Source organism: Sciurus vulgaris (assembly GCF_902686455.1).
Source record: "Sciurus vulgaris genome assembly, chromosome: 4".
Lineage (NCBI taxonomy): Eukaryota > Metazoa > Chordata > Mammalia > Rodentia > Sciuridae > Sciurus > Sciurus vulgaris.
The window spans coordinates 148,990,084-149,134,262 of NC_136464.1; the positions used below are offsets into that span (position 1 = coordinate 148,990,084).

At 42.4% G+C, this 144,179-nt stretch overlaps 2 protein-coding genes across 2 annotated transcripts; both read right to left on the reverse strand.

Annotated features, from left to right (window-relative positions):
* Positions 1-659: 659 nt before the first annotated feature.
* Positions 660-63,823, reverse strand: LOC306658995 (guanylate cyclase soluble subunit beta-2-like; the record flags this gene model as incomplete). The annotated part of the gene is made up of 15 exons (XM_079136251.1): positions 63,709-63,823; positions 60,925-60,998; positions 48,807-48,901; positions 37,550-37,710; positions 33,968-34,067; positions 32,692-32,888; positions 31,377-31,488; positions 30,014-30,117; positions 28,135-28,351; positions 18,822-19,142; positions 17,078-17,226; positions 16,248-16,394; positions 11,154-11,308; positions 9,793-9,944; positions 660-805 (listed from the first exon to the last, which is right to left on the reverse strand). The coding sequence occupies exons 1-15, from the start codon at positions 63,709-63,711 to the stop codon at positions 660-662; spliced, it is 2,133 nt and encodes a 710-aa protein (XP_078992377.1). The 5' UTR covers positions 63,712-63,823.
* A 10,245-nt stretch (positions 63,824-74,068) lies between these two features.
* LOC306659978 (uncharacterized protein C13orf42) lies at positions 74,069-106,996 on the reverse strand (the record flags this gene model as incomplete). The annotated part of the gene is made up of 4 exons (XM_079138023.1): positions 74,069-74,243; positions 75,450-75,690; positions 77,530-77,677; positions 106,583-106,996. The coding sequence occupies 4 exons, from the start codon at positions 106,994-106,996 to the stop codon at positions 74,069-74,071; spliced, it is 978 nt and encodes a 325-aa protein (XP_078994149.1).
* Between the last annotated feature and the right edge of the window lie 37,183 nt (positions 106,997-144,179).

Genomic DNA, 144,179 nt, shown 5'->3' on the forward strand with positions numbered 1-144,179 from the left:
AGGCTGCACCCCACTTGTTTCCATACCTCTCCCAACTCTGCCTTTTCAGTGATTTTCACATTTTCTCCTCCACTTTCCTTTCACAAAATCTCTGGGGAATGCAGCTTTTGTTCTATTGCTTTGCATAATTCCCAGGACTGGGAATGAAAATGATTTCCTTCCACAGCCCCTGGCTGAGAGCCTTTCATGTCTTGGCTGTTGCAGAGTGATTTATAAACTGCAGGATCTGGGCTCTTTCCTTCTCCCCCTTCTCCTTACTTTCTCCCCTCCCTCCTTTCTTCTCTCCCTCTGATCACCCCTTAAAGCAAAGCATTGCACACAGTGAGTCCCGAGGTCAAGGGTCCTCTGAAGTCAGCCCTGGGGCTCCTGCTGGGGCCGAGACTCAGGAGAGCCCTGGCTGACAGCCCACGGTGGAGCTCGCCATGCACAAGAACCAGCAGCACGTTCTCAACGTTGAGAGCTGGCTTTCCACCCAGAATGTCTACGTGCATTTTGCAAACTTGTCAGGTTCCTGTTTTGTTTCTAGACTTTTATTCTCAAAGGTAGGATGAGGAAGATGCAACTTAAGAAAGTTTGAGCTGGGACACAAAGTTACTTCCCTTTGCTGCGGTAAGACTAAAAAGAGGGGAAATTAACCCCCAGGGCTCATATCTCCTCTGTTACAGCAAGACACAGAAACCAGAGGGCACTGAGTCGCTAGGAAAGGCATCTGTCTTGGTCTGATCTGAAGACGACTGTCGGTCAGCTGCCTCCACAGAGTCCTGCCTTGTCACCAGACTCCCGGCAGGTGTGGCTGCATCAAAAGCTGCAACAAGATGGAGAGATGAGCAAGTCAAACAAGTCTCATACTGGCCTCCCAGAGAGGCTCCATCTGAGCCTCCAGCATCACCAAGATGAGGACGCTCTAGGCTGCCTTTCCTGCCCCAGCAGGATCTTGGGCAGGGCAATGCCTGGTGCCCTGTGACTCTACCATTTCTCTTGTGCTACACGATGCCATCTTGTCTGCCACACCTCAAACCTTTACTTCTGCGTAACCCACATAATAGCACCAAGTCTCCATTCTCCCTGAAATGGGACCATCTGTAAGTTCTGGGCCACCATGTCCTACTGGCTGAGGTTCAGACCTGGTGCCATGCACTGGTGGCAAGCCACTTACCACCCTGTGACAGTGAACAAGTTACTTAATCTCTTGGGGTCTCATTTTTTCTCATCTGTAAATGGGAACCAATAATTACAGTAGATAATTTGTATCAAGTAATTAATAGAACGTCCACACAGAGGACCTATTCCAAGATGCCAATTAGTCTTTCTAAGAATGTGAGGGAACCCAAGGAGGAAGCCCAGGAAAACAACTGCCTTGGGGAGGGAGGGGTTAGGATCAGAGAGGTATGGAGACAGAAGCTGGCCGCAGGACACGGTCTCTAGCCCCTCCTGGAAAGGCTAGCATATGAGATTTTAAAGTCATATAGCATCCCCATTTCCTTTTTGACCCTAATAATTCTTCCAGAGACTCTCAAGTTCAGAGAAGCTCACGTGTTACATCCAAGTAGTGTTCCATACAGCACGCAGTCGGGGGGAGGGGGGCTTCTGTCTTCAGCAATCCCTCCCTAAATGAATGCATGGGCCTCTTTCACCTTAGGGGCTATTGCAGTCCAGGCTTCTGTCCAATGGGATTTGTGTCAAGATCCTAAGAGTAATGGGCAGCTTTCAGCACAAGCAATTAGACAGAGAGGAGCTCCATTTGCTAATGTACCAGTCACTAATGAATGTAAGTGATGACATACAGAGAAAACTTTAGGCTACTGGACTGGCCAGTCCCCAGGCTTAACTCAATCTTAGGCCCAGGAAGAGGCCTAAGGAGCCAAGGTGAGGGGAAGTTCCTGGGACACTGAAGACCATGCCCCTGGAACAACTCTGGGAGATGAGTCATAGGAGTATTTAGCTCGTGCACAAATTGGAGCAAAGATGACCAGGAATCAGGTCCATAAAATTTTCAAATGTGGCATTTTTATAGGTATGGACAAACTGGGGTTGGCTAAATATAGATGTTATTTGCTACAGGTTCATTTGATAGCCATACAATATTCTTCATGTGTGTCTCTGTCTCTCACACACAGGCACACACACACACACACACACACAGAGGCATCAAGATCAAATCATGATTGGACTTCATTACCCTGTGTACATATATGATTGCACGACTGGTGTGATTCTACATCATGTACAACCAGAAGAATGAGAAGTTATTCTCCATTTATGTATGATGTGTCAAGATACTTTCTACTGTCATGTATAACTAATTAGAACAATTTCTTTTTTTAAACATCACTGAAGCAGACACAGTAGCACATGGTTGTAATTCCAGTGGCTCGGGAGGCTGAGGCAAGAGGATCACAAGTTTAAAGCCAGCCTCAGTAATTTAGTGAGGCCCTAAGCAACTTAGCAAGACTCTGTCCCTGAATAGAATATAAAACAAGGGCTGGGGATGTGGCTTAATGGTAAAGCGCCTGTGGGTTCAATCCCTAGCATGGAAAAAAAAAAATTAAATTATGTGCAGTAACATTTTATGCTCTTTAGAAAGTGTTACTTGTTCAGATATGAACTTGTGATTTTCTACTAATTTTATTATTCCTCATAATATCCCTTTATCCCTTTCATTTTGAATTATAGTTTATTAAAGTATTAAATTTCTTTGAAATGTAAGCATTGTTATAATTTTAAAAGGCATCAAATTTTTAAAAACTGGAAACTTGCTGTTAAGTGACAAATTTCAGTGTGTTTGAAAGGTTCGAGTTCACATTTGTTTTGGTATCATAGTGAATAAAGGAGAATGGCGTTGATTACAGAGAGAAGTGTAATTTTTTTCCCATTGAGAACACTTGGCCAGGTGCCTCTGCATCCACCACCATGCATCAGTCTTAAAGGGCAACTGGACGTTCCCATCTCACATCCCTCTGTACCTTGGCTTCTCCAGATGTCAAAGAATACTAAATAGCACATTCGTCTCCCTCTCAACTCATAGACTTTGTTATAAGAATCTGTGAGAAAAAATCTCCACAAGAACAGTATCATGATCACAAAATTTTCTTGGTGTCTTTGCAATGGTACCAAAAGTGAGCATTACTCTATTAAAAAAAAAAAAAAAAAGGAACTAAAGAGGGTTAGAGTTGCTAAAATGAGAGAGAATTCAGCAAAGGGGACTTCCTTTGACCAGTAGCAGGCTCTGCTCATGATATGCTCCTGCTTCCTGAGACTCCCATGAGCCTTCCGTAACCAAGTGAATACTCTATTTTCTGGCTTAAGGTCTCACAAAGAATTTTATAAGTACTCTCAAAATAACATTTCATAGAACTCTTATTCCCTCTTTTATTCAATACCTGTTCATTTTTTTTCTTTCTGATTTTTTCCTTTTGAAAAAATTTTAAACTTTGCTTTCCATCATTGCTTTATTCCTCCTGTCCACAACACATTTTTTCTCTCTTCTAACCTGTCCATTTTTTTTTTTTTTTTCATTTTCTTGCTTGTACCTTAACCTTGGTCTTCCAGCTTCTCCATTTCTACTCCCATTTTCCTTAAACTCATTTTTTTTTCTTCTCTTTTCTCTCCCTGAGGGAAAAAATCTCCTGGTCCACAATTGAAAGAAAACCAGCTAGGACTGTGTTGGGAAATTGAACTAAGACAGCATGTGGCTGGCTGAACAAGCCAAATGTGACTTGATTCATTTGAGTAGATGCCGCCTGACAATTTGAACAGGCTTGGTCAGCACAGAATGGCAAGACTTTCTGGGATTTTCCACACATTTGACACTTTACCTCAATTCAATTCCACAGCCCAGACGGTGGAAGAATGTCCTTGTTTACTTGAGATGAATTTTTATCTATCATCTTTCACACTCATTAGACCATTGCTCCCAACCCCAAGACGGCCTATTAGTACTATCACTTTGCTACACTTAATGCTTATTATTGTGCACAATTAGGAAATGGAGCATTCTGGTTAATTACATTTCTAATTGAGAATTTCAAGGTACATCTTTTATGGATGACTGACATCTAGACACCTGGAATAATCTAAATAATAAGGCTAAATTGAATGAGTTTACTCTTTCTTGAAAATTTCACAGGAAACTTCAGGACTTACAGAATATCAGGGTCATCACAGATGGGGTGTAGATATGTAACTGTACAAGATAATTGGGATTTCCATTGGATACCATAGAAATATGGGTCTGGATATGTAATTGCCCAATCACATGGAAATAAGGTACCATGTCAAGTATATTATGTCTTTGTAAGCTTCCTTCCTCTGTTTTAAAATGTGTTTGAATATTCAAAGGAAAGAAATCCATGACCACCAAAGTTATAAAACAGTATGTATGGTCATTTCATTTTTATAACAAAGTGTACACATACACCTATATACACAAGTCTGGGAAAATATGCACACAAATTTTAATAGTAGTACCTCTGGGTGATGAATTACAGGTGCTTTTGTTTTCTTCTTTTGGGTTACCTGCATTTCCTGTTTTTGTTTTTGTTTTTTTAAATAGGTAAATATTTCTTCTCTGATACAAATGGAAAGGCAAACCACACAGCTCAGTATTCAAAGCAGCACAAAAACCCATCTCAAAATAAATTAAAAGCAGGTTAAATGAAGATAATGGTTGCAGAAGACTTCTCTGCATTTGGGAAATATTCATGATGTGAGCCACATTGTCAGTTATGAACTTGAGAGTATTTTGTGGGTGGGGTGCTGTAGGGTCTGCAGTGAGAGTAACATGGAGTTTTCCTTTTTAGTTGTAGATGGACACAATAATTTATTTTATTGATTTATTTTTATGTGGTACTAAATTGAACTCAGTGCCTCACATATGCAAGGCAAGTGATCTACCACTGAGCCACAACTCCAGACCCGACATGGAGTTTTGGAAGATGTTGGTGTCTTGGAAAATAGAGGTGGGGTTTGGACTATTGCCTGGTTACTACTAGGGCTCGGTGAGTCCTACAGGAAATGATATGTGTTTGCAAGTAGGAATTCTAACATTTGTGAATAAAATCATCTTTCCTTTTTTTTTTTTTTTTTTGGTTTTTTGTTTGTTTATTTGTTTGTTTGTTTGTTTGTTTTTGCATTCCTGCATCTACTTCTGACTTCCTAGGTAGATAATAAGATATGGAAGATCACATCTTCATCTCAACACCAAGTTTCCATGATTGAGGTGGAGATTTGGGCTGAGCCTGAAGTCATACTCTGCTGAGTCTTTGTCACTCTCAAGGACTGTAGCTTCACCCCATGGGGAAGCTTCACTTCATCCTGGCACTTGGCTGCACAGGGCCTGTTGCTGGCCTTCCTGGACCTTTGCCCTGCCCTGGCCTGACCTTTACTCGGCATGGGCTCCCCTTTCTGCCTTCCCACCTGCTTCTGTCTCAGCTTTCCAGGGCATCCTGTGCTAGTGAGACAAAGAATGTGGTGGTGTCTCCAGAATGTTGAGAGGGATTGCCATTCTAGAATCATCTCCAGTTCCCTCCTATTTATATCCCTGGGCAAAAGAGGCCTCACTGTGGAGGCAAGTCTCCAGCTTCCAGAAGCCTCCATGTTCTCCAGCAATCAGAGCAGATGCTTGCCTTTGCCCACTTCTGCCATCACCTACACCTCCTCTAAGAGCTTTTCTGAGTCCTTGCCGTATCCAGCATCTCTCCTTCTCACTGTGGGTGCTCCATACCCTGTGGGAGGCTGGAATTCTGATGTCTGCGTGTGGATCCTTCTGTCCTCCCTTCAAGCTCCTTGGGTACATGTACAGCAAGTCTTTATATATCGCCCCTGTATAGTTTTGTGCTAAAACCTACATATTTTTTTCTGAATGAACTCTCAGTATCAGGGTCCCCAAGTGAGCAAGCAGTTAGCATGTCTGAATATCTTCAGTACTCACTCTAGTTTTAAGCAACATGTTCTATCTCATATATTCCTCAAAGCACCCCTATGAACAGGGCCTTCTAACACCCCCCCACCTACAGGATGAAAAAAGTTAATTAGGATGACTGCTGCAGACCTGGACCTAGCCCTAGCAATTCCGATTGCAATCTAACACACTTCCCATTACAATGGTGGTTCCCAAATCCGTTGGCTCATCAGAATCATCTATAAACTGCTTAACAAACTAGAGTCACAGGCTCTACTCTGCACCTCCTGATCGTCCTTGGGGTGCAGCCCAGCCTTCCATACTATCCACAGTTGCTCCAGAGATGCTTCTGCTGCTCGAACACCCCCATGAGAATCAGCTCTGATGAAACATGCTAGCCTGTGTTATCCAGGGATATGATATCAAGTGACTTTAAAGGCTAGTCCTTACCCTGAAAATCTTATGCTCCTCCATTAGTAACTGTTTATTTGTGAAAGTTCACCTGCACCTCCCAGCATCCTCCTTCTATGGAACCTTGCTGAGTTAACAGCCCAATTTCTAGAAAGCCCAAGGTTAAAAACAACTCAGTCATTTCTCATACCCAGGTAGAAAAAGTGAGTACAGTTTGACAGCCAAGCTTAGGAAGGCCGCAGAATGGCTTCTGACAGGCTTCTGAGCTAATAGGAACCCAGCTGTCCTCAGCAGCTGGCTCCAAACCAGCTGGACCCAAGCTAATTAGACATGTCTGGAAAGACTCTTGAATAGTCAGGACTCTGTAAAGCAAGGGGTAGGAGGGACCCTGGCAAATTAAGTGACCACAAGCCCATCCAAGAACTATCCATCAGGGGGATTGAAAATGGTGGGAAAGTTCTACCTGGTTGGAAAAGTAGTCAAATTTAGAGGAAATCAGCAACCCTTAGCAGCAGACCACCAAACCCGAAATTCAGGAGAGACCCTCACCAGGAAAGTTCTCTAGAGGAACAATTAGGAGCTTATTTAAGAAGTCTCTCAAGGTGGCTTAACCTGCCATAAACCCAACACGTGAACACCCTCTGACTGGTTTCTAAGGAGGGGTCACTTCCAGAGAGGGGCCTGGGCTACTTGCCCAAGCGCTATATGCAGGTCAGTCTGGAAACGGTTATTGTAATCGTCGGGAAAATCGGTTAGGAGAAAAGTTGAAGCAAACTGAAACTTGAAAAACACATTAACAGGGGCCTGATGAGATGCCAGAAGAGTCTGCCAGCAGGGACAGCTGGAAGGCCAATTTTTTAGTCCATACTGAAAGGTGGTTGCTTAAATATCTGAGTCAACACACACTGATTTCTCTCCCGCTCAATACCCTCGTTTAATTGCAGTGAGGAGTCTCTCCACGGACACATCTCACCCCAAGTGAAAGAAAAGTGTGTCACTGAAGTGCAAATGAGGTTCTTGGTGCAGCTTGTAGGCCCCTGTCCTGCCCACTGCTTCCTTCTGTTACTGCAGAGGGTCTGCAGGGATTCCACAGGCCACTTTTAAAAGAAGGCCTCAGCTAGCCCTCAGGAGACATCTGCATGGTGCCCCCATTAGATATTTTACCAGAAGCAATGGTACCCACAGTGGGTAGGGAGAAGGCAGGGGACTGATTACTTCCCACATCCAGGAGTCAAGTCAGATAAAAAGGCATGCCACTGCAGAGCCACCATGTTTGAAAACCTGTTGACAACTTGCTGAGGAGGGTGGTCAATGTGATCAATGAGATGAGTTCTGAAGGTTCACCCAACTACTGAGAGACTGGGAAGCAGCCAGATCTCCAGGGTAGTGAAGTCCCACAGTCTAACTTCAGGAGTCTCAACAGGCTTTGGCTGCTTCTCCATGATGCTCCCACACAGGGGACAGGGTAATGGTGAGGTGGGGCTCTTGCCATGACCCTCTCTAGCAGCCTCCATTACCTCAGAGCAAAGCTGGACCTACAAACGCATGGGACTTGGCACTGGAATCAGGGTGAAGAGCAGGCCCTGGGAGCAGGAACCACGAATCCTGCAAGGCCAAGTGTCACATCTGCTTCCAGCCCTGAGCCATACGGGAGAAGCCCAGGCCCACGGGAAACTCAAACTCCTATTGCCTGGGAGGGTGGGAAAAGACGGGGGGACGGGAGCTTTTGGTCCCATGGCCTACCTGGCTGTGGGCTCATTTCTCCAAGCCTCTGGCACATACCTGAAAATTTATCATTCACCCACAGGGAGAGAGTGATTCACCAGGAACTCGCCTGCTATCACACTCAGGGATCAGAAATCTGAGAGTATTGTGGTCGGGTCATTATGACGCCAAGAAGCCCAAGTGCAGCAGCCTGCCACGTGGGAAACTGTGAAATTGTTTCACTGAAAGCTGGTCTGTCCAAGAAACCAAGCCTGAAGGTCATACCCTCCTCTCCGTGTTCTAGTTGTGGGGCCTTATGTGCATCACATGACCTTTCTGAACTTTAAGTCTCTTTCCTCTGTTGTGGGATCAGTACTGTGACTATTGTGTCCATGGGACCATTGGGTCAAATGTGACAATGCGAGTAAAATGCCCAGCACCAAATAGCTGCCCCCAAAATACCCATTTTCAGTGCCTTCTGTTTCTCCTCTTCTAGCTGTTGATGTTGGGTTTTGTCAAGGAAAGCAAGAGTTAGAAGAGGTACTAAATCAGGGACCATCTGAGATGTTCCTGACTCTTTCCTGTAAGCAAGATGTCCAACCCCACCCAGACCTGTTGGTCCCCTGGGCCATCCCTGCATGCAGCAGGTATATAAGTAATGAATTCCTTCAACTTCATGGAGCTTAGGAATTCTTAGGCCCTCCCTTCTGAGTGGTTTATGGAGCAGATACATAAGAAGTGGAACAGCAGAGAACTGCTCTCTTTGAAGGTGCCTACTGGGCCCCAGCAGCTCCTCAGCTCACCCCAGACTTTGTGCCCATACATTCTGCATGTGGATAAGGAAGCTCAAGGCCAAGACTGTTGGAGGCTTCGCCCACCTCTCTTACCTGATCCCCTACTGCTCCCTTCCTCTTCCAGTCCTCTCCAGACCCACTGGTCTGGTCTCCTTTGCACTTGCCCAGCCTCTCTGCCTCAGGGCACAGTGTTCCTGGAAGCCCTGTTGCCCAGGCTCTCTCCCTGCATCCTCATCTCAATTTAGATGCAGCTGCCTCAAGAAAGACTTCCTTGGCCCTCTTCTCCCCTACTCAGATTTGTTTTCTTCTTAGCATTCATCTCTACCTGAAATATCTTATTTATTTTGCTACATGTGAAGTGTCTGATTCTCTCTATCAAAACACAAGGTGTATAAAGGCAGAGGCCCTTCACCATTTAGTTTAGCAGCACCACCGGGTCCCATCCCATACAGGTGACCCTTTGTTCCTAGAGCAACAAGAAATGGATTGTTGAACAATCCATGATTGTTATAGCCCTACCCTGTACTAGGCTGGACAACTCTTTAGGTTGGGACACTGCCAGAAATGTGAGCTCTAGGAGAGCAGGGAGCCAGGAGCAGGAAATACCTCTAGGACATGGTGGAAATCTGCTTGGAGCTTCTCATGACCTAGGACCCCAAATCCCACCATCCCTGGCATCAGAACTAGGGAAGTTTTGCTTTGTGTTCTCTTGAATGAACTGAGCAGAAGGGTGCTGAAGAACCCTGAAAATTAATGTGAGACCCCCTGAGGCTGTTCTCATAAGCCCAGCTCAAGGGATATCGGACTCTCCAGAATGTAAGAGAGAATGTAAAGGATAAGAGGATGGAGGCTCACCACCCGGAAGCAGCAGCCTGGTGGTAACCACCTGTGTCCACTCTCAGACCAAGTCTACACCAGACACATCTGAAGTGTATAGTGGAAAGATACCCAACGCTAATGATGAGGCTTCCCTTTTTGGCTTACCCTTGTGAATAGGTGGAGTTTTAAGTCTGCCCATGATCTCGTCCTCTGTGGCATTCAAGTTCTGGATCAGAAAGTATGTGGTCATTTTCCCTTTACCTTTAACTTCGATTTCGCCTCTCTCAACGATTTCAAACCCTTGGTTTTCCAGGGCTCTGCACAGAGAACAAGAGGAAAACACCAGGTATCAAAGATCACAAGGTTGGCTACAGTGCAAAAGGTGATGTGAGAGGAGAAATCCCGGACCTCAGACACACAGCAGAAGAGGAAAGAGGATCTAAGACATAGTCAGGGCCTGCGGAGGGGGCAAAGGCAGCGGGGAGCAGAAGAAGGCATGAAGGTTGGATGTTGTGAGCAGGTGCCGAAGACCAAGGGACAGCAGAGGGAACCCACCCAAACCCTGATGATCCTCCCACCAGTGTTCTTTCCTACACATCCCTCGCACACAAGGCCCCCTCATTTCTACTGTACTGCTTGTTTTTCACTCCCAGTACCCTGATTTTGGATATATCCTACTCTGAAACTCCTCATTCAAGATTCAGCATGGCATCTGCTCCTCCATCTTTCTGGGGCCAGACCCCTTGCCCTGGGCTCCCCTGACACACTCTAATTCCCAAAGCAGCAGAGCAGAGTAGTTCAAGAGCAGGGAGTCTGAGTCCTGGCCCTGGGCTGCTTCCAGGCTCTTCCTGACGTACCCAGACCTGAGGCAAGTTATTAGCCCTTTCTATCCCTTATTTTTTATCATCCATGAATAAGAATAATAATAGTACACCTTCATGGAGTTGTTGCAATTAAATGAATTAATATATGTCAAAGAATTTTGAATCCAATGTGAACTATCGCAAGTACCCAAGACATTTTTAAGTATTATTTTGAGCACATCTTTAATTTGTACTCATACCACTTTAAAAATGTTGAAATTGAATTTCCTTTCTTCTTCCACTAGACCAAGGACCAGCAAACATTTTCTACAAAAGATCAGATAGTAAATATTTCAGGCTTTGCAGACCCTATAATCTCAATTCTGTCATTACATCACCTCAGTCACAGATAATATGTGAATAAAAGAGCATGACTGTGTGTCAATAAAACTTTATTTGCAAAAACAAGCAGCAGACTGGATGGCCCCTGGGGTTTTATACCTTGCTGTTCTCTCTACTAAGCCATATGCTCCTTGAGAGCGAAATCTATGTCATAGTAGAAGTTCAACAATCCTGTCTGGCACAGTGTCTGCTGTGAGCCAGTGAAGCATGGAAGAGCAAACGTGAATCTCCTCCACTACCCACAACCCATGACTGGTAGACATCTGCAAGTTCTGGAAGGTGGGAATGGATGAAAGAAGGCATGAAGAAACCAACGGCTACCTGTAGGCTGTGGGGCTGAGGTGCACTTTGTTGGGAAGCCCATGACTTTCCATCCTAGAGGCTGTGTTCACAGTGTCACCAAACAAGCAGTACCGTGGCATCTTGTCTCCCACGACGCCTGCTAGGACTGGTCCGGTGTGGATTCCCACTCGGATCTATACAGAGAGAACCTCCCTGAAAAGGAACTGTCTAATCCTCCTGCTTTTGACTTTTAAATTAATGTATGGTTTTACATACAAGGAAAACCATAGACATTAAAGTGTTTAGCTCCATGAATTTTGACAAGTGCATATGTCCCTATAACCTCCATCTAAAACTACTCCACAAAGATATAAAATAGTTCCATTGCCTCACAAAATTATCCTGCACTCCTTTCCAGTTAAACTCTTTTCCTGCCCCAGCCCCAACAGAGATAACTACTTTTTTATATCTTTTTTACCAAAGATTATTTTGCCTGTTCTATAATGTCACATACATGGAGTCATATAGTATATACTATTTTTCATCTTGCTTTACTTAATTTTGAGATTGATTTAATGTATGGAACAGTAGTTCATTATTTTTATTACTGAACAGTAAGAATGCACCATGATTCATTTATCCATTCTCCTCTTCACTTGGGTTATTACCAGTTTGGAACTACTATAATTAAGGCTGCTATAAGCATTTCTGTACAGATATTTTTGTGGACATATGTTTTCAATTCTCTTGGGTAAATTCCTAGAAACAGAAATTCCATTTCTGGGTCACAAGGTAAATGCCAATTTAATTTTACCAAAACAAGACAAAACTGCCCAATAATTCTCCAAAGTTTATTCTCCAGTTCTTCATTTTCCATTCCTATCATCAGTGTGACTCTTCAGTGGCTCCATATTTTCACCATTTGGTCTTCTAGTTGGTGTGAAATGATATCTCACTGAGCTTTTTATTTGCATTTCCTAGCTAATGATGTTAAGCATATTTTATGCCCATATTATCCATTCATATACCTTCTTTTGTGGAACGTCTGTAAGTTTTTTGCCTGCTTTAGAAATTGGATTGTTTTCCATTTATGGTTCATATGCATGAATTCAACACATATCTGAATATATATATTATATATATTCATATATATAATATATATAATATTTTTCCTAGTCTATGGTTTTGTGTCTTCATTATCTTTAAGAAGCAGAAATTTTAATTTTGTTGGATATATTAATTTGCTTGGGTCACTATAATAAAATCCCACCAAATGGGTGGCTTAAACAACAGAAATCTGTTGTCTCACAGTGCTGGATACTGGAACACCAGGATCAACGTAAGGTCAGATTTGGTTGCTCCTGAAGCCCTCTGCTGGTTTATGGACAACAGCCTTCTCTCTGGGTCCTCACCTGGTCTTTCTGCTGTGTGGGCATCCAGAGTTTCTCTGTGTGTCTTCATTTCCTTTTCTTATATCAGTCAGATTGGACTCATCCTTAGGCCTCATTTTCACTTCATCAGTTCTTTAAAGGATGTATCTCCAAACATAGTCACATTCTAAGGAACTGAGGTCCAGGACTTCCTTCAACACGTGAATTCTGGGGGATTTTTTCTTTTCATGTTTAGTGCCTTTATGTATTAAGAAATCACTGTCCAAAAGATACAACCAATCTCCTGTGTTTCCATCAAGAAGCTTTGTGATTCTAGCTTTTATGATTAGCTCCATAATACATGTTAAATTAATTTTCATATATGAAGTGAGATAGGATTGAGGTATTTTTTTCTTTCCATATAATATTCAGTTGTAGCAGAATAATTTCTTGAAAAAAAATTTATTTTTCCCACTAAATCAATTTGGTGCCTTGATTGAAAAGCAATTGATCTTAAATGCACAGTCTACTTTTGGATACTCTCTAGTATTTTGGTGATCTGTTTGTTTATTCTTCTGCCATCTCTATTTTGTTTATTACCATAACTTTAGAATAATTCTTGAAATCAGGTACTGTAAGCCCTATGATTTTATTTTCCATTGTCTAAATTGTTTTAGATTCCTTACATTTTCATACAAATTTTAAAATCAACTTGTAAATATTTTCAAAGAAGCCTGTTGGGATTTTGACTGACATTCTACTAGATCTATACATCAACTGTGAGACAATGGACAGCTTAACCATATTGGTTTTTCCAGTCATGAACATGGTACATCCCTCATTTAATTACGTCTTCTTTATATTCTCTAATTAATAGTTTGTGATTATCAGAATAGAGGTCATATGTATGTTTTGGAAGATTTATTCCCATGAATTTAAATAGCTTTTCAAAAATTTTTTATTTCCTCTTCCAGTTTTCTGTCTTAATGGGAGATCTGTTTTTACAGCACAGTCCAACAGTGAGCGCTTCAAGATTGGTTCTCTCTTCAGTTCCACTGGGACTCTGCACCTGGGGAGATTTCTCTCTCAGCCACTCTTCCTTGCCCACACTAGCCCACTTCAAAGGGTCATGCTGTGCACTTAGTGAGGGCAACGAGTACTTCAGAGGAATTGCTCTTGGTTCTCACACCCTAACACCAGCTCATCACGGGCCTTGCCTTGCATTTGGGGAGGTCCCCAACAACTCAGGGACTGGGAACTCTCTCAGTTACTCCTCTGTCCATAGCCTTTGGCTGAAGAACCCTATGCACTCAGGGAAAGCCTATGGGCAAGAGTTGGTGGATGGGTACAGACCAGCTGGGGCTCGGTGGGACTTTAGCTTGTCATTCTGGCCTCCTGTATAGCCAATAAAAGTTCACCAAACTTTGGCCTGGTTCCTCCCTATCCTCACATCTGCTGAATTACCTCTAATGATGCTCTATCAGGAATGAACATGTGATGGGTTGACATATTTGACTCCATGGAAATGTTATAGGCCAGGCTACATGGGCAATGACTAAACAGACTCCATTTTACCCTGAGACTCCATGTTATGTAGGAAATACTTCTCCCATGAGAACACCCTGCCTCTGTACCCATCCTCAGTTGCTTAGCATGACATGTTTGGCAACACAAAATGGCAATTCTTCTATAACAAAAAATTGTTCTCTTTTTGATTTCTGTTTTCCTAAACAATGTACATGTCAACAGTGATGTCAACAGTGATTGTCTAGATATTAGTAACCATTCTTTAATTTGTACCTAAGTAAGGTCATTTTGACCCACTTCCCCCTTCTGCTAATGATTTTAGATCTCATGATGTTAGTTTGTAGTTTTGAATCATAGCAACAGACACGATTGGTGTACTGACTTATGGTATAAAAACCCCTACAACTCTATGGTCAGGGCTGTCCTCCTAATCGCCATTTTTGGGGGTGTTGTGTGAGACAGTCAGCTGGTCATTAATAAAAACTCTCAGATTTGGACTTCTCAGTGGCGATAGGTCTGTTCTTAAAATTGTACCCCAAAACAAAAAAAGTTACAGTTGCTTCCTCCTTGAAAAGGTTTGACACTTTCTAGAATTTAGTTCATTTAAATTGCTTACTGATGGGATTAAAAAACATCTACTAGCATGGGAACATCTTAAAAGCAGACCTACTTGTCTTTTCATACAAGATTTTCTTCAAGAAATATGATTATAAATTCTTCTAGAAAAGGGCCTGTCAGTACATCTCTAAATCCTTCAAAGCACCTTATAATACTGCTGTATACACACAAGGACCTCAATAAATGCACATTAAATAATCTGTGAATAAAAGAGTAGATCTCAATTACACTAATTTTAAAACTGTAGAAATAGCAGTTTTCCAGAGAAAGATGGTTCCAGTTCTTATCCCCAACATCCTTGAATAAACCTACATGATATGCTGTCTCTGGTATTGAACTATGTTCCTGTCTGAGAATTGCTAACACCCTTTCCTGTTTTATTTTTTTTCTTGATGAATTCACCTTAAAAATTACCAGGAATTCATTGTTTAATTCTTATTGGTATGTCATTATCCTCCTCTATACATCTTTCATAAGCACACATACTTTATATTTTAAGCCATTTTTTCTTCAGTGATTTACATTAGGGCCCTTTAACTAAGTACCCATCTCTTATCTGACCTTCTTATCTCTACTCCTTCATTACCTCCCATTACCTGATTTTTATTTACGACAATAGGGGTTTTCTTCAACATGTATATTCTGTGTGCTTCCAATGAATCAAGTATTGTAGATGCTTTGTTCTTTTGAAGGCCTAACACCAGTTTTTACTTAAAAGACTATCATAGACACTAGAGCCAGGAGCTACCCTATTTCTTGGCCTCCAAATCACTGGAATATATTTTCAGAACTTCTGCAAGGGGCCATAACTTGGAAAAATCATCTGATCTTATAATTGGTTTTATTTATTTTTAGATAACCATTGAGTTTATTTTGAATTTTTGACTGAAATGAGTAGGGGAGGGACCTGGATGTAAAACAGCAGAGAGACACAGCTCCAAGTTCTCTCAGGGGATTAGGATCTGCTGAATTTAGAGAAGAGGACATTTGCCTTTTTTCTCTAAAACTGCCCAAATTCTATCATGAGAACAAACTTGGGTGCTTGGAAGAATAACTCCTATAAGAAAGGCAAGCAGATGTCTTGCTAATGGCCACATGGTGGAAGGAACCATTCCTAATGTCTACAGCATCATGGCGCCTTGGCTGTTGCTGCTGACTGAAGGCAGCTTCACACCTTAGCCTGAGCTCTGCACTGCCAGACAGCACGCTGGGTACACAAATTCCCTGAGCAGGAGAAGTTGGCAGTTCTGAAAACCTGAACTACCTGTAGAAATACTTGAGCAAAAAAACAGGAATTATAAATGAGTTTCAGGATGAATTGAGCCCTACAAGGTAAGTAGGGAAACGCACTCAGTACCATCCTAAGTTACGCACAGAGGACGGATACAGTGAATCACAGGAAAATTCTTAGCATCACAGCCTCTTCTGAAATTTGAGAGAAACTGAGACTGTAATATCCTCACTAATATCTCATTTCCTTAGGAACACATGCAAGGGAAAAAGAGAGCTGGAAAAGTTACTCATTTTAATTACTGCAACAGACCCAAGGACCACTTAAGCAGACAAGAGTTTTGCATGAGATGCTTGGTATTAAGCAAAGTATTCATTTGCTGTCTACCTGGATGGGTTCTCCAGTAACAGGATTCATCACTTCTTTTGCAGAAATTCTCATCCCCAGTGCAAAATTAGCCACTCTCTGAGCATGGCTTCCAACAGGCACAGGAACACCACCTACCACCATATAAGCATCACCTATTGTTTCCACCTGCCAGAGGGAAAGGAAAGGATACTCAGAGACTTTCCTTCATGTGCTAAACATAGCACTTAATCTGTCTGCCATTTTCCATCTATTTATCTAAGCAACATATTAAAGCTGGTGATTGTGTGCTGGGCTATGAGGAGCATGAGAGAGGAGATAAGGAGGAATGTGACTTAGGGAACAACCATGAGAGAGCCAAAAAGACTTTCTGTTGTTAGATTTGTTGGCTTGTTTGTTGGTTTTGGTACTGGGGATCAAACACAGGGTCTTGCTTATGCTAGGCAGGTGCTCTGTCACTGAGTGATACCCCCAGCCCCCTTTCTGCTTCGAGTGGAAACAAATCCCAGAGAAGATGATGCCTTTGGAGTGGTCATGTGACACTATGTTAGGTAATGTATGATTTGGATATAAAGTCTGCTGAATTTAGGTGTAGCAGACTATTTTCTAGGAAAATAGTGTTTCCCCCTCAGTGACACCAGAGCACCATGTTAGCACTGGGTATTGCATAAAGATTCCTAGTAAAATAAGATTCTTAAAATACTCCCAATTCCCTTTGAGCTCTTCCTCTTTGCCCAACTGCCACTCCCACCAAACCCCAGACTTGTGCCAATAGAGGAAAGACCAACTTAGAATCAAGAATCTGCCTGGCTACAGTCCACGCAAAACCAAAACGCCACACAGACACTAACTTTGTAGACCTCGTGGACACTGGTTAATCTGTCAAACTTGGAGTACATGGAGTTCAGCATGTTCACTATGTGGATAGGTTCACAGGCAGCACAGATGTTAGTAAATGTCACCACGTCACTGAAAAGGATGGTGCAGGTTTCGAATTCTCCTGCGATAGAAATGGGAATCAGTGAGAGCCAAGGAGAGAGGATTCTACATTCAGGTGCCCTTTTGGAATCCATTTTGGAATCCCTTCTGCTATAGATTCTGCATTCAGGTGCCCTTTTGGAATCAAACCTGCTTGTACCTTGGGGAAGAGGATCTGAATGACATTGATCACTCAACAGTCACTTGACAGATGTCAACCGAGCACCTGCCACGAGCACATCTCTTGAGTTTCTTCTGTGACTAGTCATCATTATAGAGAAATGAGCAGACAGGGCCCCTGCCCTGAAGGAGCTTCCAGGCCAGTAAAGGAGACATAAGAGTAAACCAATGCTTCCAGTAGCATCAGGGCCCAGGCTGAGCCTGAACTACAGGAGACCCAGAGTCAGGGCTGACAGGGACTAATCACCAGGAAGTGGAGCATTCTTCTGTCTTGGTACAGTGTGGCAGCTACCTGTCCTCCTAACCTGTGCCCTGCTTTCACTCTGGCCCCCCTCATGCTAATTTTCATGGTCATCAGATCTTCTGTTTTAATCTGATTTGCCCCTCTTTAAGTCTTAGAACCTTAAGTCTTAGAACAAAATCCCAAATCCTTACCATGCTCTGCAACAGGGACTCCCTCCCTACCCCTGCCACTTCTCTGATCACATGACTTGACACTATCCCTCTGGTTCATTCCACTCTGGTCTCACTGGCATCCTTGGGGTTTCTCTGGCATATTAAGCGTGTCCTGCCTCAGGGCCTTTGCACCTGCTGCCTCCTCTGTCTGACACACACTTCTCAAATATCCACAGGCTCTATCACTTATATCTCAGATGCAACCAACTCAGTGAGAACATTCTTGACCTCCCTGTCTAAATAACAACCCCTAGACTGTCCATCCTCTCAGCCTTATCACATGCCCCCATAAGACCTATGTGACCTGATTTTTAGTAGAATTCTTTATTTAGCTATTATCTATTTTCCCCATTGGAATACTAAACTTCATAAGTTGAAAGACTGTTTTGCTTTCTTCTTTCTAGGCCTTAGTACCTAGAACAGGGTCTATATATTCTACATTATATCTGTAAAACCCACAAGGCTGGGCACTCCTTTGGGTTCCCTGGATCTGGTACAGCACCTGGCACTGAGTTCACCAGGCATGTCTGTGAATGAACACACTCAGGGAAAATGGAAAGTGAGTTCAGTGCAAACGCAGCTTCCTTCCCTCCAGAAACAGCTCATGCTTCTAGAATGGTCCTCAAGGGCACCCTGGGCTTCAGTAAATGTGTGGATGTATTATTTCCTGTTATAGTTAAGGACCCTAATCTTGGTCACTGAGTATTGAGGCCAGTCTCAGGACACAGAGTAAATTCTTAGAGAACCTAATACATGTGCATTTCTCTACTCCACCTTTCACTTTTGTGTGGCTTCTCTTATTTTTAGTGTAGAGGGGAGAGACTGAGGCAAGGCAGGTTAAGCAAGGAATCCAAGATGGTGCCACTTATGAGTGATGGAATCAGAATTCAACACCAGATCTGCTCAGCTTCAAAGTTGGTGCCCCTAACACTGAACACGCACTGTCCCCTGCTCCAAGGTCCCCATGCAGGGACACTTTACCTGCAGCCACCTTTTTGCCCTCCTTCAGCTGGTTGGCCACGTGCTTGGGCAGCATGGCATACAGCAAGGTCTCTGTCTTCTTCTTTTCTATGGCCAAGTGCTTGGACAGGACTCGTAGCTCCTCCTTCTTCCTCTCCAGCTGATTGGACAGCTCCATCTCCGCCAGCCTCTGCTGGTTGAGGAGGATGAGATCCCTGGTGGTGTCATGGGGAGCAATGTCCGAGAGATGCATCTTGCACTTCTCCAGTTCTTGGAGACTGCGGAGCTTTGGAGAGCACAGGAATATCATGCACCGCAGGGACTCCATCCAGATCATCTGACCTTCATGTCACAGAAAGGAAGGCAGAGATACAGTTTATCTCCAAGAATGGGTTAGCTGAGTCCTCTAAAGAACTAACCTCACCACCCCGTCTGTATGCCTTCTAGCGACGGCACAGTCACACTCCTGCCTTTTCTGCTAAATGTTTCGAGAATTATCTATACTTCTGTGTCCACTAACTCATGTCCCCTCTCCTCACAACATATCTCTGTGGCTGCTTCTCCACCTTTGAGGTGGCTCCATTCATGGCCTCCAAAGTGCTGGCTCCAAAACAAGTCTCAGTCTCATCTTTACTGAGCACTTGTGGTGTTATCAACCTGAACTTCCTTCCTGAAATCTCCTTCCCCTGGGAATTTCTGACACTGCTTTCTTTATAAAAATTTCCCTACTTCTTTGAATTTTCCCTCTAGGATTTTTAAAAAATTTCCTTCCTTAAATGTTGGCATTCCCTGGGGGTTTGTCTTCATATCCTCTCCTTTAGCATTGCACTGTGTCATTGTTTAGATGTAAGGCATCCCCAAGCTCACGTGTGAGACGGTGCAAGAAAATTTAGAGGTAAAATCATTGGGTTATGGGAATATTAACCCAATCACTGCATTAATGCACTAATAAGGATTAACTAGACGGTAACACTAGGTTTGTTGGTAACTTGTAGGCTGTGGTTGGAGGAGGTGGGTCACTGGGGGCATGCCATTGGGGTATATATTTTGATCCTGGTGAAAGGATCTCTCTCTGCTTCCGATAGACAAGTCCTGAGCCACTTTCCTCCCCACACACTTTTGTGATGATGTTCTGCCTCATCTCGGGTCCAAAGCAATGGAAACACACTGCGTTCTACTCCATGCTAACAATAAACCTGAATTTCCAGAGAAGTCTTACTTCCTAGACTCACAATTGCATATCTTGAAGAACAAATGTGTTTATTAACTTGTTACAAAAGCAGTACAGATGGTAGACCAAGATGGCAGACTAGAGGGTGACTGACCTGCTCCAGAACTCAGGATTCAAGAAGAGACTCGGACCAACTCAGAGCTGCTGGGTGAGTCTCTCCCACTGGGTGAGGATCGGCCTGAGCAGCAGGCCTGGACTGCAGGCTACTTCTTGGAGCAGGGCCGGGCAGCGAGAGGCTTCCTCACACAACTGGGCTCCACTGGCCTGGGCAGCAGACCAGACACAGGCCCAGACCAGCCATGCCCCAGCCAGCAGTCTAGTTCCCCTTTGGCACACCATCGGTCAACAAGTGGAGGCGCCTCTGCCCACTAGCAGGCCACTACCCCTAGAGGGACGGCTTTCTTGTGGAGCACTGCAGTATCAAGTTCCTCCAAGACTTCAGGCTACTGAAGGCTAGGAGGTGATATATTGGAAATCTACAGGGACACTATAAGCCAATAGAGGAAATCTGCAATATGTCAGAGTTCCACTAATACCTGACCAATATGAGAAAACAAGGGAAGAAAATGTCCCAAACAAACATAGATGCTATATCAATAAAACCCAATGACAGCACTGCAGAATAAATGTCAGAAAGGGAGTTCAGAACGTACATAATTAAAATGATCAGGGAAGCGAACGAGGAGATGAAAGAGCAAATGCAGGCATTGAATGATCACACCAATCAACAGTTAAAAGAGCAAATACGGGAAGCAAAAACATCATTTCAATAAAAAGTTAGAGATACTGAAAAAAAAACAATAAGAAATCCTTGAAATGAAGGAAACAATAAAACAAGTCAAAAACTCCATAGAAAGCATAACCAATAGGATAGAACACCTGGAAGACAGAACCTCAGACATTGAAGACAAAATATTTAATCATGAAAACAAAGTTGTCCAAACAGAGAAGATGGTAAGAAATCAGGAACAGAATCTACAAGAATTATGGGATATCATGAAGAGGCCAAATTTAAGAATTATTGGGATTGAGGAAGGCTTAGAGAAACAAACCAAAGGAATGAACAATCTATTCAATGAAATAATATCAGAAAATTTCCCAAATCTGAAGAATGAAATGGAAAATCAGGTACAAGAGGCTTATAGAACTCCAAATATACAAAATTACAACAGACTCACACCAAGGCACATTATTATGAAAACATCTAACATACAAAATAAAGACAGAATTTTAAAGGCTGTGAGAGAAAAAATCAAATTACATTCAGGGGGAAACCAATATGGATATCAGCAGATTTTTCAATCAGACCCTAAAAGCTAGAAGGGCCTGGAATAACACTTTTCAAACCCTGAAACAAAATGGATGCCAACCAAGAATCTTATACCCAGCAAAACTTACCATCAAACTTGATGACCAAAAAAAAAAAAAAAAAAAAAAAAAAAAAAAAAAAATCCTTCCATGATAAACAAAAGCTAAAAGAATTTACTAAAAGAAAGTTGGCATTACAGAACATTCTCAGCAAAATATTCCATTAGGAAGAGATGAAAAACAATGATACAAATCAGCAAAGGGAGGAACTATCCTAAAGAAATAGTCAAATAAAGGAGAAACCAAGTCGTGCCAAAAAACAAAAATGAGCCAAATGACCAGGAATACAAATCATATCTCAATAATAACCCTGAATGTTAATGGCCTGAACTCATCAATCAAAAGACATAGACTGCCAGATTAGATTAAAAAGAAAGACCCAACAATATGCTGACTGCAAGAGACTCATCTCATAGAAAGAGATACCCACAGACTAAAGGTGAAAGGATGGGAAAAAACATACCATGCACATGGACTCAGCAAAAAAGCTGGAGTATCCATCCTCATTTCAGATAATGTGGACAATCAAGCCAAAGTTAGTCAGAAGGGATAAAGAAGGACATTTCATACTGCTTAAGGGAAGCATAAATCAGCAAGACATGACAATCATAAATATCTATGCCCCAAATAGTGGCTCATCCATATATGTCAAACAAATCCTTCTCAATCCCAGAAATCAAATAGACCACAACACAATAATACTAGGTGATTTTAACACACCTCTCTCACCACTGGACAGATCTTCCAAACAAAAACTGAACAAAGAAACCATAGATCTCAATAACACATTCAATAATTTAGATTTAACAGACATTTATAGAATATACCACCCAACCAAGAGTGAATACACTTTCTTCTCAGTAACACAAGGATCCTCCTCTAAATAGACCATATTTTATGCCATAAAGCTAATGTTAGCAAATACAAGAAGATAGAGATACTATCTTGTATTCTATCAGATCATAATGGATTGAAATTTAAAATAAATGACAGAATAAAAAACAGAAACTACTCCAACACCTGGAGATTAAATAATACACTATTGTATGATGAATAGATAACAGAAGACATCAGGAGGGAAATAAAAAAATTCTTAGAATAAATGAGAACAAAGACACATCATATCAAAATCTCTGGGACACTATGAAAGCAGTACTTAGAGGAAAATTTATTTCATGGAGCACATTCAATAAAAGAAGAAAAAAATGAACAAATAAATGACCTAACACTACAGCTCAAAGCCCTAGAAAAAGAACAGAGCAACACCAAAAGTAATAGAAGACAGGAAATAGTTAAAATCAGAGCTGAAATCAATGAAATTGAAACAAACAAACAAAAAAGCAATAGAAAAAATTGACAAAATAAATAGTTGGTTCTTTGAAAAAATAAACAAAATTGATAAACCCTTAGCCCACTAACAAAGAGAAGGAGAGAGAAAACTCAAATTACTAAAATTCAGAATGAATAAGGAACTATCACTACAGACACGAGTGAAATACAAAACAATTAGAAGCTATTTTGAAAATCTATACTCCAACAAAACAGAAAATCTCGAAGACATCAACAGGTTTCTAGAGACATATGAATTACCTATTCTGAACCAGGAGGACATACACAATATAAACAGATCAATTTCAAGTAATGAAATAGAAGAAGTCATTGAAAGCCTATCAACAAAGAAAAGTCTGGGACCAAATGGGTTCTCAGCCAAGTTCTACAAAACCTTTAAAGAAGAGCTCATTCCAATACTCCTCAAAGTATTCCATGAAATAGAAGAGGAGGGAACCCTCCCAAACTCATTCTATGAAGCTAATATCACCCTTATACCTAAACCAGACAGAGATACATTGAGGAAAGAAAATTTCAGACCAATGTCCTTAATGAACATCGACACAAAAATTCTCAACAAAATCTTAGCAAATTGCATACAAAAATATATTTAAAAGATAGTGCACCACGATCAAGTGGGTTTTATCCCAGGGATGCAAGGTTGGTTCAACATGCGGAAATCAATAAATGTAATTCACCATATCAACAGACTTAAAGTTAAGAATCACATGATTATTTTGATAGATGCAAAAAAAGCATTTGATAAAATACAGCAACCCTTCATGCTCAAAACACTAGAAAAAATAGGGATAGTGGGAACATTCCTTAACATTGTAAAGGCCATCTATGTTAAGCCCATGGCTAATATCATTCTAAATGGTGAAAAACTGAAAGCATTCCCCCTAAAAACTGGAACAAGGCAGGGATGCCCTCTTTCACCACTTCTATTCAACCTTGTCCTTGAAACTCTAGCCAGAGCAATTAGACAGACCAAAGAAATTGAAGGGATGTGAATAGGAAAAGAAGAACTCAAACTATCCCTATTGCTGATGACATGATTATATATTTAGAGGAACCGGGAAATTCCACCAGAAAACTCTTAGAACTCATACGTGAATTCAGTAAAGTAGCAGGTTATAAGATCAATGCTCATAAATCTAATGCATTTTTATACATAAGTGATGAATCTTCAGAAAGAGAAGTTAGGAAAACTACCCCATTCATAATAGCTTCAAAAAACATAAAACACTTGGGAACCAATGTAACAAAAGAGGTGAAAGACCTCTACAATGAGAACTACAGAACACTAAAGAAAGAAATTAAAGAAAACCTTAGAAGATGGAAAGATCTCCTATGTTCTTGGACAGGCAGAACTAATGTCAAAATGGCCATACTACCAAAAGTGCTATGCAGATTCAATGCAATTCCAATTAAAATCCCAATGACGTACCTTACAGAAATAGAGTAAGCAATCATGAAATTCATCTGGAAGAAAAAGAAATCCAGAATAGCTAAAGCAATCCTTAGCAGGAAGAGCGAAGCAGGGGGTATTGTAATACCTGAACTTCAACTATACTACAAAGCAATAGTAACAAAAACGACATGGTATTGGTACCAAAATAGGCAGGTAGATCAATGGTACAGAATAGAGGACACGAACACAAACCCAAATAAATACAATTTTCTCATACTAGACAAAGGGGCCAAAAATATGCAATGGAGAAAAGATAGCTTCTTCAACAAATGGTGCTGGGAAAACTGGAAATCCATATGCAGCAGAATGAAACTAAACCCCTATCTCTCACCCTGCACAAAACTCAACTCAAAATGGATCAAGGATCTGATCTCAGAATCAGACCAGAGACCCTGCATCTTATAGAAGAAAATGTAGGTCCAAATCTTCAACTTGTTGGCTTAGGATCAGACTTCCTTAACAGGACTCCTACAGCATGAGAAATAAAAGCAAGAATCAATAACTGGGATAGATTCAAACTAACTAGCTTTCTCTCAGCAAAGGAAACTATCAGTAATGTGAAGAGAGAGTCTACAGAGTGGGAGAAAATCTTTGCAACTCATACTTCAGATAGAGCACTAATTTCCAGAATATATAAAGAACTCAAAAAACTCTACACCAAGAATACAAATAATCCAATCAACAAATGGGCTAAGGAAATGAACAGACACTTCACAGAAGAAGATGTACAAGCAATCAACAGATATATGAAAAAATGTTCAACATCTCTAGTAATAAGAGAAATGCAAATCAAAACTACCCTAAGATTCCATCTCACCCCAATTAGAATGGCGATTATCAAGAATACAAGCAACAATAGGTGTTGGAGAGGAAGTGGGGAAAAAGCTACACTCATACGTTGCTGGTGGGATTGCAGATTAGTGCAGCCACTCTAGAAAGCAGTGTGGAGATTCCTTAGAAAACTTGGAATGGACCCACCATTTGACCCAGCTATCCCACTCCTTGGCCTATACCCAAAGGACTTAAAATCAGCATACTACAGTGATGCAGCCACATCAATGTTCACAGCTATTCAATTCACAATAGCCAGATTGTGGAACCAACCTAGATGCCCTTCAATTCATGAATGGATAAAGAAACTATGGTATATATATATATATATATATATATATATATATATATATATATATATACAATGGAATATTACTCAGCCATAAAGAATAATAAAATCATGGCATTTGCAGGCAAATGGATGAAATTGGAGAATATCATGCTAAGTGAGATAAGCCAATCTCAAAAATCCAAAGGACAAATGATCTCGCTGATAAGTGGATGATGACACATAATGGGGGGGTGGGGGGGCAAGAATGGAGGAAGGAGGGAGTGTATAGCGGGAAAAGAGGAATGGGAGGGGTGGGAGGAAGGAAAAAATAACAGAATGAATCAAACACCATTACCCTATGTAAATGTATGATAACACAAATGGTATACCTCTACTTCATGTACAACCAGAGAAACAACTGTATCCCATTTGTTTACAATAAAAATAAAAAAATAGAAAAAACAAAAAAAAAATCAGTACACATTCTTACAGAAAAGAGCAAAAAAAGAATAGTGAAAATCAGCTATCATCATATCACACAAATAATTGCTATTAATGTTTTGAAGTATTCCTTTGCATTGCCCCAAATGGGACTATCTAGTACTTTTATAATCTGATTTTTTCATTTAAAAGTACATAACCATATTTTTCAACAGCATATGCAGATGCACATCACAATTTTTGCTGGCTACACTGATTTTACTGTGTTTTTTATTTAAGTAACATGCTAGCATTGATTGTACTGTGTCTAGTTTATCATTTTATAAACAACATTGCAATCAACAAACTTGAGGTAAGTTTTTGTATATAATTGTGGCTCTTTTGCTAAGGATAGCCTTTCACACATGAAAATATGCTCATTTTGATACATATTGCCTAAATGGTTGTGATAATTTATACTTCCACTGACAGCATTGTTTTGTTTGTTTGTTCATTTTTCTTTACTCCCTATTAGGTATTTATTTGTGGATGCCTGTCCCTGGGCTCACCTGCAAATCACTCTGCAAATCTTCTTTCTTATTAATCCTTTCATCACATATGCATTTGGTCCTTACTGTGAAGGGGACCACCGTTTCAGCACTGAGGGATACAGCAGCAACTCAGACAAACTCCTGCCCTCAAGGACTTAAGTCATGTCTTTTCTCAACTAATCACACCTTCATTGCCCACTTATCAAAGCAAGGATGCTAATAATTATCCTAACTATTCTTTCAACCCCATAACCAGCCACCAGGTCCTGTCCTAATTATCTCACAGATCTGTCCCCCCATTGCCACTCCAGTGCCATTGTCTAAATTCATTCTACACCTCTTACCCGCACCCCGGCAGTGTCTCCGCTTAGCTTCCCAGCCTCTATTTCCCTCCATTCTGATCTATCCTTCACCCACCTCCAGAGTGGTCATTACAAACCTCACATCTGATCACGGCAGACTCTTCATATTTCCAACTGCATGATGGAGTTCCAGTCCTCATCCTGCCAGCCTCCTCTCTCATCACCCTTCTCTATGCTTAACATGTGAATTTCCTCTGGGGTGTCTTCCTGGTTCTGCCTGTATGTCTGCCTAACATAACTGATCATCAGTCTAACAGAAGACAGCTCAAATTGTGTGTCCCTTACACCATCCCCCTAAATTAGCTCAAAATGAATCAAAAACCTAAATATAAGAGCTAAAAGTCTAAACTCTTAGAAGTAAAGAAAGGAATATGACATTGGATATGACAATGATTTCTTGAATTGGGACCTCAGAAGCACAGGCAGAAAAAGGAACATAGAAAAGTTGGACAACATCAAAAGTAAAAACTTGAGAGCATCAAACGACTCAATAGCATGAAAAGGGCAACCCACAAAGTGGGAGAAAATATTTGCAAGTCATATATCTAATAAGGGGTTAATATCCAAGAAAAACAAAGAAACCCAGATAAAACACAGGCAAAACATCTGAATAGACATTTCTCCAAAGAATATGTAGAAATGTCCAAAAAGCACAAGAAAAGATGCCCAATGTTATCAATCATTAGGGAGATACAAGTCAAAGCTATAAAAGACCACTTCCTACCCATATGATATATATTATTAAAAAAAAAAAAACCAGAAAATGGCTCATGAGGATGTGAAGAAATTGGAACCTTTATGCATTGTTGATGAGAATGGAAAACAGTTCTTGACCATGAAAACCATTATAACAATTTGTCAACAAATAAAAACAGAATCACCATGTGATTCAGCAATTCCATTTCTGGATATGCTTAAAAAAAAAAAATAAGAAAGCAGGGATTTAAAGAGACATTTACACAGCCATGTTCATAGTAGTACTAGTCACAGTAGCCAAATGTAACCATTCAAAATAGCCAGATGAATGAATAAAGAAAATGCATATACATCAACAGAATATTACTCAGTTTTAAAAGGGAAGGAAATTCTGACACATGGAACATCATGGATAGATATTGAAGACATGACAGTGAAATAAGCCAGTCACAGAGGGACAAATAATGTATGCTCTTCCACTTCTACAAACTACCTAAAGTAGTCAAAACCAGACAGAAATTGGAATGGTGATTGCCAGAAGATGAAAAAGAAATGGGCATGAGAAGCGTGTGTGTGTGTGTGTGTGTGTGTGTGTGTGTGTGTGTTCCATTTATGTCTAAACCAGAAATGGTTGAGGAAATATATTGTTTCAAAATAAGGCCAAGTAGAAATGTCATAAAAAACAACTTACGCTCAACCATAGTCCCTGCCCAGATTTTGGGAAATTGGAAACTTGGCCTCTTCCCTTTCTTACCAATCCCCCAAATCTACAGGGAGCAAGGGGCAGGAGTGAGTTGTTACCTCGAAGTTTGAGTGTGGGCTGATCTTTCCAAGCTTCAGGCATCATTTCTCTTCGTGTCTTCAAGACAAATTGACTGTTGATAAATTTGCAGATGCTAGAAATGTTGAAGGTAACTTGAGGATGAACAATGGAGAAATACTCATCTAATCGAATCTTCTGGGTTTGGAGTCCTGGGACATACTTCTGAATATTCACTCCAGCTTGCTTGACCCTCAGCTATCCACAGAGGAGAGATGTCAGACTGGGGAACAGAAAGCAACCTCCACCATAAACTTTCCTTTAGAAATAACATTTGGCCTTGCTTTGTGACTCGCTGGGGAGAAAGGGGGTCTGTAATGGAAAAAACATCAGGGAGTGATAGTGTTTCTTAAAAAATCAAATCCTGTCTGGAAGGAAAGCAAGAATAAAGGAGTGCTCAGCAGGAGGAAAGGTACACGAAGCTCTCAACTGGGCCAGTAGTTCTTCCCTCCCTCTTTAAGACCTCTCTAGTTCCTTCTCTCTCACCCACTAAGAAAGCAACTAGCAAGTTCTGCAGCACTGGATCTGACACTCAGACCTGGTGAAGAAGTCTGTTGATGGGGTGGGGACACACTTCATGCTGTCTCCAAGGAACACACAGAAAGAAGTATAATGGATATCCTTTATATAAAATGTTTAATGTCAGCACCGTGTTCAGGGACATGTAACTTTACTAACCATGGGGAATCTTCTAGGTGATAGAAATCAACCTCATCTTTTGACATATGTATCATAAACTTGTATATATGCTACACACGAAACTTAAACAGAAAGGGAGTTTCTAAGGAGATCAGAATTTGAAATGTTAATAGTGATAGTAATAATAAGAAGAAGAATGCTTCATCACACTGGAGAAAAGTCAAGGTGCATTACTTTATAACTACCTAGTTGTTTCATATAGGGATTTTATTTTCACTCGGTGAATTCATATTTTCTTTGTGGATAGAGAGTCCACTCAAATGAGTTCATTTCATAGACTCTATCTAGCAGTCAACTGGTAGGTAATGATTTAATATGTCTTTGCTTGCAATAAATATCAGAGAAATCACAGTGCTGAAAAGCATTTTTTAAAATCTTTATTTATTTTTGTACTTGGGATTGAACCCAGGGGTGCTCAACCACTGAGCTACATCCCCAGTCCTTTTTTATTTTTTGTTTTCACACAAGGTCTCACTAAGTTGCTTAGGCCTCAGTAAGTTGCTGAGGCTATCTTTGAATTTGCAATCCTCCTGCCTCAGCCTCCCGGACCACTGGGATTATTGGTGTATTCCACCACACCCAGCAGCTAAAAGGTATTTTAACTGATTTTTTGGACCAAAATCATTTTGCTTACTTGCCCTTTAAATTCGCAATTTGGTTGACATATATTTTATTCAGAGAAATCTATAACAATCAGACTTAAATGGTCGTGCTCACAGCCCCCACAGAACATGGCAGAAGACCAGCACAGACCTCTTCCCACCTGTGATGCAGGAAGTGAAGTATGGTAGGACTGAGACATTGAGAGTGGTCCCAAGGATGGTGGGAGATGACGCTTAGAATTACTCAACATTGCTACTGATGTCTGTGTACGTAGTGAATGTTAGCAATTACTTCCTTTTCCATTTATTTATTCGACTAGTAAACCTTCCTATTTACTCACTACCTCAAACCTCCCTTCCAAATCTACCTGGATGATCCTGAATCCTTGTTTCCAGAAGATGCCACAACCTGAAACCAAGACAATGGTTGGTTCTGCCAGGCTAAAACTACTCCCCCAAACCCTGAGAACTTTTCAGGGACTTAAAAGTTCCATGAGACTATTAATCACCACCCCTTCCCTGGCTTATTCCCAATTCCAAGAGGGAATTGGCCTCTTACGGCTTCATCAAAGATAATGTGGAAAGGAAAAGCATCGCAGAATGTCTTTGCTTCAATCCAGAGATTCTCAGGATAAATGGGCTTGAAGGTGTCCCTGAGGTGCCCTGGACAGAAAGAGAAAGCCCTAATGAGAAGCAGCTCCTGCTGTGGCCCTCGCACAGAGCTGAGCTCAGGATGGGGACAGAATCTTAAGTGTCTCACAGGCAAAGTGTGATCCCCACTCTAACCCAGGCTCCCTCAGCGTCTCCAGATGGCCACAGCAATTCTTCTTCCAAATTAAAACAAACAGAAAACTTGCTACCAGGTTGAGAAACCCTTCTGCCCCCTGCCAAGTTTCTGCCCGCTGCTGAAGAGTTACTGGGCCAATTGAGTACGCCTCCCCATGAAAACAGAGTCGGCATTGAAATGGTGACAGCCAGACAATGAGCTAGCAGAGCAGAGCGTGTGTGCCGGGCCCAGCATCGGGGACATTTGCCATGGAGCTTTTTAGACTGACAGTTTTGGGTGGCACATGAAAATTTAACCAACAGTCCTATTTGGCAGGGGGTAGAAATTCGAAATGGAGCCTTTTTGATATGAAAATCTCCTAGACAAAGGATGTCAATTGCATGTTTGACTCATTTGCCACGGCTGGAAGGACTCAAAATGCAGCTCTTTGAGCCCTGCAGACCTTCTCCCAGATGCATGTCATCTGACCCATGGGGTCACAATGAGGAGCATCTAGCTCCCTTCTTCCCGTGGATCGGAGCCCTTATTCTGACTCTGGTGTTAGGTGTTGGTTGTCAGGCGGGCTTAGTACCCATGGGGGGTTCCATAGAGAGCCTACTGCCCTCATTTTGCAAATGGAAAATTGAGGACCTTATCCCGGAATACACAGCTCCTCAGAGACAAAGCCAGAAATCTTTCTTGGCTCTTGATCCAGTGTCCTTTACACTGCTGGATGACCATAGTTATTAGCCACAGATTTCCAAATCAGAAATGTGTACCAATCAAGAAGGCCTGGATCCAGAGGAGGAGTTATTTAACAATGGAGGAAACGCCATTGTTCTTCACAATACATCAGCGTCCATCTTCCTCCCCAGCAGTCACCAGTTGAGACTAATTCCAGTCCTCCCTCCAGTGGCTTAGGAGAGATGGTGTCTCCACATTACCCAACACAAACAAAAGGGTCAATGGGTGGAAAGTGAGTATGACATCTTAAAGTTAAAAAACACGGCCACCAAATCTAAGTTTTGCAGAAATCAGGGGACATCCATCGCATAAGGCTCTGTCCCCTTTGCACACAGGGGCGGGGGGTGCTCCCCTTGGGAACCAGGCAGTCTTTCTGATCTAAGAGCTGAGGCTGGGAGAACAGCCCACTTACCTTTTCCAAAAGTGACTATACTTCTCACAACATCCCAGTTGGATTTTTTCACAGGACAAACAGAGACACTTAAATATTTTTCCTTCATCCTAAGGAAAGCTGCCTGGAGAGACTGCAGAGAGAGAAGCACAGGTGCCCAGTCTCATGATGGAAGATGCACAAGCCCCATTTGCTGCTATTGGGCCCATCTTTACAAGTAAAAGAGTGTCCATGGCCAGTGGGATACTATAAGGTTTGTGAGATCAATGCGACCAAGATATTTTATCTAATTAATCCTCATATTATTTCTCTACCAAAAGCAGCAAGAACTTTTTAACATCTGGAGAGGGGATTAGGGTGATATCTGGCAGGAAAATCACAAGCAACATCTTGTCTTTCTGGGACTGAAGATTCTGCAGTGGACCCTGAGATGGGCTTCAAATGACCTGAGACATAAACACCGTGTGCTCCAGGAATCACAGACCTATTTGGATATTTGAACAAGTTACACGGACAGAGAGAGTTTTTCTCCCAATATATATCGTGCCTAACCTGTCAATGATCACCCTGAGTCACAAATGAGCTGACCAAGCACAGAATCTGAGTGGATTCTGGGCCTGTGACTGGCATTGGGAATGTGAAAAGTCAACTCGTGTTAGGGGGATTGTAAAATAAGCCACCAAGTCCAAATTTCAAACCCTTTATCCCGGCATTTTTATGCGTGAACGTTTTCCAGGCTAAGGTACGTCACAGAAAGTCTCTAGTGTATATCCAGTTAAACTTAACCCAGAAGTTCTCAACCAGGAATGACTTTGCCCTAACACCCACCCTGGGGACATTGGTAATGCCAGGAGACTTTTGATCGCCACAACTGAGGGGGCAGGGTTCTAGTAGCATCCTAGTGGGTAGACACCTGGGAAGCTGTGAACCATCCTGTAATGCAGAGGACAGTCCATCACAACAAGAATTGTCTGATCCCAAAGATCAGTAGTGCTGGTCCTGGTGGCACAGATCTGCAATCCCAGCTACTCAGGAGGCTGAGGCAGGAGGATCGCAAATTCCAGACCAACCTGGGCAACTTAGTGAGATCTTGACTCAAAATAAAAATAAAATAAAAGGGACTGAGGATGTAGCTCAGTGGCAGAGTGCTTACCTAGCAAGTGTGAGGCCATGGACTCAATTCCCACTGCCCCCCCCCCAAAAAAAAGGTCAGAGACACCCTATCTTAACTCTACTCTTAGAAGGTCCAGTTGATTGTGTGGTTTGCATAGATTGTGCCAAGACTGGTAGCTCTCCTTGGGAGAATTGCTTTCTAAAGACACAGCAAATCCAGTACCTCTTGTTCTCTCCCGATGTCCTCACTGTCCTGTAACCTGTTTGGTTTTGCCCTTCTGGTCTGCCTGCGAGTCTTCTGTACAACCAGAAACACAACATGCTCTTTTTTCCCTGTTCTCTCCACCTCTTCATTCACATCAAGGATATCCAGGGTCACATCCATGTCAAAGAAGTCCTTAGCCACAGCCTCAATGATACCTGTGGCAGAAGGACACCTACCCGTTAGAGATGGCAGAAGGCAGTATGTCAGCAAAAATCATACAAAAATCAAGTCATACAACTTCTGATCAATTTTCCAGGGTTCACGAAGCCCAGGACCTGACTCAAGACAGACAGTATATGACAGATTAGTAAAAATAGAAGTATGCAGAGATTTAATGTGTACATGTCTGGACACCAAATAAATCTGGTTGTTCCCATTTCTAGTTCAGCATCTCTTTGTTTTTTTTTTTTATTTCAAGAAGGCATGTAACTCATTAAACAAACAAACTGGAAATAATGTAAGCAAAATTCAGTTGTGAAAGCATTAAGAATCATGTTTGCAAAGTTTCTTTGGGAATCTAAGCCAGGGTTAAAACACAGTATATGAAGAAAGAATGTGTGAAGATGTTCATCACAGTCTTGTTTACAACAGCAAAGGACTAGTAGCCACAAAAAAATGCAGCAATAGAGGACTAGCTAAGAGAATTATAATATGCAACATTATTCATCCATTTAAAATGGGGTTTTAAAGACTATGTGAAGCTGGGTGTGGTGGTGTATTCCCAGTGACTTAGGAGCCAGCCTCAGCAAAAAGCCAGCCTCAGCAAAAAATCAGTCTCATCAAAAGGGAGGTGCTGAGTGGCTCAGTGAGACCCTATGTCCAAATAAAAATACGAATAGGGCTGGAATTCAGTGGTCAAGTGTCCCTAAGTTCAATCCCTGGTACAATTAAAAAAAAAAAAGACTGTAAAAACATGGAAGCATACTTTTTCTACCTTGCTAAATTTTTAAAAAAGGGTTGATACAAAATACTACTTATATAAATATCATAACTATGTAAACACCACAAAATTCAAAATGTTCAACAAAAATAAAAATTATTCTTTCTTTTGGCATTTTGGAAACTTATTTTAAAAGCTCAAGGACTTTGGAAATAATGATCAAGATGACAAGGAGTCAGATATTGTAGGAAATCCCAGCCCTCAACTGGCTCGTGGCTGTCCTGGAGAGTTTGTGGGCAGCCTTCCTCACTCCAGAGGCCTCAGAACTCTGGGACTGGTTAATCCATTGCATACCTGGTACAATATGGCACAGACCGCTCCTGTCCGAGTAGTAATGGAGAAGCATTTCTCCATCCACTCCTCTCTCCACACGAAACGATGGTGCGTTCATCTCCTAATTAGAAGACACAAGACATTTCTTCCCAGGAAAAACACATTGTTTAAATTATGATGTCGAGGCACTGTGACATAATACCCACCACAGTTTCACAACTTCTACACATCAGGAATTTTCCTCTATACCTAATTCCCCAAACAACATTTTATGGCAAATGTTGTCTCCATTTTAAAGAGGAGGAGACTGACGACCAAGGAATTTACACCTAGGTGAATGGTAGAACAATGGACCACCCCCAAATGAGCCGTCGTCATGTGCCAGACTGCTTCCACCCACATTGGAAGGCATGGCTGGTCAGAAGGTACCAGAAAGCCTCTGTGAGTCTCTGTAGTGCTTGGCCTATGACCAAGTGACCGTTGGGCATCTTCACCCACAGAAATATCAGAAGCTCAGAGGAATCTGCAAGTGAAATGAATTAATTAGTTTCTTGCTGTGGTATCAAGTTGCACATTTGGAAAACAGAACCCGCCAGGACACAACAGAAGGAAATTCTCTTTCTTCAGGACTACTTACTTCAAGTATGCCCAATCTCATGGAGGCAATACATATGTTAGGAAACAAAGGTACAGACTTTGCCTGGAGAATTCTCGGACAGAAGCAACCTTCTCTGTTTTTGTTTGTTTGTTGGTTGGTTGGTTGGTTTTTAATTTTTTCCTTTGAGACACATTTTTGATAAATTGTTTAGGTCCTCCCAAATTGCTGAGACCGGCTGTGAACTTGAGATCTCCTGCCTCAGGCTCCCAAATCTCGGGGATTACAGGTATGTGCCTCTGTGTCCAGCTCTGTCCAGCTCTCCTGCTTGATTAGCTTGCAACTCAGCAGCCTGAACTCACAGCCTTTGGTCTCAGAGAGGGATGAGATGAAGGAGGTGGATGTAGTTTTATGATATCTTTGCCCTCTTTCATAGTAGAGAGTTGCTAGTTAAAATTTTTTCCCCAAATAAATATTTCATATTCCCAAAGTGTATATACAGATAAAAACATTTGTTGGTATGTATGTATGTTTATATCTTTACCAAATCTAAAGAGGATTTGATGAAGTATGCATAAAGATGAAATTAAAAGTTTATTTAGAAACTACATCCAAATTCTACAGTGAAAGTAAAGTAATTCAGTCCAGAGGGACTGAAGATCACGTGCTCCTGCCAACATCCCCCTCAAGCTACCCCAAGCCAGACCTCTTCCCAGACATTCCCAGAAGTTCTTGTGGTTGATGTCTCCAAGTTTCCATATAATAGTTATAGTTTAATTTATTAATTAACACAAAACTTTTTTTTTTTTTTTTAAATGGAGAAATGTTGCCAAACAGCCCAGGGCGAGGCATTTTTAAGATAGGTATGGCTGGGTTCAGGCTATTGCTCAGCCACCACAGCCTGGGTGACTCAATAGTTTCTTGACCTTTCTGGGCCTCAGTTTTCTTATCTGTATAGTGGGGGAAACAGAACTACCAAATCTTACAGGTGTTGAGAGGATAACTTATTTAGCTAAATACCTGCCTCATAATTAGTGAAGGTCAACTAAAAAATAACAAGATTAAAGGCACAGTTTTAACCAGGAATGTGTGCCTTGAAGTCGGAATTATGTTATTTATTTTTGCCTAAAGAGTCGATCTTTAAATCTTTGTTTTGTATAAATCACTAGATAGCTATCAGGTAGTGCATGTAGTTCATCCTAATTTGTGTGTTGTAACATTTAAATATTTTCTTTATCTGATTATATGCCAAATGTCCTGACCTATCCCCAGAGGGCTTCTATTCTATTACTTCTCTATCAATATGGTTTGTCATATGTGGGGTGAAAGGAGGTTAACTAGTAGAGGAAAGGTAGCAGCATTGGGCATAAAAATCACAGCCATGGAGCTTCAGAATCTCAATTCCTTTTACTCTTATTCATGAGTGTGAGAGTAATATCAGGGGAATGATATCTGAAACATGGAAAACACTCCATAATGTTTTTAATTTAATAAATAAATTGAATATTGACACCTTCTCCAGAAATGTGACAATATATTACCAAATTTCAGATGATACTAAAAAATATTATGGAAGTTTACTAAAAGATCCTAACTTTATTTCTTCATATTCTAATAGTTGTGCTTTTAGCCAAGAAATCTGATAGAAAGTTGCCATGCAAATTCTTAAAATTTTAAAATTTCATACTGAACAGACAGAAAGAAAAGGGTTCAGAAGAGTTGTTTTTGAAATTTTTTTCTCTGAGCCTATTATAATGCTAAGGATGTTTATATGCTATTCTCTTTTAATATATACATATCTATGAGATAGGTTATTTTATTCCTATTTCTTTTTATCTCTGTGTCTAACGCTTTAAAAATTATTTAGTACATTGGAGGCACTCATTAAATGTTTATTAAATAGATAAGTGGAAAACAACTTGTCCAGGATCACACAGCTGGTAAATCACAGATCTGCTCAGACAGTGGTGGAAGCCTGTGGCCTCAGAGCTGGGGCTCTTTCCACTGCCACCATCCTCAAGAAGTTCATGTGAAAGACTCAAAACCTCACTCTACCTGAAGGTTTCCAAGCCTCTGATTCCTTATTCAAAATATAGAGGAAATTATCTCTTTCCAATTTTATAGATATCTACAAGAGTGCATAACAGGTACTTTAATATACATAACCCCTTTTTATTCTCATGACGACTCTGCAAAGGTTGTCACTATGAACACTAAATCTAGAAATAGTGAAGAGGCTGGCAAACTACAATGTGTCCTAAAAATAAATATAAATGATTTTACATAAAATAAGAAACTATTATCATGATATGTGTAAATGCTACCTCATCTTTTCAATAAAGCACTTTGTCTAAAAAAAGAAAAGGGAGTCTAGGCATTTGAATTTCCAATGATCTCTACAAAGAAGAAAAGCAAGGCATGAACTCCAGAAGGACATATCCCAGTAGGGAAATTAGTTGCTTAACACCTCAGTCAGTCACCCCATGGGTTAATCAGAGTTGGATGGGGTCCGACTCTGGCTCTTGGCCCTGTCAAGTCTTTCCTTCAGATACTTGAATAACATGAATCTGGCTGCATAAGCTATTTATCAGCTCCATCCAGGCCAGGAAACCTTAGAAGAGATTTTGCAAATCCACGGAAACCTGACTGTTTTCCAGTCTTTTCTGCCATTGTGATCAGCCTCCTGGATTTAATTCCAAGCCCATGCCAGCTCTACTGAAGAGGCCATCCCCCATCACAAAAACTCTCTCCCTCTCTCTCTCTCTCTCTCTCTCTCTCTCTCTCTCTCTCTCTGGCCAGGCATTTTATAAAGGTGGCCAACAGGTATTTATTTTCCTCTTCTTTTCCATGAGAACTCTTGCACTGTGACCCAAGAGTTCTGCAGCGCAACAGAGGAGAAGTAGTTCCTTTCCACCTGCTCCACTTTGCAGGGAGGAAGGAGATGGTCCAGAACTGCTAAGTATTTGCTTCCTCTCAGGGTCACCAAGACCAGGCCCAGATGGTCTTACCTGATAAGAGAGTGCAAGGTAACTGTGGAGGGCATCTAGGTTTTCAATAAACTCGGTGAGATTTCCTCCCAGTGTCCGCAGCATTCTGTCATAGCCAGACATCTTACAGAATTTGAAGAAGTATTCTCCAAAAAGTTTCAGAATGGCTTCCATGGACACACCTGTGAAATCCAAAGCGTATCCCGCAATAAGAGCCCCTGCAATGTTTGTCCTCCCTTGTATTCCTTTATTTTCAAAGTGTCCAAATCCTGGCAGTGTGATACTTTCTGAGCCACCATCCAAGTCTTCGCCTTTCTCATCAGTGAAATGTCAACAATAACATCAATGTCACGAGGCCATTGTGAGGAGCCCAGTGTAAATCCTGGAACTTGGTGGATGCTCATTAACCATGAGTCCTTCCCAATCTCACCCCAGTGTTTTTCATGACATCCATGGTAAATATTTTCCTATGGTCCAGGAGAGAGCTCAGAGCTATTGTTCCCCCTTGACCACTACCTCCAATGGTAGATCAAGGGCAGAGAATGGGCCCCCGCAATCTCTCCCACCACCTCCTACATCTTCAAATACACCATCTAAAGTGCAAAATTTAGCTCTTATAAATAGCTAATGTAGCAATGCAAAAACAATCCCATCAAAGCTGTTATCCTGATTTACCCAAAAGATGGTAGGTAGCAAAGGCCTGCAATGCCTTCCTTTCTCTCTGGGTCTCACCAGATCCTGGTTGCTCTTCAAGATTCAGTTTCCACATGGAATTCTCCATAAAGACTTCTCTGAATATCCAGGTCCTGCTGACTTCACTCTTCCTAACTGCTGCATTTTTCCCCTCCTATCTTTAGGGTTAGGCAGCAACATTGACTTACATGTTTTCTGAACTGGACATAAAGTGGGTGCTTAATGAATTTCTGGGGGTGGGTTTGCAGCACTAGGTGAGGATTGCTGCCCACTTCTTCCACTCCCCAGCTGCACTGTTGGTGTAGTGAATGTTTTTAAAGAATAGTCTGTAGTTCCTGCAATACCCATTGTCAAAGTTATTTTACTCAATGCTTGTCAATTTCTTGGAAGGCAGATAATCTTATTATCATGCCCCAAATTTTCCAGACAAGCCCATTGAGACTAAGCATCTTTGTGAATTGACCACAATCATACAGAATGGCCGAGGCCAGATTTGCTGAAAAGGTTATAAATCTAAAGTCAGTTCTCCTTCTACCACAACCCACAGTCTTTGAAGCAGCAGTTAGAGAGACAAGGGTCGCCCCAAGACAATGACTAGCTATGGGCTGTCACCACTGGCCGAGGAGGCAGGACATCTATTCCTCCTGCGGACCTGGAGCTCCTATGAGGAACACTCTCTTAACTTACGGTGGACTCGTGACTCATGCGAGTTCTGGGGGCCAGGGAGAAGGTCCAGAATACTCAGATTTACAAGACAAGTCCTCAACTGCATCCTTGAAGGACTCTAGGATGCTCTAGCTGGATGTGGAATTCACAGCAAGGGACATTCTAGGTCTGCTGAGCTCTCCAGGCTGAGTCAAACAGAGTGACAGGGGATGAGAGGAGATCTGAGCACTTTGCAGCCTCTCCTGGCTTCCTAAGATGGTCTGAACAGCAGTTTCTCTACAACTCCTTGTCCTTAGCTAGACCTCTGAGCAGATAATTGGTCTGTAATCTGAGCAGGACAAAGTCCCCACTGAGCTGGTCTGGCCTTGTCAGACTGAGTTATACATATTTCCCACAATTTGTTAGTCACTTTTTCTGTATCTAGATAAAGCTTGGGATGGTAGGGTGGGAGGTGGTCATGGCCTCCATTGGTGTTCTTTGCTTTGGGGTCCATCCTACCTGGATACAGGCAGTCTTTTCTATATCAGGAGCCACTGCCAACTCCTAAGTTAACTGAAATAAATTCTATTCAGTTTCTTTTCAACACTTCTGAGTTCCTGGGAGAACTCCTAAAAAATAAATGGATAGGTGTGGAATTGCTCCTTCCACTTCCCCTTTCCCTCTCCTTCTACCTTTCCTTTCCCTCTAAATCTAGCTTATTCTGGCTGACTAACAAAAAACAAACAAACATACCAAAAAAAAAAAAAAAAAAAAAAAAAAGCCAGCTGTTTCGTACAGCCTGCAGCCTGGAGTTCTGAACAGGTGCATCCTGTTACCCACCAGGAAAAGCACAGGTCTCCAAAACCTTCCTTCTCCCTGGGACCTCTCCCAGGAGGACTGGGCTGTCTGCAGGCCAAGCAAAGGTATATTCAAGTGACAGTGGCAGCTTTGTGTAGAAAGACTGCCTGCTTGAATTTTCTCTTAAATCTGAGAATTTACAAAAATCCATGAAGTTGCTCGTTCCAGACCCTGGTTATTTTGTTTCTGGGCGCCCAGCTCTGTTAACAGGAAAGGACATCTGGCTGAGAGACTAACTGTTCCTTCAACAACAATCTTGGGCTTGGGTGTGGTGTTTTCCATCTGTGCTGGGTTTGGGGCTGCTTCTGGGATTCTTGGTTCAAAATGCTTGTCTAGCAGAGGACAAAGGCTTCTTTCTAAATTCAACACCTGTCTTGTTTTTTGATACAGTTTCACTGCAGTGAATTCAGAATTCCATGAGTCCCCTAAGTCACAGGGTATCAGGGATACATAGAAATTATGAGAAAATACAAGAATGAAATACGCACAAATCTCAGGTGCTTTACAGTGGTATTTGATGGTGCAACAGAAAGTCTGTAGTATGGATAGTTTTCTGCCTTTTGTGTAAGAAAGAAGGGAAAATAAAGAAATTACATCTATCTGCTAATTTATGCAAAATTGAACAGCAGAAGGACAAACCAGGAGTTATGAAAATTGGTTACCTACAGGACTTTGGTGGGGATGGGATAGAAAAACTGTGATGGGGCATGTCACTTCTCTGAACATAACTTTGAATAGTTTAGCTTAAAAATCATATTAATATGCTTATTATAAGCTTATTTATATGCTTATATATGCTTATTTAGGCAAATATTCATATGCTGAAAATGAGCAAGATCAATAAGAAAAGGGAAAACCCTAAGATGGAATACAACCAGAAACAAATTAGCAGAACAATATTTCAGACGGAACAGTTTTGAATAACATAAATATCCAGGGGGAAACATTAACCCATTAACATTTGAACACAGTATTTAGATTGCTTTGTCCCCAGGTTATAGACATCAAGAACAAATATTTAGCTGTAGTTCAGCTTTCTTCCATCATTTATGTTAGCAGTTCTGAAACTACTTCCTGAATATTTAAGAATTGAGCATATAAGCAAACATATTGTAGCCAGTGGGAGTCAGATTTCTCCTTGAGAGAGAGGTTACAATTATGAAAAGAAGAAAAGAAGGACCCTATAGTGTTAAATTAGAGAAATCTAACATAATAAGATTACACAATTCATCATGGTATAGATAGATATATGATAAATGATAGATAGGTAGACAGACAGACAGATAGATATGTGTATTAGCATCTGTTTTCCAGGTCTGTCCACTGAGCAAGCCCAAAATCAGTGACACCTCAGTTGTGATAAGCTCAACTATCATTCAGATCTTGGTTCTTAAGTACCACTCCCTGCTAAAGGAAACAAGAACTACTTAGAGAAAGGCAGATTCCAAGGCTGGGCAGGGAAAGAATGAGATGAACCTATACCATTTTTCATGACATAAAGTAAAGAAGAAATCAAAGAATGATAGGGACATATCAAAAGGGCAAGGGGTCAGTTTAAAGGGGCTCCCACTAGCTAGGTCTTGGAGAATTTGAGCATCAAAATAAATAGTGAAAGTAAAGGATTACAATCTATTTTTTTAAATTAAGATTCAAGAGTCTTACATATTTAAATTGATACAAATAAACTGGGGAGGGAGGAAATGCTTCCTTACAGAACTCCAACTAACAAATATAAAAGAAATTCTATATTTATAATATCACCATTTTACCACCATCATAAGTATTGACTCCAACAAGAATCATAACTAATCCCAAAATCCCAGAAGCAGGGGTTTGAGAAGCAATACCATATTTGCATTGTCTGAATTACAAAGGGAAAAATAATAACTTTACAGTGGAGAAAGCTGGCAGACTCCACTTTCACTGAGTGATCAAAGTTGACAGTAGAAACAGGACAGCTCAACATCCTGATATGATGAACCGGGAAGGGCAAAAGATCACTTCTGAGCCAGCCATGCTGGTGGTCATGGGCAATCCCAGTGACTCATGAGGCTGAGGCAAGAGGACCACAAGTTTGAGGTCAGCATGAGCAATTTAGTGAGACACTAAAATAAAAATAATAAAAAGGATTAGGGATGTAGCTCAGTGGTTGGGTAGCTCAAGTTCAAGTCCCCACACCACAAAAACAAAAGAGGAAAAAACAAACAGAAAAAATCACTTCTGTAGTTTTCCTCCCAAGAAAGCATGATCTTAATAGAAATAATCAAACAACCAACTATTAAATAATCATGAATAAAGGAACATGCTACCAAATAGCTGAGCAGAATCTTCCAAAGATATCAATGCCATAAAACACAAAGAGATTCAGGAACACTTTCAGGTTAAAGAAGAATGAAAGGCATGAAAATTGACATCACTCAGGATTTTCTTCTGTTCTAAAGGACATGGATGTCAAGCAGAAAAAAAGTTCATAAAGTCTGCAGATTAGATTACAGAATCATATCAATGCTCATTTCCTGAGTTTAATGTTGTCCTGTAGTTATGTAAGATAATTTTTTACCAACGAAGAAGCATCATGTCTGCAACATAGTAACAATTTGGTGGGAAGTGGGGTGGATCATAGATACAGATATAGAACAAAGACAGAGCCAATATAGTTATATGTTAACATCTGGAGAACACAGATGAAAAAGTATATGGAAATTCTTTGTACTATTCTTATAAATCTTTTGTGGGTTTGAATTTATGTCAAAATGAAAAGTTTTTGCTGATTGCCCTGAAAAGACCTCAGGAAATCTTATATAATAAGACTGCTTATCCAAGGCCAGCTGAGATACAGCTGGAACCTGACTCTCTGTAATATTATGAATTTTGTTGGATATAATCGGGGCATTATCATTACATTTTAAAATGTCTTTATCTTGTTAGAGACTCATACTCAAATGTTTATGAGTAAAATTATGGGAAACCTGAGATTTGCCTTAAGACATTCCAGCAAAAATAAAAACAGAAAAGGGGCGGAGGGACCAGATAGATGAAATAAGATTGTCAAAATACTGACAATCAGTGTCACTGGGCTAGGAGTCTGTGGCCTGCAGGATACCACTCTCTCTACTTTCGCGTATGTATTAAAAGCTCTGTTAAAAAGTGGTTTTGATTTTGTTTAAATGAAAGACTTCTTTGTTAGCAGGGAAATAACCATCACAAAGTATCTACGCTTGGCTTCCCGGGAGTGGTGTGGAGCCTCCTAACAGGCTTTTAAATTGGAATGATGTATGAACTTGAACTTTCTGACTTAACAAGCTTGGCTCTTCTGTGTTGCCAGGAAATGTTTATTTTTTGCTGGGTTACAGCTCCAGGGACTGGAAAGAGCAAAGGTGCACGGTCCAGGGCAGTGGGAGAGCAGCCACCTGCTAAAGCCCCAGTGAGGACTGGCACATGGAAGAATGCAGCAAACCATTGCCACCTTCTCAGCCTCCTGGGCAAAGGGCCCCAATGGGGCTGGGGGTCTCATAACCCCTCCCCAGCTTCCACCTCCCAAGATATAAGCAACAGGAGTCACTTATTATGGTCGCCTTCTGGGTCACCCAGATAAGCATGTGCAGTCCCACCAGACAGGGAAACTCATGCTCTACCTCTTACAATGTTTTCATAGCTTTACTATCCAAAGGATGAAGCCTGAGGGAGGTGTCACAGGTATCACTACTGTTTTACCAAAGGGTAACTCACACCAGGTTGCCTCATGAAGAGAGGAGATGACCAGGAGGTTCACCCACTTCTGCCTGATTCGAAAACCCTCGCTGGCAGCATTGTCACTATCTCCTCTGGTGCGCAGGATTCAGAGCTGGCCTTGGAATTTGGATTAGAACCAAATTTTCAATTGATTGCACAGTATGGGTTACTTTGTCCCACCCTCCGAGGGGTAAAGAGTAAATGTTATAGGGCCTGATTTCGGGCATTGTACATTTTAAAATTTGTAAATTCCGAGCCATCACTCTCATTTTTAAAGAAGTAAGTGCAAAGAAGGGCTGTTGGCATTTGCTGAAGGCTAACTGTTGAAACACGCTTTACTATGAGTTTCTTAGCAGGCAAAGTCTAGACAGACACAGCTGTGCCAAATGGCTGTTGGGTGTTGTTTTGAATTTTGTCACTTCAGATCACTAATAACCCACTTACACACTAAGTAGGCACTCATTCACATACAGAACAATTCCTTCTGCAACGCTCAACCTGCCATCTGGTCCCATCCTGAATTATGCTAATTAGAAAGCACAGAGCTATGCAGTGGCAGAGAGGTCTGGAAAAGTCCCAGCACTTGCTTCAAGGTAGGGAAACTGCATCCTGGAGCCCACTGAGAGAGCAGAGCACCCACTAGTGAGACGAAGCATGCTTTTTCTTTGTCAGAGGGAGCAGCTGGCCTCAACTGACCGGTATATTTTATTAAATAGTAAAATGCTCTTCCTTTGTTTGGGCCTCACCCTCTCCAAAGAGTGAGAGTTATATATACACAGAGAAACCACACGGCCCAGGCTTCCTGAGGCCATCCTGATTCCAAAGTCCAACTTTTCATTTGAAGAAAAATTCATTCTGCCATTTTAGATATGGGCCAACATGTTTTAAGGATCAACAAGAAAAAGGTTTCTGATATTCTAAGAGAATCAGAGAGAAATCACAGTGATATACCTTGGCTTTGGGTGGAAACCAGTCCATTCATGGGTCTGTAAACTTAGTGCTGACTCTAAACATATTGGTTGGGCTGAAACTATGACTCCTGCAGGGCAGGTGTGAGATGGCATTTCTCTGCTAAAGGTGCCACCACACCTCGGTGTTCACAAGCATGCACAATTACAAACACAGACTGGGAGGAATCAAGACATATGGCGTATTTCTTTCTGAAGATCTAAAATATCAGTGAATATTTTAAGCTTTGCAGGTCATGCAGTAGTCTCTCATGATAGCTCAACTCTACCATTTTACCACAAAAGGGGCATAGACAATAGGTAAAAAAATGGTCATGGCTATGTTACAATAAAACTTTATTTACAAATACAGGCAGAGGCCCAGATTTAACCCATTGGCTGTAAGTAGTTTGTTGACCACTGATCAAAAGACTCAGAACATTATTTTGTACCATGGCCATTTGAAGGGAACAATAAATCCCGTGTCTACTTTTCAAGGACAGCATTAAGAGGTACAAAATAGAAACAACCCCTGCCTTCCTTTCAGATTCAACATCAGCTTGTATTTGCTGAATTCCCATATTTGCTGTCACCCTGAATATTACAACATACCTACCTTTCTTATCTGATTTAATTCATTCCTTCCAACTACACTTTGAAGTATTGTTCCTTTTTTGAGGAGATTAACTCTCAAGGAAATTCTAGCCCAAAGTCACACAGCTGGTATGACAGAGCAGAATCCAAACCTTCCTGCTCATTCTAGAATAACAACAATATGCCCTTTGACAGAAGGCTAGGAACCAGAGTCAGCCTGATACAGAGACCTACCTCTTCCTGATGCTGGGATCCCCTGAAATGAAAGCCAGAAAGAATTGGCTTAATTTTTACCATCTATTCCCAGATCTTTTGCCCTTTTATATTTTCTAAACTCCAGCTTTTCAGATCAGAAATTGCCACCTCTCATTACAGAATTTTCACCTATTATTTTGTATTCTTTCCATAGAGAGAAAATAGATGAGAGGCGGTAGTTGTAAATAATTGAACTTGCTTGTGGGCCACCAGTCCTCACTGGGAATTACAGACTTGCAGAACTGTCCCCAGAGGAGCAGCATCTGGGCCTTGCCTATGTGGGGTGGTGTACATTAGGATCAAGAAAAGGTCTGACTGGGTGGTTTGGAAAAGCATATGGGACATCATAATGACATGGTTTAAATTGTGTAAGAAAGCAATGTCTAAGCAAATAAAGCAGAAACTCTTCGGCATGTGCATCAAGCATCTCCAGGTTGAAAACGAAGGTGCTGCTGGGAAGCAGAGCTAAGATCAGAACCCAGGTCCCCTGGCTCCTCGTCCAGAGGGGACAGTGTGGCATTGTAAACAACACCACCAGGATTCGAAACTCCATGTAGAAAGTCTGATGTCATCTGCTTGTTGATAGCCCATGCCCCCTACAAACCTCCCACATGGTCAGTTGTCGGGGAGACAAAAAAAAAAAAAAAAAAAAAAAAAAAACCCAGCCTGGGCAGGAAAGGATGGGGTTGCAGGTACTATGAACACCCACAGTTCCCAGTCCAGCTTTTCCCAGGAACTCTGTCTGTAAGATTCTTTGGAATCTTAGAGGGTGAAGGATGCCTAGCTGTTATTTCTGGGAGGCCACAGGAACCTGGTGTTGTGCACAGAGGCTGGGCACTGGCGTTAGGAAGGTCCCGGAAGTGTTGCAGCTCTTAAGAGTCTGAGTTCCGGAAGCTGAAGGAATAAATATTGCTTTACTTCCGATCAGTATCTCCTATTTCAGGCCCACTCTTATCTAGTTTTAGGAAAGGTGCAGAAGCCAAGTGACTAGGGGCTACTGCCCATCTGGTTGGAAATTATTTTAATGACCAATTGGTCCCCAGGTTCCTCCTAGCTCCAATCACCATCATCCTGCCAGGCCTCATTGGCACCTCTGGCCCCTCGGTGGCTCCACCACAGACCAGAGCAGCCTGATGAGCCAGGGCAGCAGGTGGCAAAGCTGGCAAGAGAAGCAGGTGACCACCTCTTACTGGAAAGGACTCTGATTGTCACACGAACCCAGCTTCCTAAGCCCCAGTGACATCCCCCTCCTGGCTTGGCAGAGACTTTTGGCCTCTCCTGCATGCAAATCCCCGGAAGGTATTCTGTATACAGTAGACAACTGGGAACATGAGAAGAGATGCAGATGTCAGTCAAATTACCATGTGAAAATCAAGGGGAAAGCCCTCCAATCGATCAGTTCCAGGTGCATGAGTTAAAACTGGCCCAATCTTTTTAATTAGAGATTTTTCTAAAATTCAAAAGAGAGGGAAATAAGTGCAATGCCTCACCCAAGGCAGGCATATTACTCATCACTGGAAAAGCCACCTGTCCCTGTGGACTCAGCATTAACTAGCTGCCCAGGTGGGTTCTGAGGCACACCTGCAGGCCTGGTTATTGCAAAGCCTGGGGCTGGCTGTAACTGGTAACCATCTCACAAATTGCCCTTAAAGACAGCAGTCAGTGTGCTGGGCTCCCAGAGGCACCATGAAAACCAGCTTAAAACCACAGCCCTTGCTCCCTGACCCTTTGTGAGCTGCACCAGCTTGCAGGCTCTGAGTGACAGGGCCTAACCTGACACTTCCAACCATTCTGCCCCAGGCATGGATGCTGACACAGTATCCATCTACAATAATTCCTAAATGTCATCTCACACTCACAGACACCTACAGTGTGAGAAATAGGTATAAGCAAAGAAAAAGGACAAGTTTTTTCAAGAAACTACTATGTGCCAGATATCACACTGGATATTTTCACATTATCTCAAACCTCAAAACAACTCTGAAGGGTAAATGTTACTATTTTCATTTGACCAGTAAGAAAGATATGACTGCTTATGTAACTTGTCTTGGGTCATTAAACCAGAAAAAGACCAAGCTAAAACTTGCTTTTGTCCTGTACCTGTTTCCCTTGGGACCTGGGGAGTGAACTGGTTCATAAAATAAACAATTCCTATTGATATACCAATGGAAGAAATATCCTGGGAGTGTATGCACATTGTTAGCAGGACTATGCACATGCAGTACCCTCCTTATGACCCCATTGTGGCATCTTCACTTCTGGGCAGATGACAAAATGACAAAATGACAAAATGAGACATGAGACAAAATGAGACATGGTAGAGAAAATGGAGACAAAGAGACCTCAGTACCCTATATAGCATACCATGTACATTTCCAGATAAATACAAGTGTGGTTGGCATAGGGGGACTCTCAGTTTTCTTCCTCCTGACATCCAGGGGCAAAGGTAGTGAACATTTCAAAGGTATCACAGTACCTGTCAAAGCTAACAGGGCCAACAATGATGTTGGTGGTGCAGATGATGAAACTCAAAGCAATGCCCATAATGTAATTCTGCAAAAAATCTAGGGCTACTCAAATGGAAGATATCACACGGGAGTCCCATACTAGGCTAAATAGTATCCCCCAAATTTTCTGCCTATCAAAAACCTACTTTTGTGACCTTATTTGGAAGTTAGGACTTTGCAGGTATAATTAAGCTAATAAGAGGTCATTTAGGGTGAATCCTAGATTCAATATGATTTGGTGATGTCTTTATGAGAAAAGGTAAATTAGACACCAAGAAAATACACGGAGATAAGACAGCCACATGAAGATGGAGGCAAGAAACAAATTTATTTTAAGTCACTATGAGACAAGTCAATACTCATGATTTAAGTATTCCATATTTTAAAATTTTTCTGCTTGCTAAAAGGTATTGATAGCCCTAAAAACAATGGACATACACCTGTCAAGATCATTGATAGACATGAACAGAGTGGTGAAAAATGTGTACTTCCAACACAAATGTTTGTAGCTAAGGTCAAATGAGGCAATGTTCTAGGTTCTCATTTCAACTCTCATACTCTAAACTAGTATCCTTTCTACTATGTATTGAAGTTCATGGTTTTCCCATTTTTCTGCTTTTTGTTAGTGGTTTTGCTGGTTAACAGCCTCCATCAAATGTGCTATCAAAGTGTTGTCTTTTGTTCTGAAGAACAAGAAAGTTGTGATGCGTTTCACAGAGAAAACACTTATGTTAAGTTCGTTTCATTCGGGCATGAGTTATAACACTATTAGTTATAAGTTAAATGTTAATCAACTATGTGTGTGTGTGTGTGTGTGTGTGTGTGTGTATAATATGATGTATTTAAACAGATGCACACATAAAATAAGATTATACATCAATCAGTTAACAAAAACATTGAGACCAAATACTTTTAGGAGCAGTGATTCAGTATTCACTAATTCAGAATTTGTACAACTTCATATCACATAACTACCATGAAAAATGAGAACAAATTCCATTTTGCTGGAGCAACCCTTGGGACCCCAAACAGCCCTTTCCTACTTACCCAGAACCTTGCAGGCCTCTTGGATGAGCTTAATGGTGATGATATCATCATACACTGTGTAGGTCATGAAGGCATCTTGAACTTCTGCAGAAGTTCTGGAAGGCAAATCAAGGTGCAATGAATGTCCAGCAAAGGAGTTTAGTTCCAGGAATGTATATACTGATCCAGCAAGATGTGGTGTAGGCATTGAGTTTCCCTCCACCTGTAAGATTTCCAGTTTTGGTCCAGTGGTTTCTAAGCATTATTGGATGTAGCTGTTCAGAGGAGCCAGGTGTGAGACTGGGGCAGACAAGGAGTATCATAAACTATCACTCTTTTAAGGGGGTGCTCTGTGCCGTGTTGGGGCAGGTAACCTCTACAGGCTCCACAGGGACCTGTGGGCCTTTGTAAAACAAGACAAACAAAAAAAAATTGTGCTCTTCTTCCGCACTTATGGACAAAATAAAGATACAATGAGCAAGACCCCAGCTTAAACCCGACATTGTCATAGTCTGTTCTGAAGACCCCAGAAAGAATGATGTGATCTCCAAGACCCTTGGGAATGTACCAAACTCTGTGGCTCTCCCCAGCACTCTGATGGGGCCACCCATTCGCTCCCTCTGGGATCACAGCCTCGTCTTTCCTACAGGCTGAACTGATAGTACTTTGGTGTCAGATATTTATTTTGCTTGTCTACGTACTGCACATTGCTGGCATACCAGACTGACTCAGACTGTTAGCACTACACAAGGATCCCCGGTCTCCTCTACTGATCTTCATGACCTGGGCACCTACATCTCCCTCAGTCAGTGCACATGTACACATAAGCTCGTTCAAACCACTTGGGTAAAGCAATATGTTCACCAAGAATTTATTTAAGAAAAAGAATTTATTTAAAAAATAAACCCATCCACATTTCTAATAAGATGGCAATGTATCTGCTAAGAAGAAGGGAAAGATAGAAAAGGGACTATCAGAAAACATTTAGAAGACATTGGGAGTTGGAAAAGCAACAGCTGTGAGAAACAAAGTGAGAGTTCCACGTTTCCAGTCCACACAGACAGGAGCCCATTTCTTGGAGCATGAAAACATCCCAAGTGCTCATGTGCACACAGGCAGGAGAATGAGGAGTCAATATTTAGTTGGAACAAGGCATTAAATGTGTTCCTCTTTAGTTAGTTCCAATTAGTGATACCCAAAATACTGGGGCAGGAAACCAAGGCCAGGATGCCTGTATCAGAATCACTTGGGGAGCAGAACAAGCACTCAGATTCCGGAGCCCTACCAGGTTTGTCTGTAGTTTTAAACCACTTGCCTCTTGACTGCTCCGGATCACTTCTAGATTCAATCCTGCAAGGCAATCGATTATGAATGATGGATCATACATTGTTCAATCTTACTAAACTGATGGCATGGTTCCTAAGAATCTGGAGGGAAAATAAAAGGCCTTTCATGCACATTTCAGGACAAGAAAAATTGAAGTGATGGGAAATTGTTCCTTCAAGAGGTTCTTTACAGTGGATGATGAATTCAGGTAACAAACTTGCATAGTAGCTGTGTGACGTAGGTATAATCGGGGACAAGAAGGCGTGGTGTCATGACAATCTGGAAGTTAGAGAAAGCCTCAGCTTCTTTCCTGCATGTCCTTCCCCAACTCTCCACAAATCCTTGGTCAAGTCCAAATTCTCTGGCTGACACACCTGCCTGCATGACCCAACTCTCCTTCCCTGACCAACTCCCCTGTATCTCCATCGTCCGCTCCACATGGTTCTTTCCTCCCCACCTTCCAGAGGCCCCCTCTTATGTGGCTGCCTTCATTCCTGCTTCCGGACTCAGTTGAAGAATCACTGGCTCTGGTCATGCCACTTTCCCCCCTGAGTCCTGAGGCTCCAGACCAGTTTGAGCACTGCCCATGCCTGTGAGCTCCGATGCACCCATTTGCATCAGGACCATCTAAAGATCAGGAGACTTTCTGTGATGACCTATTCATCATACCTAGTGTTGTTTCTGGCACACAATAGGAGCCAAATCAATACTGAAAAGAGAATTCAGGAAATTAAAGAGAGACCTAAGGGGGCAGAGGCTTACATACTCACAGTGTGTGAGTCAGGAAGGGACCAGAGAGTGAATCCTAGCACAGTCGACATAGGTGACACAGAACACATGTCCTTACACCTCCATTTCCTCATCCCTGCAGTGATAACATTGGGTTTGTCAATGTTTCCATGGAGACTATGGTATCCAGTGATCCCCCCCAGCCACCAAAGATGCATTACTCCTGACCTCTGATTCACAGAGAATCTGGCACTGAAAACAGCAGTTCTCAAAGCATGATTTATGGAACCCCTAGGGAAGGTCCTAAGGCATTTTTAGGGATCCATGAGGTGAAAACTATTTTCATAATAAAATTCAGACATTGCTTGCCTTTTAACTGGTTGTTATTTGAGCATGGGAGAGTAAAACTGCTGGTAACTCATGAATCAAGGCATGGCACCAGACTTGTAGTCTTCATATATTCCTTAGAGTCATTGTATTCTTTGCTGCCACACATGTGCAGGGAAAAAAAAAAAAAAAAAGTCAGTTTCTTTACAAATTGTTCTTGTAGAACAAGAACAAAAGGGGTGACGATGATCGATTTTATTAAAAGTGAATCTTGAGCACACATCTTTTGAACACTTTGTGTGATGAATAAGGAGTATATGGACACACAAACTGCTACGTACAGGGGTGTGGACGGTCACCTCCAGGGAAAGCACTGACACCATGAGCTCTGAGCCGAATTAGCAACTTTCTTTTGGAACATCAATTCACAGACCAACTGTGGCTGCTCAGGCTTGGATACATGGTGAAGATTTTTCTTAGAAGAATAAAAGGAGGGGGAGTTGAAAAGGGAGAAGGAGAAGGAGAAGGAGACAGAGAAGAGAAAAAGGATGTATATAGCTCAATGGTAGAGTGCCCCTGGGTTAAATCCCCAGTAACAAAAAGAGAGAGAGGACAAAGTGAGCCTGCCAATGATAAAACTCAAGCTTTCAAATAAAATGAGAACTTTGGAAAACATGCACCTGCTCCTGTGAGTTGATGAGCTTCCATTCTTAGATCAAGATGATGATATTGACAAATGCGATTTTCATATCAAATAGTGACACCTGTAAGAATTGACCAATTTGGTGAGCTAGTGCCTAATTAATGAATGACAGTACAAAATGCTTCCCAATGCCTAATGAGGGAACAAAGTGTAGGCAAAAGATTTATTTCAAAGTGTAAGGAAGACCAAGGCATTGTAGCATAACATGCTATGAAGAAAGTTATTGGTACAGTTTCAGATTCAACATTGTAACTAACCTTTGAGAAACTATCACTTTTCAAACATTGTGAACCTTAGAGAAAATTGCCATGATTATCTGAAAAGAGTATTAAAGTTCTTCCTTCTACATATTCTTCATATATTTCAACCAAAACCACACAACACAACAGAATGATAAAAAAAAAAAAGAATCCAGCTGTTTTCTATTAAGAGAGACATTAAGGAGATTTTTTAAAATGTAACGCCATTCTTTTTTTCTTGCTAATTTTTTATTGGGATAATAAAGTCACTTGTCATTAAAATGTTATTTGTGCTACCACATAGTAGGCTTATTATTATTAATTAGGATGACAACAAATAACCATTTGTAATTTTTTTCAGTTTTAATTTCTATTACTTTAAATAATAATAGATAAACAAAAGCTCTTTGGAGTCTTCAATAATCTTGAAGAGTATGAAGGTTTCCTAAGATCAAGATGTTTGCGAACTTCCAATTTAAACCAAGAATGAGTCACATTTGCTTTGAATGCTAATGAATCTGAGGTCTCCAGCACAAGAAGGAAGCGGCCAGGCCAGCCCTGGCCAGCTCAGGCCATCTCAACCTGGGGAGCTACCTGCGTGTCTCGGCAGTGGTCTTGGGTGCCTGTGGTTGGAGTGTCCCAGCACCCAGCCCCAGCAGCCCCTGCCCCTGGTATTCTCAACTGGCATGTAGACCCTGATGTAACCTCCAAAGAGAGGCATCTGAAGGAGAGACTGCACAATCCTTGTGGGGACCACCTGGTCCCAGAGGACTTGCCCTAGAGGTGGGAAGGAGGGTGGAAGGTAGAGAGAGATCTGGGCTGAGGTTCTCCCATGACAGCCACCAGGCAAGAAGAACACCTCCATAAGAAACTGCTGAGAACAAAGAAGTTTGTCTATGTTATCAATAAAAATAAACTACAATTAAAACAGTTCCCATCCAACCATGCTAGAGGAGTATTCATTCTATTATCTTTATAGAAAATGACATAAAATCATTGTCATATGAACAGGAAACTAAATGTAGCCAAAGACGCAGAGAAACATTACTAAAGCGAGTCAGTTAGTTAAGAAATGACAGTAACAATAAAAACATATTCTCCTTGAGCTTTTAGTGTTTCTGTTATCTGTCAGCTTTAATTTTTTTCCCTCATTCTAATAAGTAAAAACTCACTTTTGTAGCTAATTCCTGTTCATCATTTTTTTTTCATACTGGGGTTGACCCAGTACCTCACACATGCTACGCTAGTGCTCTACCACTAAGCTACATGCCCAGCCCTGTTTTATATTTTGCAGGGTTGAGGGGTCCTGGGGATTGAACCCAGAGGCATTTTACCACTGAGCAACGTCCCCAGCCCTTTTTATTTTTATTTTGAGACAGGTATTACAGGAGCCTGCCCCAGAGCCTGGCCCTGTTTTATACTATTTTTAAAGAAAGGTATCTAAAGATATAAACCTCAGACATCAAAACACCTGTTTCTACTCTTGCTTACCTTATCTTCCATACAATCCCACTAAACAAAAATATTTCTCTAACTTTAACCTTTGAGGATTTTTATTAGAAATAAAGTTTCTACTTTACATATGTAATATTATAAAATGAAACATATTTTTAAATTTGCATACATTCTTGGAGGTTTCAATATGATCTTTTAGAGGCTGGGTCCTACAGTTAAAATACTCTGGCCAAATTGATTCCTAGGGCCTTCCGATGGCCCAGGGTTTGAGGCAGGTAGATGAAACCAGCAAACCCATTTATAGCCAGGAATGAAGGAGGAGTGGAGAGACAGGTAGCATTCTCAGGTGAGAGTTAAAAAATAATACTCTCTGCTTTTAGGCACTTTTAAACTAGACTTTATTTGGAGGAAGACTAGAAGATGTGGAGGAAAGGGGGACTTTCAGTTTCAAAGAAAGGGTAAGAAATTTGGTGAGTCAATAGGGCAAAGAAGGTTCAGCAGACAAAAGGGTGAATCAGAGCCATTCTGATTTGTTCTGACTCACTTATTTTCTCAATATAGGAATGCTCCTCGACTTGTGGTGGGATTGCTTCCCAATAAACTTACTGTAAATTGAAAATATTGTTAAATCAAAAATGCACTTGATGTACCCAACCCACCAACATTAATGCTTAGCCTCATCCACCTTAAACATGCTCAGAACACTTAAATCACCCTACAGTTGGGTAAACTCCTCTAACACAAAGGCTATTTTATCATAAAGTGCTGAGTAGCTCATGAAATTTACTGAGTACAGTACACGGCAGAGTCCAGCCCTGGTTGTCCACCCTCAGAATCCAGGGACTGACTGGGGGCTTGTGCTTCCGGGGGCTGCCCCACATCATGAGAGAGTATCACGCCAAATGCTGCTAGCCTGGGAAAAGAGCCAAGTTCAACACGTGAAGTCCAGATTCTCCTGGACACATGTTGCTTGGGTCCCACTGTAATGTCAGAGAGCCTTCTGAAGGAGAGGCTGCACTTTTCATACCACTGTAAAGTCAAAAACCATCATAGGTTGGGGACCAATTGTACTTGAAAGGATGCTTTTCAAAATGTCAGAATATTCACAGCACTCCCTATTTAGCAAAACCAAAAATCCTAGGAATGCATAGGCAGGGGTCCTTGAATTTTTTGACTTATAAACCTCTTAGGGATGCTGATCAATACTGTGGATCTTCTCCCCAGAAAATACATCCAGACAAACATACACATTTTCATAGATGATTTCAGAAAATTCTCAGGCCCTCTCACACCCATCCATGAATCTCAGTTAAGACCGCCTGACCCAGGGAGAAGCCATGTGACCCATCCCCTCCCTCCTAAATCAACTGGTTTAGGCTCAGCAGTTATCCACCTGGCTCCCATTCGTTCATTCAATTCCACTCATACACACCTGAATCCCTCAACTATTTATCCCTTCTCCATTCATTTGTTTCTACAATGGGGAACATACGCCAACCCTGATGCTGCACCTGTAACCTCTTCTGTCCTGCAAAGGACACCTGACCATGGGTGCGCTGCCAAATCCTCTATCTCAGCCATCTGGAATGGAGACACTCAAAAGTGAGCAATCAGATCATGGTGAGTTCTTGAATCAAAAGGGCATGTAGAAAACTTGGGAAGAAACAAACTGAGATGTGCAAAGACAACCAGGAAAATAGAGTAAGCATGAAGACAGACGCAGAGGTGTAGCAGTCTCTGGCCTTTCGTTTCCTCTCAAGTTGCTCGGTACTTCCTGCTCCTAGGCTCCATGAGAGTCCTCAGAAACCTTACACTAGGGTCTTATACTTCGGTTTACACAGTGACTGCTGATCCTTACAAGCATGATCCTGGATTAAGTTCAAAGCACTAGACATGCTAACCGCCTCACCTCTTAGCCACCCCAGTCCACTTGAGTGGACCAGGTGAGGACCATGATTATCTCCATGTATGAGGGAGACCTGAGACCTCAGCAATTCCCTGCGATTACAATGACATTTCAACTGCTTCCCATCTTCTACAAGTATAACAATTCTGGTCCCCAACAACTTTTCCACTTTCATCTCCTATCAGACATTTTATCTGTGATACACCAGTCACACTGGATTATTTTCTGGGCCTCAGATTTACCAAGCTAGGTCCTTTGCACTTGACAGCTTTCTCTGCCTGGAACACACATACTTCCCTGACTCAAGCCTGGCTCCTTCCTTCCCTTTAGTTCAAACATAACCTTTGCAAAAAGACATGTTCTGACCACTTCAGGGAAGCAGCCTCTTCTCTCCCAAGTCACTATTAAATTGTCTCTATTTTTATAGCCTTTGACAGGCTTTTGTTTATTCGCTTATTCCTTTTCTACTTTCTGTTCCCCACATTGAAATACATTCCCCGAGATCTTCCCTCATCTGTTTCCTTCATTTCTATCCCCAGTGACTGGAACTCTGCTTGCGAGGAGCTAAATAAGCATCGATTGAATAAGTGAACTTGCCCAAGACAAATAGCTAATAAGTGATCCAAGCAAAATTAAAGGTTTATTGGATTCCAAAGACCTTGCTCTTCCCAATCTATGAGTTGCTTCTTGCTTTTAAGTTTTGATAAGATTTTAGGCAGGAAGCTATAAAAGACTTGTTCATGATTAGAAATCTATAATCTAGACTTTATGAGAGGGAAATCAACAATGTGGGCAAAGGAGAAGAAACATCTGTTTCTGATTGCTTCATATAAAATAAAATCTATGTCATAAGGTCTGGAGACATAGTTCATTTTACTTAATCATTTCTTCTTCAAATTTGTGTAGGCATTGATGGGTTTTCCTTTTTAGCAAAAATTCTATTTTAAAAGCACTAGGGAACTTGTTATTTAAATGTAGCCTGAAGCAAATCCTGTTGCACAGCAAATAATCTTGCCTTAATTTGTGTTTTATAAGTTGAGTTTTCTGTACTCCACTTTTTTTAAAATAATGAGTTCTAATATGATGCAATTTTTATAGCAGTTTGGACTTTAAGATAGGCTTGGCTTTTGGCTTAAAGATGCATTTCCAATGCAATGCCATAGGTGTCTAGCGTTAAGATATGGACAAACCCCCTCTGAGACTCAATTCAATAGATACTTCAAAATTAAAGAGATAAAAGCTAGCCACACAGACTCAGGACACGACCCAGCTCGGTCCTCTGCTTCTGTCATGTTTCCCTGATTCCTTACAAGCTTGTACCCCTTGTTCAAATGCTCTTTGTTACCTTGGAGTTCTTGAGGACTCCAGGCTTCTGTCTCACTGGGAATGTTAAGTCACCTGTCTTCTAATGGTGGGAAGAGACAGCATTCCATCCTTTCCCTGAAGCCACTTCCAGGATCAAAAAAGGCAAAAGTGGCTTCCCTCTATGCACACATGGAAACCTGCCTTTTTTTCCTGGGTTCGGAACAGTGAGCTGAATGCTTCAACCAATCGGGATTCTGATAGCTGGTCACACTACACCTGCTTGATAATGTAGGAGAGGACCAGAGACTTGCCTCAAATTGCCATCTCAGCTGCTGGCCATAGGCAAGTTGAAAACACTATTGCTTTACTGCTTTTATGTGTTCACCTATTTCCTGCTCTTTCCAGAGCCCTTGGCTTCCTCCTAGGCAGGACTAACTCTGGTCAGTGGCAGCTGAGCTGAGATCAAAAGTCCTAACCAGGAAATCAGATGGTACAGTCCATGAGTCAAAAATCAATCAACAAACAACCCCCACACACAGAGGCTTCGAGGGCCCCTCTAGGAGAACTAGATGGTGACCCACATTGGGTATCAGAAAGATCAGTTTGAAAAGATGAGCAGAGATAAAGCCATCCATCAATATATCAGGCAAACCTCAGGAAGCCAGGTCTCCCTGCGCATGGAGGAAAGAAGACTTTGAGAGACATCTGCTTCCTCAGGACGGAAGGCAGAATATACCTGCCCAGCAGAAAAATGGTGTCTATCAATGTCAGGTATCGTCTGGTCCTGATCTTGCACCTATGTATTGGAGGATGGGAGAATGCTGCTTACTGACTCCCTCCGCGGTTCTTGTTCCACTCAATCCTCTCCTCGATCTAGGAGAGAGGTACATTATTCCCCTTTTATCCACAAGGAATCAGAGCTGTAGAGAATGGAGGCAACATTCTCGGTTCTCCAGCAGCAGAGCCAGGGCTCAGATCCATCCAGTAGGATGCACATCCTGTTGTCCCTCCACCTCTCCCCAACCCTTGCCAAGGACCCACATCTTGAGAATAAGCCAGCAACAAACCCCAGTTTCCACCACAGCAGTTGGAGTCTGTTGAGTGCCTACCCCGGGCATTTTTTGTGTCTGCTTGGTCTGATTTAATTTAGCACTTGTAAAATTTCTACGAGGCTAACTAGTTCTAGTATTCTTTTATGATGAAATGACTGGGAAACCGAGTGGTTAAGTGCCATGCCAGGGTTATGCAGATAGGAGGGAAGATTCTGGGCTTTGACCCCAAAAGTTGTAGCCCCAGAGCCCCTGTAGAATCTAACTACAGCTTCCGAGGGACTTACAATTATGTCCAGTGACTTCTGAAAATACAGATGTTCTATTTCCTAAAATGGTTCCACCCACCACCACTTTGCAACGCTACCCCATAGCCTGTCTACACTCACCACCTCTCCTTCCTCCTCTTGAGACAGATGACCCCTATGTAGGGACAATTGATTTTCCAGCAGGCAGAAGGGCAGTGGCTGTCCAGTTTGTGGCAGACTGAACGATCCCACTGTTACATCAAACGTGGGTCTTCAGTGCCCTAATTCCTGTGTTCCAGGTATATATGTAACCTTTGTGCACATGGGCATGTAACTCAGAGGCAGAGCACTTGCTTTCATAGCAAGCATAAGGCCCTGGGCTCAATCCCCAGCTGTCCCCTCTACAGCTAAAAATAGATCAAAATAAATTTTTTAAAAAGTTAAAAAATGAGGGCAAATAACTTATTTGATTCTTAGTCCTCCAATGTTTATTACAGCACCAGGCATACTATAGGAGCTCAATAAATGCATATTTAATGAGATGTTCTTATTAACTCACCCAAACACTTGATAGATATGAAGATGCATTCTGTAGCAGTCCTGCTTCCTTTCCTCAGGCAGTTTGGCCTGATAGAGAAGCATCTGTGGTCACAGACCTGGGTTTGTGTCCCTGGCCTGTCACTCACTGTGCAGCCTCCAGCAAGGGCTGCTCTGGGACTCAGTCTCCTTCTTAGCAAAACAAAACAATAATTTGCCTTGCTGTGTTCTTGCTGAGCTTTATCGAAGGCACTGGCCCAAAGTAAATGCTAATATAAGAACACTGTTCTTTTCCTTCCTCTCTTCTGTGTTTACCCTTTATAACATAATGGCTATAAAACTCCAAGTCTTCAAATGTATCTCTCCCCAGGGCAGCTTAGGGGATGGAGAAGCAGCCCTTGAAGATACTGCCATGCATCCTGGCCCTGTGCCTTTGGCTGTGCAGTCTTGGCCAAATCGTTTAACTTCTCTAGGCCTGTTTTCTCACCTTTAAAATGAATATTTGGGCTAAACAGTCTCTCGAGGGCCCACCAGTCCAGGGTCTCTAATCATAATTAGTCAGTGATAGATTCAGAAATGAGTGTTCCTTGCCTCAGTGAGATCAGAAGCTCCTTTTCCCATCCAAACTTGTACAAATATAAGTAAACTGCCCAGAGACGCTGAGGAAATGGTCCTGGACTACCTTTCTTTAACAACAGGCAGTCAGGACTTAGCCCGGCATGAGCCCAGGGCTGCAGACCCTTCTGACTCTGCCTCCAGGCAGCCACAGGGTTTTAGGAAGATCACTACATTCTCAGTTTTACTTTATTTGAAAAAGAGGGGAAGTAGGGGAGAGGAAAATTTTGCATTAAGCACTTTAAGTTGTTTTATTTTACAAAAGCAAGAAAAAACAGAAAAATTGAGAAATAGGAAAAAATGGGGAAATAGATATTAGGGGTAAAAAAATTCAATATTTCATCATTCTATTACTATTAGTTATTCTTTTGGCCTTTCTCTTAGTTTTCATCTTTTTGTTTCGTTTGTGTGAATTGCCACCACAGACAGTCATGTGTATTTCTTCAGTCATTCCATTTGTTCTTTGGTCTGTTTTGGATCACTGAAGACTGTTTTTCTTTTATTATTTAGAAATGAAAGACTCTCTATATCCTTTTGCATGTATATGCATGTGTGTACCTGTGTGTGTGAGTGTGTGTATGAGTGTGTGTGCTTCCAAGAGAATAGGTTCTCAAAAACAGGCTTACTACCTCCCAGGAGTTGATAATGTTCATAGTTTTTAGTTGTCCAACTGCTTTCCAAAAGGGCTGCACTGATTTACAATACCACCAGCAATTATCCATTTTGTTTGCAACTTAACCACAATCGGTCATTATCATTTAAATTTTTGGAGATTTAATAGGCAAAGTGAGTGACACCTAATTGCTTTGATTTGCCTGTCATTGATTAACTGGGGAAGCCAATCATCTTTCTATATTTTTATATTCCTTTCTCTTCATATGGCCAGGGGATTTCTTAGATCCTTTCAACCCCACCTGTAACAGTATGAAGCTGGAAGTCTCCAAAAAACAACCAGAGAGCAAAAGAATACAGGAATCAGGGGACTACTTGGAGATGTAAACGACAGTAGCAAGGGATTACTGGATGAAGGCTGGGAGGAAGGACCAAGAATTAACTAAAGAAGACCTCAGGAATGATTCTGACCAAACTGAGAAGAGACACCCCTCTTCTGACCAGTGGCTGCTTTAGAAATGGTAAAGCTGATTTCTCTTCTGTGACCAAAAACAGCAAATGAGAGTTCACTCATGAGATCAAATGAGAATTATGTTGGCATTACTTACATTGGAACTGTTTTAAGGTTAATTTTAAGAATGGACAACGATATCCTTAAGCACAGGTATGATTTATTAAGTTTTTTCAACTTGATATGTTCAAAACACTTGAATTCATCTCCCTAGTAACTGAATCTCTTTGAGAATCATGATGATATTATAATGAATCCTATTTAACTAACAGGCTTAATCAAGCATAAAGAGCTATAGCCTGGAGTGGTGGCACTGCCTGTAATCCCAGCCGCTCGGGAGGCTGAGGCAAGAGGATCGTGAGTTCAAAGCCAGCCTCAGCAAACGTGAGGTGCTAGGCAAGTCTGTGAGAGCTTGTCTCTAAATAAAATGCAAAATAGGATTGAGGATGTGGCTCAGTGGTTGAGTGCCCCTGAGATCAATCTCCAGTACCCTCTCCCATCAAAAAAATGTAAAGAGCGGTAACTGTCAAAACCCTATTGTTCCAAGAATGCTTTGTCTTTCCTTTAATATACTTACTTCAATTTTTCCCATGTCTCTTCACCAAATTTCTCTATCACGAGAGATTGCAGACAAGTGTTGATAAATCCATACTAGAACACAAAGCAAGAAGAAAGAAATGTGTTTAATGAAGCATGAAATCTGCAATCATAGACACCTTAATGGCATCTTTGCAGCAGTGGCATCCAGGAGCAAAGCCATTATACCTTTTCCTTGTTTCTCTTGACTTTATTTGCTCAATAGTAATTCCTTCTTACTCCTTCCCGGCTCAGGAAACCCTCCCAGGCCAACACTAATGTTGTTTCCATGGTGAAAACATATGAACTAAATTTCCAACAGATTATTGTTAGAGAAAGTTGAAGTAGGCGCTATCTCTCGTTGCAGCCTTCTCTGGAACTGGGAATTGGTTGGTTAGAAAGAAGAGCAGAGAAACGCAGGTGTTCAAGGCAGGTATTTGTTTAGACATGGAGGAGTCTGGGCACACACAGGTCAAGTCCAAAAAGGCAATGAGAGGAGGAATATTTTTCTTTACAGAAATGAATCTAGCTTGGGGTGCATGTGTAGAGAAAGTGAAAAGTGGCGGGGAATAGAGGGGGGATCCAACAGGAAAGAAAGACTGAGCTGGGAGTGGAGCTCAGCGCAGAGTACTTGCCTAGAGTGGGTGAGGCCCCGGATTCAATCCCCAGCCCCTGGAAGGCTTGGGGGATAACACTGAGTTAACAGTATTTTTTCTGGATTCACTCAGGTATCTGTGCTCTTCCTTCTTCCATCAGGAAAAAAAGGGAGGACCCATTAATGCCTCTGCTGAGCGAGGGGCCACGTGCCCTGTGCAGGTCACCCACCTCCCTCAGTTCAGGGGCTCCGAAGGACTTGTGGGTGATCAAATTATATTTGAAAGCACCAGTTGAGCTCAGTTTCCAAAAAATTCTTCCCAAAGTGAAGAATTATTCTGTCCCATAAATATCAGGCATAGAGTTTAGTTCATGTATTTGGTATACCATTGGAGTTTCATGCACAGGGATTTCTTAAAGAGAAAGAGCCCTGTGCCAACAGGGTGGGGGAAGGGGATGCTAAACTCTAGAAGCTCTTTTCTGGAAATAGGAGCATGTGTCCTCCTTGGCTGTATTTCCGGTTCCCACCACAATGCCATCTTGGCCTCTGTGTGTGTTCACACTAGTCTGGCATTCAGTGCATGCCTCTGAACTGTATTAGCATTTAGTGCCTTGTTCTGCTGCCTTAGGCTCACAGAGAGTGCCTGTCACCCTTCCCAAACACAGCAGCACTTCTGGAATGGATAAGGATTCTTCTTCTATCCTTTGCTAAGTTAAAAGCTCCTCGGGATCAGCAAGAAAGTGTCATTTATTTATATTTTGACTAAAGTACCAAGATTATGCCAGGTACCTAGGAGGTATTTAATAAATACTTATTGAATAAATAAGTTCTCAACTGAAGCCACAAGTCCAAACTCAGGAACATTTTTAAATATTTCCAGAATTTTAACAGATGGTAATTTCTTATCCTAATTATCTCTGCAAAGATTCTTGGACCAAAGGAAAGCCTTGTGCCCGCAGTCCAAGCCCAAGTAACTCTGTGCCCCCTGGTGAGCCACAAAGGAAACTGAGGAATATGGGGACCCAGAGTGGCAGCTGGGTCCTAACCACATGGGATGATGTACCTGGGTTTGAGGAATTTAGGGTAATTGAGATGCATGATTCAGCACTAGTCTTTGCTGACTAGTCAACAGTCCCTGAAGCTGGTGGCATAGCTAATCACTGGGGTTCTCAAGCTTAGAGGTCATAGAGAAGCCCACTCAATCTCTGAGGATAAATGATAAATGCGCCCTTCTCATTCCCACTAAAATCAGGGGACTTTGCTCCAGAGAGAGAGCAAAAAGAGCAGCTGATAGGTTGGTCACACATAGTGTGCCCAGGGGATGCAGGAGGCCTCTGAGCCTGCTGCTCATGCCCAGGTGACAGGCCATGCTCGGTAGACATTCCATGGCCGTGTTGAAATGAGCTAGAATCACAAACTGGGGCTGAAGCTCTCTAATGCCCTGGCACCAATGAGATCACTGAGCAGGCAGGGTCTCTCATTGACTGTGGCTTCCTGAATCTTTCAGGGACCACATGGGTCATAGCTGTGGCATCCCTGAGAAATGTCAGTGCTCCAAAGAAATATTAGAATGTCTGAAAACGTGAAGGGTTAGTTAGATCTTTCTCTTATAAAGAAGACTTGCCACATCCTGTATCCAGGCCTACTTACTGGGCCTGCCATCTGTGAGCTGGGAAATGAGGCGCCATATTGTCATATAGCCTCAGTGAGCCCAGGAAGGACATGCAGCTTGGTGGAAACTTGGGCTCTGGAGACAAATAGGTTTCTCTCTCTGTGCCTGACAGCAGTGTGTCTTTGTGTAAATTGCCTAGCCTCTCTGGGCCCAGTTGGCTCATGAGCTAAACTGGAAATAATAGCACTTGTTCAACTGGAGGACTATTGTAGGGTTATATAGAAATGGGTCCCACGTCAGACCAGGAGGGCTGATTGCTCACCCCAAATCTTATTCGCCGTTTGACCCTGGCTCTTCACCAAATCTCACTCACCTTCAGTTATTTCACCTGGAAAATGGGGATGAGAATGATTCCTTCCTCTTAGGGTTAAATGACATCATTGGTATGAGCTCATGGCACATGGAAAGTGACCAAAAGCTTATACTCACACTTCTTACAGCATATGCATCTTGAGCAACAGACACTCCCACATGGAAGCCAGGGGGAATCAGAAGACAGGAGGCAGAGAGCAGCTTACCATGTCGCCACTGACTTATCTTCAGGCCCAAGAGATCACAGCAGAGCTCACGCTCCCAATCTGGTAGTTGAGCTGGATTGGCATCTCCAGCAGCTGGTCTTATAGAGGATTCAGTAGTCCACGGGGAAATCAGAATGCAATCACTGGCCTCCCAGCAAGGAGCAAACTGCTGCACACTCTGTCGCCCAGGGAATAAAAAGTAAGGTTGCCCCTGCCCAGGAGTGAGTGGCACCCACCGCCTGGAGTCCCAAGGGGTACACATCTCAGATGTCATCTCTTAGGAGATCAGCCTGAAATCTGAAGCACCTCCCAGAAGTGCCAACACAACAGTGCCCCATCCTGCCAGCCGAGAGCAGGTGCCCTGTGCTGCAGAGATCCACAGAAAACTGGGAGACAGATCCTGCCAGTTTGCTCCTGGGCAGGGAGATAGACAGCTTGGAGGAGGAGCACATCCTGGTCCTGCTAGACCCTGAGTTTTATTATCTCTTCCCACTGGATCAGGCTATAAATTCCACTCACTGTGCCCCTTCCTCTCAATTCCTTTGCTGAGAGGTTGGCTGAAGAATGAGGCCAAGATTCCTGAAAACTGGCAGGCTTCTGCAAAGTCAGTCATCTTTTCACTGGACAAATCTTTGTTGGCCACCTAAGTGTATAATATCACCATCATGAGCACCTGGGGATGGACTAAAGGTATCCCTAGACCACAGATCTTAAGAGCATTCAAGGGACCCTGAACTTGACTTTGAAAATACTGCTAGCCTCCTACAGGAAGGCTGCCTTGTACATGAGATTATCTATAGAGGGGACTCTAATGAAAACCACTTTGGATACCATCCAAGAAAGGCCTGCCTCGACCAGCACTTGACCCTATAATGTTATAATGTGGAGTCCCGTGGTGCCTGAAAGCCTTCTCTAAACTCAGCTGTTACATTTCACGCTCCAGAGGTTGTTGCCAGAGGTCTATTTCCTGAGTATCACTTGCGGGCAGAGGTGAGAAACCCAGCCACTAACCAGGTCCCATGAACATTGCCTGCAGCGGTTCTACCAGACTGCCAGCTTTTGTGTAAAAACAAGAGTAAAAATAAATAAATACAATAAAATCCAGTGGGGCGGTAAGCTCTCCAGGCTGCAGTAGAGAGGTATAGGGCAAGTATTTGGATGTGACTCATGGTTAAGCAGCCTCTCATGATCTGATAAGGCCAGAGACTGGGGCAATCCACTGAGATGAATGTCCAGACATCAGCCACCCCTGGAAGCCCTCCAGAATCTTTATCAGCATCCCAGCTTGCTGAAAGGTTTCCCTTCACCACTCTTCCCAGCGCGAACCCTTCTCCCATCTAGCCCCACCCTCTTTCTGCAGATTCCCTTAGAAAGGTTTCTTGGTACCTCCATCCATCAAGCCTAGTTGATTACAGTTCTGTCTGAATGCATTACCACCTCCTCTTGGAGAGACAAGAGGTAGTTAAGGCCTTTCTTTTTTCCCCTTTCCTTTATATTTTTATACTGGGGATTGAACCCAGGCTGACCTACCACTGAGCTACATCCTCAGCCCTTTTATTTTTTATTTTGAGACAGGGTCTCACTAAGTTGCTGAGGCTGGCCTTGAATTTGCAATCCTCCTGCCTCAGCCTCCCGAGTGGCTAGGATTACAGGCATGCACGACTGCACCTGGCATAAGTTCTTACTTTTTTTTCTGAAACGGGGAATTTGTTTATTCCCAGAAACTGGACTCTATGTGCTGTTCCTATGTGAAAGGGACATGTGGTCTGGAGCAGGAGAAAAAAAAGTCTCCGGAATGGGTGATTTCCATAATTATGCTTCCCAAGCCTTCCAGCTGACAACCCTTCTTTCTGCCCTGCCAAGTGGGCTTGCTCTGGCTCTCTCTTACAGTCCCCAGCCCCCACCCTGTTTTTTCAAACACATACACCCACATGCTCACATTTCACAATAAGTAAATGGTTAAAAAAAAAAACAAAACTCCCTATTTTTTTTTTTTTTTTTCATGCAGCAGATGGCAGGTCTCAGGAACTTGGTGGAAATTAGGCTTTCTGATTTTCTAATAAATTTCAGCATCTCACACAAAAAGCACAAGCTCATTTTGATTCTGATGTTAAGTACCATATGGCACATCATCCATGGAACGTGGCAGCTTCATACTCAGGGTAACGAGGACGGGAGGATCTTTGCTCTAACAATGAGGTCTAGCATGTATGAACCAATTGGATTCCTGGGTGAATACCATTTGATAATAATATTGTATATGGCAGTGGAGTAATTATCCCTCTTTTATGGTATGTGTTAATTTTCCCTGCCAGTTTCCCTAATTACAACTGCCACCCAAAGGACTACTTTTCGTAAATACTCTGTAAACATTTGAAAAGACATAGATAGCATATGCATGAAGAAAAGCGTCCCTGGATTTTGAAACCGTCTGGAAAATTGGCTGACGTTTTGTATGTTTTTCAGTTGCATAAACAGCCGGGGAAGAACTTCGACTATATGGAAATGTCCTCTCCCTTCCATGACATCACGGGCCTTCCTGCCCTGCCGTGATCATTGTTTTCAGGGGACATTTGTCACTGCTATCTTCATTAATCTTAAGTGAACAGTTCCATGAGCTTTGACAAAAGCATACACCGTGTAGCTCATGCTCCAGTAAAGATATGGAACATCTCTGTCACACATGAAGTTCCCTGGTGCCTCTTCTCAGCCAGCCAGCCCCACCACCCCGGCTCCCACTGTTCTGATTACTGTCACTCTTGATTAACTTTGCTTGCTCTTGAACTTCACATACACTGAAGCACACAGTGCGCTTTCTGACTTCTTAGCGTTTAACTTCTGTCTGGAGCATTGGGTTCAGATATCATTTTCCAAATTAGACATAGGTAAGTCAATGCAGCCTCTTTTGATACGTCTCCCACAACATGTTAGGAGCCCCCACGAGGTGGTCTATATACCAGATGCAAGGGAGAAGCACAAACCTCTTATTTTTCATAGAACCAGCAGGGAAGGGCAAGATACCATATGGAGGTCATTAGAGTAAATCTGTATCATTTAAGGAAAGAAACCAGGGGGGATGCAAGGTGAAGCATCAGGAAAAATATCACCACTCTCCGGTTGTGAGGGTCGTATTCCTGGGACTAGAGCTGCCTTCTTCCGGGCTGGGAGCCTCTGGGAGTGGATTTGTTTCTCTTGTCTACCTCTGATTTCCTGGCTTCCTCCAGCAGCAGGGGTTCCATGCCTTGAGATGGGGTCCCAGAGGGTCTTCTGATCAAAATGTCCCCTGTGCCTTCTAGGCATCTGAAATCCTCATTCCTTTAGGCTACAGCTTTGGAAACTTCTGCCAAAATAACAATATTATCTATTCCTTTGATGAATCAGACTTGCTGGTATTCACCTAAGAAGTCAGGAGACGTGAAACAGATAAACTTTGACGTGTTCATATCAGACCCATGGAAAGGGCCCATTTCCTCATCAGGCCAAAGCATAGAGCGCTCTCTAGAGCCAGGGACTGTGGATCAAAAAGGTGAAAAGTAGCACAACTTGACTTGGGTAGCACAGAGTGATCCTGATTTTTTTCCTTGGTGGGACTAAAATCTCATGGAAAGATGGCTCCGTTTCACAATCTGAACCAGGCACCGTAGCTCTCACCTGTAGTCCCAGCTACTCAGGAGACTGAAGTAAAGGATCCCTTGAGACCAGAATCTCAAAATCAGCCTGGGCCACACAGGAAAACCCGGTCTCTTAAAAAAAAAAAAAAAAAAAAAAAAAATTTCTTTCAGACATATTTTTCTATTTGAAATTTCAGAATGCACAAACTAGGGAGTGAATATCAGTAAGAATTTCCCCGGGGGCGGGGGGAATCCAGAAGATAGGGTAGTCTGTTCACAGTAGGTGCTTGCTGTACTCCACTGTGGTAAGGACTGTTCACTTTTACCAAGCTTCTCTACGTGGCACGAGGCACTTATATGTGTTTAAGGCTGAATCTCATGAAATTGCCATTTTTACAGGTCAAGGACTAAAGAATATGGTCACTTACCCTGGGTCCTGCTTGCTATTCATTCCTCCTTACCACAATCCTGTAACTGGGCCCTATTATTGTTAACCCACTTGAACTTGGAGGATCAGAGAAACTAAGCAGTTTCCTTGAGTTTCCAAAATTAGCTATGATCACAGCTAGCATTAAATCTCAGACCCTTGGTCTGTATTTGTATTGCTTCCAAAAAAAAAAAAAATCTCTTTTTCCAGGAAAGTCAAAACTCTGTTTAGCTGTTTAGGAAGGCCCCTTTTTCCTTCATCGACCACGCTGGAAGATGATGTGTTGATTGTCCCTGGACTTGGGTACAATGTTCTGAAAAATGCAGGGGACTCTTACTATGCAACCAAAACTTCCCCTGAGGACCCAGGAAACCAGCGAAAACGGAGGCTCTTTCCTACAGCAGGGACATCAGCTAATGAACCCCGTTCGCCTCCATCCTGGTTACCAGACCCGTGCTCGCTGACAATGGTATCTGTGTATTCTAAGCAGAGGGCATGGCCCTTTCCCTTTCCGTTTGAATTTTAAATTTTCAACAATAAGCAGAGGACCAGCGGGATTGTTGGGCCTGAAGCGCCACCGTGTGGCCAAAGCGCCGCAAACCAAGAGGTGCTGGGTCTGTTAACTCCTCCCCAGGAAGAGGGTGGGGAGGCCAAGAAGTGGACCATATGGAGCAGGGCCGTTCACTGGACTCAGGTCTGGATTAATCACGAAAAACTCTCCTGAGAGAACTTCTCCAGGCTTGACTGAACTACAGCCGCAACGTGAATGTGCATTTGCTTTTACACATTCCATACAAAAACCAGACAAGGCGAGGTGAAATGTCAAATGACACAGTGGCACTTCTGATCAGGACTCATTAAGGACCAAATTCAGCCACCCTCAAATCTAATCTAACCCGTGTCTCCAGTTGATAAAGGGAAAGCCTCAAATCAATCAGGTGATCTGGGTAAGGAGGTACAAAGGACTGTCACACTGTGATGAACTGGCCGTAACTCACATGAGGATGCTTTTTGAGACCCCTGCTAGTAATGCGAACTGCAAAACTGACCACCGCTCACCGTGTGCCAGCCACTGTGCAGAGTGCTTTACAGGTGTGTTCTCCTCTGATGAGCCCGGTCTATAGTCCACGTCTATGGCGTAGTCACCTGCACCAAGTCCCTTTTAAAATTAGGGAGCAGAGACTGAAATGGTTGGACAGCATACCGGAGGCCATCTGGCCAGTGGGCACAGGAACTGAGATGACAGGCAGATCTGTGACTACAAAGCCCACTTTCCACCACAAGCTGCTACAGTGCTGTCTTCTTCAAAATGATTTTCCCTGGAGGCCATTCCTCCTCCAATTATGCTCAGAACATTTTTAGAATCTCTCTTTTACAGCTATTTTCAGAGTGTGTTGCAAATTTTTGAATATCCTGAGTGTTATGGTTTGGATGTGAGGTGTCCCCCAAAAAGTCATGTGTGAGACAAGGCAAGAAGATTTAGAGGAGAAACAGTTGGATTATGAGAGCCTTAATCAAATCATCGGATTCATCTGGGATGGGGATTCACTGAGTGGTAACTGAAGGAGGGTGGTGTAGCTGGCAAGGTGGGGCATTGGGGGCGTGGCTTTGAGGTATATATTTTGTATCTGGTAAGTGGAGTCTCCCTCTCTGGGCTTTCTGATCATCATGTGAGCTGCCTCCCTCTGCCACACTCTTTTTCCAGGATGTTCTGACTCACCTGGAGCCCCAAGGAACAGAGCTGGCTGTCTGTGGACTGAGTCCTCTGAAACTGTGAGCCCCCAAATGAACATTTCCTCCTCTACAATTATTCTTGTCAGATCTTTTAGTCACAGCAGCAAAAAAGGAAAGCTGACTAATACACTAAGTGAGAGTAAATCAACTCTCTTGGATTACAACCATAGTTAATACTCATCACAGAGCAGGATTAAGCCCATTTAATTGCCACCAAGAGATAGTACAATCATAACCTGATTCATGTTTGAGAAAATAAGACCTGGAGAGTCTCAGTCACCTGGCCCTGTTTACAGGGGCCCCCAAGATCAGCTATGGATGAGACCCTGTGAACTGATGGGGAGAGGGTCACTGGATGAGGGAGAACTGAAGTCCAGCCATTGCAAGACAGAGACAACCAGGGTAAGGGACATCACACAAAGATACTCAGCCACCTGTGGGCTCCCCTCCTGCACTCAAGGGGGCTTGGGTTTTAGAAACAGCCAAAGCAGTCCAGAGCTGGGTCCCATGAGTAAGGTAGGTAAGCTTTCCACACTGTGCACAATCCCATTTTGAATCAAAATCAAGACCACCTTTCTCAGCTGGTTTTGGAGCAGGCCACCAGCCCTGCAGGACCCCAGTACCACCTCTCCTCCAGCTGTCTGCACTGAGCACATTCTCCACCTCATTACCTCTCCTGGCACCTCCCTTGCTTCTTCTCTGCCTGGCCTCCCAATGTTGTGTCCTCCCTGCCTCAGTTGTGCATCTCTCTCCCCTCTTAGGTCTCACTCAGTGCCTTATGACTTCCTCTGTGCACGGCTTCAGATCCCATCTCTGTGCCGATGGCTGCCAAGATAACACCTCCGGACCTAAGCAGGTCCTGAGCTCTTCGTGCAGATGTCTGGTTCCTCATTTGACATTTCTCCTTGAAAGTCTGAAGAAGAGAGCTCTAGGAGAATATATTCAGAGCAGAACCGTTGCCGTCCCTCCACTCCCAAACCCCTCCTCGTCAGCCCCTCCCTTTCCCAGCCTCATAAATGGACTTCCATCACTAATTTCTTAACCAAAACCCTCTATCTTCATAATGAATTCATTGCCAGCCAAAATACCTGTAAGTTCTACTTCAGAGTTGATCCTAAATCCAACCATCTCTAATCACCTCCATTTCTCCCTCCTCCGTCTCACCCACCACGATGTCTTGTGGGGACTCCGGCAGAGCTGACCAGCTGGCTCCCCAACTTTCCCTTCTGCCCTTTGCAGTCAAATCCCTACCCAACAGCCAGAACCATCTTTTAAAAATGAAATCTAATGGGTTATTCTGTTGCTCAGAACCTTCAAGAACTCATCAGTACATCCCTCTCTGCATCCTCAATGTGCCCCTAATGAAGCTTAGCGTTCATACATCTCTCTCTCCACATTTAAAAGCTCTGAAGATGGAAATCCTATCTTACTTCCCCTCAGGGCCCAAACCAGCACTTGGTGTATATGGGTGCTCGGTAATAGCTTATGAGTGGATTAATGATGGCTTTGGGCTCCTTCTAAGCTGACACGTACCCTCCAACCCAGGTTGATTTTCCATGGTATATCCTCAGCCTGTATCCCTCCCTGTGGCCTGGAACCTTGTACCCTTGGATGTTTCCCTATATCTTAGTTCATAATCACTTTATCATGCTGCAAATTGTCCCTCAGTCCTTCAACAAGTCACCGTTGGCGTGGCTCGAGGCACTGGGGATAGAGCGTGACAGTCAGGCTGAGATCTCACTCCTGTGACGCCTGCAGGCTAATGATATGTATGTGTTCATTTCCACATTAGATTATGGTAAACACAATGAAGAAGAGGACAGCATAGGGGGATGAAGAACAGGTCAAAACAGGGTGGTCAGGAAAGGGCTCTCTGAGAGGTAACAGGAGATTTTGAGCACATGAAGTCACATGGAATCTAGAAAGTTCTCCCCAAACCACCCTGCCCTGACTAACTCACACTCCCTAGGACAAGTTCTCAGTGATTTTGAATGGCCTCCTGCATAGATTCGCATGTATCAATATAACCCTTTACCTAATGTCTGTTTCTACTGTGGACCAAAGGTTCTACGAGAGATTCCAATTATACCCCAGACACAGGGCTGGGATGGTACACATATTCAGTATCCTTTGTCAAATGACAAATAAGCAGATAAATAAACATAAGCAATTCCCCCAAGAGAATGTTGAACAGGCTTTGGTATCTAGTGTGGCCTGTGAGGTCTAACAAGAGGCCCAGCAGGCTTTGGCTGGAGGCAGAGAGCCCCTGAGGATACAGGTCCTGGTGGCCATGTTCCCAGTTGCATAGCAACCAGGCAAAAGGATGGACACAATTCAAATTAAACTCATGGTCCCCATGCATCTTCCTCCTCATAGAAGAAGACATTTTGTGGTGGGAACTAGATTATCAGTGATTAAGAATGTGTCAGATGCTGGGAGATTCCATCTTCTTTTCTTGACATTTTGTCTAAGGATAGGTCAATTTTCATGTAACCAAACTAATACAGTTTTGGGAAAGTTTCAGTGGCTAATGTACTACCCCAACGACCACATGATTCCATTGAAAACCTTGTCAACTCAGGGAGACAAGAATCAAACAGATCCATTTGATTTTCTGAATTGACTCTGTCTCAGATGCATTTATCTCAAACCCCAACAGATACTATCCAGGATTCCCCAGGCAGAGCCCTGATCCTGGGGTTTATTACCAACTTCAAAGACAAAAATCATCCCAAAAGACAAACCAGCCTTATATTTCCAAACTGTGGAATCTTTTTCAGACAGACTGTGTATTTGTCTTATTAAAGACAAAAACATACAAAACATAAAGCAAAATAGAAAAAGCACAGTTCCATATCCCATAAGGAATAAATGCTAGAAAAGAAAAAATCATAATTCCAAACATCCTCTCTGTCCTGTTTATTTTTTTTTTCTTTTCTATAAAGCAAAATATACACAGTGCCTTTACCACAAATGTCAGGGTAGATCTCTGATAAACTGTAGTTTGATAAGAGGAAGAGTAAAGAGACCTTTATCCTGGCTTTATCCCCAGCAGAGAACTTTCAAACACAAGACTTCAAACAAGGCCACATTTGGCGAAAAAGAATGATCCATGGGGATACGTTACAGTACTTTAATACAGTTTATAAAACAAGTCTCCCAAACATTTATTTTTTAGTCAAGCTTCTGGCTATAGTCAGGTTAGTATAAGCAACAAAACCAAAGAAACCTCCCAAATATTGACATTGGCACTCCAAAAATAATAAAGAGAAGTATTAAAGCATTTCCAGTATGTTTTCTTTCTGAAAGCATGTTGATATAAAATTTCTAAGAATGCTAGAGAATCACTAATTGGTTTTCTTTTTCTTCTTCTTCTTTTTAGGAGCTAAAAATACTTAGATTCAGACAATCTGGTTCACATAAATAAAAAGTTTTTTTCTTAAAAACTGAACAATAAGAATAGTATCACACAGGCATGGCAGAAGGAAAGCCTTTATTCAATTCTCAGAGTGATCTTAGCCTGGAACAGCCCTGCTGAATTTAGATGATTGATTTCTCCTCCTCTAGTCCCTCTGTCAACCCCTCAGGACACATACATTCATGGGCATGCGACCCCCAGGCAACTGCTGTGCCAAAAAGCATCAGAAGAAAGTAAGAATGGACAGAGTGCAGTGTATTCTCCAAACCAGTGGTCCTCAAACCGGAGTGCATGTAGCTATATGCAAAAATACAAAACGTATGTTAGAAATACAAAAAAGCAAAAAGCACTTACAGTGAAATCCTGATTCAGATAGTTCCGTTCTAGAGATACAGAAATCCTTTCTAGACCAGAAGAACTTAGGGTTCTGATTAATCTCTGAACTGGGGACAAGGGGACACACAGCCTGTCATAAACTGGTTGCATGGATACTTATAAAGATTTATTGGGTGAGAACTAGAAAACAAAAGAAAAAGACTCATTTCATCTCCTTCTCTAGCCAATTGCCTTTGGGAAGTGGAATTGATCTTTTGGGATAGGGGTGACAGCGGGGTCCTGACAGACTCCTTCCCTCACCCTACCACCAGGGTATTGGCTTCATCTGCAGCTTAATCCAGAAATTGCTGGAAAACTTAAGAGACAAAGCGTTGCTTCCATTCTGCACGAAAGAAGACAACCAAGGGGTGTTTCTGAGCCCTGTAGAAAGAAGAGCTGCCTCTTTGAAATTTTTTGGCCCAGAGTTCCAAAACAGTACTCATTTCTGGAACTGAACAGAATGAGCACTCACGAGGAGGGCAGGCCAGGCGCGGCCAGGGGAGTGAGCCTGGGCGCTCTGCTCAAGGTCCTCTGTGTCTTCTGCTCTGGAACACCAGTCGGGCTCTTCCTCCCTGCTCAGCTGGTGGGGAAACCCAGGCTCCACATCTCCTGAGGCATGTTCTACGGAAAGCTGCAGGTCTATTTGGCACTAGGTAGGCACCAGTCGGCAGTGGCAGAGGAGTTGGACTTTGTCACAGTTTCCATTTTTAACTCCATGGAACACCTTATGCTGAACTACAAGCAGACGCCTTCTCAGAGACTCAGCCTGAGACAAGTCCAGGAGCCCAGATGGAGTCAGGGCACTGCCCGCTCCCACAGTCTTTTTCGAAGTAGCCACTGCCCTTTGGGATTCTCTGTCTCATAGTAGTCCTCCCCTGGAGGTGCCAGGGTGTCCAGTGCGAAAAGCTCTGCATTCCATTCCGTATCTTCTCCTGAGAAGTTGAAGAGGATCTGTCTGGAGCTCCCCAGGCTAGAAGGAGGAATGAGGCAGAGGGTTTAAGTTCAGCTTGGCCAGCGGCACAGAGGGAAGGGGTGCCCGGATTATCACCATCCTGTGGAGACCATCAGATTGCTCCCCCAGTCCTGGGCTTTGGGAAGGAGCAAGCAAGTGTCATTATGGGGGCTCTGGAGGGACCTCAGGTGGGCCTTGTCCTGGCCTTACAGAAGAAGGACAGGTGATGAGGACTGGGTCATGGTTTCATTACGTCTCAGACAGGGTTTATTATTGTGAAAGAAAAATGCTATCTAAGAAACCCTGACTCCATTAGAGTTGAGTGACTTCCGTAGAAGCAAAGGAAACAGCTGGTTGAGTCTTGATAGGCCCTTCTGTTGGACAGGCAGGCCCCTGCAGCAAGGCCTGGGTTGGCCAGACCAAGACTTGAGAACACAGGACTCACACCTGCATGAGCAGGGACCAGGAGTGTGGGGCTTAGTGATGGTAACTAGACCTGGGACAGGAGGACATGGAGGAGAGAGACCATAGGAGGTGGTGGCAAGATGGCCCTCCAAGGCAGAACCGGGAGAGTCTGGGATTGAACTTGTCTTTCTAACCAACCAATTCCCAGTTCCAGAGAGGACTGCAAAGAGCGGTAGCACCTTCTTCGACCTCCTGGAATAATAATCTGTTGGAAATAGAGTTTATATGTTTTCTCCAAGGAAACAATACAAGCAGTGGACTGCAGGCATTTCCCTAAGCCAGGAATGAGCACAGATATTCAGCAATAAAGTCAAGGGAAACAAGGAGAAGGCATAACTGGTTCTCCCGAGAATGTCACTGCACACAAAGATACCATGAGACATCTCTGACTGTGAATTTCTTGCTCTGTTCAACCCCAAACTCTCATTAAAAATCTGTCGCACACAATGTGTCAGTGGCATCTGGGGATAATGATGAAAGATGATGGCCCAAAGCACAAGGGTTAAATAAATGGGCCAGAGAGAAAGGGAGGCAAATCTGGCACCAAAGGTCCTTCCAAGCAGGTGACAACAATGGACCATGTTAGAATGGAGACTTAGAAAGAAAAAAAAAAATCTTTATAAGTCCTGCCCCCAGAAATACAATATACAGGAATAATTTTGGCATGTAGGATGGGCACTCAACGCACCTTCAGGACCACCCAAGGGTCTGGAGGACACAGAAACATCTTGGCTTCGCTATTTAAGCCCAAGCACTTACTCTTTTTTGTGGGCTTTGGGCTTAAATTTCAGGGTGTTGAATGCCCCTTCCACAGCCTTGGGCAAGTAAATGGGGTGCCTCTCCAGTCTCCTTTGGGTGCCAATGGTCCTGCGCTCAGTGCTCCTTTGAAACTGGCTGTCTGAGGTGTGGCCTGTGCGAGCAGCAATGTCCTCAGAATGTCTGCGTGGCGCCCGCAAGATCCAGTTGGAATGCAAGCTGTGCTCCCGGGAGCTGGTGGCCACTGGAAGAGAGAAAAGGGTGACCTGGGAAGGGAGGGCTCAGCGTCTAGAGGGGAAGGAGGCAAAGGAGGGGGTGGATGGGCCTAAGAGCTCACAGGGAATGGGTGGAGATGACATTGCTCGTCACAGCAGATTCTTAGAAAGGCCCAAATGGCTGAGCAAGGGGAAATGACTCTGCAGGTAGGTGCAGGGGTACTGGAATATTAGTTCCATCAAACACAAAAACAGGGATCTGTATTTACTGACTTGGAATCATGCCCAAGATGTATTGTACATTGTTAAATGAAGAAAGAGCCTATTTTTGTTAATAAAATAAAACAAACTAGTGCGTGCATGTGTGTGTGTCTGTGTGTGTGTTTGATTTTGGTTTGGTTTTTTTATGTGTGTGTTTGGTTTTAGTTTTATTTGTGTGCATGTTTGGTTTTGGTTTTGATTTTGTGTGTATGCTTGTGTTTGGTTTTGTTTTTGTTTTAGAGTGTGTGTGGGGTTTGGGTTTTAGTTTGTGTGTGTGTGTTTGATTTGTGTGTGTGTGTGTGTGTGTGTGTGTATGTGTGTGTGTGTGTGTGTGTGTGTATAAACACTTTGGAAAGGTCATGTGCTCCATGTGGGTTACCTCTGGGTGGTTTCAGGTCATACATTTTTTTACCTTCTTTATGCTTTAGCATGTTTGATTAACTTGAGTTACAGTTAACATAAACCATTATTTTTATCAGAAAAAAAGGTCATTTTGTGACAAAAACATTTTCATTAAAAAATTGTAATTGTGAAGGTGACACTTGCATCCTCAGTGGACTTTGTCATCTTTCCACCAACATTCGGCAGTGCCCAGGTCTCACTGCTGGGTGCGGGCTTCCATTTGCTGGGGGCTGCTGGGCTGCATGGGTGAGGAGGGCCAGCGACCGCCAGCAGGGTAGGATGAGCGTGGGAAGCAGCAGATATGGCACAGAACCCAATTTGAAAACCCAAATCTCACAGATGCACATCTATGGAGACCAAAGCAACAGCAAACCGCAAGCACGTCCTCCTTTGAGCATTAGCTGAAACCCTCAAGATTTATTTAATATTATTACCACAAGCCATTACCTTAGTATCTAGATAATGGGTGTGTGGGGGGGCAAGTCAAAGTTTAAAGAAATGGGCAATTTGGGAATTTAAAAGCAGGCTCAACTCCTCGGCCTGTTAGACTTCTTTGCTCTCCGTAGTGATCCACCTTGGTGAGGAGGAAGGTGAAGCTTGGGCCTTCCCCTCCCCTCCCTCCAGGGACTGGCTGGCCTGGGCAGGCTCCTGGGCCTCTCCTGCCCTATGCCACAGCCAACATCCGGCTTAGGGAGGATCAGAAGCAGGATTTTCAAAAACAGTTTATCCTTTCCCTTTCTTTTTTCAAAATTGTGATGACATGCACATAGCATCAAATGCACCATTTTAACCATATTTAAATGTGACACTGGGTAGTGTTAAATACACTCACATAGCAATCTCCAGAACTTTCTCACGTCACTAATCTGGAGCTCTCCCATCCATTTTGCCCCTTGAGTCATTTCCCTATCACTGTCCCTCCCGGGGAATTAAGACAGGGAAAGCCCTGCCCTGTCTAAGCTCTGGTAAGTGGACCACAGGCAAGTCTTCCTTCACACAGGGCCTCAGAGTGCTGGCGGGAGGCTGGGCGGCAGCAGCAGGGGCAGCCAGAGCAGGAGGTCCCCAGAGACAAGCTCAGGGGCCGGCAGGGACAGGGGTTCCCTTTAACCAGGAAGCGGGGAAACCCTGCTGCCTACCCCAGGGTTCCACTCACATACCCACCAACTTTCAGCCACCAGGTTACAGGTCCCTCCCCGAGTACGCACCATCGAAGTCCACGTCTTCGTTCAGCAGGTCGGCCTCAGCAGCCCGGGGCGCCCTCTCTGTGTCCAGCTCTGCAATGATGGCGTCGAAGAAGGCGATGGCCTCGGCCACATCGGCAGTGAACTGCGAGTATTTCTTTGAGGTGGCTTTCTGCTAGAGATGGAGACCGGGAGAGAGGGCTGGCTGAGCCAGGTTCCGGGCACCCTCGGGCGCGTAAGCCAGAGATGCTGGAAAGGATTAAGTGTTGCTAAAACTTCATGAATGTGGAGTCATGAATTTAAGAGGTTTCAAAGGTAAATTTGAGAGCCAAGATATAAAGCAAACCATAGTGTCTATTAGTGAATGAGTGGATTAAAACGATGTGGTATATTTTCACAGTGGAATGTTACTCAGCCGTAAAAAAGTAATGAAATCCTCCATTGGTCGCAAGATGGACAGAATTGGAGGACATTGTGTGAAGTGAAATAAACCAGGCACGGAAAGAAAAACACCACGTCCTTTTTCACAAGTGGAAGTTAAAAATTGTGATCTCTTATAAGTAGAGAGGAAGGGGAGAGAGGAGTGGAGATAGAAGGATAATGAGTCGGAGATGAAGAATTACAAAATCCAGGTAGATAGGAGGAATAAACTCTAGTGTCCATAGCACAGGAGGGCCAATATAATTCACAACAATTTATTATGTATTTTATAAAGAACTAGAAGAGAGGAGTTTGAAGGTTCCCACACAAAGAAATGAAAGATGTCTAAGAAGGAAGAAATGTTAATCAACCTGATTTGCTCATTACACTTTGCATACATGTATTGAACTATCTCATTATACCCCCCAAATATGCAATTATTATGTGCTAATTAATTTTTTTCAAAAAGGTAAAGTTGATTTAGTGCCCCATTGAAGGAAGTTCAATAACCTAGATTCATAAATGCTATAAATCAACGGATTTCTAAATATCTCAGGCAGGGATAACAAAAGGACAATAAGATCTGTTTCATTCTTGTTCACAGATTTGTCATCAGACATTAGAAAAAATAATGCAAGGGAGATCCATGGAGTAGAAGCAGGGAACCCAGAGGGAGGGAAGAACGGGAAAGTACTAGAAAATGAAGGTGACCAAATTATGTCATTTATGTGCTTATCACATGCATTTCAACTTTATATATAACTGTAATGCACCCATATAAAAAAAAATAAATAGAAGGAAGACCAATAGAGTAGAAGCAGGTGAGCCAGGGGAGGGGGGAGCAGAGGGGAAGAGGAAATATGGGGGATTGAAATGGAACAAAATATGTTCTGTGCATTTATGAATGTGTCCAAGAAAACCCTGCTATTATGTATAACTATAATGCACTAATAAATATTAAAACATAAAAATTAATGCATCTTTCTCTGACCTTGTTCCCTGCTGCTAAACACCCACAGGAGCCAGAAGAGCTCGTTAGGTTGTTGACAAATCATTCCCAGGAGGACAAAGAGGACGTGTTGAAAACACTCTGAAAGGGCATCGGTTTTGAAAGTGGCCAGTTTGGGCCACAGTCATGGAATAAATTGAAGAGATTTTAGTACGCTCATTTGAAATGTATAAATAGTAATAAGTATAGACTTAAATGAACCATTTGGTGTCTAACCAAGTTTCAGGATCTTTGCTGACTTCTGCATGATCTGTTTATCATCCTCTTGACCATGACCCATGAACAGCCTGCCAAGCACCTGATGCCATGGAAGTCCAACACCGCATAGGATAACATTCATAAATTTTAAATCAAATAAATAAACCACTAGCCTAGAAATTGGCACCTTGGCCACTGAGGTCCCGGTCATCAGAGCTAGTGGGCAGTAGCCCTTTCAGCCTCACACTTGTTATTCCAAATACACAATCATATTTCTTATTTCCAAAACTTTGAGCTTTAGGAGTTAAGACAGGTCTCCCAGCTACACCTGATGCTCTGGCTCTGTGTGGCAGTGATACTATCCCAGGCTCACCCAGAAACGGGCTGGTGAGCTCCTCCCCCAACCCTGCGGAGCCCTTTTCTGGATCCTACCAGGAGTCTTTCTCTGCTGGGCTATGCAACACACCATCATTATAAAACTTGATTCTGTTACAAGAGATTTGGGTCCTGGTATGGCTGGAATGTGAGTCATTGGTGGCTCACTGGTGTCATTATTTGTACTGGCTGACACTTGCGTGTGTGACCAAGTCCCATCTTCAAAAGAAGGCTTCACCCTGAGATCCTTTATGAAATTAATCAGGGGCAGAAACAAATGAATAAACAAATTGCTTTTTTTTCTTGCTTAACCCTGCCTTCCTTCCCTGCAGACAAAAGCACCTGCCCTTTGTTCCAGTCTGAGAGCCCAATCCTGGGAGGTGATATGTGGATAGTCTGTGTCTCCCTCGTCATTGTCAGGGTTACTGTAACAGTGGTGCCCAATCCCAGCTGGATGTAGAGACTTTCTGTGTCTGGCTTCTTTGCAAAGGAATAAACTCGGATAATCCAGAGACTCCAGTGCACCACAGCTGAGTACCAGCATTTGAAAAGCACTAGGGCATGGGGGAGGGAGAACGGGCCCACAGGTCCCCACCTCAGTGTCTAATCTAGGATGAAAACCTCAAACACCAGTCTTACACCCTGGCTTTACAAGAGCAGACCTCTATGATGATGGGGGCACCGGGGACAGGACCCAAGGGGACAGGATACAGATCAGTGAATACAGAGTACAGAAGCTCCTGTACTAAGGCTCTGAGGCTCCTTGTGTCCTTGTGCACCTCCTCGTGCTTAGCACACAGAAAGATGACCCTGGTCTCTGCTGCTTCCCAGGGAATCACAGCATCCCACCCAAGAGGTACACTTTTCCAGCCCCAAACCTGACCTAAACCACCTCCCAGGCAAGCACTTCTCTGCTGGTGTTCATGCGGGGTGTTTGCTTCCTGGCTTAACATCTGGCATCCATTCCTGCTAGACTTCCTCCTGATTAGACACAGCAGGTGGCCTAGTGTGTTTAAATGACTGGAATTCTCATCCCATGTCCTACAGACAGGGTGACCAAACATCCTGGTTTGCTCAGTAATCACCCCAGTATATGCCTGTTACCCTAGCATAATTATGAATAGCACCTTGTCTCACTCTCAAAAGTGACCCTACTCAAAGGACAAATTACCTCGTCCCTCTACACCTGCCACTTCTGATGCCATCTCCCCGTTCCCCACAATGAGCAGACCATTCATTTTAATATCGAGTTTCTACATATGTGCATAATTATTTCCTAAATCTTCACTCAAATCCCCATTTCGCTGATCACCAATCCTTTGAATAGGGTTTATTTGAGTTCTTGAGCTTCTTTCTTGCCCAAGTCATCCACAATATCTCATCAAAAGTTTCCAGGTATGTTTATTTAAGATGAACTAGGAAATTCAAATACCCGTGAAGAAATTTGAGTACAAAATCCTTCTAGGTCTTCATGATTTGTTTTTCAAATCTTCCATATTTGCCTTGTTCAGATCTCACTGTTGTTTTTAAAAAAAATCAACTATCTTTCTAGAATATCCAAATTTGTTTCATAGAAGAAATTCTTCTTACATACTCATATTTTATCATTTATCATGTTTAATTAGATTACATTGTTATAAATTATAATAAGTCCAAAGAACATAAACCAGTTTGGGAACAAATATGACGATTTTAATAAGCACAAATGCAACTTAAAAGGGCTGGTGAGTACATAGCATACTCTAGTCCTTAAAGTGGCTTCATTATAAGCATTTTCATATATAAAAAATGTAGGAAATAGTCCTATGAATCCTGTGTCCTCACCACCAACTTCAAAATCCATTGACTTTCTTCCATATTATTCACCTATCGCACTCCCTCTTTTTTTGTAAAACTAACTCTAAAAAATATAATTTTGCTCATAGATACTTCACACTATATCTCTAATATAAAAAATTTCAGGTATTATCCACAATATTATTATAGTCAACAAAACTGCTAACCTTTAAATAACAACAAATACCCAGTCTGTGTTCTATTTTCCCTGATTGAAAAAATGTCTTTTGCAAGTTCATGTGTTCAAATTAGGATCCAAGTTTGTCATTGCTATGTTTTTGCATCTCTTTTAATGTTTTATGTATGCCAATTAATTGTTGAAGAATCCACATCATTTGTTCTACAGAATTTCTCACATTCTAGATTTGACTCACTCCCTGGTGATGTTGGTTGATCTGTTCCTCCATCCACCACATTCCCTATGGTAATAATTTATTAGTGATGATCTATACCACATATCAGGAGGTACATAATGTACATTTTCCAGCTTTATGTTACATGGGTTTATATGGATTTATGTGATGCTAGCTTGTTCCATCTAGTTTAAAGTTTATCTTTAGTCTTTTTCTTAGTGATTTTGGAGTCATTGTCTAGATCCATTATTTTATTACTGGTTCCAAAGTGTTGCTGCTTTTCTTCCCCCAGTGCTGGTGATTGAATCCAGGGCCTCATGCATGTTTGGCATGATTTTTCTAATTCTACATTCTTTCTGCATTTATTAGCTATGTTTCTGGTGTGAAGAATGTTCACCAATTATCCATTGTGTTTAGAAACACAAGAACAAATAATTGATCCTTTCGTCTCATTTATTATTTTTAAAGAAAGGAATTGATTCCTAGAAAGTTCCTAAGACAACTATGAGCCCAGCTATTGGGGAGGCTAAGGCAGGAGAATACTGAGTTTGTGGTCAGCCTGGACAACTTAGTAAGCCCTGTCCCCAAAATAAAAAGGGCTGAGGATGTAGCTCAGTGGTAGAGCACTTGCTTGGAATGCACAAGGCCTTGGGTTTAATCCCCAATACCTCAAAAAGAAAATGATGATCAATGAGGTTCATTGGTTTGTTCTGGTATCATCACCAAAAATTCAGGAACTTTAAACATGACTTTTCATCACTTCTAATTATCCTTTTTAGTGCTCAAAATTGTCCCATCCATTGACAGCAAGAACCCTTCCGAGGTGGATCCTGAGTTCCTTTGACACAATCTTAGCATCTTTGAGAGTTTCCAAGATTTTTAGACATAACACAATACTCAATGTTCACCTTATACATTTCCTACTCCAGACTTTAATTCTGTTGTTTCTCCAAGGAGCCTTGTTTTTAAGTCAGAAGTGGCATTTAGACACCACAATGTATATGTTAGGGGTTTTATCAGTGCAGGATTGTTATTACTTTTAGGTCTTTAGAATTAACTAGAAAATATTGCTTTTTTGGAAAATGAAAAAAGATCTGGAGTTTGTATTAATCTCTGCAATTCAAATTATAACAGTATATTTGCCATTCCTCTCTCCCACTCTTTGTATTAGTGCTATAATGCATTTTACTTTTAATTATGCTATAAAAACACAATATGCTGTTCTACTTTTTCCTATAGACAGTTGTATTTTAGATAATTTAAAAAGAAAACCCCACAAATTTTGTTTTTACCCTTTCCTCTCAAGGGTCTTTATTTCTACGTATGGATATAACTTTCTGTTATCACATTCCCTCCTCCCAAAAATCATCCTTTAATATTTATTGTACTATTGGTCTCCTGACAATTAAATGAATACTCTGGATTTATCTTAGAAATATTTATTTTGAAAAAAAAAGAAATATTTATTTTGCTTTCATTTTTAAAGATGCATTGAACTCTCTGTTGACAGGTACTGTTGTTTGATTGCAATCCCCAAAATTCATGAGTTAGAAATGTAATTGCCAATGGAACAGTTTGAGAGGTAGAACCTTAAGGGGTGATTAGGTCATGAGGGCTCTGCTCTTATAAATGGATTAATGCCATTATTGCAGGAGTGGACTAGTTATTGAGAGAATGAGCTCCTGATAAAAGGATGACTTCAGCTCACTAGTCCCCTGTCTCTCTTTTATATGTGCTTTCTTTCCCTTCTTCCTTCCACCATGGAATGACACAGCAAGAAGGACCTCTCCAGATGTGGGCTCCTGACCTTGAACTTTTGAGACTTCAGAACTGTAAGAAACAAATCTGTTTCTTACAAATTAACCAGTCTCAGGTATTTTGTATGGTAACATAAAACCGACTAAGTCTATAGGTTTTGAGGTTTTGATTTTTGTCTTTTCACTTTTTAAAAGAAACCACTCCAGGATCCAAGATGGTGGACTAGAGGGTGATTGCATCTGCAGTCGCTCCAGAACCCAGGATTCAAGAAGGGGAGGCATTGAGAGACTCGGACTAAAACAGAGCGACGGGGTGAGTCTCCCCCACCCGGTGAAGCGCTGCCCGGGTGGCAGGCCCGGATTCGGGTGGCTTATTAGAGTAGGGCAGAGCAGCTAGAGTCTTCCCCAGGCAGCTCTGCGCACTCCGGTGGTGGGCTCCTCCCACAGGGCCAGATTCTCCAGCATCTCGAAGCAAGCCCCCCAGTGAGAGCCTTTCCACACAGAGCCAGCTCCAAGTCCTGGAACCAGTAGCGGGCTAGGGGCAGCTTTCCGTGGAAGCACTGCATTATCAAGTTACTCCAAGACTTCAGGCTACTGAAGGCAGGAAGGTGAGACACTGGAAATCTACAGGGACACTATAAGCCAATAGAAGAATTCTGCAATATCACAAAGTCCCACTGACATCTGACCAATATGAGAAAACAAGGGAAGAAAATGTCCCAAACAAACCTAGATACTATATCAATAAAACCCAATGACAGCACAGCAGAAGAAATGTCAGAAAAGGAGTTCAGAATGTACATAATTAAACCAATCAGGGAAGCAAACGAGGAGATGAAAGAGCAAATGCAGGCATTGAAGGAGAAGATGAAAGAAAAATGCAGGCATTAAATGATCGCACCAATCAACAGTTAAAGGAGCAAATACGGGAAGCAAGAGATTATTTCAATAAAGAGTTAGAGATATTGAAAAAAAAACAAACAAACAGAAATCCTTGAAATGAAGGAAATAATAAACCAAGTTAAAAACTCCATAGAAAGCATAACCAATAGGATAGAACACCTGGAAGACAGAACCTCAGATATTGAAGACAAAATATTTAATCTTGAAAACAAAGTTGACCAAACAGAAAAGATGGTAAGAAATCATGACCAGAATCTACAAGAATTATGGGATATCATGAAGAGGCCAAATTTAAGAATTATTGGGATTGAGGAAGGCTTAGAGAAACAAACCAAAAGAATGAACAATCTATTCAATGAAATAATATCAGAAAATTTCCCAAATCTGAAGAATGAAATGGAAAACCAAGTACAAGAGGCTTATAGGACTCCAAATACACAAAATTACAACAGACCCACACCAAGGCACATTATTATGAAAATACCTAACATACAAAATAAAGACAGAATTTTAAAGGCCGCGAGAGAAAAGAATCAAATTACATTCAGGGGGAAACCAATAAGAATATCAGCAGATTTTTCAATCCAGACCCTAAAAGCTAGAAGGGCCTGGAACAACATTTACCAAGCCCTGAAAGAAAATGGATGCCAACCAAGAATTTTATACCCAGCAAAACTTACTTTCAGATTTGACCATGAAATAAGGTCCTTCCATGATAAACAAAAGCTAAAAGAATTTACAAAAAGAAAGCCAGCATTGCAAAACATTCTCAGCAAAATATTCCATGAGGAAGAGATGAAAAACAATGATGCAAATAAGCAACGGGAGGAACTAGCCTAAAGGAATAGCCAAATAAAGGAGAAACAAAATCATGTCAAAAAACAAAAATGAGTCAAATGACTGGGAGTACAAATCATATCACAATAATAACCCTGAATGTTAATGGCCTGAACTCATTAATCAGAAGACAGACTGGCAGAATGGATTAAAAAGAAAAATCCAACAATTTGCTGCCTGCAAGAGACTCATCTCATAGAAAGAGATACCCATAGACTAAAGGTGAAAGGATGGGAAAAAACATACTATGCACACGGACACAGCAAAAAAACTGGAGTATCCATCCTCATTTCAGATAATGTGGACTTCAAGCCAAAGTTAGTCAGAAGGGATAAAGAAGGACATTACATACTGCTTAAGGGAAGCATAAATCAGCAAGACATAACAATCATAAATATCTATGCCCCGAACATTGGCTCATCCATGTACATCAAACAAATCCTTCTCAATTCCAGAAATCAAATAGACCACAACACAGTAATACTAGGCGATTTTAACACATCTCTCTCACCGCTGGATAGATAGTCTAAACAAAAATTGAATAAAGAAACCATAGATCTCAATAACACAATCAACAATTTAGACTTAACCGACTTATATAGAATATACCATCCAACAAAGAATGAATACACTTTCTTCTCAGCAGCACATGGATCCTTCTCTAAAATAGACCATGTCTTATGCCACAAAGCTACTGTTAGCAAAAACAAGAAGATAGAGATACTACCTTGTATTCTATCAGATCATAATGGATTGAAATTAGAAATAAATGACAGACTAAAAAACAGAAACTACTCCAACACCTGGAGATTAAATAATACACTATTGTATGATGAATAGATAACAGAAGACATCAGGAGGGAAATAAAAAAATTCTTAGAGTAAACGAGAACAAAGAAACATCATATCAAAATCTCTGGGACACTATGAAAGCAGTACTTAGAGGAAGATTTATTTCATGGGGTGCATTCAACAAAAGAAGTAGAAATCAACAAATAAACGACTTAACACTAGAGATCAAAGCCCTAGAAAAAGAAGAGCAGACTAACACCAAAAGTAGTAGAAGACAGGAAATAGTTAAAATCAGAGCGGAAATCAATGAAATGGAAACGAAAGAAACAATCGGAAAAATTAACAAAATAAATTGTTGGTTCTTTGAAAAAATAAACAAAATTGATAAACCCTTAGCCACACTAACAAAGAGAAAGAGGGAGAAAACTCAAATTACTAAAATTCGGAATGAACAAGGAAATATCACAACAGACACGAGTGAAATACAAAACATAATTAGAAGCTATTTTGAAAATCTATACTCCAACAGAACAGAAAACCTCGAAGACATCAACAAGTTTCTAGAGACATATGAATTACCTAAACTGAACGAGGAGGACATACACAACTTAAATAAATCAATTTCAAGCAATGAAATAGAAGAGGTCATCAAAAGCCTACCAACAAAGAAAAGTCCAGGACCAAATGGGTTCTCAGCCGAGTTCTACAAAACCTTTAAAGAAGAGCTCATTCCAATACTTCTCAAAGTATTCCATAAAATAGAAGAGGAGGGAACCCTCCCAAACTCATTCTATGAAGCCAATATCACCCTGATACCTAAACCAGACAGAGACATATCAAGGAAAGAAAATTTCAGACCAATATCCTTAATGAACATCGACGCAAAAATTCTCAACAAAATTTTAGCAAATCGCATACAAAAACATATTAAAAAGATAGTGCACCATGATCAAGTGGGTTTCATCCCAGGGAGGCAAGTTTGGTTCAACATCTGGAAATCAATCACTGTCATTCACCATATCAACAGATTAAAAGTTAAGAATCACATGATTATTTCAATAGATGCAGAAAAAGCATTTGATAAAATACAGCATCCCTTCATGCTCAAAACACTAGAGAAAATTGGGGCAGTGGGAAACATTCCTTAATATTGTAAAGGCCATCTATGCTAAGCCCATGGCCAATATCATTCTAAATGGTGAAAAACTGAAAGCATTCCCCCTAAAAACTGGAACAAGGCAGGGATGCCCTCTTTCACCACTTCTATTCAATATCGTTCTTGAGACTCTAGCCAGAGCAATTAGACAAACCAAAGAAATTAAAGGGATACGAATTGGAAAAGAGGAACTCAAACTATCCCTGTTCGCTGATGACATGATTATATATTTAGAGGAACCTGGAAATTCCACCAGAAAACTCTTAGAACTCATAAGTGAATTCAGTAAATTAGCAGGTTACAAGATCAATACTCATAAATCCAATGCATTCTTATACATAAGTGCTGAATCTTCAGAAAGAGAAATTAGGAAAACCACCCCATTCATAAAAGCATTGAAAAAAATAAAATACTTGGGAATCAATCTCACAAAAGAGGTGAAAGACCTCTACAATGAGAACTACAGAACACTAAAGAAAGAAATTAAAGAAAACCTTAGAAGATGGAAAGATCTCCTATGTTCTTGGATAGGCAGAATTAATATTGTCAAAATGGCCATACTACCAAAAGTGCTATACAGATTCAATGCAATTCCAATTAAAATCCCAATGACGTACCTTACAGAAATAGAGCAAGCGATTATGAAATTCATCTGGAAGAATAAGAAACCCAGAATAGCTAAAGCAGTCCTCAGTAGAAAGAGTGAAGCAGGGGGTATCGCAATACCAGATCTTCAACTCTATTACAAAGCAATAGTAACAAAAACGGCATGGTATTGGTACCAAAATAGATAGGTAGATCAATGGTACAGGATAGAGGACATGGACACAAACCCAAATAAATACAATTTTCTCATACTAGACAAAGGTGCCAAAAATTTGCAATGGAGAAAAGATAGCCTCTTCAACAAATGGTGCTGGGAAAACTGGAAATCCATATGCAACAGAATGAAACTAAATCCCTATCTCTCACCGTGCACAAAACTCAACTCAAAATGGATCAAGGACCTCGGAATCAGACCAGAGACCCTGCATCTTATAGAAGAAAAAGTAGGTTCAAACCTTCAACTTGTTGGCTTAGGATCAGACTTCCTTAACAGGACTCCCATAGCACAAGAAATAAAAACTAGAATCAACCACTGGGATAGCTTCAAACTAAAAAGCTTTCTCTCAGCAAAGGAAACTATCAGCAATGTGAACAGAGAGCCTACAGAGTGGGAGAATATTTTTGCCACTCATACTTCAGATAGAGCGCTAATTTCCAGAATCTATAAAGAATTCAAAAAACTCTACACCAAGAATACAAACAATCCAATCAACAAATGGGCTAAGGAAATGAACAGACACTTCACAGAAGAAGATGTACAAGCAATCAACAGATATATGAAAAAATGTTCAACATCTCTAGTAATAAGAGAAATGCAAATCAAAACTACCCTAAGATTTCATCTCACCCCAATTAGAATGGCAATCATCAAGAACACAAGCAACAATAGGTGTTGGCGAGGATGTGGGGAAAAAGGTACACTCATACATTGCTGGTGGGGTTGCAAATTAGTGCAGCCACTCTGGAAAGCAGTATGGAGATTCCTCAGAAAGCTTGGAATGGAACCATCATTTGACCCAGCTATCCCACTCCTTGGCCTATACCCAAAGGACTTAAAATCAGCATACTACAGAGATATAGCCACATCAATGTTCATAGCTGCTCAATTCACTATAGCCAGATTGTGGAACCAACCTAGATGCCCTTCAGTTGATGAATGGATAAAGAAAATGTGGCATATATATACAATGGAATATTACTCTGCCATGAAGAATGATAAAATCATGGCATTTGCAGGCAAATGGATGAAATTGGAGGATATCATGCTAAGTGAGATAAGCCAATCTCAAAAAACTAAAGGACGAATGATCTCGCTGATAAGCGGATGAGGACATATAAGGGGGGATAGGAGGGATTAGCGTTAGGGTTATGGTTAGGTTTAGGGTTAGGGATGAGGTGGGTGGTAAGAATGGAGGAAGGAATGACTGTATAGAGGGAAAAGAGGGGTTGGAGGGGTGGGGGGAAGGGAAAAATAACAGAATGAATCAAACAATATTGCCCTATGTAAATTTATGATTTTCTATTAAAATAAAAAAAAAAGAAAAATAAAGCTATATCCATTAAAAAAAAAAAGAAACCACTCCATTGTCTCTTAGATCACATCATCTCTGATGAGAAGTCTGCTGTACTTTTTAATCTATGCTCCACTGTGTGTAACATGTCTTTTTTCCCTTGTCTTTTCAACAAATTTATTACAATGTGCCTATTGTTATTAATCCTACTTGGTGTTTTCTAATTCTTTTATTGGTTTAGTGGATGATGAGAATTGTAAAATTCTCAGCCATAATTTCCTCAAATATTTCTTCCCCCCTGCCTTCTTTTCCAGTTACATTTATATTGGACTATTTGATGCTATTCTACAGTTCCTGAATGCTCTGTCCTATTTTCCTTTGTTTTCTTTGTGTTCCAGTTTTGGTAATTTTTTATCTACCATTCCATCTTCAACCTTGTTAATTCCTTCCTTGGCTATATCAAGTGTCCTGATGAGCCAGTCAGAGATTCTCATCATTGATACTGTGCTATACATTTATAGTCTCTTCATTTGATTTTTCTCTTAAAGTTGTCATGATTTTATTGGAATTCTCCATCTGATCTTGCAAGTGTTCTGCCTTTTCCTCCTCCTCCTCCTCCTCCTCCTTTCTTCTCCTTCACCTCTTGCTTGTTCCCCTTCTCCGCCTTTTTCTTCCTCTTGTCATATGGCTTATACTTTTCTGTTAAAAGCCAGGTATTCTGTGTAAGGTAGTAGACATTGAGACTTTTATACCCAGAAATGTTCTTTTTTTTTTTTTTTTTTTTGCTGTGTTAGGCCTTTAGTTTGATTCTTAGTCACTCTAGATTGTTTAGGTGGATTGTTGCTATGGTTACTCTCAGGATATCATAGACTTTAAAGTTCTCTTGAAATAGTTTGTGTTCAAAGTAGAGGCTGATGACCCAGAGTTTCTCCTCAATGTCTGCTGCATCCTCAGTTTTAGGTTTTCCATTTGTGCTGCCCTTGGGGGAAGGTCTCTCTCCATGTTCTCACCTCTCTCTTAGCAATATTCAATGTACTACTGAATTCTTGTTTGCATGGTGATAGGAGGTAGAAGGTCATTCATTGTTTTTATGAGTAGGCCCCAGTCTTAGGCAGGCACCTTGTCCTGGGGATGCAGCCTACTTAGCAGCCTTGACCTTCCTTTGGCTGTAGTTATGAAAATCCCTTCCACATTCTCCTTCCCAACTAAAGTTCTTGCTCCAAAGGAAGTTACAAAAGCATAATCTTGTCAGGTAGCCAAAAACCTCCCTCAGCAGCTGCTGTCCCCTCCCCAGGACTGCACCGTCAGGGACACTTTCTCAGGGCACTCTACCAATCTTTTGTGAGCACCCACTGGAGGTCATGGAGAGTGAATGTGGATTTTTCCTATATTTGCAACCCTCAGGGACTTCCTCTCTCTCCCCATCTTGCACTCTGCCACCACCCATTTGCTACCAACTTTAGGTGGGATCTTCTCCATGTCTGTCTGTGTCTGCCCTGCACAGATAGGTAGTCTTCATGTCATTCCATGCAGAATCTCTTTCCCCTTAGATTTTGGGCTTGCTGCTTTTCCTGAGACTTCAACTCTCTCGTGGTTCCAAGAAAAATCATAAACTTGAGTTTTATGGGTTTGTTTTTTCTACATCCTGAACAGAAATTGGCATTTTATCCAGTTCTAATTAAATATAATAGGTTTTATGCTTAGATTCTTAATTTACATGTGTGTTTTCCTTACACTGAAAACGCTGTTCCAGGCGACAATAACAAAGTTACTTTATCTCTGCCACAGTTTTGTACAGCTTAGATAAAAGATGAGAAGTAAGGGTCCTTATCATTTGAAATTTGGGATCTGTATTGAATAAATCATTCCCCACTTCCTCCATTATCATTAATTAGTTTTAACTATATATTTTTACCTTTTACATGAGGTCTTTGATTGTTATGATATTTTTATATTATTTTTATTTTTCATATAGTACAAGGCTACTTTATATGGTGAACTAAAATTTTTCTAATACCATCTATCTAAATAACATAAAATTCATTTTTAAAAAAATTCTGACTTTATCCTACTATGTATAATAATTTCAAAATTTAAAATCCTTATAATGTTATTTGTCTATGGTTATATCATTGCTTATCAATTTTTTAAAAATTTATTCAATACATGAATTCATAAATTTTTTAAAAATAATTTCAACATAACACCACCAATTTTAGCCCATTAAAAGCAATTTAAGATTTGCATGTGTCTTTCCTTGGCATGTATAACCAAAGTTCTCTTTTAAAGTCTCTTGAAATTCTTTTCTCTGTGATTACGCTGTTGACTTGGTAATCATTTAGATTCATATGCTCCAGTTGGTTTTCAAGTTTTAATGATTGTTTTTTTTTCTCTTTTGATTTAATACTTTAAAAGCTTATAACAATATGCATGGTTTCAAATCCAAAACTGTAATTAACATTCAAGACAGAACTTATTTCCATTCCAGCCTTTCTCTTCTTGTTTTCTCTATTTTTTCTTCAGTATTTTGTTTATTTTTCCATCATTTCTTTTTGGCAAGATAAGTAAGCATGTGTTTATACCCACTTACAAAAGGGCAGGGGGAGTATATGATATACCTGTGAAAATTTCCTTCTTCACTTCATGTAGCCAGAGGATCACTCCTAACATAAAGAACCTCCTTTTTTCCTCTTAGTAGCTGCATAGTTCTCCATTATACAGATGTACTGTAGGAACACATGGCAGCCCCTATTGGTGGATGTTTGGGTTGTTTGCAGCCTTCTGCTGCAACAAAAAAATTAGCATTCCAGTGAAGAGTCTTGTGCATATGTCATTTTGAACCTTGCCAGTAATACCATAGTGTAGATCTGCTTGTAAGTGCCTGGCTTATTGTGGGTATGTTTTAAACAGATGTTTCAAGTGATCTGGCAAGTTAGTTTAAAAGGGTTTCAGAATAACCCTTTAATAACAGAGCTTCAATTAACTTTTATAAATTATACTTTGAAATGTCCCCAAATGGATCTTGTGATGATTTTCTCCATATCGAGGCTCAGCCACAAGTTAGGGCTGCGACTTTTCAAGTCCTGACTTGATTCTAGCTTTTTTTCTGCCTTTCCCCAGCTTCCATGGATCATTCTTAGTGATCCTTCCAACTGCATTGATAGAGGTCCGGAATTCAGGGCTGGGCCTGACATCACAGGAAAATCTACTTTACAAAGAGGAAGTGACATAGATTGGGACTTCTGTCATCACCATCCCTGGGTGAGACCCAAAATAGTCCTCCCTCCTTGACTCAGAACTCCAGGCTAGGGCTGGGGTGATAGCTCAGTTGGTAGAGCGCTTGCCTTGCAAGCACAAGGCCCTGGGTTTGATCCCCAGCACTGAAAAAAAAAAAAAGAACTCCAGGCTAAAGTGGATTGCTTCCCTCCCAGTCCTGACTCGGCTCTAGCACAGAACTTTCGAACCTCTTTGGAAAGGCTGAATGTAATACAGTCTACTTCCTGGTACTACCTGGCTGGGCCTGAGGTTTGCAGGGTCCCCTGCCATCAAGCCCTGTAGCAGCCCCAGGGAGAAAGAACATTCTGTCAGAGCATCTGTATCACTTTGCTGTCTCCACTCAGTTGCCTTTCACATTTCACCTTCCTTGGCCTTAGGGTTACCATTTTCCAAGCCTCCCCCACACCCCACCCCTCGACACCCTGCCTGGGTCTTGGGTTACTTCTCCAGATGAAATCTGTATTTTTCCAAACCAAACTCTATCATATTTCTCATTTCAATTTCTGAATCCCGGAAGGCAGTTTCTGACATTGTTCGGCATTCTCCAATCTGTCCATTTTCTTCTAAGATCTGTCAGTATTTGTCTATCAGAGATCTGAAATCTACAAAATGAACTTCCTGTTATAAACAGTAATTTTTTTTTTTCAAAAGGAAGGGTAGGAGGACATTCTAAACCACCCAAAGTCAAGGAGACAGCCATTAAGCATCCAGTCCCCTCACCCCTGGTCAGCTCTTTTGTCACTTCCTCTCTGGAGTTTTTATTGATTGAAACGGACAGACCCAGGCACACTTTTCTATGCTCATGTTCTGCCTGTGTGAACAGGTCCAACTGTCATATACTGTGTTAGACCCTCTATAGCCCTACACTAGACCAGTGATCCTGAACCTCTTCTTTGAGATGGCTTTGGCAAACAACACTCACAATTACAACATAACTCCTTTTACTAAATGCTCCCTACCAGCTGCTACATACCCGTGTCAGTTGTTGGCAACTCCCAACATTCTGGTTGTAATTCTACCTGCTTCTTTTCCAGGAAACTTAACCATGTAATTCAGGCAATGGTGTTTAGAGTGATTGCTTCTATGGGCTGCATTCGGGCAAACAGATCTATGAACATCAAGCACCTACTTCAATGCCCAACATGGAATAAAACTATTTAGGGAGTGACGGAATGTATCGTACATACAATACCTAACATTATGGTTTAGATATGAGTGGTCCCCCAAAATCTCCTGTGTTAACACAGGAATGTTCAGAGGTAATGTGATTGGATTGTGAGAGCTGTAACATAATCAGTCTGTTATAGTTTGAATGAACTCACTGGGTCCCAGGTAACTGTAGGCAGGTGGGATGTGGCTGGAGGAGGCCAGTCATTGGGTCCTGTCCTGGAAGGGTGCCTTCATTGTGGCCTCTTCCCTCTCCTTCTCCCTTTCCCCTCCCACTCCTTCTGGCCATAAGGGGAACAGTTTTTCTCCATTGGGCACATCCACCATGATGTGCTGCCTCACCTTGGGCCCAGAGCCATGGAGTTGACCATGTGTGAATTGAGACCGCTGAAACCATCATCCCCAAATAAATTTTCCCTCCCCTAAGTTGTTCCTGTTGGATATTTTCATCAGTATAAAAATTGACTAAAACACCTAATATTTACAATCTATTACCATCAATTTAGGGGTTTCTAATTTACACTTTTGGATTTAACTTGATACATTTTAAGACTCTATACATCTCCTCAATTTACAATGAGTTACATCCTGATAAAGCCGCTTTAAGTTGAAAATATCATAAGTTCTGCTTACCAAACATCCTAACTTAGCCTAGCCTAAATTAAATATGCTCAGAACATTTACATTAGCCTATGATTGGACCACTTCATCTAACACAAAGCCTATTTTATAATAAAGTGTTGAACAGTTAGTGTAATTTATTGAATACTGTGCTGGAAATGAGAAACAATGCTTGCAGGAGAACACTTTTACACCATCAAAAAGTTAAAAAAAATCATAAGTTGAATCACCATAAGCTCTGAGGTCTGTACTTCTTGTTTCTATGGAGTACTGGTGATACTCTCCTGGGCTAATTATACCTATAAATCTGAATGTTGATATTGGTTATATCATTTCCAGGATCAAATGAGAAATGGATCTGGAAGATGGTTTTACCATCAAATCATTCATCTGGATGAACCTAAATGCATAATGATTTGAATTTATCCACAAGAAATGTAATATTATCAAAGTGAGTTTTTAGGGTAAATCATTAGAAGTCCAACTATTGAATCCTCCTTGCCTTCTGCCATTCTTGAGATGAATATTCTGGACCAAGTCAAAAGTAATATTTATCTTATCTCTTTGACATAATAGCACCTAAGGCAATGGATACCCATATTTGAATGAAGCTTATGAAAAAAGAAGGGTGTTTTTGAAACAAGAATGGTAGATATGAATAGCAAACTATGTAGAAAGAAAGCACAGTCACTGAAATTTAAATGTGTATACACACATACCCATCTACAAATTTTCAACTGATTAGCAAAATGGTCAACTAGACGGGGCTGAAGAAAAAAATCAGTGACATAGCTAACAGAGCTGAGAAAATCAACACAAAAAGAAAAAAAGTAGAAAAATGAGTTCTGGAATAATCAAACATTTCTATTATAATTAAACCCTAACATCGTTTGGGAAGTACAGTTGCCCATTTTTCTGTCTTTGGTAACAGAGGTACAGACTCACAGCTTCCACCTGATAGTTGTAACACATTTTCTTCCAGCTCTATAACACAACCATTATTTCTTACCTGGTAACTCCTTTACTTAAATGTCATCCAAATGACCCTTTGACTATAACAAAACACTGTGAAAAAAGTTGCCCACATTTATCAAATTTTAGAAGCATAACTGATAGAGTTGAATTAGTACCTTCAAAAAGTACAAAATCTTTGAATACAATAAGTGAAACCTTTGAACCTAAAGTCAGATGAAGGAGTTGCCAATAAATGTTGCTGAAAAACTGCATTTTGGAAAAATTCAAGTTGGATTCTTAGTTCCTACTATATATCAAAACAAATTGCTAGCAGATTTTTAAAAATGGGTTTTTAACAAACTATTTAAAGCCAGGGGAGGAAGTGAGTTAAGTACTCAACTTACCTTGAGGCATGGAAAGAATTTCTAAGCATGAAAGCAATGAACAAAATAACAAAGACAAAAATTGGCATGTTCGACTGAATAAAAATCAGTAGCATCTGTACATCAGAAAATGTCAGATAAAGGATGGATTGTAGCTCAGTGATAGAGTGCATGCCTAGCATTTGTGAGGCACTGGATTCAATTCTCAGCACACATATAAATAAATAAAATAAAGGTCCATCAACAACTTAAAAAATAGTAAAAAAAAAAAAAAAGAAAGAAAGAAAGAAAGAAAATGTCAGATAAAGTAAAAGATATATAACAACTTGGAGAAAATATGTTTAACACATGTAACAGACAATGTGCTAATATCCTTAATATAAAAAGAATCCCTATAAATGGATAACAAAAACTTAACACAACCCAAAGAAAAAAGGTATAAAGACATGGATGGAAAATTTGCTAAACAAGAAGTATGTCAGAAGAAGAGGGGCGCTTTTCATTCAGTCGACAATCAAAGCACCTTATAATAATGTCATGTATCTATCAGATTGGCAGACTTTTAAAATTAATGACTACACTTGGTGATGATAAAATACAGTAAGAAAGACTTTCTAATCCACCGTGAAAAGTGGAAATTGGTAAAATGCTTCTGGAAAGCAGTATTATGAGAGGGAGAAACAACTGTTTTTCCCTTCTCTCCTCTCACTCAACAATCAACACAGAAGACTTCTATGACCAAGCATGTGGAGGCTTCCCCATGCATAAGCAAGCAAGCAATTCTGTGACTGGTGGGTGTCCTCTGATTCCATTCAGTTCCAACACTATTTGCCTGGAGATAGGTCAGATCTCACAGGCTGAGAGCTCAGTCCCCCAAGACTGCACCCAGACTCACATGCTTCAGAAGCCCCAGATTGTTCCACCTATGCTTCTGACCTACAGGTTATAAATGGGGATTCCCACAAGCCCTACTGAGATTCAATTAAGTTATTAGAGAGACTCACAGAACTCAGGAAAACATGTCTACTGTTTATTATAAAGGACATTACAATAGATAGAGATGAACAGCAGATAAAGAATAGATGGGACAAGGTATAGAGGAGAGGACAAGTAGCTTCCATGTCTTCTAGAGAGCACCATAGTACAGAAACTTCCGTGTCTTCTGCTATCCTGAAGCCAGATTTAGTGTTTTGCAAAGGCTTTGTTATACAGACACAATTGATTAAATCATTGGCCAATCATGATCAATTTACCTTTCAGCCTCCCTCCACTCCCCAGAGCTTGATCTGAGAGTCTCGACTCTCTCATCCAGCCTTATGACCAGCCCCATCCTTGAGCTACCTAGGGACCTCCAGCCGTCAGTCTGCTCGTTAGTACACAAAGACACTGCTCTGTAGATTCCACGGATTTTAGAGATGAATTCCAGGAAACAGAAGAAGACCAAATATATGTTTCACGATATCACATATATGTAGAAGAATCTTCAAAAAATCAGTGACATGTTAATCCTCAACCCATTAATCACACTTCTAGGGAGCTCTGCTTTTAAAAAATGTCTTACAAACCATACAGTAAGATGTATTTTTTTATAATGTTTAATAATAGCCTAAAATGAGTTTTTAAATTTTTTGTCTTTACCACTTTTATTTACAAAGAGTAGTTAATGAGATGGTAAAGAACCCACACTATATAACATTAAATGAAGATAATACAAAACTGTATCTATGTATGGGTCACATTTAGTAATCATAGTAAAGGCACTAGGAAAAAATGATTGAAAAAATATATACCTAAACCACTACAGTGGTTATTTCTAAATGGTAGGATTCTTCAGTTATTTTTATTTTCTTCCTTATACTTATTGTGTTTTACAAACTTCACCTAATGAGAAAATGTAACTTTTTCATCAGAAAAAAATTGATAGCTAAAAAGATGTCCTTTTGATTGGCCCTGGTCAACTACACACTGAATATTTTAATCGTTAGGGTATGATTCCATATGAATATACTCAAATTACGTTCTATTCCATTTAAAGAAAGGCAACCCCCGAGTTATCAAACCACTGACCTATGACTTTTCTAGATCTTCCATCAAACTTCATAACAAGAGAGAGTCTCAGGCTTTTGGTTTATTGAGCATCTACTGTGTACCTGGAACTGTGCTAGAGATTGGAGGTAAAAAGATCAATAAGATGCAAAGTCTGCGCTCAGTGAACTCACAGTCAGTGGCAGAGATAAGCAATGAGTGATTACAGTGGCTATAGGGAAGGGCTCAGATACAGGGGAGAGGAAAACCCACTGAGATAGAATGCAGTTGTGACAAAAGTCTCCTGGGAGGTGGTCAAAGGGCAAGAAGTCAGTCAGGTGGACAGGAAGGGGAGTGGAGGAAGTGTTGTTTCTAGGCAGAGCAAACAGCTTGTGCTTGGAGGATAGATTAGGAAATATAATTACACATCCTGTGGCTTGACTGGGGGGCTGTAGGAATCATAAGCTGTGTTATCAATCATTATTACACCGTCTGCCATCTTGCAGAGAGCTCTGCCAAGCATAATGGAATATTCTTTGCAGCTCATATTGAATTTTTACTGCCTTTCAACTCCACAAACCAGAGATGAGCCAAGTGATAGAGACTCCCCCATCCACTAGTTAATTCATGCTCCAAGAAAATCTGCCTTTTAACACCACCATCTTTGCAGAAAATCTCTCCAACAGATCCGAACAATAATTCTCAGCAGTGCAAAGCAGATCTGGAACCTGTTTCTCCTACCATATGGAATTTGTCTATGGATGATTCAGAATCCATTTATAGATGAATTGGATTCAGAAACTACTGCCATTGAAGAGAAAGAGCCTTCTATTTGTTATTTACATGATCTGATTGTGTAAACCAAGACTGAGTGACCTCAAGAGAAAATTGATTCTGAAAACTAACTCTTGTCAGAATAAAACTATTTTAAATAAAACCCCATCACCTTGGGCAGGCTTTCTCCAGAATGAAACGTGTTCTTTTGTAGCCATACTCACAGCAGGTGGATTTCTTTCGAGTACATTTTGCTAGTTTATCCAAACAGACATACCAGGAATCCAAGCTGCTCAGAGCTGCCTGATCCAGGGAAGAATTAATGAGGCTTCTTCTGACTAGTGGGTGACCAGTAACCTTGGCCTTGGAAAATATCTAGCCCAAGTCATCTGGCTGCATGGGGTCCATGGACTGGGGAGTCCATGGGATTTCACAGGATGCTGTAGCCTGCCCCCAAAACCAGTCCTAGCTCTATGACCAGCATCCCTGCGGCTCTTCTCCGTGGTTCGCCCAGACCACAGTCCACTTTTATGACCCAGTTCTTGTAGTGGAATGTTGGCTGTGCCCCTGTTCACCTAGCTCTAAGGTATAGAGTGGTCCTCAGTGAAGACCCCAAATGCCAGCAAGCACTCTTGTCAGAGACAGGGTAGTCCCCAGTTCTGATACCTGTTACAACATGGATGAACCTGGAAAATATTATGGTCAGTAAAAATGAGTCAAACACAAGCTCAGACCACATACATGAATGATGGTGGTCACTTACCGATATCTGAGCTGCCTTAATTGGTGTTCAATAACACAGTGGCCTAGTGACACATTTCTTAGAATGTGGCCCTGTTATTAAGTGGTATGACTACACAGGAGGTGCCTTTAATGGGTAAATTCATAGAGGCAGAAGGTGGAATAGACATGGTCAGAGACCAGGGTAAAGGGGTCAGAAATGAGGAGTTAGTATTCAGTGGGTGCAGAGTTTCTGTGGGATGGTGACAAAGTTCTGGAAATGGGTGGTGGTGACAGCTACTCAACATTGTGAGTTTATTTAATGCCACTGAATCATACATGCAAAAATGACTAAAGTGGTAATTCTTAACAGTGGGGGGGGGCAGTTCTGGGGATCTAACGCAGGGCCTTGCACATATGCTAAGCATGCGCTCAATGCCCCCAGCCATCATTTTCAAATTTTAAAGTATCTCACTTAAAAGGACAATTTTATAGACTGCTTTATATTTAAAGAAATAATTGTCAAGCCTTCATTAGAAAAAAAAAAATCTCCTTATTCCTAAATGAAGGATTGGCAAAGGTTCTATGATCTCTTAAGGAATTCATTTTCCAGTGTACTACTGGTGATACTTGTTTGGTTTGGATTGGTTTGGTTTGGTTTGGTTTGGTTTGGATTGGTTTGGTTTGGTTTGGATTGGTTTGGATTGGTTTGGTTTGGATTGGTTTGGATTGGTTTGGTTTGGTTTGGTTTGGTTTGGTTTGATTTGGTTTGGTTTGGTTTGGTTTGGATTGGTTTGGTTTGGATTGGTTTGGTTTGGTTTGGTTTGGTTTGGTTTGGTTTGGATTGGTTTGGTTTGGTTTGGTTTGGTTTGGTTTGGTTTGGTTTGGATTGGTTTGGATTGGTTTGGTTTGGTTTGGATTGGTTTGGTTTGGTTTGGTTTGGTTTGGTTTGGTTTGGTTTGGATTGGTTTGGTTTGGTTTGGTTTGGTTTGGTTTGATTTGGTACTAGGGGCTGAACCCAGGAGCACTTTACCACTGAGCTACATCCTCAGACCTTTTTACTTTTTATTTTGAGACAGGGCCTTCCTAAGTTGTTTAGGTCCTCACTAAGCTGACCCCACACTTGAGATCCTCCTGCCTCAGCCTCCTGAGCTGCTGAGATTACAGGCATGGGTCACCATGCGCAGCACTCCTAGTAATACTTTTATAAAGTGCTTTTAAATACATTAAGGTTTAATTGCCTTTTAAATGAGCCGTCATGGGTTTATATAAATTGTAAATTGAAAAAGTTCATGGAATCTAGTATCTGGCAATTAACAATTTGAAAGCTATTTAATATTATATACTTTCACTTTTTTAAAAAATTGATGCAAAATCGAAGTGCCTAATTTCTTAAGAAATTAATAGTAAACACACTTTATTACCTATAATTTGAGAACACTAAAAAGCACCCACTTAAGGACTACAAAGTGCCATGTTGAAAACGGTAAATGTTAGGTTTATTTTACCACACGTACCCCAAAAACGGGTGATGAAACTGTCCTGTGATTAGAGGTGAAAGCGACACCACCATGAATAGACTCAAAACCATTACCTTGTGTGCTTCAGGGGGTGAGTTTTATGTACATAAATTAAAGGGGTTTTGCTGTTGATGTTGTTTGTTTGTTTGTTTACAAAGTGTGCTGAGAGATGTGATGTTTGTGTGAGGAGAGAAAAGAGAGAAGTCAAATGCCCAAGCCCCTCACAATAGGAGCAGGGCTGGAGCTCAAAGAAATGAAAAGAAACAGGAAGGCAAGAGAGGCCAAGAGGCCAAAGTCCTGACCCAGACACAGACTGTTGGGGTGATCCCAGAACAAACCACAGACGGAGCACTTGGCTTTCTAAAATGCAGGGCATGACGGGAGCTGGGGTCTGAGGGGAGGTATAAGCAAGAAACACAACAGGACAACTTCCTACAATTTTCTCTCAGAGAACCACATCTTTAGAGGATTTTGACAGACCATTGGAAGAGTGGTCCCTGCACACCTCAGGCCTCTGAATCCTCCCCAGAGGGACTGGCGGAAGCCTCAGAATCAAGGAGCATCCGCAGGCCCTCACTAAGATGCGGTTCAGGGCTGGGGCTGTCGTCACAGCTGGGCTCTAAGGAACCCCACAGGAGCTCTGTGCTTGTTCTTCCTCAAGACTGAGCCCCCCACCACCCCATGGGGACAGGGACTTTTATCTTGCTCACCAGCACTTGCAATAGTTCTGACAATAAGTATGTAGTGATGAATGAATGATGAATAATTTATTAATGAATGCTTACTGAAATATTTTTGAGCTCATTACCAATCACATCACACAAAATTCCCTGTACTTGATACAGGGAAACTTTAGAATTCAAAGTTAGGGAAAAAACAAAAAAACAAAAACAAAAAACAAAAACCTTTCCCTAAGCAATGGATATGGTCCTTCTTAGATCTAGAATTTTGCAGTGAATTCAGCTATCTATCTTAGCTTCCAGCAAGTACAAGTCAAATCTAAAGCTCATCTTTGACAGCTGAATTAGCTCACATGCTCCACAAATTCCTTTGAGTGGTGTTGATTTTCTGTGAATTTTTTTTTTTCTCCCGATTTTCCAGTTTCTACTGCTACATCATTATTCTGGTGTGCAGCTCATCTCAAATGTTTGTAGAATGAGTTGGGAGGTTTGAAAGTACTTTTGTGGAAATGATTTGAGGACACGGTATCTACTCATCATGGCTGGGCCTCACTACTTCTCAAGCTCTTTCCCAAGAGCGGGTCAAGAAGTCCACAGATAGGTAGTATACATTCAATATTCCAATGCTGTGGGGACCTAGGGTGAAATGGAATCAGGGGTAGCTATGTGAAGAAAAGTGTCAAGGTGGAGGGAAATTTTACGATCCTATGGCAAGGAGACAACTGAAGTCATGTCTTTCACTCACTCCTTTTCAGCCATGTTTCTCTGGGTGAAGGGAGTCTGGGTCATGAGGCCCCCTTTAGGAGACTCCTTCTGTTATGGGAGGTGTCCCCCAAAAGCACACATGTGAGACAATGCAAGAAGGTTTAGAGGAAAATGATTGAGTCATGAAAGTCTTAACCCAATCAGTGAATTAATTCCCTCATGAAGATTTACTGAGTGGTAACTAAAGACAGGTAGGATGTGGCTGGAGGAGGCGGATCCCTGGGGGTGTGGCCTTGGGGCATATATTTTGCATCTGATCAGTAGAGTCTCTGCTTCCCTCTTCCACATTCTTCCACCATGAGCCCCAAGGAATGGAGCCTGCCGTGTATGGACTGAGACCTCCAAAACTGTGAGCCCCCAAATAAACTTTTCTTCCTGTACAATGGTTCTGGCCAGGTACTTTAGTCACAGTAATGAAAAAAACTGACTAAAACACCTTCCTAGCACAGAATCCATGAGTATAGCAGGTGTGTACCTCCCTGACAATTCTCCCTGACTCAGGTGTGTCCAGGTGGGCGGGATAAAGCAGCCTCCTCCCTGGGTCCAGAGGTGCACACTCACATCTTGCATATTATACAGGCTCAAAAAATGCTTTCCAGTTGAAAGGTGCTCTGGGACATCGACTGGAGTGCGAGTTCTGGTAGGACACAGACTGGCTTTACATCATGACTCTGTTCATCGGGTGCCTGGTATCACACAGCCCCAGTTCTCCCATCTGTGGAGTGACTCTGATACGTAGCATGTTGGGTTTGGAGGGTAATCAGCTGCTGGTTGTTCCTGATAATGCCTGGACTGTGGTACAGAAACAGTGGTAGTGGGTTTAGAGGACACTATCGCCACTTCTCTTCACTGTCAGAAACACCCAAGGTGCCCAGAACAGAGGATCTTGCCCTATTGGTTCAGAGACTTCAATGCAGGACAGGAACTGTTTCAAATATGCTGTTCCTCTGCCATGCACATTGTGCCCTGTAATGGAAATTCTAACCTTTGAGCACCCAAACAATGAATCCCAAACCGTAGATCATGTCCAACACTGACACAAAAATAATAAGATACAGATTTTTGTTGTAATGATTTTTAAATATTGGAGAAAGTATGTTTTATTCATTTCTGTGGCGACTTCCTATTTAAGGGAGAAACAGATCCCACAGGGCCTGACTGGGTCCCCCACCATATGTGACTCCAGGGGCACTTTCTACACCCACCCCAAGCTTACCTTCCCTTTGGTTTGTTCACACTTTCTCCTTCCCTTGACCCACATGGATGCCCTTCTAGGCTCAAGGTACCTCCATGGGGCTGAGACAGCAGACCATTTGGCACCCTGGCGCTTCATGCCCTAGATACCGGCAGTCTTTCAGTTAAAATGCCTTACTCCAGAGCATGAAAAAAAGTATAGCTCTTGACCCAGTAGCAGCTTGTGAAATCAAGTTAGCATGTCATGACCAAATTTTAAAATAGGATACTTTGAAAAATATCAGCATGCCAAGCAAGAAAAGGAGTTAAGTTCATTTCATGAAACTTTTATTTTGATTGTTTAGGTGAACAGAGTCAGTATCTAAAATATATATCTTAGTTATGTGGCTCTTAATCAAAATAATTTAAAAGGCATCTTACTTGCAAGAAAGGAACAGGCAAGATACTTGGGCTCTGTGACCAGGCAAGGGGCTGGTATTTGGAGAGAATGAAGGAGGAGCTGCTAGGTGCCCTGGGGTCACTTTAGAACATGGTTCACTCCCTGCATAAAGGCCAGCTGCCCCCTACCTATGGCACAAAAGACAGCAGACTTGAAGTTCACAAAGCATCTACAAGTGATGAGTGGCACCCACTGCTCCAGGGATAGAAGAACGAAAACTGTACTATTTCTGGTTCAAGTGCCCCAGTCTCACTGCAGTCCACCCAGGGAGACATACACTTTAACAAACCACAATAGGGTGTGATGAATGCCAGGACAGAGATGAGTGACCAAGGCTGGAGAAGAGGAAAAGAGGCTGGTTCCATAGATGAGTGCACGTGTTTCCAAGGACACATGTTTCTGAGCGACGGAACCAAGGAAGCCGCTGTCCCAGGCCTCTCTCCCAACTTCCAGCAGTTCCCTGTGTAGCTGAATCACTCCAGGCTCCACATGGCCCTCTCCCCATGTCTCTGCATCTTCACATAGCCATCTTCTTATTAGGACAGCAGTTGTATTGGATTAGTGTCCCCTTTCTCCGGCATGCCCTTATCTTAACTAATACCATCTGCAAGGACTCTAGTTCCAAATAAACCACCTTCTGTGTTACCAAGAGCATAATAAGGAAACAGGAAAAGAAAAGTGTTTGCTTTAACCCTTAAGCATCAGCAGGGTTTTCTACCAAAGAGGAAGGTTATGGAGTTTCAGAAGGGAGTAGCCTCCTGGTGGCTGCCTCTGGGTGCACAGAAACCTGCTAGCCACTGAGACCACATGCATTCTTGCACAGTAAGCCCAGTATATGGCTCTTTCTGGAGGAGCCATGGGGGAGGAGAGCAGCTCGTCTGAAGGCTACTAGCCTCCTATGCCAAACATTCTGAGTCAGTCAACACTAGAGTACCCAGAAGTACCAGGTAGATGTTACTGACTCCTCACAGGGATATTACCATTTCCATGCCTATACTACTGAAATAGAGGCCCAGAGAGGTAAACCTCATTTGGCAAAGGCACACAGCTGGTAAACAGAAGAGTTAAAGATCAAACCTTGATCCGATTGACTTCAATGTCCTTTTAAGACTTTCCCCTGATGACACCATGGTAAGAGGCATCTTCTCAGACAGCTCAGCAGGAATGGAGCTAGGTCCCACAAGGGATGGCTCCATTTGCAGGGCTACAGTACCCAGAAGGAATCTAACCAGAGCCTACGGCTCCAAAATATTCAATCTGGAAGGAAGTCCAAAAACCCTGTCACCCTCTCTGTTATCAAAGCTGGACCCAAAGGAGGGTACATCTGGCCCACAAATCTACAGCTGGCTGACCACAGGGTCAGCATGAGACCCAAAACTAGGAAGTTCTTGTAGAAATCCCAACACTGACATACTTTTGCAGTTAAATGATTATTTTAGCAGCTCCCACCTGGTATTAAATGCAGATAGTTGAAACCTGTTGGGTTAGGCCAAGCCCCAGAGATTTGATAGTAGTTCAATCAGTCATTCAACATTAATGCACCTTGTATGCCTGCAGAGCACTCTGGCAAAACTGTGAGGGAGTGGGAGGCAGGCCTGCTCTGAAGACCCTCTAGTCCAGCCATTATAAAAATTGATCAATGAAAATATACATCAAAAGAGCCTCAAATTATAGGCATTAAAAATAAACTAAATGAACTGGAGGAAAGAAGGAAAGCATAAGTAAAACTGGGGGGGGGGGGGTCATAATGGAATTAGGTGACCTAGTGAGTCACATGCAAGATGTGGGGCAAGGTAGGGTCACTGAGCCTTAGTTCACCTTCCGTGATACAGAACTTCCTCTCTACTCTCCACACTGGCATTATTTAAATGTTCGAAAAAAGAGCATTGACAAAACTCTGTGAGAAATATAAGTAACAAAATAAATGCAAGTGATTTATTAATTTCATGTTTGTGTCTGATTAGTGGCCTCCAATGCCAAGCAAAGTCATCTGGCAATATCCTGCAAGCCAGAGACTCTCTCTGTGCCTTACCTGAGCCACTAGAACACCTGAGCCCAAGGTACTGCTGGAGTAATCCCCTGGTGGTTTGGCTGGCCTGAGTCTGAGCACCTAGATATTTGAAATTATCTAGTTCATGCAAAAATTTCACTTTTCACTAGGATTTTTAGACGTGATCATAATAATATTTTAAAGAAATAACAATAAAATGTAGAGAAATCATTGGCCATCATCCAAATGCCATGAAGCATTATCTCTTCTATCAATTGGGTTGTAAATAACAGATGGAGGATGCAAATTCAGAACCACCTGGCACCAAGTTCATGCCCTTCCCACCAGGTTGCTCCGTTGACACCATTAACTGCTCCTCCTTATGTCCCTTGCATTAAAAATAAGCTTAGGATTAGCCGCCCTTCCCAGGCTAGGAAATGACTATGGGGAGTCTTTGAGAGCTATTGACCCATTGCTTCAAATGTGTCTTACTCATTAGCGGTGCAAGGAAGAGATGGTTGCAAATAGGTATCCATGGCTCCTGAAAGAAGTCAAAGAAGTCTCATCTAAACTGTACTGCTCAGCTGTATTTTTTTTTTTTTTTTTTTTTTGGTACCAGGGATTGAACCCAAGGCACTTAACCACTGAGCCACATCCCCAATCCTTTTTTATATTATATTTAGAGACAGGGTCTCACTAAATTGCTGAAGCCTATTTTGAACTTGCAATCCCTGCTTCAGCCTCTCCAGCCGCTGGGATTACAGACGTGGGATTACAGACAGGCCCCACCGAGCCCCCCTCCCCACCCAGACTTACCTTTATTTCTTTAGGGGACAACTGGCCAAAGGTCTTTTTCTCTCCCTTGGAGGTCTTGGAGGAGGTGGAGGAGACACCCTGTGAGCGCTGGGACTTGAGGTCGCTGAAGCTGTGGAGGTACTTTTTGCGCAGGGCCAGCAGCTCCTGCAGGTACTGCAGACAGTCCTGTGTGCGTGAATACATCCACGCCCGGTCCTCCTCCTGGGGAGGGTAGTACAGGCTGCTGTCCATGCTGCTTGTGCTTTTGTATTTCTTTAAGGACTCACTGAATTTCTCGCCGTGGTCCCCGACCACATACATGGAGCTGCTTCTAATGAGCCTCACGGCGGGGCTGGCTCCATTGCAGTAGGGGTTCTCCGATGCAGCCTTCCTCTGCGGGCTGGAGCTAAAGATGGAGTGGATCTTTCTGAACATGGTGCTCAGTTTCTCTCTGTGGGTACCTTCCAGCTGCCTGCACTGCCGCCACTTGATCTAGCTGCAGGTAGAGGAGCCGACATCCAGGCCCTGCGCCATCTGCCTTCCAGGAGGCTCGGATCTCTGGAATCCCAGCGAGTGCCTGCCGAGTCAGGCCGGCGACCTGCACATTTCTCATGGGGAGGATACTTACATCCAATAATTGAGATGCCATAGACAACCTGAAGATAGAAGGTAGTGAGTGCGCTGTGAGCTCAAAAGCAAGCGCCCTGGCAGGCCTTAGGGATCATTTGTGCAAATGCCTTGGGCGCTCTTCAATGGATGACCCCGATGGGGTGGGGACAGTGTTAATGATGCTTTACCCGCTCAGTTATTTCCTTTCCTTTTCGTTTTCCTTCTCTGGGCGTGGTCTCATTCAGTTTGACTTGCTCTGTGCTTGGATTTTTAAGTTTGCACCTTGACTGAGCTGGCCCTGGTGCTGAAATCTCTGGATCTAAAACGAAATCCTACTTAACAGAAACACCCCTCAACCAAAACGTGCGTGTTACTCAAGGTAAAATCCAGTACCTCAAGATGGACCACGGCCCTTGGCAGGAGCTCAAGATGCCCCGATAAGCAGGGCTCTGAGCAGGCATGCGAGCGTCCTGGAGGAGCTTCGCCCTGTGGTAAGGGGACCTCACAGCCGTCACCGGATAGCAGCCCTTTTGTGGAGAGGAGAGGATTCAGGTATCCATCCCCACTGCGACTTTTTGCACAAAAGCCCAGTGAGCTGGAGTGGCTGCATATATGGGGCAGTCTTGTTCTTTCATCCGAGCACATTTTAATTTAGACCCTTTAAAATCAGACATAAGCTTCTTTTTTTTTTTTTTTCAGGAGTGCTATATGAGTACGTCACTGTCCCAGGGATGTTCCCTTTAGGGTTTTCTCAAGCTGGTGCTAAACATTGTTGTTGCACTCATTTCTCTACACAGTCTATTACTCTCCCAGACTTCAATTGGAGAGCTGAAGCCTGTGTTTCTAGGACCATTTTCTTAAGCTGAGATAAGTGTTAGAGAAGATAACAATCCTCAGAAATCACATGTAAAGTGTTATTGGATATATGCATTAACACAATTTATTTTTGCTATTTGCTGAATTTAGTGTTCTTTATTGGTTTTTGAAAGAGAAAGGGTCACAGTTTTGTCAAACACAAAGAAAGACATTTTCAATGTTTATATGCTGCTCTAAAACAATAACTATGCCTTTTATGTAGCTATAAAGTAACATTATAAATGCATTGGTACCAAGGGCATCCTCTGCACGTGGCATTCTCCTTGGTGCTATGGGATGTAGCTCCCCATATGTAAAAGCAGTTCAGGGCTTTAGGGTTGATGGAACATCTCCACACATAGTAAGTTATTTATTATTTGTAGCTTCCTTGGAGAGAAATGCCATTTCCATGATTATCTCTAATGGTCATCAGTTCACAGATGAAGGGCACCTTGGAGGGGTTACGAAACTTGTTTAAGGTCTAAATGTTCCAGCTTCAACCTGATATGCCCCCTCCCTGCTGTGGACAGTCACCAAGATCCCCGGTCTCCTGGGAGCTCTCTTCTGGCCCATTTCTCTGGCTTCACTCAGGCACAATATTAAAGAACCCAGGGTAGACAGGTGCTGTATCATTTCTTCAGAGGTAACCAAAGACTGTGACTACGCAGACTTCCTAAGTGGATCATGCCAGTGTGTTTATGATTATGCTTATTCTACATGGATTGAGAAACAAAAAGTATAAATAGATAAAAATTGTATCTACTTTCCTATTTCAGAATGCCACATGTGACCTAACCTCTTGATCACAAAGGAAATAAAATTAACTTCTTATACATTTTCCTCCTCCCCCTCTGTCTCTGATCCTACCTCCTTTTTGAATTCTTTCCAAGAGCCAGACTTATGAAGAATATAAAGAGAAAACTATTCTGACATCAACTTGTGGAGAATTTCAAGCATATTACAGGACATTCAGGACATTCAGCAGGAGGTACAATCCAACTGACTGATTCTCATCACCTGTTGTGTCAACTCTGCCCCTGAAGCCACCCCTTCCAGGGCTCCTACTGAGGTGGCCAAGGGAAGAGAATACTGTCTGCCTATAAAATACCCATCATCTCTGCCGGATGAAGGAAATACATCCAGAATGGCAACTGCCTCTATTGTACCTTATTTAGATTGTGCTCATGGCCTCAATGAGACATGGGTGTGAAATCATGCTTCAGTTTTAAAAAGTACATTTTGAGGACACCCCAAATACCCTTCAAATCCCAAATCAGGCATCCAAGGCTTCATTGCGTTCTGGTGAACAATAGACATCTACCTGGACAGGAAGAACAAAGAGGCCGTATCCCCTCCCCAAGCCCAGGCCTGCACACTGGCCCCAGGGTGCTCCCCACTGGACACAGAGCAAACTTGTCCTTTGTGGAGGTTCAGCCAGAGAATCTACATAAAGTGACTTGGTGTAACAACCCTCACTTTATTCTAGAATTGCTCAAAAAATTTAAAGGTTAGAATTCCAGGGCAGCAGCAGAAGTCAGGAGAATTCGCTCTGTAGTAATGCTGGGCAGGAGCATCCCTGGACAACAGATGAAGAAGACAGTGACTGAGCCTCTGCCTGCTCCTAGGGAGCCTTGTCTTCTGGCAATGCTCATGGCCTGGTGAGGAGAGCAGAGCTGCAGGAAAGAAGGCAAGCATGGGCCTCACTCGGATCCAGCTTGAACCTCAGCTTAACTACCCGTCAGCTAATAAAAGGTATTTAAACCCTCTGAGCTTTGGATCTTCTATCTGCAAAAGTTCACACCACCTCTTTCATGGAATTGATGTACTGATTAAGTGAGATGACACAGAGTGAATGTTTAACATGTCGCATTTGCTCAACCCAAACCACATACTACCTATTTCATAGGGTTCATATGACTAAATGAAATAATATATCCTTTGATCTCCCAATTTTCTCTCTTGTCCTGTCTCCTCTGGTAAGCACAGTTTTATTCTCTGTCTCTGTGTATTCAATATTTTTTTTTATGCAGAGTTTTTCTTTCTGTCTTTGCATGATGTCCTCTGGGCCCATCCATGCTGTGGAAAATGGCAGGCGGGATCTCCTTTTTAAGGTTAAATAATGTTCCACTGAACATATAGACCAAGGTTTCTTTATTCATTGATTGATCAACAGACACTTTCATTATTTCTGTATCTTAATTATTGTGAATAATGCTGTCATATGCAGATGTGTAGGATAAATTAGTCTAGAGACATAATGCACAGCATGAGGACTATAGTTAATAATGTAGGGATATATTTGGGATTTTTACCCAAAGAATATGTTTTAGGTACTCTTGCCCCCAAATGGGGGTAACTATGAGGTAAAGAATATGTTAGAAATGTGTATCAAGACATTATATTTTGTGCCTTAAATAGATAAAATAAAAATAAACAAAAAGTAAAAAAATGAGATAATAGGGTACTTAACTGTCTCATTTGCTCAAAAGTAGCAATTATCACTTTATAACAAATATGAAATATCATTACTACTACTTATATTTTGCAGATCCCACCATAGAGTTGACAAACTATTATCCCAGTCAATACTTTTGATTCAGTCATAATTTAAGAGGCCTGCCATCTTTCAATATTTGAAGAGATCCACAAGGTCAAATGGATCAGTTTTAGTAACAGTTGATTTGGACACTACTGGATTAGGCTGATGCTCTGAATAAGGTTGTTCCCCTGAGATTCTGGTTAGTCACTCTGTGACTGCAGGGCACCTATCTGGGCATCCCGTCCCTCTGGCATAGATTCAGGCAAGCACTTCATTGTCCTCCCCCATTAGCTGGGTGCATGGTCTACTATCAAGGTCATGGCTCCTTCAATCCCACCCACTTGCAACTGCCTTTCCCACAAAGAGTCCTGGCTCAAAGAAGTCAATTGATACCTTTGTCCCCTAATGGCGTGTCTAGGAATTCCCCTGGCTTGGTCCCTGACAGGAAAGTGACTTTGAGTCAGCTCAGCATTTCCCAGAAGACTGGTAAAATGTCAGGGGGAGAGGTGGGCGAGAGGAACAAAGGAAGACCTCAGAGGAAGAGGGGGGAAGCCTAGAAAAGGAAGAGATCAAATAACTGTGTTGAATATTTAATGAAGGATAAGATTACAAAGTTCGACAACGTGTATCCCATGTCACGCTGGTCCATTTGCACAGTGTATTGGAACATTTCACTTGCTGGTTGTGCTATGAATGGTGGTGAGGAAAAGAATTTTCACTGGAGACTGGCTTCCCTGGCACAGACAGCAATGCCCTATGCTTCGGATCTTTGATCAATAAATGAAAATGGACCTCTGTCTGGGGAAGCACAGTCCCCTCCCCTGTTGGGGTCAGAGTAGCTCCAAGGCTTCCTGGGATAGATCCTCCACACACGAAGCAGAATGCTAGGTGGCTTTGCCAGTCCGCTTGCTTGGAAATCCCTGAGACATGGGCCTGTGAGCCAACAGCAACTCCTCTGAGGTTTATAAGACTGCAAAGGTCCTGGTTCCTGAGCACACTGAGGGCGGATGGCAGGACTCACGGTGCCCCCTTGGAAGGCACAGCCCCAGTTCTGGAACGCTGTGTACATTGCTGCTGATGGACTGGAAGGCAGGATGGGCACATCTGAGAGTGGGGTTAGGGTAACTCAGCAACACCAGGATTGGCCAGGAGCAATGAAGAGGGGGCAGCAGGCAGATAAAGGGCAGTTAAGGGGGTCCACAAGATTTTATTTTATTATTTCACTTTATTTTATATTTTATTTTTGCAGTACTACAAATCAAACCCAGGGTGGTGCACATACGAGGAAAGTGCTCTACCAACCGAATTATGTCCCCAGCTACAACTCTGGATTTGATTCCTCAAGGTACCTTTTATCAGAGCACATAAAGTATCTTCATTCAGTTTTAGAGTAAGTGTCCCCCTTAGGTGAAGGCAAGGCAAGCAGTCCCTACTGGACCCCTAGGCAGGGTTCCCTGATGCAGTACCCAACCTACACAATCATATATGGCAACCCTGATTGGTTCAAAACAGAAGATAATATGGCCAATGGAATAGTGAGAAAATTCCTCTTAGAGACCATAAGTAGGAGCTCCATGAGACTCAAGAAGCTCAATGCTTCATTTATCTATTTCTGTGTGCAAACCATCCTAAGACTTGCTGGCTTACAACTGCAATCATATTTGTTCACAAGTCTGCAATTTAGACTTCTGTGTTTCTGCTGGGCATGCTAGTGGTAGTCCTGTAACTGCATTCAGTAGTGAGTTGGCTGGGGTTGGGACACTGGCCTCTCCCTCTCTGCGTGGAACCTCCAGCACTGTGGCTGACATTTTTACACTGTTGCTCAAGACTTCCAACAGTGCAAGGTGAGAAAGTGCCATGCCTTCAGGCAAAAGTTGGGAACCTGCATCAGGTTCCTCCTGCCACATTCTGTTGATTTACTCAAGTCACATGACCAGCTCAGATTTTGGGGAAGGGACTACTTAAGGATGTGAGTATTGGGAGGCATGGCCCCTTGCAGCCATCAGCATTAATTAACTGCCAATCTACTAAGGAGCTAAGATGACCATCCAAGTAGGGCCTCTCTAGAAGGCAGTCAGTGAACACGTTTTTCTGTTTAGGAATAATCTCAAAATAATTTGTATTTGATTTGGGGTGTAATCTTGTTATGCTTTGGGTATGAGGTATCCCCCCAAAAAGCTTCTGTATTAATGCAGGAGGTAAAATGGTTAGATTATAAGAACCATAACCTAATCAGTAGATTAATCCATTTGATGGATTGATCACTTAAAAGGACTAACTGGGTAGTAACTGTAGGCAGGTCAGGTGTGGCTAGAGAGGGTGAGTCACTAGGGGCTTATCCCCATCATCTCTCTGTGGCCTGACCACCACAAGGTGAGAAGCTTTCCTCTACCATACCTTTCTGCCCTGATCTGCCTCACCTCAGGCCCATAGTAATAGAGTCAGCCAACCATGGACTAAACCTCTGAAACTGTGAGCCCAAAATAAACTTTTCCTCCTCTAAGCTGTTCTTGTCAGGTATTTTGGTCAAGCACACACTGAATAGCTTACTAGCAAGTACATACCCCAGTTTCATGAATGCTTATGCCTCTATCAAGCATTTACATAAAGATTGATTGTGGTTTTCTCATCTCCAGGTGAAGACTGAGCCCCATAGTGCCTTGGGATTGGAACAATATAAAAATATCTACCTGCCCAGTTTTTTCATCAATACACATGCCCCATCCCCTCCTGCCTACCTCTCAACCTAGACCCTCCTCTCTCCTCCCATTTTTCCCCTTTCCCTTTTCTCTCCAACTGGAGGGTATTATATTAGAGTTATATGTTGGTTTTCATAACAAAAATAATAATAATATACACACTTATTTCTTGTGTAACAGGGTGGATTTCAGTGATTCAGGGTAGATGCTTCTGCTCCACAGGAACATCCAGGGGCTCAGGTTCCTTCCATCTCTTTGCTCCTTTGTCTTCTGGGCTTGTTGCCCTCGATGGTATGGTCAAGGGTGGTTCAGAATAAACTACCCTTGTTTTAATCGATAGGAAAACAGAAAAATGGGTTTGCACATTCCTTCAATTTTACTCACCTCCGGTCACACAGAATCTATTCACATGCTGACCCAGAGCTGCATGAGAAGCTGAGAAATGTGGTCTTTTGTGCATTAGACATATCCAGCTCCAATTTCTATGGTTATAGCAGTTCTTGGAGTGTGAGGGGTGAGGTGGGCAGGAACAACCAGCAATCTAGCAGATGAGTTGATATCATTCATAGTGTTAGAGAAGAAGAAAGAAATAAAGCAAATGAAATTTTCCTCTCCTAAACCTGGAGTAGAGATGTTACAGGAAAAACTACATTTCAGGTTTTCACAAGATCACAGAATTCCTGACTTTTGTTCCCCAGGCTAGGCATTTGCTGTTGGATGAACCTCAGCCTATCTCCTGAAGCAGCAGGAGGAAGCCACACCAAAGAAGGAACTGAAGCCACACTGACCAGCCAATCGAGGTTGCAGGTTTTACCACAGCATCAGCAGCTGAGTGTGTGCATTGATTAAAAGTAGCGACTCTTCTTGAGGTAGTAGCAATAACTCATAAAAATCTCTAGGCAAAACCACCCCTGTGCACCAAGTGATTGTGCATCCAGTTTGACTATTATTTGTCTCTGTCTTGATTATGAATAGCAATCCAAAGAGTGGGTCCTATAGCTACACAAAACCACAGCAGAGCCCAGGGTGCCAGAGCCACAGCCAGCATGGCCTTTGAACCACATGCCCTAGAGTATGGCCAGTCCTGGGCCTCCAAGCATGGAGCAAGGCACACAGAGTCTTGGAGAGGAAGAGTGAAGGAGGCCTACACTGTTTCAATCAACAGCACTCGGGGCCTTGGGAACACATTGCTTGATAGGATTGAAGTACGATAAATTACCCCCTTTACAGGTGAGGATGACAAGTACCAAGATTCATTTTCTAGTCTAAATTTGTCTGATGGCTTGCCCTCAGCAAAGCCAGAAAAGAAAAGAATGGTTTCCTGCTGCCATGGTGTGTAATCAGAGGGGAAATTTCCAAGAGCTGAAAGCAGCTCACATGTCCTTCAATGGATCAATAGATTGACAAAATGTGATGTTTACATGCAATGCAATGGTATTCAGCTTCGAAACACATGTGGATATATACCATGATAGCTATGAACCTTGAAGATATGATGCTAAGTGAAATAAGCCAGACACAAAATGACAAATACTGTATGGCTCTACTCGTATGAAGTACCTAGAGAAATAAAACTCTTAGAGACAGAAAGTAGAATGGTGGTTGCCAGGAGCTGAGGGGAAGGGGATGGGAATTAGTGTCGACTGAGTACAGACTTTCAGCTTGGGAAGATGAAAAGTTCCGGAAATGGATGGTGGTGATGGTCACGCAGCCATGTGAATGTACATAATGTCACTGAATTATCCACTTTAAAATGATTCAAGTGGTAAATGTTATGTTTGCATACTTTGCCACAGTAAAAACAACATAGATTCCCAAGGCCCTCTAAGAGGAAATTCTGACTCAGGGAGATTGAGGAATCTGGGAATATTTTTCTAAGAAGCTTCCCAGAGGATTATCACCCTCAAGGAAGCTTAGGAAACATTAATGCTTCATAATGAGCCAACAGATGTAAGGCATTGAAGTCCATGCTGATTTACAGGCATGCAATAATTGGTTGCTCAATAAGAGTAGCTATCATTATTAATAATGTAAATGGTTTCGTCTGTAGAACTTCCATGTGAGAATTACAATAATGATCATGGTTAGCATTTGCAAGCAGTGACCACATGCTGGGCTTTTATGTGTGTCAACTCATTTAATCTGCAACTTTATCTATTAGGTATGATCATTATCCCCACGTTAGACATGGGGTCACCTAGGAACAGAGAGTTTAAGTAGTGTGCCTGGCATCCCATATCTACTGTGTGATAGAGCTATGAACCCAGAAGCCGCACGACAGGAAACTGGTATGCTTGACAACATTAGACACCCCTGGCAAGAGTTTTGGTCGCTCACTCACTAATGCATTCACACTGCCTTCCTAGGTACATAGTAGGTGCTTAATCAATATGTGTTGAATGAATGATTCAAGTTTTTGTGGTCATCAAAAATGGTTATCTGGGGCTGGCAATGTAGCTCAGTTGGCAGAGTGCTTGCCTTGCATGCACAAGGCCCTGGGTTCAATCCCCAGAACCACAAAAAAAAAAAAAAAAAATGGTTATCTGAATATTTGTCCAGGAAGAAATGCCCGAGGCTGTTTCCACCACTCCCCAAGCCCTTTTCATTTGTCTTGAACTTCAGAAGTCCTGAAAAGCTACTGGATTGGATGGAGTTCAAAGTCCTGGGCTCGGATTTGTCCATTACTAGTGTGTGAACTTGGGAAAGCCCTTGGTTTCTTCTTCAATAAAACCCTTCGTCATAACAAAGTCTTTTTCCTGCCTCTTTGCCAGAGAGTTTTGAGGATTCTCATGCCTTGCTGGCTGTGGTGGTGGGCAGTTAAGGTCAGGGTTGAGGGCAGGATGAGGAGCTGGCCACCTGCTTTTAGAGACCCTGGACCTGCGCTCAGGAGCTCAGGACAGGATTCAGTCAGGAAGACCAGAGCCCTGGGACCTAGAACTTACAATGGGAAGTACAGCATGATTCCAAATTGCATCCATTGCTGATGATGGAAGACATTTAATCTAAAGTAACATTTAATATCTGTTGAACAAGACTTTGAGAAAAAAGTAATACCATATATTGCAAGGGTAGAAAATTCGAGATGAAAAGAGTCATACAGTGAGTGACAGTGTATACTGGAATAACTTTTGTGGGGGTTGATTGGAAATGCATAACAAAATCCTTAAAATTGTGCACTCACTTTGATCCAAATGTTTCATTCCTAGTTATCTAGCCTGAAAAAAATACAGGTATGCACAAATATTTGGCTATAAATTTCCCTACACTGAGAATGAGCCAAATAAATAATATTCATATGATAGAACACAGCTCAGTTATTAAAATGATACCCTAGAACAGCAGTTAATAATACAAAAAGATGTTCACATTGTAACAAGCAAAACAAAGTCCTGTGTAAAAATGCAGAGAATGTATTCCCGTTTGTGTCTGTATAACAAATATTTCATGAACTGTTTTTGTTATACATGCAAATGTGCTATTTTTAGGTCAGAATAAGAATATTTAAATACATAAGAAATATTTATAGTTTATTAAGAGAAAAGGGAAACTTAGAAAATATATGAAACAGTACAGTATAGCACAAATGTTGAAAATATGTATTTACATACATAAAGAAATATATATGACTAGAATATGTGAGCAGAAAAGAAGGCATTTTAGTTAAAAAATTTAATTGTCCTCATCTTGTTATTTGTGTTTTGGTTATTTGTGTTTCGATTCATGCCCACTACAGATAGGTTTGACTGATACACAACGCTAGAGGTTTATCAATTAATTCCTCCTGAATAATCCATGGACCATCTTGCTTCCTGACCAGTCAGAAAATTGTACATAAATCCTCAAGAACTTGTGGATCTTTATTTTGATCATGTTTTTTTTTTTTTCAGTCTGTTCTTGTTTTAATTATAATCTTGAAACAATGTACAAAAACAAACAAATAAAAATAAAACCTGTTAGTCTCTCCCCACCAATCCTGTAGTTCCATCATCAACTGAAGTCAACCAAAAGAAGGGGACATGTGTACCATACACAAAGGGGAGAAAAGAGATTTGGGGACAGCAATAGGAAGAGGGTTTGGGTTTCAAGATCTGTTTAGCTCACTGCTGAATCTCCTTGGTTAATCAGTTTTCTTTGATATTCTCCAAAGAGCAGCCAGGCTCTGTTTGTCTTCATCTCTCAGGACTTAGACTGTCCCAGGCTCCATTTCCACAAATGTACCCGGGGGAGTGGGGCAGAAGAGATGTGGCAAATTCTTCATCATTCCTGAAACTCCCAAATGCAGATTTCAGGCATTACTTCTGCTCACACTTCATTGACTAAAGCAAGTCACACAGTCTCTCCCAACGTCAAAGCAGATGGAGAAGTATACCCCATGCACGCGCCTGCAGGAGATCTGGAATATCTGGGAACAGCCCTAATCCATTCTATGCATCACATGGGTTTATGGGTCCATTTCCCCTTTTAGTTCATTCTGAGCTCATATGGAACAGGAATAAATCCTTCTACATAATTAAATCTTTTTCCATCACCTCACCCAATACCTGGTACATAGCAAGTACTCAATATTTATTGAATGAATAAACAGTTCACATAATGCGAAGGTAACCTGAGGAGTTTCAGAGCTTGGGGGTGTGTCGTGTTGTCTGTTGTTGGCTTGCACCACCCACTCCTGGACCTCCCTTGACTAGACTCCCCTCCCCAACTGGTTTGGCTCCAGCTCAGTTCCAGCTCAGTTTTCCAACAAGAGGCACTCGCCTGAGCTTTGGGAGAGGAAGTGAGGAGAAGAATATTTTCCTCCAGAACGCACAGAAGTCATAGCAGACACCCTTTCCCAGTGGATTCCAGGTCTCTTGGCAAACACCAGGATTGGTGGAGATTTTCCAGATTTTCCTAAGAATTGCAACTGTTTGCTGCTAAACATTAGAGAACCATCCGGATGTTCCATCTGACCTTCTAGCTGTTTCTCTATCCTTTCAGCTATTTTCACTCCCCTAGGTCTTGTCCATCCAGGTAAACCCTGATGCCTAAAAATAAACTTCTTTGGACCCTCATATACAGAGTGGTTTAAGTATAGGAGCTTCCTTTATTTTTTCCCCCAGGGGTTAAATGGGATTTGTCCTTTTGATCATTCTCTAAAGAATCTCATTATACTGGCTCTGTAGGAAAACCATCTACATGAGATTTGATATTATTTTTCTCAAGTTTTGATTGGATCAGAGGCCCTAAGATGGTCTCAGACCTCTGAGGGCACCTGCTAGCATCCCACCTCATCTCTCCAGTCAGTCTCTCTCCTGGGCAAAGGTGCCAGTCTTATCTGTAACAAGCAAATTAAGAACAGGTATAGCTCGAAACAGTAAATCTTTCAGGGTTTGCAAAAAGATTGGCCAACAGGCCAGAGACCTGTTCATCCTGACCTGCAATAGCATCATCTTCCTGCTAAATTCTCAACCCCCAGCTTGGTATTTCCCTCTTGTTGAAAGGAATCTTAGTGAGACTGCTGCTGCACATCGAATACTGATGCCTGGTTGAAGCGAGGTTTCTGGGGCATGGATTGCACTTGTCAGGAATGCATAAACCTCTTTACTCCCTTTGAATGGAAAATGGCTGGCCATTTCAATGCTGTAACTCAAAAAGCTGATGGAGAAAAGCCTCCTACTTCCTTAACAGTGCCAGTAGATTAAGTGATTACTGGAAGTGAATATTAAAAAAATATCAAGACTCAGCAGGATTTCCAGTGCTTGTGCAGAATTGCTCAGGTCCCCTCATTTGCCAGCATCCAGCCCCACCCCCAGCATCTATGAGTCAATATCATTACAGCCCCTAGGCTTAGCCTCTTAATCAATCAACAGATATTTACTGGAGGCCACTCTCTGCTCATCACTGTCTTGGGCCCTATGGGGGTTTCCCTGTGGATATTCCTCCTCTGTCTCCTTCATGGTTTCCTCTTCATCAGTTCCCTGTTAAATAAATATAACCTCAACATAATTAGCCAATGCAGAACTCTGCCACGCGACTGCTTTCTTTCATTAGGTCCAGCATGCAAGTTTCCCAACTGCCACCAGAGGGCAGCATCCACACACAACAATGTGCTTATAATGCAATTTACTGTTCACACTGACTGGTCCCAGCTCTCTGTGTGGACAGCAAAGCAAATCCACACCGTAGTAAGTCTGTGTGAAAGAGTGTGTCCTAATTTCATGTCTGTGCCTGTGACCTATGTGTGCAGACAGGTGGAGCTACAAGTGCCTACTCACATCTTAAAGTTGTTGCAAAATTATTGTCACTATTTCAATGTTTATTGAATATGTACAAGTCACCAGAAATTGTGCTACTTGCATTAGTTTTTCTGTTAATAAGGAATTATTTGTAACGAGCACTTTATGGGAAGAAGCACCAATGGAATGCATTAAGATGCATTTGTCTTAACACTTAAATAAAATAAGTATTTTGCTCTAATCTTCTTGTCCACCATTGAATTGACTTATAAAACCTCTTTCCTGTTAATAATAATATTAAAAAGTTAAGTACATTCAGGCAAAATTCTATTTTAATGAGCTGGGAATCCGAGAGGAATACGAGGGAGAATAGTAGAATTATTTCTTGAAGTTAAAGCATTCCAGAATTTACCTACAAATTTAAAAAGCATTACCTTCTCATCCACCTGTTAGATTGTCCACATACACCCAAGAGTTCTGTGCTGATTCTTTTTGCAAACAGGAAGACAGTATATTTTCAAATAGAAGGTATTATGCCCTGAGGTACCTTTGCCCCGCTGCCGAGGACACAAACAGGGACTTGGGAAAATGCTGGCTTCCTTGTTCTTGGCTGGGAAGTGGTCATATGAGGCCAGGGGATGGGAATGAATTGCCAAGGGGAGTGCTGGAGGAGGTAGTCACTAGCTCTTTTGATGGACACGACCTGACATGAGTGTTTTGACAAATGAGGAAATTAGTGGAGGTCAACCAGAGGTCTGATAAATTTTAAAAGCTGAGGAGAGGAAAAGGAAATGGAAAGGGCCTACAATGGTGTAGCAACATCTTGGAAGAGTAACAACCAACAGTTACTAGCATCAGTGTAGGTGACTGATGGACTCCTTTGCTCCCAGCAATAGCAATGGGGCTGATACCATCATGACTTCCCCCATTTGGGGAGAAGGAAGATAATCACAGAAAGGTTGTATGACTTGACCACAGTCACACAATTAGAGACAAAGCCTGATTTGAATCCAGGCAGGTAGATCCCGCATCTATCTGCTTATTAACATTTACATTACACTGCTTCTCTATGCATGCAAGCCATAAGTAAAACTGGTCTGTGACCTAGTTACAAATTTACAAAAATAATCATGAGACAAATACTGAAAAATGTTACCTTCCTTTAATTCTAGGTGGTGAGAGTCACAGGTATAGGATATAACATCCTGAATTTTTGAAATACTTTAAAGATTTAAAATTTTAAGTGCTTATGAGACGATGCTGAATAAAGCTTACATTTTAATTTTTAAAACTATACATAATCGAAAACATTGTGCTAAGTGAAATAAGCACATACTGTATGATACCACTTATATGCAGATAATATATTTCTGAGATATCTAGAGTAGTCAGATTCACAGAGATAGATAGTAGAATCATAGTTGCTGGGGGCTAGAGGAGGGGGAAAGAGAATTACTATGTGCTACAGTTTGGGTGATGAATGTCCCTCAAAGATACATATGTTTGAAGGCTTGGTCCCAGCTTGCTATCATGGGGAAGAGGTAAAAACTTTGAGAGGTGGGGCCCACTGGGATGTCTCCAGGGGATTGGGAGTGTAACCTTGAAGGGGATTACGGGACCCCAGTCTCTTTTTCTTTTTCAACTCTCTGGCCATGAGATGAGCAGTTCTGCTCTGACACATACTCCCACCAGGCTGTGCTGTGACAGCCCCAAAGTCAATCAGTCATGGACTAAAACCCTGAAAATGGTGACCCTTCTCTCCTTATAAATTGATAATTTCAGGCATTTGCTATAGTGACAGAAGGTTGACTAGCACACTGTTTAATGAGAATGGAGTTTGTTTGGGGTGATAGAAATAGTAATTTCATGTTTTGCATATTTTACCATAATTTTTTAAAAGTACACAGAAATTTTTCTTGTTAATTATTTACTATTTTAAATATATTTTAACTTTTAAATATATATTTATCAAATTAAATTTGGCAATTTCTGTAGTATCCAGGGACACTTTGGGATTGGTTGGGTTTCCCTAGCAGCAGAGCCTCAGTGACTCAGGGAACCTGGGGCCCCAGGGAAGGAGTAAGTACCCAGGTGTCTGCCACCTGATCAGGAGGCTCCTCCATGTGTACTAAGGTCCTGAAGTGTGGGGTCTTCTGGGTGGAAGGAACTTTTTACATACTGCATCTCAAGCTCTGCCATTGAGTGCCCAAGACAGACACCAACAGGGAAGGAGGCTTTATAAAAGATGTCTGAAAACTCTGGTCCACAGGTACCAGTCCTCAGAGACTTACAAGAAGGAGAAGCTAGTCTTGAGGACAGGGGACAACAAGCCAGTGAGGCATTTCTGGGGACCCTAGGGAGAGTGGGGACCATCCATCCACACACCTACAGCACTCTACCCATGATCACATGACTGTCCTGGGTCTGCATCAGCCAACTGCACTGCCACGGGAAGCTTGCTCAGGAAGAAGAGAAAGAAGTCACTTTATTATTTGATGGCAGAAATTCCTGACAATCTAGTCTATTTACACCCCTTCTCAGGACCGCAGGTAACAGCAAACTAATCCAAATCCTCACCTCCCTGTGTCCTCTGGTCCTAAACTACTATGTGCTAAACTCCCCATTCTAATCCAGCTCAGCCAAAGTTCACTTAAATCAGGATACTCAATAACCACGCCTTTGTTCTCTTTTCCAAGATCCTCAGTCTTAGAATCTCTTACCAGGACTGTAACACACTTGGCTTTGCCTCAACACCAAGCAGTTTTGGTGGTGTTTCGGAGAGCCCCAGATACTGCATTGCTGTGCACAGTCATTCTCAGCAAAGGGGCCACTTTAGGGTGGGAGGAGGGTGACCCCCAAACTCCTAACTCTTGGAATGTATGATAGCATAGGGGAGAAAAAAATAATTCCTTTTCCTCACCCTCCACAAGGTTCATGACTGACACCCTATGGACAAAAGACTAATGAACAAGAGAAAAGCGTGACAAATGTATTTAACCAAAATTTTCAGTGATGTAAGGACTTTCCAAAATAAGCCCCAAAGGTTCAGAGACAACTGTGTATTTTTATGGTTAGGCTCCATGAAGAAAGGACAGTTGTGTAGAAATACTATTGGGCCACAGGGTGGGATCTAAGGGTGATAAACAGGGCAAGGAGGACCCGGCAAGACCTGTCTGCTCAGAATCTTCTTGGTCTTCAGCCATAGGGAGGGATACCTGCCACATGAGGGTCTTAGGACCCCTTTTCAGGGAAGGTATGTCATAGAACTTCTTTACAGTCAGCTCCAACATGGAAAGTGGGAGGTCAGACTTCTGTTTCTGCAGTTTTGTCAACATCTCTGGTGATGTGTTTTGGGGTATCATGTTCTGAGACCCAATAATGATTAATGTGAAAGTGAAATCTGATCATTTCTCCAACCAAATTTTATTATGATTCCTGTTCTTTTATGAAACAAACAAGCAAACCAGAAAATGTCTACTGTCTGAAGTCAAACTAATTACAGATATCAAAAACTGCTGGGCCTGGTCCCCGGTCAGAGAAGGTGCAGTGATTTTTCTGTTTGAAAGGAGTTTCTGTGGCTGTGGTTCCCCTCCGCTTCCTTGTGACTAGATCCAAATCTACCTGGGAAGAGCAAAGGGGACTTTCATTTAGAACTACCCCAAGGGGAAAAGAAGTTTTCAGTGCAGTAAAGCCTAGGCCCTGTGCTAGGAAATGGTCCCTCTCCACAGGACACAAGTCTGACTGTCTCGAAGTCTGGTTTGTCTCAGTGAGGCAGCTTCTCCCGGACCTGGAGGGAGCCACCAATGGGAATGGGCCTGGTGGGTCACTGAACCAACTCCATGAGGGACGCTGTTACCCTCATCCTAGGCACTCAGCTCGTCTGATTTTAACACGAGCTGGAAGCATCACACTCACGTATGGTTTGTGACATGGACTTGCAGGCAAGAGGTAAGGCAAGTCCAGGGACTTGGAAATGAAATGAAGACATATTGGAAAGACCAATATGGGAATGAAAAGGGCCCAGTACGACCTGCAAGAAAATCACCCATCCTGTTTCATTGTCCTTATTCCTAAGATGAGAGGAATTGAATTCTAAGACTTTTTCCCACTGTAAAATTCTAAACAGTTCATCTATCTTCAGGCACAAATTTCATCTCTGGAAAAAAAAAAAAATAGAAAGACTATCCATACTTGGAAACAAAGAATTGAGATAGTCTCTGTTTTAGTCAGCTTTCGATGCTATGATTAATACCTAAGACAAGTCAACTTAAAAGGAGGAAAAATTTGTTTTCAGTCCCGGTTTCAGAGGTTTTGGCTTGCTTGTTTGCTTGGCCATATTGCTTTGGGCCTGGGGCAGCATAGAACTTCGTGGCAGGAGTGCACGGCAGAGGAGGCTGTTCATCTCAGAGCAGTTGAGAAACAAAGAAAAAGTGGAGGGGGTGGAGTCCCAATAGCCTTCTCATGGGCACGCCCCTAATGATCTAACTTCCTCCCACTAGGCCCCACCTCCTAAAGCTCCACCATCTCCTAGTACACCTCAGGATCTTGACCAAGCCTTCAGAATATGGGTCTTTCATAACATAACAATCTCGTTCCCCAGATGCTGACTTGGCTGTTGAGACTATGAGAAAGGAAAGTGCCCCAGGAACAACTGGAGCACCTGGAACAACTACAAGTCCAGAGCTCTGGTAGCAGGCAGGGATTTCTACAAGGTTTAATAATGATAGGAAGACAATAATAATTATGATCACTAGCCTGTATACACACTAATACATCCCAGGAATTACACTGTGTTATGCCCATCTTATTATCCTCAGCATTTTACTCACAAGAAAATAGAGACCCAGACATTCAGGGAAGTTGTCCAGATCTCAGAGTTAGTCCAGGCTGGGGAGGTGCACTGGCAGAGTCTCTTGGATTTGGAAAACTTTGCCCTTTCCACTCTTCTAGCTCTACTCCTTGGTAGCTTGTGTGACCTTGAACAAATGACAAAACCTCTCTGTGCCTTAACTTCTTCATTGACGAGGCCCCAAACCCCTACTTTGAGTCATTAGATTTAGTGACCAGTAATGTCATTGTTGTTAAGATATTATCATCATTATCATAGACCCTGCCAGAGCTGAAAGAGTGTTCAGGAAGATGAGAACAGGAGGAGTCTCCTCACATGGCCCTGGAGAGCCAGTAGAACCATAGTCCGAGGGGTTCCCTCAGGGGTTCTGAGAAGTCCTGTAGGCTAAGGATGAAAGCAGGGGCTCCCTGCAGTCATGGGAGTATGCCCGACTCACCTTTCCCATCCCTTGCCTCCCTGCTGCCCAGTGGGCTGGCATTTCCTGGGAGCCACTCTCAGGTCCAGCATTGGGATGGTGCCTGGGCTGCCTGAGGCAGGAGGAACCAGGAAGCCCCCAGCTGCTGGGCCTGGCAGCTCCTAGAATGAGCCCCTCACCTAAGCTCCACAGGGATCCCAGTGGCATCTGCCTTCATTTTTCTCTCTAGACCTGACCAGGAGGAATTCCTCTCACTTCTTCCACCCTATAACATTTTCTTCTCTGCACCCGCCAGGATCTAACCACAAAACAGAAACTGTATTGAGAACAGGGGACCTTCATATAGGAAATCAATCATAGAGGTAATGGAAGAGTCCAGAAGGCAAGCAGGTAACTGGGATAAACCAGAGGTTAACACTTTCAGGGAGCCACCTCTCCCTTAAGGGTAGAGGAACAGAGAGCCTGGGTCCAAGGTCACCAAATGGAGCCAAAGTCCAGAGGACAGGCACCCACTAGCAAATTTCCCTTTCCCTTGTCCTATCTTCCAGCTTCCCCCAGATAACTTCAGTCCCCAGCCTGTGGGGTCAGTCCCCTGCCCTACCAAGCCAGGCTCCCAGTGCTGAGCTTCTGGTATGCGCTGGATGTTCACTCACTCATTCACATCATCTCACTAATTCCTCACAACCACCCTGGGTGCATTATTCTCATTCTACTGATGGAGAGACAGAGATATACCCTACCCCACCTCCCAAATAAGAGATGAGTGAACCCAGAAAATTTTGGATCAAAACCCAAGTTGTCTATGTTCCCTGGAGAACCCAACAGATTCTTACTATATTCCCCAGATCCAGAACTACAAGGAAAAAAAAGTATTGAAAAAATCAAATTCTGAGTCATTTAGTGTTGGGAGTAAAAGATTTGGCCTATTCTATTTTAGATATCATCAAAGAAGAAGAATATTAAGATGCTGCTGTCACAGAATGTCTTAGATCAGGTAATTTATAAACAACAGAAAGTTATCAGTCACCATTCTGGAGGCTGAAAGGTCAGGATCAAGATGCCAACAGACTGAGGGTCTGGTGATGACTGTTCTCTGCTCCATAGATGGTGCCTTGCTCCTGTGTCCCCACATGACAGAGAGTTCCCTTTAACCTCTCCTATAACGGTGTTAATCCTGAGCCCTTCCCACAAGGTCTCCATGTCACAGGCTAATGGGGGGACAAAGCTCCAAGTCTTAGTTCTTGTGTCCCAGTGAAAGAGAATTTAAAATCAGACACAAAAAGCCAAGCAAAAGCATTGTATTATAAGTGAGAGTAAAGCTCAAGCAAAGAATGAGAGAGACAAAGAGAGAAATAATGACTCACAAAGGAAACAATACTACTTCCAAATTTATTACTGTTCTATGTGTGCCTGAGAAGTGGAGCACCCTCTGGGATCTTCACCAATCCAAAGTTTAACTCCTCCTCCACTTCGGGTAGGGACGTTTTTGACCCCAGTTGATCCTCTCCAGAACTGTCATGGCGACCCTCCCTTTCAGGGGGGATTCATCTACAAGTCAGTCCTGTGTTCATGCCGGTGCTGGAGCCAATGACCAGGCAGATTTCATCTTAGTGTGCTGGCACTGTTAATGAAATTTCCCTTCTGAAATACGTTGAGAAACCTATGGCTGTAAGTCCTAACTTTACAATGGCCCAGTAGACCCTGTCAGAGTTAGCCCCATTGATCTTTCCTTCTTGCCTTATTTCTTAATTGGTTCCCTTTGTTACCACCTGCTTGTTCTCAGGATTAGTACACCTGTTTTTCTACAGGTTACTTGATTGTTCATTTAAGGCCAGTCAAAGAAACCCCATGACCCTGCTATGTTATTGGTTCACATTCTACTGCTCATTACTAACTGCTTCCTAATACCCTCTTAATAACTCCACAATGGGACAAGGCTTTACCATGAATTTGGAGGGGAAGCTGTTCCCCATGGTAGGAACATCAGTGTCAAAACCAACTGATTATAAAGCAGCTTGTAGGGATCATTCCAGATGTGTGTGACAAGTTCCCCAAATAATGCTTAGGCATCCTGGAGTTTGATATCACTAAGGAAGAAAACCGCTTCTTGTGAAAAGGATGCTCAAAGACAAACTTCTTACCTAGCTCTGGAGGAGGAAAGGTGACAACAGGAATCTTGACCCACTCAGGGACCAAGAGCAAGACACTAAGGAGCCAGAAGTGCTGGACATGCATTCAGTCATTCACCCAGCAAATACCCCAAAAGCACAAAATCTACCAGGTCCTGGGAACATGGCAGCCAGCAAGAAAGCATAACCAGCCCTTGTGACATTTGCTATCTCATCCCTGCTGCTCTTCTCCTTGAGTACAGCATGGGATGCACAGTAACTTTGGGGGACTTGGCGGGATACCTGGAGGAAAGGGTGGGGAGGTGGGGTGGGGTATGACCTGACAGTCAGCTACCTTGCCCCACAAGAGAAGAGATGTGCATGTGCATGTGTGTGTGCACGTGCATAGAGCAGCTCTATACCTGTGTGGCTCTTTGTTATCCTGAAAACTTAAAGAGAGTGCATGTGGAAATTAAGCAAACCCATTATGCAAATTATTTAAGTTGATAAACAGTGTATGTGCTTGTACTGGTTAATTAACCAAAATTACTCACCGTGATAGACTTTTAAGCAATGCTCCATAACTAATAACTAAAGTGTTAGATGCTCAGCCATGGAACCAAACCTGCACAGCCTCTGGACTGTGAGGACTGTGGAGCCCTCAGAAACTCAGCAGTCACTTTCAAGCCATTGTGTGCCTCCGATAGGCTCCAGGGTCCTACCCCACAGAAAACTGACTTGTGCCTGAAAGGATGTTACCTCCTTCTACATCTGGGCCCAATGTTCCATCTGGAACAAAATTACCCTCCCCCTGCCCCCATCCTCTGCCACCCTGCCATCCTCTGAAATGCACATAAAATTACCCCTTGCTAGGCACTGGGTTTCTCCCTTATCTTGGGGTCTATCGGAACTGCATTCATCACCTGACCAGGCTTCTCCACCTGCAGCTGCCATTTGACACTCTGGCCCATGGCAAAGCTTGCAGCACCTCCCCAGGTTTCAGTCTTAGCATTGCCAGTCCTTGCGAGAAGCAGTGAGTCAGCTGCATCTGCCAAAGGCAGAGCCAGGCCTGGGAGGGGCTGCAACCCTGGGAAATTCCAGACACTGACCCCTGACCCCTGTCCACATTCCAGGTGTGGGCTGCAGAAGTCCCCACCTCATACCTGAAGGGTTATGGAAAATAATATTCCTACAAGTCAGCTCCCCAAGAAAAACTGAGGGATGGTATGGCTCAGAAGCAGGGAGGGGAAATTGGCCAAACATTAAAGCTCTCCCAGTGCACCCTTTCCTAATAACAATGGGCCCTAAAGGAAAGGGACAAATACGGATCGCTGGGCCCTAAACTTTGAACGTACCCTGGAAAATTAGTCCTAAATGGAGGCACAGCAAATATTCAAACTCTGGGAAACAATGGATCCCAGAGAAAGAAAAGCAATGGGCAAGATTTGAGTACTCATTCTTTGGGATCTGGACTCATCTCCCCAGATAATTATGAATTTCAACTAGCCCCTGACAGTCAAAACTGCACCTACACAGCTCCCAATGATTACATCATTGTACCCCATAAAACCAAAATCCCCCTCTGTAACTGACAGCCATTTTCACATCCAGAAAATGTGCCCCAACAGCACCAGAGTCCATGAATGAATAAAGGCTTCTCTGAATCCATTGGGTTCTGTTTTCTGTTCTTTTGCACTTACAATACCTAACCATACTGCTCTCAGACCCTGGACAAGATGTGGTGTGGACATCTTTTCTTGTCTTAAGTTCAAGAGAACAAGTTCCATCAGAGTCCATCCTTCTGGGGAACAAATCCTACTGCAGAGTCTGGGGTTTGGCTCCCTCTGCACAGGGACTGGAAACTGCTGACCTGGGATAGTTAGGACTGTTGTTCACCCTGTTGCTGTTTACTTAGAAGCAGAAGCAAGGGGTGGATTTGATCCTGATCCTCAGTTTAGGTGCAAAACACAGTCACCTGAAGAGGTCTTTAAAGTTTCTATGCCTCGGTCCCCCCACCCCTCAAAGACCAGTTGAATCAGAGCCTGAGGGTGAGGCCCAGTCCTGCAGCTAAATACTGCCCCCTTGATTCTAACATGCAGACAGACCTGGGGTGCCAGGGTTGGGGTATCTCCAAGCCCCACCTCCCCCCGTCTCTGATGTGTGCTGTTTTATTCCAGGCCTCTGGGTGAGGTAGGGTGGGCCCTCCTTCACCTCATGCCTCTTCTCTCTAATAAAGGGACCTGGGAAAGCAGACACACCTCAGTGAATGGAAGCAAGCACATGGAAAAGCTCAGCCCTTGAGAATGCTTTGCATCTGCACAGCACTTTGTGCCCACGAGATTTCCTTAACAAGGGGTGGTAAACTGCACCCCTCTGACGGCTTCCAGGAAGAGGAGGAAGGAAACCGGCAAGGGCCAGCAGGGGGGCTTCCCAGGCCTTTACCACCATGCCACTCCCAGTCCTTGGGCTCAAGCCTCTTCATTCTTTACACCAACCAGGGGAGCACCTGCCCTGGGCCAGGCACCATGACAGATGCCAGGTCGCACTGCCCTCGCTGGAGGAGGTGACAATAGAAACATGTGAAATGGTAGAAACTGTGATGGGCACCCAGAAGGAAGCCCCCAGGGGGCCTTGTTGAGAACAATAGCAGGAAGTCCCCAGGGAGGTGACCTTTCAGTGGAGAGTCATACTAAAAAAGAGGAAGACCCTGCAGAGCCTGGAGGTTCCCAAAATGACAACAGGGCAAGTGCATTCCCTGAGGCCCTCCAGAGGGTCAGATGACATGTGGGGATTAGGTGTGGGTGTGAGAGAAGAAAGGCTTTCCCTCCACCATGAGGCAGGACATCTGGCTTAGGACAGGAACCCCTTGCCACTGGTCAGGGACTTGCCTTAGGAAATGGAAAAGCTTAGCCCCTGTGGTCTCAGGAACCAGGGCTCTGGGTTCACCCTCCTCCTTCCCCGGGCTCCAGCCAGACCCGCCTCTACTGTAGCTGTCACAGCAGCACAGAAGCTGCCAGGACTCCCGGGGCCCTGGCTCCCTCTGCAGGCTGACTGCTCTTCACTGGGTCAGTGTCCTTTTCTCTGGAGACCGTCACGTGGAGACCCTCCCTGATGCACCAAGGAGAGCCTTTTCCTTCCCTCCGTGCAGCCTCTTTCTGATTGCTCACCTCCTGCTGCATACAGTCGTAGAGAAAGGCCGGGATCTTGGCCAGTATGCTGCATGAAGCTGCTGCAGAGCCCTGGTGCTCACAGGAAGGGCTGGGCAGGAATTCCAACCACCCTACTAATTTCAGACCACAACTGCAGTGGCAGCTTCCTATTTCCCCACTAGATGGGGTCCTTGATTGCAGCAGCTCACAGCTCCAAATCATTTCATTTGGCTTGGAAGGCTGCTTAGAAATTGTATTCAAAGCAGAGGGAAATCTTTTACAGGAAGTGGCCATGGGCTGAAATCAGAAAACCCCTTGGAAATCTGCTTTTTATATCTTCCTTAATTAGCAAATGTGATAAAGGATGAGGGAAGAGGTTTGCCCAGGAAACCTAGTGAATCTGAAACGTGGATACAAATGGGGTCAGTTAGGAAGTGATTTCTGTGAAGAGCCATTTTGAAAAATGCTGTAATTGTTTCTCCTTTTTGAGGCAGACCAGAGGCATTAACCCTGGGCAATCAGGCTGAAAAAAATCTTTTGGCCCGGTCATGGTCACCATCTTGCCTGATCAACAAAGGCCTGGATCTCATTGATCCATCCCAGTCTCCAGATACCCAAGTCAAGAGGATAGGGAAAAGCAGGGTAGTGAAGTTAAGACACTCCCAGAACAAGGTAATGCAGTTTTTCAGGTGCAAATTCATTTAGCCAAATTACTACAAATAATTACATCCTTTGAAGTAATAGATCGTGGATAAGTATCTTCATTATCAATTATATACCTCTCTTATTCCTTCATCAATATGGAAACCTCCCCTGACATTTTTAGGCAGAGATGAGATGGTGCTAGGCAGAGCAAGAACAAAGACACTAACTCTGTCTTGTGAGGCTGTGTGTTCAAGAAACACGACTCTTTCCAGAAGACAGTACAAAGATACTTTGTTTACATCACTTTAGAGCTTTGCAGGTATGGATGGAATCCTTGAAGAGTAAACTCATTACACTCTGAAGTTAGAATGCCACAAAAGAATGATGAGCATATTTTGAGCATATATGAGCATATTTTGAGGATGATTTTTGAAACAAGAACCCTTGACAAACTTTTATTGTTCACATCTCCCTTTACTGGGAAGATTTGTTGGCAGGATCCCCCTCCTCTTTTCCCCTAGGATTGGGAGTGTTTTGACATTCTTTGGGCATTCGGTTATGGTGCAAGTAAACACCTTGGGTCCTTGGTCATTGTATTTTACAATTTTCACTCAAATTTTGGGTTACTAGCTATCGCTCCCTGGAAAAGTTAGGGTGGGGGCAGATTCTGGGCTTTGTTTCCATCATATGTTGGGAACAGGGGCAAGACAATTCTCTAGAAAGCAAAGTTAGATCTTCAGTCATTTGGGAAGGTAGTCTTGAAGAAATCTCCTTCCCTTAATACACTTCTCTGTACTGGTCACCAATACAACCCAAAAATTATATGCATTTCCAGCAGAATTAGGAACATCTTCTAATACTTTCCACAGAAAAAAGCTCCATCTTTCCCAAGAGCTGCTTTGGCCATCCTACCAATACTTTAGTCCAACCCAGATGAGCCTATCTATTGCCCAAGGATGACTCCTGGGCCACCAGAAAGACCCATACAGTCAGCCCAACAGTTGAGAACTGTGTTTCCTTCCCAGGCTTTTGGCTCAGAATAGAAACCAAAACCCAAACTCAGCTTGGTGGGGTGAACCAAACCCTTTGTTTTCCGTAGACCTGCCCAGGTATATATACTTAGAATCAAGGGGCTGCCCAGGTCCTCTGAGATATCAGGAACCAGACATAATTTGGTCTGAATAAATAATGCCAGAAATACTATAAAACGACCACAGGCCCTCCACATCTGCAGACCCCTCAACTCTTGAAGTTCCTCTGCCCTGAGCTGTGTCCACAGGACCAGCCAGAGGCTCAAGCTCACTCTAGAAAGTACTCAAATGTTGTCATAGAATAGTGCCTCCCCCTGCCAAAAAAAAAAAAAAAAAAAAGACCACATGCTAATCCCCACAACCTGTGGATTATTTTATACTACATGGCAAAAGGGAATTAAAGTTCCTAAGCAGTTAGATAGGGACAGTATGCCCAGTTGTCTACCTTAAAATGGTTGATGGTAGCAGGAGAGGAAGCCAAAGGATGCAGTGTAAGAACCCAGCACCCACCGCAGGCTTTAAAGATGGAGGAAGAAGCCACCAACCAAGGAATGCAGGTAGCCTAGCAGTTGGAAAAGGAAAACAAACACAACCTGAATTCTCCCCTAGAGCTTCCAAAAGGAACGTAGCCCTGTTGAGCACTTGGTTTTAGGCCAGTGAGACCCAAGCTGGATGTCCAACCTATAGAAAGGTAAGATAATAAACCTGTGTGGGTGTAAGCCGTTGAGGTCATGGCCTTTTGTTCCACAGCAGTAGGAGGTCAACACAAACCCCTCTGGGACAGGGCACTGAGCCAGGCGGTGGGGGGCACCCATTGGGGGCTCAGCATTCCAGGAACACGCAGCGAGAAGTACGCGTATGTGGTTCATGCACAGGTCCTGCACCAGCCTACAGCCGAGTGCTCTCCTCTGCCGGGAGTACCCAAGGCTTCCTGGAGGAGGGGAGACATTTCTGCTGAGCCCAGAAGACCCAGAGCAGGGTCTCTTCAGAACAGTCATGAGTTCATGTGCTCACAGGATCTTCCATTTAGGTTTTTTTTTTTTTTTTGGGGGGGGGGGGGGCGGGGAGCGTGTATGCTGTAGAAATGGAAAGCATTTCTTTATTGTCCAGGCTGGTCTAGACCTTCGATCCTCAAAGTGTGGTCAAGGGAAGAGGGGCGTGGGCATCGGGAAGAATCCCAGGCCCCCCAAACCTGCAAAGTCAGCACCTGAATTCTAAGATCTCTGCGGGGTTTGCGAATCTCTGCCCTTAACCTCAGTGTGGCGAGAACACAGCTGGGGTTTCAGAAAAAGCTCACAGATATAAACCCAGGGAGAAGGGGTTCCTCAGACCACCCACCACCCTTTGCTGTGGAGCATGCTCCTGAGGGTGCTCCTTCTCCATGCTTTTCTCAGCGTTTGCAAAGAAATCACACACAATCCAGTTATACACCTCCTACGGGACATCAGGCTGGCTTTATTTCATAAAAACGTGGTCACAAACATCATCCATTTCTTTCTTTCTTAGAAAATGTGACTTCTCCTCTAGCAAGTCTAACAGAGAAAAAAATTTTTTTCTAGCCTGATGATCTCAATCCCATAATAATTTACCCTAACGGCTCAATCTTTAAATCACTGAGTTCCAATTTACTTCTGCTGTCAGTAAAACCAGTCAGCGGGGTTCTGGCAAAGGCACGTCCTGGTTCTGGGAAATTTCTGTCCTGGTAAAGGCACAGCAAACAGCCCTTCTAGCAAACAGCCCTTCTCTGGCTGGGCGACTGCCTTCAGGTTCCCTGCAGCCTTTTCTCTACCTCTGGTTGGCTCTTAGGCTACACACACTCAGAGCTGCCTCATAGATCACCGGAGAACCTGAGACACTGTCGCTGCAGGGGTCGACGTTCTGTTTATGGCTCTGCAGCGCCACCAGGACAGGCTTCCTGGGTATTTACGCAGTGCACAAACCAGAGTCCCGCACTCGGAAGCGGTGGAGGTATAATGCTCTGCAGTTTCAATCTTAAGACTCTTGATGATTTTACCTTCGACTTGGAGTTTTCGACATGAAGTCCTACGGTATAATGGAACGTGCTCTGGGGATTTGGAACCTCCGTCCCCACTATCCTACCTCCCACGGAGGTAGATTCTCTACCACATCTTTCTGGTTCCTGGTCAGTGGCCGCTCTGCCCTTCACCCCACCACATCCACACGGGGTCTGGGCTGTTCTCCGTTAAGGATCAGGGTCAAGCACTGACCCCTGCGAGGATGCCTCGGTCCCCGCCCCTCCAGCACTTGTGAGAGTACTCATGCCACTGCGGACCTTTGTTCCCAAGGGAGCCCCCTATGAAATAACGAGAAAGAGAACGTGACAAGCCATAAGAGAAAGAAAAGAAGAAAAAAGTAAGGGAAGCTTTTCTTTGCTTTCTTTTAATTGTAGTGAAATTCACATAACATAAAATTGCCCTCTTAATCATTTTAAGCTGGCAGAGTTCTGCGGTGTGAAAAAATTTCATTCTGCTGTGCAACCAAGGTTTGACGGTATGAAAGGAGAACTCTGGGCCAGTTGAATAGGAAATCCGGGCTTCCCCCTCCCTCCCCTCTGGCCCTGGTAACCAGCATTCGGCTTTCTGTTTCTATGAAGCTGACCACTCTGGGTACCTCACCAGAGTGGAGTCACACAGGATTTTGTCTTTTTGTGACTGGTTGATTTCACCAGGTACTGTGTCCTGGACATCCACCCATGATGCAGCACGTGTCCGGGTTCCTAAACCTGAATAATACTCCATCGTCTGTACAAATCACCCTGTGAGCCCATTCATCCACCCACAGACCCTTGAGTCTTGCATCTCTTGGCTAAGGAGCATGGTGTGCGAAGATCTCTTTGAGACCCTGCTTTCAATTCTTTTGGGTCCACGCTCAGAAGTGGAATTGCTGGATCAAACGAACTTCTGCTTTTTGAAAACAAACATTTTCATTCTGAACTGGGCGGTGCAAATTATGCTGTTGGCAGCCCTGCCACCCCAGAGAGGGCATGTAGGAATCATCAGCATCAGAGAACTGCTCTGTGTCAGCCGGTGAAACCACAGACTATAAAAAAAAAAAAAAAAAAGCATGAATGGCAAGTGTCACCACCACTGTGGAACAAATGAGAACAATCAATGAGACACTGAGTAAGTGTCACCACCGTCAGGAGCACCTGTAGCTATAGAACATTCTGGAACTGATTTATCCATGCGTGGAAGCACTCCTTCAATACACGTCTTGAACACTGTCTAGGCACCAGGCCTCTAGGGGGCATGGAGGGTACAGCAGAAAGCAATGCAGACAGGGTCTTAAAGCAACTAATGGCACATTTGACAGTTTATCATGACAGATCCTATAAAGGAGAAATGTTGGGCTCTGAACCCAGGGCTGAGGAGCTTGGCTGGACATGGGTCACAGTACCCATCTGCAGGAGGTTGACAAGCTAGGGCAGGAGCTCCAAAGTGGTATGTAAGATGATATCTTTTATTTTTAGTAAGTGCATATTCACTTTAATATATATTTGTACACACACACACACACACACACACACACACACACATTCAACTCTCAATTCTTAAATATTTCCTGAATGGAGCTCAGTTTTAAAAAGTCACCTAAACATAAATAAGCTAAATATAAAGGAAATATTCAAAATAAAAATAAACTGGGGACTGGGGCTCTAGCTCTGTGGTAGAGTATTTGACCACCAGTACTACAAAAATAAAGGAAAAAAAGAATTAAAAAATAAAAATAAATCAAGCCAAAACTATACAGATAAGATAAAAAGAATTTAGAGTTTGCAACACAGCTAACTGTAGTTTGGAAACTACTTGTAGATTTTACAGATAAATATGTTTTTGAATATGAGCAACTTAAAATTTAGAAGGACAAGGGCTAAGACACAGCTTAAGTCACAGAACCAGGACAGTGTCTGTGTACCAGAGGGGCTCCTAACTCACTTTTGGATTCAGGAAGGGCTTCCCTGAATGTGCATAGAGTGAATTTTATCCTTTTAATGACTCTACCCAGATATATTTGTGTCAACTCTTCAAATACTAGCAGTGCAGACCCTCGGGAACCAGCTTAAGAAGAGGAGTGATTTCCAGACAAGGATGCACAGTGGTCTCATGATGGTCCTGGGCATCAGAGTGACAGGCCTATGGCCGTCTGTGTCCCTTGTTCTTGCTCGGATGTGAGCATCTGCTTTACTACCTCTCTTGCCTTTCTCAGTGTATTTCTGAGCAGATAAGTGGGAAAGTCTGCCCACGCCCTTGGATCTCTTCATTCTAAGGACCAGCTAGCTGGAGTGAGTTGATGTCTCACTTCCAAAGTCCTGATTTCCAGAGAGATAATTCAGTGTGGGTCCAGCACAGGTGACCTCAGAAGGGAATCCTTGTTTACACAAGGACTACCATTACCCTGTGGAACAGAGAAGGGGCAACTCCCAGAATCCAGGTGGGAACCTGGGAAAACCCTCATTCCAACAGCTTCCAGAGGACTCCTCTATGTCCAACATAATGTAGGAACTGAAAAACAAGAATAATTCCTCATAGGTCACTCTGACAGTAAAGGCGGTGTGCTGGGAGAGCTGAGGTGACAAGGGACCTCAACAACACCACCCAACCTGGGATCCAGGAGTCCTGCAGAAGAAGAGAACCGGGACCATGGGCTTGCCAGATGCTAAGGACTTTGGCATATTTCGCTTATAGGAGGGAGGTAGAGAGCAAATGCAGTTTGGCCAGGTAATATTTTCAAAGATATAAAGTTATCTCAGAAAATAATGGGATTCAGCCCATCCACATTTGAGAGCTTGCGCTATTCAGCAGAGTACCTGCTCCTACATTCATAGCTCTTATCTGTGTCAAGTACACACTTTGCGCTAAGTATTTTATACACATTAATTTGCAATGCCTTTATGATGTATACTTACCATTATCCCCATTTCCAAAGATGAGAAAATGAAGGCACGGAGAGGTCAAGGAACGCATCCAAGGTTGCAGAGTGTTATAGTTTGGATATGAGATGTTCCCCCAAAAGCTCCTGTGTTAGTGCAGGAGGTGAAATGATTAGATGATGAGAGCTGTAGTCTAAGTAGTGGATCAATCTAGTTGATGGATTAATAATTTAGAAGGACCAACTGGGTGGTTACTCTAGGCAGGTGGGGCATGGCTGGAGGAGCTGGGTCACTGAGGGCATGCCTTTGGGGTTTATATGGTGCCTTGCTTGCTCTCTCTCTGCTCGCTAGCTGCCATAAGCTGAGCAGTGCTGCTCCACTGCACCCTTCCTCCATGATGGTCTGCCTCACCTTGGGCCCAGAGTGATGGAGTTAGCTGACTGTGGACTGAACCTCTGAAAACGTGAGCCTCCAAATAAACAAATAAACTTTTCCTCCTCTAAGTTGTTCTTGGCAGGCATTTTGCTCACAGTGATCAAAAGCTGACTAGCAGGGAAATAAGGGCCTGGGACTCAAATCCAAGCAGTCTGTCTCTTGAGCCTGTGTTCCTGATCAAAGGGTCCAACAGACCAGGGTTAAAGTCTTGCTCTCCCCTCACTTATTATAAAGTCTCTTCAACCTATTGATCCAGTGATAAAATGAAACAAAAAGATGTCAACTTTATAAGATCATTGTGGAGACTAAAGGGAAAAAGTCTCTACCTATGAAGCACTTAGGACAGATGGGCACTTGACTGAACATAGCTATTCTGTTCAGGAAGTGGCAGTGAATCTGAAGGGCATTTGGCTCCCACATACACCTGGTGATGATGGTGTGTCCCCAGTTTCCACAATGGAATTGCCTGTGTAGGCCCCTCTGATTTAACTGGTCCACCTCTTTGCAGGGGAATAATCAATGTAATTGTTACCCGGTGCCAGGGTGGGTGAGTACTGTTCAATCAATTGTTACATGTCTACACATCCTGCTGAGTGACAGCCCATGTGTGCTTTTGATATAGTCATCTAAGTTTTCCATTCTCCTTCATGGATGTAGCACACACACGGTAAGGGTACGACTCAGGTGTTACACGCAATGTGTCCAGGCCACATATGCGCATACATCCAGGCCAAGGTCTAGAACATTTCCAGTGCCCAGTTCCCAAAGGCTCCTTTTGTCCCTCCCCATCGTTTCCCACCCCCAGAGGTAGCCACTGATCTGACTTCAATCGTCTTGGATCAGTTTTGCCTGTTCTTAAACTTCACAGGGATGTGGTCTTCTGGATTTGTGCTACAGGCCTTTTAGTGGGTACTTCTTGCTTTCCAGTCAGAAAGGTGAGCAAGCTGTGTGGCCAGGGAGCCTTTGCTGAAAACCCCTCCTTCCTACTGGAGACCATCAGGCTAAGTGAAATAAGCCAATCCCCAAAAACCAAAGACCAGCTGTGCTCTCTGATAAGCAGATGCTAACTCATAACAAGGCAGGGAGGGCAGGGAATAAAAGTTAATTGGATTAGACAAAGGGAAATGAAGGAAAGGGAGGAGGGGGTGGGAATAAGAAAGACAATAGAATGACTCAATATAAATTTCCTATGTTCATATATGAATACATAACCAGTGTAACTCTGCATCATGTACAACCACAAGAATGGGAATTTATACTCTATGTATAGATGATATGTCAAAATACATTCTACTGTCATGTGTATCTAAAAAGAACAAACAAGATAATATATAAAAAAGAAAACCCCTCTTTCTTTACTACACCCCAACACACACACACACACACACACACATACACACACACACACACACACACCTGTGCAGGAAAACACATGCCAATAGGAAGAGGCAATCCACTGGCATTCTTAAAACGTTGAAATAAAAAGGTCAGTAGAAGCCCCAGGGTATCATGAACTAATAAATGTTCACCAAAATTCAGAATTCAGCAATTAAATATTGACACCTGTGTTATGGCTCTCCCAAAGACCTGGCAGAGGACTTATAGGATGTGAGGGTGAGGAAAGGAAAGGCATGTAGCCATAGTTGGAATTTAAGGCAACCTCCGATCACTATGCTTTGGGATGTGACTAAGAATAATGGCCTAAAAATATCAGGCTTTTCCACATTTACAATGTCCCAGGCCTTGTACAGTGAACTTTGTATACCTTGTTTCAATGAGTAGGCGTTAGGCTCATTTTGCAGATGGGAAAACTGAAACTCAAAGCAGTTAAATTGCTGAAGGTACCAGAATAAGTGAAGGTGCCAGGATTTGGACCCCAATGGGTTCCTGGGATTCTGGAACCCATCTCCTCAGCCATTCCACTGTGCACAGGTAAGGGGTGTGGGGTATCCCCAGGAGGACTTTGGCTTTGGTAATGAACAAAGGTGCTGTCTCTCCGGTGGCTCATAGAATGAGCCTTTCAACCCTCAAGCAAGACAAGAGCAGGGAGGGATGACAATTCCTACCTTGCTGGTTGTTTAAAGGTCAGTACTAAAATGTGTGAAGGGCCTCTCTCTGGAGGGCATTCAGCCAAAGGTGACTGTCAAGATTAGTTGCCGGGTGCTCACTGGAGGCCAGAGCCTGGCCCGCAGCTTCTCCAGCAGGAGTGGCAGCGCTGTCCATGGTGAGTCTGCATTTCTCTGTCACCTCATACAGTGTGGACTTCACAGCTGGAGCTGTCTTTGGCCTGAAGGTCTCACATGACACTTCACAGACATGGCAGCAATTGAACACAAGTCAGCCGATAGATCTGAACTACTTGCAGTAGCCCATTGATTTGGTGAAACAAGTATTATTGACTTCTGGGGTTTTTTTCCTCCCTACTGGTTGTTTAACAGAATTGATGGGTGCTCTGTGGAATTGATTATGCCACTCAGTTCTTTTAGTGTGATAGAGACAAAATGATAGTGTGTTCCCCAGAAAACGAATGAATCTGCTCGTTACAGAGAACATTCCGGCAAATCATTTTTTCCTTTGACAGTGGTTTTCTTCCTCCACTTCATCAGGGAATTGGAAAGCATTTAAGGGGGCTTTCATTGCTTGTCAATATGCTGATAAACTGGCTCCCCTTCCATTTTCTTACAGTTCCCAGGAACTGATTCAATGCCAAAATGAATCCACCAGTCTCCCTCTTCCCCACACCTAGACTTTTGCCAGTTCTGAGTCATTGAAATCACTGTGTTCTATGCGTTCCCTGCCACCACCACCAATCAGGCTCATCAAAGCCCATTTTCGACATTAAATGGAAATGCAGATGCTCGGGCAAGTCGACTGTGTGCCAGCTCTTGGGAGTGATGATTTACACACCTATGATTGATATTTTCTTCCCCGGAGGTGGCTTTTCATAGATGTCAGACAGCTCCACAATTGTTTTCACTGACAGTAATATAAAAAACAGATGTCGGGACAAGGCTGGGACTGGGGGGAGAGAATGGAAAAAAGGGAAGAACTGCATGGAGTGAATTCTGAAACCCCTCTCCGAGCCCGTTTACTTCCCTCAGCCATGGAGAGAGTCAGACTTACTGACCCCCTTTTACAGATCGCATTATAGTTGAATTTTTATTAACTTTCAAAAACAGCAGTCTGTCTCGGCGGCTTCGTCATTCCACTGTTGTGCTGAGATTTCAGGGTTATGGAAATTAGCTTGCCACTGAGATTCTCACATACAATAAAGGAGGAAATGATCTTAAGGACAGGGAATTTCACTTACCACCAAGCTCCATAAGTCAGTTGACTTGGAATATGCTGCGTAGCTTTCATATGTTATACAGCATGAAATGTCAAAATTCCTGCCAACTCATGTAATACAGTGTGACATTAAGGCTGGGTCAACATAATGCTGATATTTTAAAAACTTTTATTTGCTCCTCCATATTGACAGACTTTGTGGTGCATAAAAGATAAGTCAGGAAACAAGCCTCCTTCTTTGAAAACTAATGAGGAATTGTAAATGTGACTACAAGGTACTAGAAAGCGGATGATCTCTCAATGGTGTCAGAAGAATGTTCCTCAAAGTGGCAGGTATAAAATGAGTTGGGAACACCCATAAATGATTAAAATCTCTTAGCAAACCAGAAATAGAAAGGAAATTCTTTAACCTGATTTTTTTTTTTTTTTTAAGCACCTATTAAAATCCCACAGCAAGCATTATCCCTAACGGCAATGAGTGAAAGTATTCTCTCTGAAATAAGGGACAGGGCAAGAAAGCCTGTGACCAGCACATAGCATTGGCGATGGCTGCCAGCATAGTAAGAAAAAGACAGGACACCTGGGAGCATTGGAAACAGGAAAACAAGCTGTCATTTTTCACAGTTGATATGACTGTCCATAAAGAAAACTCCAGATACCTAAAATTAAGCGGGATTGACGACAAAGTTCCACACTGTTGTTTGATATAAAGATCCATCATCCAAGATCAATTGTCTTCCTGTTGCCAAGTCATCAAGCCAACAGATGATTATGTAGCACTTACTGTGCATCACTGTTCCAGGTGCTTGGGGGACATTGATGAAAAAGGCCAAGAGCTTGCCCTTGTTGGTCTTTCCAGTGAGAATCACTTTTATTTATTTATTTATTTATTTACTTACTTACTTATTTATTTATTCATTTTGTGAAGAGAACCGGGGATTGAACTCAGGGGCACTTGGCCATTGAGCCACATCCCCAGCCCTGTTTTGTATTTTATTTAGAGACAGGGTCTCACTGAGTTGCTTAGGGCCTCGCTTTTGCTGAGGCTGGCTTTGAACTCCCAATAATACTGCCTCAGCCTCCTGAGCCCCTGGGATTATAGGTGTGTACCACTGTGCCCGACCAGAATTACTTTTAGAACGTCATGAAATGAGTGGACTCAGCAAGACTAGATGATCCATGGAGGTTAGGAGGCTGGTGAATATTAGGGTTCTGATCCAGGCTGGCTTGCTGTTTGCTATCCTCAATGACAAAATGTGTACCTGCTCTTGGGTCATCAAAGTCTAACTACAGCTGAAAGAAATCAGACCAGCACACCAAGAGCCAAATTTGAGCTTTGTTTGGTTGACACAATGTTGTCTTTTTGTTTTTAATCACACCTCCCAAATTTCATAATGCTTGATCAATATTAACTCTTAAGCAATCCACATTCAAATATCCCTAATTATGTCAATAAAAGATCATCATGACCAACTTAAAAACCCAGGATCTGAAGAATGCTCACACATGTATTGGTCATATTGCCTTAGGTCCCCTTTAATTTAGAACATGTTGATGCTATGTGCTTCTAAGAGGATCGCATAGCAAGCATATAATGTCATCGTGGTGCCTGCTATAGCTTGAATCCTGACTGTCCCCAGAGGCCCATGTTTTGAAGGCTTGGTCACAAGCTCTGGTGCTATTGGGAGGTGGTGGAACCTTTAGGAGGTGAGGCCAAGTGGGAGGAAGTTGAGTCACTGGGGATGTGCCCCTGAAGGGACATTGGGATCCCAGCCCCTTCACCTCTCTCTCTGCTTTCTGGCTGTCATGAGATGAGCAGCAAGTCCCCCACACACCCCTGCCATGATGTACTGCATTGCCACAGGCACAAAGCAACAGAGCCAAGTGACCACGGACTGAAATCCCTAAAAAAGTGAGCCAAGATAAACCTTTCCTTCTTGCAAGCTGACTCCTCGGGTACTCATGACCGTGATGTGCAGCTGGCTCACAAAGGACCATTGGAGGTGTCTCCTTTGATCTCTTGGTCAAGGAAGGGTCTGTCACACACCTCCACTTTGAAGGTAACTTCTGTTTTGTAATTTTAAGTAATTAGCAAAGAGATGCTTTGAGATCCTATGATCCTCTTCTTCCGTAACCTCTTTCCACTTAGTCTGCACCCATTGTTACATTGAGATTTTGGCATTTTTTAAAAAGTTTACATGTTGCTACATATTTAAAAAGTTATCCTCTCTCCTTGGACAGAGGTCTTTCAGTCAGTACGGCCTTATTCATGACACAATATACACATGATGTTAGAATAGAAGCCCTCATATCCTATGTATTTAAACAAGTTAGAGATTTGTTAATGCAGATACAAAGGAATTATAAGAAAAAAATATATTTAATACATATGTTATAATATGTTTTCATATACATGTGTATAAAATATTTTAACATATATAGATAATATTTTAACTTAAAAATTCATTTGCCAGATTTTTTCATTCAGGGTCAAGAACTTTTCTTTGACATCATTTTTGCACAGATGATACCCATGCATATCATTTACAATTTCTAGTTTATTTGCAGTAGATCAATAATTCAAAAATACCTGTGAAACAATATTCTTCTAAATCTAAAGGATTTTTTTTCTTTTCTAATCACCTAACCTGTATGTATTTAAAGACAGTTTTTCTCATTGAGTCTTTCCCACTTAGTTTTCAAAGAAATAACTTTCTTTTCATACACACAGGTATTTATTTAATATTTCACTGTCATATTATTATTGTTAAATATAAATTCTACTAAGAATACCACTCAAGTGATAGAAGTAGAAATGCACAGATGTCAAAATCTCAATTATTGCTTATATTAAGCACATCTTTTTAATCTGATGTTTTGACATTTGGGAACTTACCAATCCTGGGGAAACTTCCTCCAAGAGTTGGTCAATTCCTAGAGGTAGCTCTGTGAACTCCTTAAACTAACAAATCCAAAGCATTCTCCTCCTACCTCTTCTAACAGACTCTTACACTCCAGGCCTAATTACCTAGGACCAGGTAACAGACACTCAAGGAAGTCCCTGAACCCCAGAGCCTGCTGAAATTCAAACCAGTCAATCCTAGGCCAGCTTATTCTGCCTCATCCATTTCTTCCCCTGGAAATTAAAATAAAGCCTCTCGTTATGTTTCCTCCTGTTCCTTCTACCTCCTTCCCTGATAACCCTGCATAGTGTGACATAACCTCTCCTCCTAGGAACTTTGAGTGACAAACCATCTTTTCAGTGTCAGTTATCTCATAACTTATTAAACTCATTATACCTGATTGATAGAAAACAAAACCTATATTTAAAAATATAGGTGTTGCTGATACTCCCAGTGCATGGATCACACTTTAAATAACACTGTTCTAACCACAAATCATCTCTTTAGCTTGTCCAAAGTGTTTTACTATCATCCTTTGAGTCCTTAATTTCAATTACTTTCCACTTCTAATAATTCCTTTTGATTAAATTCCAGTTCTCTGATGAAATTTTCCATCTTGTCATAAACTTTCTTGAATTTACCAACCTATTTAATTTGCAGCTTATGTCTGAGAGTTAAAATGTCAGAAAATGATGAATCTTTTTAGGTTATCTAATTTTTTCTTGGTCTTCTTTGTTAGTATGTCTAGTCATTTTTGTCAAATGCTGGACATTGTCTTTGGAAAATTATAGAGGCTATGGATGAACGTTATCCCCAAGAAAAGAGAACTTACCCTGTCCCTTATAAAGTGACATGGAGAGAGGTCACCTATGTCTAATCAGGCTGTGAGCAATCTCAGGCTGGATACAATCTTTGAATATCTTAATCCATTACTAGTTCACTTCCGTTCTTGAAATGTAGCACTTCAAAAACACTTAAAACTTGAAG